Source organism: Anarhichas minor, unplaced genomic scaffold (genome assembly GCF_050575085.1).
Source record: "Anarhichas minor isolate MPS153535 unplaced genomic scaffold, ASM5057508v1 ptg000069l, whole genome shotgun sequence".
NCBI classification, from domain to species: Eukaryota; Metazoa; Chordata; class Actinopteri; order Perciformes; family Anarhichadidae; genus Anarhichas; species Anarhichas minor.
This window is the reverse complement of record NW_027466515.1, coordinates 503,489-647,500: the sequence shown is the minus strand read 5'-3', so window position 1 is coordinate 647,500 and position 144,012 is coordinate 503,489. Positions and strand designations below refer to the sequence as shown.

The window sequence follows — 144,012 nt, the reverse complement described above, 5'->3', positions numbered from 1 at the left end:
GTCTGTGCAGCTTTCTCTACTATACTACTTTCTCGACTCTATTGTTTTTTTATTCAGTCCAAATGACTAAAAACTAGTTTGTGAACACATCAGTGCCTCTGTCTCTCTCTTTCCTTCACTGAATGAATGGTTATAACCAATAATCAGTTATGAAGCTGAAGCCGGAGCTCCCTTTGTTTTGACCTCCTCTCTGTCCGGCGGGAGTGATGTCACCAGGGTGTGGACGTCTCTCTTAGATGACATCAGCGTCTCCAGGGATCTGCTCCTCTCTTACCATACACACACACACACACACACACACACACACACACACACACACACACACACACACACACACACAGACACACACACAGATCCCAAAACAATGATATAATTCTTGGTGTTTGTTTTCATCTCCTTGCTGCACAAGGCGGGTGGAGTTTACTGGACCAGTTACAGAAAAATAGAATAAATAAATCATGAAACAGCCATTCGTTCACAAAACAGGCATCAAATTAGTTTTATTACAGAAAAGATGGAAAGAGGAGATATGTATGGAGGTATTTGGTATTTTTAGTAAATGTCCTATTTGTATAAATGAGTAATAGTTGAAATTAAAGTGGCACAGCAGTCTGTGTTGTTGTCATGATTTAGATGTTAGGGTGTGTTAGGGATTTATTTCCCAGAGAGGTGGAGGGATTTTACCATCACTACATTACAACATGAGCTGCTAGCTAAACATGGATGTAAACAATTTAAATATCAAATCGTTTAAAATGTTGGCCTTGCAAAGGTTTTTTGAGAAAGGAAATGTCGTAGTTTTTATTTTATTTTGTATTTTTTGTCTTCCTGTTTCCATGTTGGATTGAATCAGAGTTTCCTTCTTTTTGTTTTTGATCTTATCTCTTTGTTCTTATATTTGGGGGTATTTGGACAATGTTTATGTTGTTTACGGCACAATCAATCTTTAAGGGTAAACCCCGTCTGCCTGGCCCCAACAGGGAGTCAAAACCAACATTCCTTTGCTTCAGTTCATTGGAGTGAAGCAAACAGCTTTTCCCACGAAGAATAACATCTGTTTTTTTATAACTTAAACTTAAAAGTAGAAGCACACAACACTGTGATATGAAGCAGAGGGCTAATTTTGTGATTGGACTTTGGAGTATATTTTGATCAAGAATGAATGAGAGTCTGACAGCAATAGAAGGAAATAAGAGCGGATTTGGTTCAGACAAATAGCTAATAAATCATTATTAACCTCACTGTGACTTTCATACACAAACTCATTCACGTTCGATTTCATTGAAGATATGAAACCTACACACACACACACACACACTCTCTCTCTCTCTCTCTCTCTCTCTCTCGCTCTACTATTTCCTTCCATTCTGTCAGACATCTTTTCCGTGTTAACACGCTCACTCTCACGTCCTTCCTGTCGACTCCACTTTCACCACAACCTCACTTCCTGCAGGGCCTGGGAGACAGGAAGCAGCTGTTTCTCTGGGCGGAGAAAGGGAGGAAGTGTAAGAGAGAGAGAGGCAAAATAATATTACTGGGTGGAGGTAAGGAGGAGACAGGAGAGATGGAAGGAAAGAGGGGAGAGAAAAAGAAAGAGGGGGAGGAGAGAGGGTGTAGGAGAAAAAGAAAGAAGGAGATAAACAAGCAGTGTGAGAAATGGTAAGAAGGGATGGAGAGAAAGAGGATGAGAGTGAGAGCTGAAGGTTGGAGGCGAACAAGTGGGTGGTTTCCTCTGAGTAAAAGGAAAACTCCCAGAGAGCCGAGCAGCTCAACAACTGGAGAAAACACTAAAGAAGGAACTGAAACAAAAAATGCTCCATATTTTGGAATTTGCTGGAGCGAAACTAAGTTCGACGTGTAAAAAACATGTCAACGATACAGAACACAACTCCTTCTGTCCTAAGAGCCTTGAGGAAAAGCTCCTAAAAATAAAAATGTTAACAGAGGAAATGGAAATGGAAAGAGACCTCAGTAGGACTAAAAGAGGAGGGATCCTTTTCTCTGGACGTGCAAAAGATATGTTCAGAATAAGCGACATAATAAAATCACAGTACAGACAATGACAGTATACACTGAAACAACATGGAAGGATGAAGGAGAAAGAAATGGAGGGAAGGGGAAAAGAGAGAGAGAAAGCTTGATGATGAAAGGGAGAGAAAACCAGATGTAACGGGTGTCTGACACTCACATGAGTTGGATTAGATTAATCCAGGAACATGGTAGAAGTGTGTGTGTGTGTGGGGGGGGAAGAATGAATCTTCATTTAAGAGTTTGTCCTCACAAGAAAACAGCAGCATTTGTTCCCCCCACTAATTTTAGAATCAGGAAAATGTTAGTTTGATAGGGGGGGAGGACTTTTGGGGCCATTTTATGCCTTTATAGGTTTTATCGGTAGAAAGCTTTTGTCAGCAGCCATCTTGGCTATTTAAATTGCCAATGTACAAATTAACGTTCAGTGTGAGCACCAGGCAGCAACCTCTGGGTCTGAAAAGTGAAGCCATTGCAGAAGTGTCTTAAATTTGCATTCTTTCTACTGGCCAACAGGGGGCGACTCTTTTGTTTGCAAAAAGAAGTTTGATTGTATAGAAGTCTATGAGAAAATGACTCTACTTCTCTCTTGATTTATTACCTCAGTAAACATTGTAAACATGAGTTTATGGTCTCAATCTCTAGTTTCAAGTCTTCTTCAACACAGCATGATTTTCATTTAGTAAATTATGGTCCATTTAGAGTCAAACAGACCATAACGTGTTTTCGTCTTAGAATTAGAGTGTTTTCAGTACGATTTTTGTTGCCTAAAAGTGTCTTAATCAGACTTCAGTTGTACTTGGCGCCATTCACACATGTTGTCACTTCTGATTTTAACAAAACAAGATGGCAATGGCCAAAATGATGAAGTGAAGGCTTTTGGAATCTGGAACATTTGGAATGTTTATGTTTGCAACTGTGAAATGGTTTGTAGATATCTGCACAGAAATCTGTCTGCCCAGCCTCAGAGAGGACGACCGTGTGGAATATTATATCATTCAAGAGGTTGACATACAAAACAAAAACAAGACGGCAGTCATATTAAACTGGAATCATCCTTTTAAGGGTTGGGGGCTCGGTAATGTATTGTCAATGAGGGTCCTCACAAGTATGGAGGTACGAGCATGTGTGTGTGGATCAAAGGGATCAGTGTGTTGTTTTAGAGGAAAATGGCAGCAGATTACCAACAAACATCCAGCTGCTGGAGACTTAAAACTAAGAGTCCTGTGTGTGTGTGTGTGTGTGTGTGTGTGTGTGTGTGTGTGTGTGTATGTGTGCGGGTGTGTGCGTGTGTGTGTGTGCGGGTGTGTGCGTGTTCAGTAGAGTAGTGGGTCACAGAGCAGTTCGGTCGACTGTAGATGGACAAGTTTTATGCCCCAAAAAAAAGTAGGACAGCTCATCTTCCTCTCTCTCTCTCTCTCTCTCTCTCTCTCTCTCTCTCTCTTCTCTCTCTCTCTCTCTCTCTCTGGCTGAGCTTCAGTCAGTGCATCTACACGGACGTGACCCTGATCCCCTTAAATCTCCTTTAATCTACACACACACACCCCATCAGAAGCATCACAATCATCGGTGGTTCGGTGGTAAAACGGTGCAGAACACTCGATTCTCAGGGTTAAATATAGCTGCAGGAATGTTTGTATTTTCCCATCATGCACCAGGTTGTCCAAATAGTGGCTTGACCCCTCAGTGGCTGGTTGTGGAGGATTTCTAATCTTTTTTTATTTTTGTCTACATTTTTCTCCCACGATGACGTCGGTCTGGCCAACATTTTCCACCCCACATAGTTAAGAATACCTCAGTTGTGCCGGAAATATCCCAAAATCACAGCACTGTAAGAACAGTGCAAGGTCAGTTGGACTTTCCTAATGTCACAGACAGATGGAAAAGCCGTTTAGTGATAGTTGGATTACGTCTGAAATGGTTTTGATAACAAAACTGAAACTGTGTCCTCCACAGGAAGGTGTGGTTGAGTAAAGAAGGAAGTCCATCCAGTCGGATCACCAAGGCCTCCTTCACCAACCAGAGAACCATCGACAAGCTGGAGCTCTCCGGCTTCAAGACCCGCTTCTGATCAACGAATCAAACGTACCCCAAAGACCTTCCCTTCCCTCTCTAGAGAAAGACACTGAGAGCTGCTGCTCGTGTTCAGAGTTGTGCACTAGCTAACGGCAGCGATTTGAGTTCAGATTTGATGTGAGTTCTGTGCATGACGACTGTTGAATGACATGTTGGAGCTGGAGTTTGTTTGTAGAAGGACTCAGGTTTGAGTCCAGAACAGTGGAGAGTTTCAGGCGGAAAGTAATTTGACAAATAAATAAATAAATCTATGGTAACTTTAGTGTAATGTATACAATACTCAAAAACACTGACTGCTTTGAAGAAAGTTTTTACTGAAGAAGTTAAAGATTACAGTAATATATTTCTAATATTCTGATGGCATACATTCATGTTTGATGCAGTTACAGTAAATGAAGACAAGTAACGATCTGATGTAAAACACTGCACTCGAGTTTTAGAACAGAATTTGCCTTCGTGTTAAATTTTGTCAAGTTGCAAAGGAAATCATGAACGGTTAAGTTTAGTTTAGTTAAGTTACGATGGAAAACATACCTAGACAGTGAAGTAAGATCAAGTTAAGTTACAATGGAACATGTTCGACCTAAACGGTTAAATTGCAGCAATTTAAGTTGGGTTAAATATTGAAACTCCTTGAACTTCAGGACCAAGTCAGAGTTAGAAGAATGAAATGAACATCTAGACATGCCCACCATTCCAGAAGTGACACTTAGTCTTGACTTTATTTTTAAATGACAGTTTAGATCATTGTAATGGTTTGATGCTAGCAGATCAGTGTGCAGTTCTTCATCAGGTTTGTGAGCTGCAGGTTGCCGGTTTCCGTTAATCTACCGCTGTGTGTCTATACATAGTATGTCACTGTATGATGTAAACAAACACAACCCAGCCATGTTGTCACGTGAGGCGATTAGGGCTACCTGTCAACTGATCCAATTACATCAAATCCAGAGAATCCCTGATCGGCTGGCAGCAACAACACAAACCCTGACACAGCAGGAACAGAGCTCCTGTTCTGTACAGCGACTGTGTGTGTGTGCATGTATATATATATATATGTGTGTGTGTGTGTGTATGTGTAAATGTGTGCACAAATAATCCTTTAAGTCTCATTTCTCATAAAATATCTGCTCTTAAATCAAATTTTAAAAACACGCTAAGGATAAACGTTGATTGTACGTGTGCATGCGTGCGTCGGTGCTTAGAGACCAACTCTCCCTGGATACACTGTTAGGGGACGCTCTGTCGTCATGCCAACACCGCCCCCCCCCCCGAACATTACTCACTCTCACACACACATACACACACACACACACACACACACGAACGGGACAAGAAGGAGGTGTTAGTTGTTAGTGTGTGTTTGAATAAGATCTTAATGTAATTACATACTTACATAACATGCTGGAGCACTAACCCTCCACCCATTATCATAGCTGTGTGTGTGTGTGTGTGTGTGTGTGTGTGTATGTGTATAAACTGTATACTAATTATATTATGAGGATAGAGTAATTAAGATAAACACTTCATACAGTTGAATCGACACTCACTGAGTGCTGGACACGTAAATCGTGTAGAGGCTTTGTTTCCTTGTTTTTAATCAATGTTTCTTGCTTGGATCTTGTATTTCACATCTGCATGATTACAATGCAAACATTTGGAAGTGTTTGATCACTTCACGCCACAATGAAATGAGGCGTGTTAACGTCACCTGGGACGTTTCATATAAGATACTCAAAATAGTCAGGTGAGCTGCCACAAAATTACCCATAAATAACTTTTTTTTTACCAAAAGGTATCTCCAGGTGTCTTTTTCACATTTACATTCCCTTCCAACGCTACAACCACACGCTGCTGTTCCAGAGATCATCACAAGCCTGATGTCTGACAGTTCTGTCTTTTCCCAGCCTGTTTTTTGTCCATGAACGCACCCAAATACAAACCCCCACAATCCTCCACCTCCAACAGCACTTCTCACACTTTCTGTTCACTGCAAAAATCTGGTGCAAATAATTCAGCAAGCAATGATAATACAGTCGCCCCCACACTCGTACTGGTGCCATGAGATGGAGAGAGAGAGAGAGAGGGAGAGAGCCCACTTCAGTCACTGTGGAAACGCTGGAAAAAAATCCACCGGCCTCGACCTCTTCTTCCTCCTCTTCTTCTTCCTCCTCCTCCTCCTCCTCTTCCTCCTCCTCCGCCTCCGTCTTACCAAGCAACCAGTTTGGCATCCCATAGTGGTCACCATGGAAACGTCACTCTGTCTGGAAGTGTTTGTGAGAAAGAGAGATACGAGAAAGACAAGAGAAGTTGATGCCTTCTCGTTTCTCCAATCTCCTTCTCTTTTGTGTCCTCTCCTCCTCCCTAAACTCCTTCTTTCCTTCTCTCCTGCCCTCTAATCCCTTTCTTTCCTCCTCTCTTAACTCCTCTTTCTCTCCTCTATCCATCTATTTTCTCTCTGAATATCTGCCCAGCACTCTGCCCACACAGTTGGTCTTATTCATCATGTCACACACACACACACACACACACACACACACACACACACATACACACACACACCTGAGTGGGTGCTGACAACCAGCTGTTGCCAGGCAACATGTTGAAGTTGAGTCCAACTAGGCTGTGAAAGAAACTCTGACATTTAACACAAGCAGCGTCGTTTGTTCGGTTCTCTTCTATTCAGTGTTGGAGAACTTGAAGTGACGAAAAGATACTAGGAAGTATTTATTATTTAGAATACTTGTAGACAAAACTATCCCAATTTGCACAAAATGTTTTTTAGGATAACAAACTGACCTAACCTATTTCTCAGGTTTCAGGAGGATACTCTACATAAAGCGAGCATCCCAGAGGCAGAACAGTGTGTCGTAAAAGGAACACATTCTAATAAAAAGCACAGTTATATCTAGAATCATCTCCTTCAATCTATTTGACTACTCCCACTACTAATTCATACCTACACATACTGCAGTTCACACATTTAGATGCTATTTACGCACTTGGGAGTATTTCGATTGCCTCTCAACGGCTCTCAACATGGCGACGGTTGAGCTGGCAGCTAACTAGCGGTGCAAACGACAGCAAAAGGGCTGACAGAGCACACGGTGTTTACCTGAGGGGGACGCTTGATGTCGGTAGGAACGATGTTATGTATGAGAGCAGAGCATAGCAGCGTCTGTGAGCTAACCAGTGGGGCACGCTAACATGCACTAAAAGCAGCGCGCCGGGCGGCTATGTCAGCAAAGTACAGAGAAGCTCGGATAACAACACATACAGAGGAAGAGCGACATTAGATAACAATTGTTTGCTGCTATATTGATTAAAGGAATGCTCTGAATCCTGTATATCAGGGGGATGGGTCTCTGACATAGTTAGGATTCCCATGAGTATCCACTGTGAATGTCATGGCTGATTTACACATTTACACATTTTAAAAAACAAGATATGTTTTTCATCCCAACATGCCCAACGACCTCTGGCCTCTCGGTGAGGACTGAAGCTGATTATTGACGTCATAAAATGACATTTTACACAGCAAACAGGGAATGACTTCAGCTCTGCTCTCATGCAGCAGCTGCGTGATGGGAATTACCTCCATGACCTTTCACCTTCTCCTCAACATCCTCTGCTTCAAAACAAATATGGCTGCGGTCTGCAGGACATTTCTACATGGTGTCTGGTATCTGAGTGATAATCCTCAGCGCACACACACACACGCTGAGCAAACTGTGTGTTTTTGTGTGTGTGTGTCATCACGAGCCCAGAAAGACCTTCAAGGCCAGATTACATTCTGCCACACACACAGTGTTAATGCACACACACACTGCTGCATTACGTGTCAGCACACTTGGATGTCCTTCATACCAAGAATGCATCGTTCTCAGTTTGTGTGTGTGTGTGTGTGTGTGAGTGAAGTCATCATTATAATGACACAACATGATTACAAACTGACTGACAGACACTATATATACCATCTTATCTCATCGTAACGAGATATAAGAGTTTAATTCGTTAGTTTTATATAATAATTGTTTATTTTTTTACAATAACTTGATTTAATGGCTTTATTAATTGTATTTCTCCCCTCAGCTCCTAAATATGCCTTTGTAAATGATCAAATCAAGGTTTATTGTCACATCTACAATAATACACAGAGCAATTCAGAGCAAATCTAACAAATAGATGAATGAAATAGAAAATGAATCTTACAATTTAAATAGAAAACAACCCCAGCTACAATAACTGTAAGCGTGCCACATCTGAAAGCAACTAAACGTATTTACTCTGGCTTTTGCCACATTTCTATCTACGAGACGTGCAGAGATGGAAGGAAGCTGCCCCACCTACACATTCTCATTTCATTTATTCTTAATTATTCTCTTATTCTCTTTCCTTCCTCATATATCTATCGTAGTTGCAGTTGGAGTGGGTGGGAGTTTGCTTCTAATGCATCATGCCAAGACATGACCTCACTTTGTTGTACAACACTTTTAGCTTCAAAATGAATAAGAATACTGATGAAAAGAAAATGAATATAAGAAACAGATGCAATACGATAAAGAAATTGATTAAAACCAACAAAATATCTGAGTATAGGATCAAACCGTCTATTTGTATTTGCATTTGTGGAAGTGACGTAAGTATGTCCTCATTAGTGTGTCCCAGTGAGCTCTGATAAACTTCCTCACAAGAACCTTCCAGAAAAATGTCACCTCTATACATCACGCAAGTGGTGATTGCAGCAGCCCAACATGTAGTCTGTCTCTTGGTCGAGTCGGACCTCTAATCTAACACAGTGGCCATCTCAAGACAGACAACATACACACAACTTTGACCTCTCAACCAAATGTAGCTGATATTTAACCTGGACACCAGACGTCTTTGGACCAGCAAATCACCAAATCAGTGTTTAAATAGGTCCAGGACATTTCTGCAGAAACAGTCTAAAGCAACTAAAGCAACGTGAGAGCGAAGAGGACAACTGGAGCTCACGTCTGATGATTCATCAGTGTAGGAGGTTTGTAGAGCTGAGTGCTCGGACAGAGAGCCGCAGGGTCTCAGCTGTCTACTGGACGCAAGGGACGATGTGATGGATGAAATGTGGAGATAAGAGCAGGGTGAGCATTACATGTCCTCACACAGAGGGCCTGCTGGGAAATGTGTCAGGGGAAACTGAAACACATCTAACACCACAGCTGTGAGATGAATACAACATAGATGTTTCTAACAGTTAATGTTCTTTTCTTTATATATTCATTCTGTTCTGTCACACTCATCCCTAACTTTTCAGAGTCTGTTTGGCATCATTCACTCTCTGCAGACTCTCTCACTCCAGCTCTCCGCTGGCTGAATCTCCGCCTCTCACTCAGAGTCTTGGAGCTGGACGCGCTTCATTTATATGCCTCTGCAGCCTTGAGGGGTGGAGACAATCCAGTAGAACCAGTGGGATCCGAAAAATTGCATTGTCACTTTTACCTTTTATTCATTCAGTGAAAAAGCAAGGAGAATCGATCAAGTTACGTTTTATTTTGTATGGATGTACCAGGCAACATATATTATATTCAACTGTAGAATCATTGCACACAGTACAGGTACTGATACAACAAAATGCAGTTAACCAGAAGTACAAAAAAGCAGTAAAGTGCAGAGTAATGTACATATGTATAGAGCTAATATCAATAAGCAGCACTAAAACAATACTGATGATACTTGAAGTAATAATAGATTTAAATCTTAATGAGTTGATCAATTAAATATGATTTAATTACGAATTATCTAATTTTCAAGGCTTTTTCAATGTGATTATTAGGTGTTTTTCTCCAATTCATATCGCAGTCATTTTGGATCAAATCTGCTAAATGAAGAGGTCTTTAGGTATGATGAGGATTTGTCAGTATTTGATTGTATGTTTTGACTTGTGTGTCTCATTCATTAGCCACTGCAGAGACACATCTGTATTGTGATGGACAATAAAGTTGATCTGATTTTGATTGGTACTTCATAGATAAACAATAGTCTACGAAGTGATTTATGGATGAATTAATGATGACGGTAGTTGTTACTTGTAGCCCTAAATTACTGTGTTAGCCTACAGCTAGTAGGCTATCAATAATACTATTACTAAACTATATTTGTATACTTATTAGAGTCAAACTCTGAAGTGCTTTACAACAAACAGTAAGACAAAATATAAAACTTTAAATGAAAGAAAAGTATTTTATATTATTATAGTATGCTATACTATACTGCATTCTACCATACTATTTTATACTATACTATGTATTATATGTAGTAAAATCAAAAATAGAGAAATTCATTTCTGGGTCAGTGAGAACTCGTCCCCGGTGCAGCGCCGCCCCGCCGGTGTAGCAGGGTGTATGAACCGAGCGCACCAGGCGCTGCAGTCCAGGCCGTGCAGAGGCAGAGCAGCGTGGGGGGCGGGGTGAGGAAGAGGAGGAGGAGGAGGATTGGTAGATTTGAGGGCTCTCTGCTCTTGCGTTGGTTTTTTGCTCCGAGCTCCCAGCAGTCCGTCCGGCGTCCGTCCTTCACTCCGTGCGGGACTCCACTGCGCTTCTCTCGGCCTACAGGTGAGTGTGAACCTGGGCGGAACCGGAGCACCCGCTCCCTGTTTAAAATCTCTCCCCCAGCCTCTGCACGGATTTGTTTCATTGTGTGCGCGGCTGGGGAGGCATCCACATCCACCACGACGGCCGCGTCTGTGGCGGAGATGTGTGTGTCCCTCCGCGGGGATAGACGCCGCCTATCTCGGGTTTAATTGTTCAAAACCTCGAATTAAAACCAGCAGAACCGTCGATGTGGTGCAGCAGCAGCAGCGGGTTTTGTGGCGCAAAGAGACGCCGGGCAGCGACCCTCTTCTCCCGGCTGTGTCTCTCTGCTTTTCCCTCTTTTCTCCATCGTGTTGTTGAACTTGTGTTTTTGTGCGTGTTGGCTTTAGTGCGCCAGAGCTGCTGCTGCTGGTTTAGATGAACTCTGCAGCTTTCTATGTTTGTATCTCCACCCAGACGTCCGATGGAGATGATTATGATGATGGTGGTGGTGTTGGAGATGGTGGTGCAGGCGGTGCAGGCGTGGTCGCCTGTGCTGACCTCAGCCCCAGAGCAAAAACACCAGAATATTCTATAGTGCTCCTCTGATATTCCTGCAGTGACCTTTTCTGTACTTTATGTTGTATTTATTTGATCTCTCTTGGTGTCACTGAAGCACTGAAAGTGCATCTGTGCCTCTAAATACATTTATTCAGCTCCTGTGATATATCTGTATAGTTTAAATACATTTTAAAAGACGCCAGCATGATTTAGGACTCTTCATGTGGTTGGTAATAACAATATTATTACGATTTCTTCCAGTTTTTGGTAGTTTTTATACCTTTTTATCTCCTGTATGAGTTGTTTTAATGTTCCTGCAGTGATTTGAAACGTGTTTTAAGGTGACTGTAGTTGTTCTGTGACAGTGTAAACGCTGCTGCTATGAGGCGTATTATTTTATTTTGGTGCAGACCCTGTTTCAAATCCTGTAGAGCAATTATGTAATCAGATACAGGACTGCTGCTCTCTCTCTCCTCCCTCCCCTTCTCTCCTCTCCCTTTTCTCCTAATCTTCCTCCTCCGTTCCTTCTCTCATTTGTCGCCTTTTTAAAATTCTTTCCACCTTCCTCTGTCCTCTCCTTTTTCAACCATGCTCTCTGTGCTCCTTCCTTTTCCCCATACTGTTGCGTCCTCTCCTCTCTCCTTTCTCCTCTACTTATCTCCTCTTCCTCACCTCAAGTTTTCCCTTATCATCGTTTCCTCCCCTCTCTGTTCCCTTGGCCTCCTCCCCCGCCCCTCTCTTTATTGCTTTGATGCAGCAACTGGGAAACATTTGGCCACTTGTTGACTGGAGCCTTTTAAAATGTCACAGTAAGGTGTCGAGCTGTCCTCATGTTCCTCAGCTGCTGCTGCTTTCACAGCGTGCTGCAGTAAAACCAGAGTGGACTATTAAAGTCGAATTCCTTTTGAATGTAAATCAGTACAGTTAATGTTCCGGTCGTCAGGGAATCGGAGCTAGCTTAAAGTTTCTTCTGGTGTTTTAAAAAATATTTCAAAATGTAGCGCTTTGAGTGGTCTGTAGACTAGAAAGTCACTTTATTGATGCCAGTCAATGTACATGAGTCCCACTGAGGATGGGTATTGTTTTTAAAAAGTAGCCTACATTTCCCATAATGCAACTTGACTGCAGACATTTTGGCTCTGAGATTAAGGTGTGCTACGCTAGTAGCGGCTAACGTAGCCTGGAGCCTCTAGCCTGCAGCAGAGATGAGTGTAAGCTCACTAGTTTCTAACTCCACTCCTCCAGATTCTGACACTGACTCAAGTGACATCACATGAGGACGTTTAGCAGACTTCACACAGCTCCTTCTGGAGACGCTAAAGTCTTTCTAGTACTTTTAAAAACATGTGCAGTAGAACTCCCCAACACAACGTCTACACTCATCATGAAGCAGATTAAACTGAAATTGAACGTGACTTGGTTCAAGTCGTGGATACAAACTTTAAGCAAACTTAACCGTGTTCCGCTGTGCGGGATGAACTGTGTGCTTTATGGAACTAAAGGGGAACCATCTTTGACTCTTCTAAAAACGGTTTGGTTTACTTTCCATGTGACGTTTGCTGACGTGGTCAAGAGGAAGACCTGCTGTTTGTGTTTACAGGCTCTTTAAAAGAAATGGAGCAAAGCCAGAAATGGGTGGGGAAAGGGAACCGGGTGCAGCGGGGGTTTATGGGAAATGTGATTTTGATTTAGAGGTGCACTAAAAGCTATACGCAAACATTGTCTGGACCCGTTTCCTCAGATTTTTTTTTTTTTTTTTTCCGTTCCATTTGAAGCTGGTCGTTTTGGCCTACAACAATTCATTTAATTAATCTATCATATCATATATCATATCATATCAGTCAGTGAGTTTGTTTGTTTCCATCAGCAGGTTTGATGAAGATCTTTTTGCTCTGCAGGGACGTTTCAAGTGAATTGATTCTCCTGCAGGAGACACGAGCGGTGCTTCTGGCTGCATTTTGGCTCTCGGTCAGACTTTTTAAAATTTATTTCCCTCACTGAAGCCTGGTGGTGATGATGAGGAGGCAGGTTTAGGCGTGGCACGGCCGGCGTGATGCAGATCTGAGCCGTAAACCATCGAGTGCTGAGCCTTCAGCTTCATCAGTTTAATAGCATCAAACTGAACGGCTCTCTGGATGAGAGGAGGCCTTCAGATCTGATTACGTAACAAACTTCTCCCAGAAGATACGGTCTTAAATCTGTGCATGAAAATAAACGTTTCTGAAAGCTAAGAAAACAACTGAAGTGTTACTCAACTGCTGATGGACATTCATCAATAAATGTCTGGTCATGTTGGCAATCTTGTTGACTTATTCTTTGATGTGATAGATCCTGATTATATTCATAATTTCTTGTTTTAGACAATGTTCTTGCACAGCTGCTTGTGTTAAGTGTTTAACATTTGAGATTTTGTGCTTCTTTTCATATCGGCATTAGTGTTGAACTATACCCATTCCTGTTTGTTGTTGTTGAAATTTAGGGGATTACCCGATTGATTACCCTTCTTTAGGAAGTTTCACTGGTGCCTGATCGGCTCAATCCGATGTCTTCTTCCTCGCAGCTTTTCTGTTCGGCTTTGCTTTTTTCTTTCTTTGCAGCTCGCTCCACCTCTCTTGTAAAAGCTTCTGTGAGTGTGCCGCTGTATTAATTAGTGTGTGTGTGTGTGTGTGTGTGTGCTGAGAGGAGGGTCGTGGTCCAGTCTCATTGTCGGGCGCTGCAGTCATGTGATCAGAAAGAAAGAAGGAGAATGTCTTTGATCCACCTCTGTGTACAGACGGACTGAGCACATTTTGTCCAGTCGTTGTGTAGCCAAGGACACCGTCAAAGACAGATATTTTTAGTGGAGCTTCAGCTATTTTACGTTTGTGACTCCAAGGGGCAAGAAGAGGTTAGTCCCAAATAAATGTTCTGGTGTCTTGTTTTGTCCGACCAACAGTCCAAAACCCAAAGCTGTTCAGTTTACAATAGTTCTAAAACACAACAAAGTAGCAGATAATTGCTAATAATTGAGTTCAGACAATCTCAGTCCTGAATTAGATTTGGCTGTTTTTGAGATTCTGACTTCTTTTTCCTTAAAGTGTTCAGAGTGTTGTGGAGACTGAAGGAAGCGTTTTAAGGTTTTCACAAGGCGGAAACCTCCGGTTCTGAGAAGTGAAGCCAGTGTGGAAGTTCCTTAAACTTAACTTTCATGAACAGAATATAATTAAACTGTAAACTTTTTGGTTGGCTAAAAACATCTTGTTCAGCGTTCGGTTGGACTTAGTTCCACCCTCTCGTATCACTTCTTCTTGGGGCACAAAATCAAGATGGCGACTGCTGAAAATCAAGATGGCGACGGACAAAATGCCAAACTGGAGGATTCAAAACCGTAGTCCACGAACCAAAAGGGTTTTTATTTTCTTTAATCCTTAAATCCTCTTCTGACTCCTCAGATTCACCTTTAGACCCTTTAAATGGTTTGTAGGTAAAGAAAACCTGTAAAAGAAACAAACTGAGAAACGGTTGTAATCATGATTTGTTTAGTTATTTAAACGCGAAGCAAAAGATTATTGTTTGTTGTTGAGTAGTCAGACTTCCTGATTAACTCTGTTAACTGAAAACTTTCAGTCATAATCCAAAGACAGCACGATGGCCCGTCCCACTCTGGTTTAAATAACAGCTGATTAACGATGAAGACTACATTTCCCAACATGTGTAAAGCTGAAGATGTGGTGCGCTGTCCCTTTAAGACGGAGGGCTGTGAGTTGTATTTTCAGAATCGAGGCCAGTAGTCAGTGTTTCTGTCGTTCTTTTTCTGGTCCTCCTCTCCAACTGCAGACCCTCCCTTAAATTTTAACTCCTCTTTCTCCTCCCTCCGTCCTTTCCTCACCTCCTCAGTCTCCTTCCATCCTCTCTTTTCCTTCAGCCTATTTTATCTTCTTTTCCTCTTTCCTTTTTTAAATTGACATTGTGAAACAAGTTTTGGGCATCTGACTCACACTGAAATAAATCAAAGCAGGCTTTCAAAATAAAATGGAATAAAGAAAATGGAAAAAAAAAAAAATAATGTTGCTGAAAATGTTTGATGGATTTCTTTCTGTGACAGCAGCTTGGTTTATACCTCCGCCCTTATCTCCTTCCCTCCTTCTTGGATTTGAGGCTTAAACTTTAAGCTGAAAGAGTTTGGATGAAAGTAGGAGGAGGAGAAAACTTCATCATGAGGAGAGAGGCTAAGGAGAGAGTGAAGGAAGGAGGGAGGGAGGGAGGAAAGCCAGGCAGGAGGTGGTCCAGAGGAAAGGTGGGTAGTGGGAGGAGAGATACAAGGAGAACTAAATCGGGTGCAAATATTAACACTAGTGAAGAAGAGGAGAAAAACAGGATGATGGAAGGTTTATTTGGAAGGAGGTGCGACCAATGTAGTTGTGTTAGAGAGATAAAGAGTAGAGGAGGTGGAGAGATAAAAGACAGCAGACTGTGAGAAAGGAGGACAGGAGTTAAACATACCAGCTGAGGACGGAGGACGGAGGGAGGAGGGAGGAATGTTCTGGAAAATGTCCAACAAAACACTGCAGGTTTTATCAAATACGGTTGACTTACTGGATTATTCTGCAGCTCTTCATCAGCAGATTAATTATCTCGGATGTCATGGAGCTGTTGGAGTTCAAACTTCTTGTCCATGTTTTTGTGTAAATCAACACCGTTAACGTATTTGTGTAAAGTTTTTAAAGGAAAACGTCATCACTTATGTAAAGCTTTAATACCGACATGGAGGAGAAATGAGGAAGGTGTGAGAGGGCCCTCGCAGGATCTCTGCATCAGAGTGATGAAGACGAGTCGCTCCCATCCGGGTCTCTCGTCTATGAATAGAGACCGGCGGCTCAGTGATGAGTCACCTCACGGCCTTTTATTCTTCTACACTTTATTACATGAAGCATGGACTAAAATGATCTTTGGAAATGTACAGTACGGTTTAAATTGTATTTTATTATACCGTCTTAATACTACTATACTTTTTGAATCATCATCGTCTGCGTGACAACTCTTCTGGCTGAAACGTTTGGCGTTGAAAACCAAAACACAGACAATTAATATCCTGTCTAGTGTAGTCTGTCCCGGTATACAGTCGCAGTTTGAAACAAAACGCTTCCAAACTACTTGGTTCTGACGGGACAGTGCAGATATGTTGTATGTGAATGTGTGGGAGGAGACAAAGCTGTACACACACACACACACACACCTAGATATCAGTGGCATGTTTGAACTGTCTATCTGTGATTCTGCTTCTTGTCACCCGTGCGTCTTGTTTAAATAGCTGGGTTACTTCGGGGTGAGGAGGTTTAACCTCAGCCGGGGTCAGAAACGCACAGAAACCATCTCTTCTTTTCACACGTTGGAGCTCCGTAAATCGTCCCTGAAGTGTTGAAAGCTGCTCGGATGCTACAAAGTAAAACTCTCATCAAGAAACGAATCATCTCGGATGTTGAGGAATCACCAAGAGCGAGAAACGCTCTGCAGCCTCGCTGAGATCCTAAAAGATTCTGCACTAATTTGCTGCAGGAAGTGTTTTCTGTTTGCATGTTTCCTGATGGATGCGGCGGCTGCTGAGGCCGAGGAGCGCTTCTATCACAAAGCATCTTGTCTGACTTTGTCCTTCGAATCCTCTCTGACTTGTATCGCTCTCTAAATGTTCGGTCCAATCGGAGCACTCTGCAGTCTGAGCTGCTGCCTGATTAGTTTTACAGGCGTCGGATGACGCATCAAAACCTCCCAGGAAGAGAAGTGAAGCAGTAAAGGACTGATGGCTGCATTATTCATGGGGGAATGGTCACAAGTGCAATAGTGGTGAGAGATGTCCGTCAGAGTCTCGGAGTCCACTTTGATGTCAGAAACCCAAAGATATTAATTTTACTTTGACGTAAAACAGAGACGAGCAGCGAATCCTCACATTGAAGACTCTCAGGAAGTTTGGGCTGCAGCTAATAATAGTTATTGTCGTCATTGATTCGCTTTACCATTATTTTCTTGATTGTTTGGTCGATGGAAAAATGTCCATTACAATTTCTCACCTGACTTCTTCAAACGTCTTGTTTTGTTCGATCAAGAGTTCAAAACCCAAATATTTTCAGAAGTAAAACTAGAGCTGAAACATTGTTATTTTCTATTCTTCAGGCAAAAATACCAAACTTTCCCCAAAGCTCCAGCTTCTCAATTGTGAGGATTTATTGTTTTTCTTTGTCTTTCGTGATAGTGAATCAATAATTGATGGATTGCTGATCAGACAAAGCGAGCTGTTTGAAGACGTCGGCTTGTGCTTTAGGAAACCACTTTAATAGTCGGATTAATTGAAAATGCAGCCGCATGTAAAACAGCAAATCGTCACAGTGGAGACTGGCTGACATTTGTGATCAATTATCAAACAAGTTGCTGATTATTTGTCCTCTGAATACTCTTCGATTTTGAATTTGTTTTCCACTGGCGGTCGATCATTATTGAACAGTACCGGTGCATTTGGGCTCTAAATATTGAGCTTGTCCATCTTTCATTGTATTTACTCAGTGGTGAGATTAAAGAGGTTTAAACTGTGATTTGTCTGATATCCCAGTAGTGCTAACGCTAGACTAACCTTCTATTTCTACTGTGAGCTTTGCTAAAGCATCGAGCCTGTTAATTCCAGCTCGTTATCGGCTGCGTTAATGTTCACTTAACACTGAAAAAGGCTCCTGTTCTTATTTAAATCTGCACACATTGTGATGCTAAACGTCCTGGCGAATTCTTCTATTCTCATTCAGCTGTTGCTCAGAGGGATCTTTGTCTCTTTCTATTGTCAGTCTGGTTGAACTGTTGTTGAGAGCTTTGTTCTCCACCTACAAAACGAACCCTTCATACAAAATAACATCTTTCTACAACCTAAAAAGATTGTTCTGAAAGATAAAGTAGTCCTCTCAGCCCTCTGACTGTAACCAATCGGCCTTTTGAGGTTTTGAACGTTTGTTGAACGTTTTGAATGTTTCTTCTAGATACACAAACAGTCAGTGCGGTTATAATCCAACCGTCACGTCCCTTCACCGAACACACACATGTTGCTTTGGACTGCAATAGTAATGTGACGTGTTATCCACATGTGTTTACTTTGAATTGTCAGATGGGACACACACACACACACACACACACACGGAGTGATGCACTCTGCATTGACCTTCAGCAGAACTCCATTTAATTTGATTTCCACGTAGCCAAAGGCGTTTTTCTGTGACACACACACACACACACACACACACACTATGCTCACATTCCTGATAAATGAAATGTTTCAGCTTTCCAGATGTGGTCAGGCGACACACCACCATCTGTAGTGTGTGTGTGTGTGTGTGTGTGTGTGTGTGTGTGTTCATGGTTTGATATCCTGAAATGGCAGAAGCGCAGTTGAGGTTGCTGGTTCAAATCCCAGGAGGTTCAGGGCAGGTGGGTGGGAAGGTGACATGTTGCACGGCATTATGGGAAATTAATGACGGTGGAGCTCAAAGGACAACGCACACAAAATGGATGTAGTTTATGGTGAATTGGGGGTAAAGCTTTGGCTTTTGGGGTGTTGTGTGTCTGTGTGTGTGCGTGCGTGTGTGTGTGTGTGTGCGTGTCGTGCACACTCTGAGGCGTTGCTGTGAAAGCGAGGGCGGGGTCGACAGGCAGAGACTGGGAGGAAATGAGTGATTAGCTGAAAGTGGGATGCTGCCTCTGGACCTGCAAACTGATCTCTGGTGATCTGAAGCTGCGTTCAACAACACTCCTCCGTCACTCCTCCACCTGTCATCAGCGTGATCGGCAGGCAGCAAACGTGTCCACCATCCTTTCTTTCCTGTTTTGTCTGTGTGTCCACACTAAGAAGTGTGTGGCTGCAAACAGGACTCAATAAGCTTTAATGGAGAGCCGGTCATCCGGTCTGCTTCACACTCGGTGGGTGAATTGCTGGGGACCAAAGGTCATGCAATTTGGAAACTTGACATATTGATAAGCTTTGCACGAACAAGCAATAGGTTTGTGTGCATCAGCGGGGGCGGGGCTTCAGGGTTCATTGAGTGCAGTTAACTTTTGCTGCTGGACGCACTAACGTTACAACCAAACTCTTCTTCACTGGAGGCGAAGAGCGGTTCCAAGCGGCCGTGTCCTGATCAGGCACTGCAGTGGTGTTGTTAATTGAATTGAGTGTCTGATCTAAGAGCTGCTTTTGATAATCCTTCTATTGTTTCGGTCGTTTTCAAGTAAAGATGCCAAACGTCTGCTAGTTCCAGCTTCTTCATGGGGAGGATTTGCTGCTTTTTACACTTAAATAGCATTTAAAAACTGAACATTTGTGTGTTTTGAACCGTGAAAAAACCTGTGATGGTCACTTTTCTTTACAGCGAATGCCCCGATATGTGGGATAGCCATGAATCTGAAATGGAGCTATAAACACTGGTCTTGGTCTTTAGTAGAGATTTAGCTGTTTTCTTGCTGTGTCAGCATGTCTGTGGCGCGCAGTCTCTTTCCCACATGGATGTCCTCATTCATGTGATTGGTTCACTTGAGCTCAGGAGGTTTTCCTGGAAATTCAGATCATATTTTCAGCATGTCTCGACTCCAGCTGCTTTCTATTTTTTTTGCAATGACGATAGAGACGATTACATCAATGGCCTCCACCCGTCTGGTCTCCAGGGTAGAGGTGTAACGCGACCCTGGTGACATCATATGCCACTTTACATTTGTCAGTTTTTAAACATGTTAGAAGAGGCGCAAAAGAAAAAGTCATATTTGTGTCTTGAAAGAAAATTGGAAAATCTATTCATAAGGTTTTGAGGTGAGTGTTGTGATACTAAGTAAGAAATGATTTTCTGAGCTGGTGGCTACAGATACAGTGTGTGTGTGTGTGTGTGTGTGTGTGTGTGTGTGTGTGTGTGTGTGTGTGTGTGTGTGTGTGTGTGTGTGTGTGTGTGTGTGTGTGTGTGTGTGTGTGTGTGTGTGTGTGTGTGTGTGTGTGTGTGTGTGTGTGTGTGTGTGTGTGTGTGTGTGTGTGTGTGTGATAAAGGAGATTTACACCAGCGTATTCCTTACCCGCTGACACACTTGGCATCATGGGAAATGAGTTTGCTGCCATGGGACGTGGAAGGGGGAGGAGTTACATGTCCTTGACCTAATGCACATTCATACGGATCTGTACGCAAACACAGCTCAGTTCATGTCCATGTTGTCCAGCTGGAGGACAATATTTAGAGATATCTAACGCCGAGTGTGATTTATAACTGTCAAATGTTAGGGCTGTACCGGAAGCTTCATTCATAGCCTCAACATTCAAATTGTAAATCAACATTCGAATGCAGCGCAGCTTTTTAAATAGTTTTTGTATGTTTTTTTTTTTTTCTTCGTGTTTAAACCTGGTATTTCTGCACAGTTGCAGATAAAGATTAATAGGAACTTTAAATTGAATTAGTGCACTGTGTAATATGTACAGTGATGTTAAAGGTAAAGAAAACAAATGAGGTCATGAAACACTAGCATGCTAAACATTAGCCGAGTACATGTGGACACATATCACATACTTTGGTGTAAGTGTTAGCATGCTAACATGCAAAATGTGACAATAGCTGTTGCATCAAATGCTAATATATTAGAGCTGCTATATTTCTGCAAATATATACTATACTTCCCATGAACCTCTTTGCTTCTTCTTCCCCAACTTTCCAGGTATTTTGGGACTTACTGCGTTCTTAGACGTACATCTGTGTGATTGTTTGTTTGTAAGATGGAGGGACAGACAGACAGACAGACAGGCGTGTCAGTGAGACAGGCGTGTCAGTGAGACAGGTGAGACAGGTGAGCACTCTTGAACCTGCACTGTTGAGGAATGTGTTTGATCCCACTTTAACACTCTGATCAGCAGGATACAGACACTGGAACAATAGAACTACAGTTACGGTGAACACACACACACACACACACACACATCCTGTGGAATAGATTAGATCTGACATCCCACAATGCATTGCAACATCAGCCAGGCAGGATTGTGTGTCGGATAGAGAGAGAGAGAGAAAGCCAGTGAAAGTGTCAGCTGGCAGCTGGCCAGAGCGAGATGATGGGATGGATTGCCATGACGACACATCCACCCTCCAATCTAGACTGTGAGGAGCCGTGTGTGTGTGTGTGTGTGTGTGTGTGTGCGTGCATATGTTGGGTGTTATTTTAGGACTGAAGCTGCTGGGAGATGAAGTACTGAACAAACATTTTTCTGTACATTTTTGTTGATCGGTTTCATGCTTAAAAAGACGACGTTTTCCAGGTGTTTAAGTTCAAATCAAAAAAGCTTTATTGGCATCATGTGTGTCTACAAATGCTGCTAATACCTCACTAGTGGATCTACTGCTGTTACTAGTAATACTACAATAAGTAAGTTATGTCTTTCATATCACACAGAAGCAGCTTTAAATCATCAACAGGTAGAATGTAGCTATTTCTACTCTACATTAGAAAGAATCCATAATTAATGCGAGGCAGTAAAGTATTGATATTCATGATTAGCTGTCAGGAGAATGAAGAGGTGCTGCTCCGTGAGAATGTTTTCTTCTTGATCCCACAAAGAATTAAGATCAGTGAGGTGATGTCATAGTTTAGTGTTGAATGTATGATACTGAACATTAATAGTTCATCATCACGCTGAGTCCTCATGCAGCTTTTTTGACATGAAACGTATGATGCAGGGAGAAATTTAGTATAAATGGGGAAAAAAAAGTTTCTCACAAACCAATTGATTGTTTACCATCGGTCCAGAACCAAAATATATCCAGTTTACGGTAATATATAAAACAAATAAAAGGTAATTAATTATATAAAAAGATTGCTTTGCTTTAAAAGAATGACCAACAAATTATTTATTGATTATCAAAACAATTTCCTGTCCATAAATTCACCGTTATCACCTTTATTTCACCTTTATTTTGGCTTCAGGATAGAAACTTAAGTCCCATCCAGCTGGTCAATTACAATAACATTTTAGAAAGCTTGTAGTCGTTGGAATGAACTCTTTTATTAGTTTGGTTCTCTGAAGAACGCATTGAGATTCCAGACACTTAAATGAATTTGTCTGTCTCCACTAACGGGTTAAGTGTCACTTAACTGTACTTTTCTCCACAGAAATGCACTCTGAATAAAAGGGTGAAAGGTTTTGTGAGATATTGTCTGTAGAATACGAATGTAGACCACCGATCATAAGCAAGCAACCGCAAAACCTCAGGGAAAGGTCAGAGTGAGCAGATAAGAGAGAGGAGAGATGAGGCGGAAACGTTTTGTGTGCAGCAGTTTAACATGCAGGGGTGTTAAGGCGGTCATCTGAAGTGTGTGTGTGTGTGTGTGTGCGTGGTGTGCAAAACACATCTGGTCCTGTGGGTCATGTGGTTTTGCAGGGTGTGTGTGTCAGATTAGGCCTGACCGTCACCGAAAATTATGACTGAGGAGTGAAATAACAATGAAGCAAAGAAGAAGAAAAAAAGGGAAAAGTAGCGGGAAGAAAAGGGTGATTTGGAAGAAGATGACGTGTTGATAAAGATGGAAAAGGAAGGGTGGTGTGCAGACAGGACTGGGAAGGAATGGTTGGTGGGTGGAGGAGAGAATTAAGGGGGGAAATTAGAGGAGGGAGGCTGGAGGTTAGAAAGAATTAGAGGCTGATCAAGTACTTAAGGAAGTCAACAAGACGTCATCTCTTTCCCACTTTTTTTTTCACCCCCTCTTTCTTTCCTTTCTCCTCCGTGCCTCCCTCTATTTTACTCCCCCAATCCCCCCCCCCGCCCCTCTCCTTGGCTCTGTCCCAGCTGCTGCTCCACCCTCCTTCTCCGTCCTGGTTCTATCAGAGAGTTTGGGAAAAAACAGTGCTCGACAGATCCAGTCTCCAGAGAATGAACCCCCACCCAACACACACACCCAACACACACACACACCCAACACACACACACACACACACACTGTTTTTACTGCTCCGTAAAGCAGCAGTGGCCCATGTCTGCTTTCTTGCTGCGCGTTAACTAAACTCCAGCGACCGCATTAAAGGCGTCGCACTGTAGAAATGCTTTTATTTCAGATCAAATTAAAGTCTGGATTCATGGGGCGTTCAGGGTCCCTGCAGTAAAAGTCCCGCTCGTCACAGACAAAGTTAAGGAGTGGACACACATTGCGTGTGTTGAGCCGATGATGAATATGATTGGGGCGTGAGTTAACCCTAACATTAACAAACCGACGTAGAATCATGTTAACACAAAGCTGAAACCTGAAATCCTTTCCTTGTACATTAATGTAGTTATTACAGAGATGGACCACCTGACCTGAAACAAAGACCACCTCCTCTAACATCATGAAACATTTATCTACGTCCATAAAACATTCACCACTAGCAAAGTGGAGCAGAGGCACCATTTTTACTACTGTAGTGTACTAGTATGTCAAAGTAGTAGTCAAGGGAGTGGGTTTATTTTCAATATTGGGGGATGCAAAGGGCTTATGAGTGGAGGTTTGAGGGTCGAACTCATTTCCTTCATTCTGGTTAATTTTAATGCACCACTTAATGGTGGAAATGTCATTATTTTGTCAAAATAAAAGTCCAAAAGCACGCTTTAAATGTTGAGAGGAAGTGTCTCTTCCTTCCCCCTGAAATCTACGCCTAGTTGTATTTCTCAAAACCGCAAATGTCACATATTTATGGCTAAATTACTAACTGAATTGAGTTATCATATCTTGTGGGAAACTCGGCTAATGTTGAAAAATGTACGTAGGGATGCGCCGGGATACTGATATCAGATATCGGGCCGATACTGACCGTGTTTTAGTAATCCGATCTGATCTCTGCAGTAAACTCTCCTCAGAGAGACGGACGCAGCAGAACGACGTCTGAAGAGTCCTCTTGACCTTCGCTGTTTATCTCGAGTGCTTCGTTCCTCCTCTGATCTCTCGTTTCCTTACTTCCTCCTCACATTCCTTCACTTCATCTTTCCTCATGCGTTCCCTCGCTAATGTGTTTGATCTCTTTACTTTCTGTCCTATAGCCCTTTAATCGGCTTCCTCTGAAGTTTCTTCTTCTTCTTCTTCTTCTTCTTCTATCTCATTCCTTTCTTATTTAACCTTTTTACCACTTGTAGTGCTTGTGAAGAGAGGTAGTCTGGGTAATGCTGTTCTAATATATAAAAACAACATACAGTAACAAATGCTGAAATATTATGTTTTTTGCCGGTTCTGCTGGTCTCTACTCATTCCTACTGGTTTGTGTTGATAAAACTGGTCTGTACTGGTTTTCTTCTGGTTTGTTCCGGTCTTGGTTGGCTCTCGAGGTTCTGATTGGCTCTGTTCAGTGTCAGGTACACAGATAGTGCTCTGGAAGGAGGATAGAGCGGTAAAATTAGGTTATCTGCTCCCAGTGGAGCGACCATTAAACCCCCTCCTCTCCTCCATCACTGCTCCTCCTCCTCTTCCATTTACCTCAAACTCTTTCACCGGCCACAAAATGTCCGACTCCTCCGTGTGTGTTTGTTTGTATGTGTGTGTTTGTGTGTGTGTGTGTGTGCGTGTGTGTTCAGAGCTTCCGCCCACAGACGCCCACTCAGTGATCTGCATTATACTCGTTTCAGTGATTCGAGAACCTGATCATTTCTCCCTCGTCATCTGTTACTATGTGTATTTTTGTTTCCCATGTTGTCATAGTATTTTTAATCAGTTTCTACTTCTGTTGTAGGGCTGAGTAAAGTATATAATACACAGTGATACTCAAACTGTGTCTACTGATGCAGAGTAGTGATCTGATACTAATGCTCTTTTGTCCTAAATATAAATGCACAAGCTGTTCCACTCCAGTGTGTTTACTTCCAGTTCTACGGTTCACTGATGCAGGAAGTAGAGAGTCCTCCATGTGGAGATGCAGTGAGGGTTCTTTATTAACCGTTACCACCAGCGAGTTTTTGTCATGTTTGATGGTCCTCTCTGTTGATAGATTTGGTAATTACATATTGTATTTAAGGCTGGGTCTTTTTGAAATGTTTTGATACTATTGCCAACATGACCTGAGTTTTGCTCTGGGCCGAGTGATGAGGCTGAAACCAACTAAACACTATGTTCAAAACTATAAAGTATGTCAGCTGGGATCGGCTCCAGCGACCCTGAACAAGATAAGTAGTCAAAGATGATGGATGTTATGGATGTTATGGATGGGTTAAACACAGATGTCACATTTCATGTATGTGACGTTAAAGTTAAGTTTAAGAATGATGATGTGATCATCACAATATATTCTGCCCAAACTTGGCAAATGATGATATTGAATTATTGCCCAGCCTTAGTTTTAGTACCAAAACATAGCTTTGAGAAATATAAACAATATACTAATTTATTCATAGTCCGCTGTGTCAGAGATCACATGTTCTTTTTGTTTCTTCTTCATGACTTCAGAGGGTTAAACTGTCCGAATGTCAGACCTCTGAACTTTAACCTGGATCCTCCTGATCCGTCTGGTTCATGGAGAGTTCAGCTTTTCACATTAAAGGGTTCCTTTCTGTTTGAAGGTCACAGATTCTCACTGAAAAACAGACCATAATGAGAGGAGAGAAAAGGCTTCTTTCTCCCCCCTCCCCTCCATCTAACTGTCTGCCGGACAAATTACAGCTTAACTTCATTAAAATGACTCAGTCCGATTGCACGAGGAGCCGAGCTTCGGCCGCTCCCTCGATGTGTTGTTGTCGGACGTTCCCAGGCGTCTGAACCGACAATCGGCCCATCTGTCTGCTCTCACAGACACAGTGGCCATTCAGAAATGGATATGAGGGAATAACTGTGCTGTTTATCTGAGAATATCACGTTTATCCCGGAGCCATTTGGCTGCTGCGTTTGGGCTCGCGTGTCGCCCTTTTGCGGCATGTGTAGAAGGGTAGAGGGCAGTATCTAACGGGAACAATCCATTCTCCGACGGTCATGACTTTTGTGTGCCGTGGCCACAGATGGCCTCGCGTGCACCACCCTACCACGTCACATGGAGCTTTTTGATGTCAGGTAAAAATACAGAAATCTTCCGAGAAATCTGGCTCCGTCAGAATACACAAACTCTTCCAAGTAAAGATCTCTGGGATCGCCACTTTAAATCCTTCAAAGATTTGTGTCCATCTGCATGTTGTGCAAGATAAAACCCAGCGGGCTGCTGACGGCGACCGAGTCTCTCTCATTCATCTGTGTCCTCCACCCGTCTGCCGGTGCAGAAGGTGGAGAGGCTGTTTGTTTGAAGAGGGGGAGAGCAGCCAGGCAGGGAGGCTGTTTTTGGCCGCAGGCTTCGGTTGCATAATGGCAGGAAAGCAGTGGGAAGAGATTGGACTGGGAACGAGGGGAGGACGGGGGAGACTGTGAGGAAGAGGAGGAAGCGGTCAGTTTTAAGTTTAAACTCTGTAGGGAAACCTGTGATCCTCTCTCAGGGAGCCAGCATTTGGAACAATAAATCCTGGACGGTTCAGTTTGAGACTGATTTGTTGATCATGTTTCCCTCACAGGGAGTCAGACTGGGTTCACTGGTTTAAGGATTCCTCACATTCTCAGTAACACACAGGCAGATTTGACAGACTGTCCCATGAGGCAACTGTAGCTTCCAGGTGTTTTGACAGCACAGACTCACAGGAGCTGTAGGTGTTGAAGACCAGATAGTCATTATCAGTGAACTCTTGGCAGGATAACAAATGTTCAGATTTAATCAGGAAACACTACAGTAGATGCACGTTTATCTTGAACATGGACAGAGTGCTTTTTTCTGCTTTTGTTGAGTTGAATGCTAACATTGGATGCAAAGCTGGCGGCAATGACCCGACTTCTCAATCTCTAGTTTCAAGTCTTCTTAAATACAGCATGATGTTCATTAAGTAAATAATGGTCCATTTAGAGTAAAATAAACCATAAAGCAGGGTATGCTTTAGGGCGGGGCTACATTGTGATTGACAGGTCGCTACCACAGCGTTGTCATTGTTCGCATCTTAGAACTCTTTCACAGTTCATGAAAGTAAATTGTAAGATTTCGGTCGCCTACAAATCTCTTATTCAGCTTTCTGTTGTACTTGGCTCCACCCTCGTGTGTCACAAAAAAGAGATTGCGACGACCAAAATGTCAAACTCGAGGCTTCAAAACAGCGTTCCACAAAACAACAAGTGACATCACGGCGACTCCGTCCATTTCTCTTTTATTTTGTTAATATGCTAATGCTAGCTCCAATGCTAACATGTTGCAGTGAAGTAGGCTTAAACATTAATGTTAGTAGCGGTGTGTCTAATCTCTGCTAGCCAAAACCAAAATTGGACAGCGTTCAGTTGATGCACAATGCATGATGGGAGACGAGTCCACTAAAAAATCACTTAAAGTGAAGTTTTAAATGACTTGCTTATCTTTTATTCACAACTTAGTCCAAGAGTACACATACAAGAGAATACATGCTTTTTTTTTTTTTAAATGTGTGCACCCAAGGAGATAACATTCTAACGACTCATTATCGCGTTAACAATGTAAAAAACGGATGAATTATTCCCCATGCAAAGGGAACAAGGTGTCCTTTTTCTTTCGCCAGTTGCCTTAGCAACAGCTTCCTCATTGAATGCCAAATGCATTGTGGGTATGACTTCTTATGTCAGATACACAGAACGACCTGTAACAGCAGTCTGACCTGAGAATTCACTGTGCAATGTCAGCACTATGAAATAATGGATTGTGTAGTGAATGACCCCACGCTCTCGCCTACATCCTCCCACTGCTTCACCTCATCACACACACACACACACACACACACACACACACACACACACACCCCCCTAAACTGTTCACCATTATGTAATGCTGTCTAAATAATCATAATCATTTTGACCTGTATAGTGGAGTCACATGATCCCACAATGCAACAGAAATATACATATTATATATCAGCTGTGTATTTTTAGTCATGTTGGTTGTTATGGCCAGAACTGCTGTTTCTCTGCTTGGAGATTATGTATTGATTTGTTAGTGAGTGCTTCTCTGTGTCCGTCTGTCTGTCCGCGGCTAATCTCACATACTGCTGGACCGATCGGCTTAATATTTCTTTGTGCTTATTTAAGACTGTATGCTCGAGGACCTCTAGTGATTGCAGTGATTAACACTTTTTGAAAACCTTTGAAGATCTGCATAAATTAAACACTCAGTTCAGGCTGTGAAAAGTAAATCTTGTGCTTCAGGTAGCAAACAGAGAGAGAAAGTAAGCGAGCATGAAAGCTGCCTCTGAAACTCTGTTACGCAACATTTGCTGCTCCCTCTCATCCTCTCATCCTCTTCTGCCTCCTTTTATTCCCTCCTCTGTCTCTCTGTCGAGTGTTGCTACAGACCCTTCTGTCGGTGTGAGACGTGGCCCTGTTCTGCCTCACCACCTCTCTGTCACTCTCTGTGTTTGTGTGTGTTATCAGATAGTTTTATGGGCAGCCATACGCTGATGTAACACTGACATCTACATTTCTTGGTCCAACAAAGGACGGCATGTGTCCTCTGATGGAGCACACACTCACACACACACACACACACACACACACACACACACACACACACAGAGAGAGAGCTCTCAGGACCCTCATTGATAATTAATAGATGGTGTGGCAGCCACATGCTTAACAGTACATAGTGTGTTTGTGCTAAGTGCCTCCTGAGCTGTATCTACATGATGGCATGTATGTTGGTTATACTATATGTGTGTGTGTGTGTGAAGCAGTTAAGGGCTTAACGGGAACAATAGCCTTAACTAAAAGGTGTGTGTGTGTGTGTGTGTGTGTGTGTGTGTGTGTGTGAGAACATGCAGCACACACGCATGGCCACACTAACACGAACAGATGATTAATTCATGGTGAAGTTATCAAATATAGATCCACCAAAATACTGAAAAACACTGAACTCGGCTCTCGTGTCATCTGCTGCAGCCTGCACTGAATCAATGAAGTGTTTGAGTTTAATTCAGATTGAAGCGTAATCGTCACAAACAAAACATCTCGTCTTTAATAACCGATGAAATATAGAGGAGCAAAAAATGTACTTTCATTTTGATTCGTCTAACGGCTATTTTCTTTATTAATCATTTAGTCCATGAAATAGTGAAACATGTCCTTCAGAGAACGACTTGTGCGTTTTCTTAATAAAACCTTTTAATTGATTAATGTTCTGTACAGTGACTAATCAACAAACGGACAGCAGAAGTAGAATATGAAGCACCCATAACTTTAATCAATATCATTTATTAGATGTTCTGCAATGAACTGAGCATTTTCTACCATTAAAGTTAGTTGTTAAGTTAATCTCACTTCCTTATCGGACAGTTCGGTCCCAATAAATTGATCATTCTAAAGATTTTCTTTTGTGGGATGTAAATATCTTTAATCAACTTCAGTTTTTCTGTTCTTTGTTCACCCTCAGTCTCCTTGATGATATTATAAATATGTAATATTACACTTGTCCTAATACATTTTGAAGTACATAAAGGAGTGTGTTTGGTTTATTTAATTGTGAGTATTTCTGCTCTCAGTCAGATTCTCTCTGGCTTCTTTGTCTCAGTTGAATCTGAAGAAAACAACTCGGCCGAGTGAGCAAATGGGACCCCATGACTTATTGATGGAGCAGCAGCAGCTCTCCTCCGACCGGCTGCTGTGAGGAGCCGACTTGGATTCAGCTTGTAATGTAATGTAATGTAATGTAATGTAATGTAGCTTCAGTTTGACTCTAGTGGTCTGGTTTGAGTCGGTCCGGTTTATCTCGGCGTGAAGCTGCGAGAAGAAAACTAAACGAAGAAGAAGAAGAAGAAGAAGGCGACGTCAGAAAAACCTTCCAGAGAAAATCAAAGTGACAGGAACACAAACGAGCAGAATAATGAACGGGAACAGAAACATGAAAGGGAACAGAAGCAGGGTTCATTAGTAAACTAACATTTCCCAGAATGCCTCATTACAGTCCGACTTCCCAGACTGCACTTGGAGGTGACACAGGGTCAGAGGTCAACAAGCTGCTGGGAGGATTATTCTGTCAGAACAGTGTGTGTGTGTGTGTGTGTGTGTGTGTGTGTGTGTGTGTGTGTGTGTGTGTGTGTGTGTGTGTGTGTGTGTGTGTGTGTGTGTGTGTGTGTGTGTGTGTGTGTGTGTGTGTGTGTGTGTGTGTGTGTGCGCTACAGTTCTAAAACAGTGTTTTGGGTGATTGCTTTCCTGCTCCGGCGGCCATGTTGGAGGTCCTCTGCTGTGGGAGCAGCTGACTTACAGGAAGTACTGACATGCATTCAGAAAAGCATCTGAAAAAGTTTCCTTCTCACTGACCTGGTTCACCGTCTCTTGCTCGCCGACCTCGCCTCCAACATGTGATCTGGATGCTTCACACCTGCTATTCATTCTCATTACTTACGTTTTGTGCCACATTTTGATTCAATCTCGGCATACGAAGGACTCTTTCCTGCTCCACAGAAGATCCAGTTACACATCGTATGTTAATACCAGATGGAAACAGACTCGCTTTTTCCTCAGTGTTTTTTTTTTTTGTCCCTTTCTCTCTCTCTCTATCTGTCCCATTCACACATGTGATCACTCGCCCTCTCTTTTTCTCTCAGCCGAGTCTGGAAGTGTGATCTCATCCCATCCGACTGCTGACACATTCCTCTGCTTTCAGCCTTTTATTCCCTCTCTCTTTTGTCGTGTGTGTGTGTGTGTGTGTGATGGATATTCTCTCGCATGACTGGGCAGAGAGGCCCTGGAAACTGACTGAATGGTTTTAGCTCATCTAGCTTCAAGACCTGGATAGACTGATTCCTGATCAGATAGCAACTTTGCTTGTATTGTCTTTACTATTATTTAGTTTTTGTCGGTTTTCATCGATGCAACCCCGAGCGTTGATCCTCTGCTGTGTCTCAAACTGAAACCAGTGTTTCTACACAAAGCATAGCGAGGTTACACAGCGTTTTATATCATTCAAATCCAGTATCGACACAACATCAACATAAGCTGTCAAACGTTCCTCAAACTTGCGGTCGTTATTTACTCATATCAAACTCATCTTTACTAGGATTGTCTAATATGAGATGAGGACAACAATCTGAAACAAAAACTGCTTCAAAATGCGCGTTAAGCCCGCTTTACACACAACAAACAGTCTGAGAATATATCATAACACTTCACATTGATGCATACTAAATAATGTGGGATTGTTCCTTATTTCATGGTGGATTTGGGATTTTTGGGGTAATACACGTATAAAAAAACAGAAGAAAAACACCAATGCATCTAGATACTGATTTGGACGTTGATTACCAAAGGTCATTGATAAAATTCATGTTACAGGACAGAACACGACTTTAAATTGTTCTCAATTTAAATAAACATGAAGAGAGGCTTTAAGAATACCAGTTGATGCAGCTTTACATCACTGTGCATGTCATGCTTAGGAAACCCAACGGAAATATATTTAATTTAGTTAGTTACACAACTGTACTGTAAGTTGACGTTGTCAACAACACCAGTGCAGTTAAAACAGATTTCACATCCAGTCTGTAAAACTGCTTCATCACTCTGTCGGAGAAGCTTTTATTTTGTAGCTCAAAGGATCTGGGGGGGGGGGGCATCGTGTTTGACCTGATGATGCAGCTGTGGATCGTGTTTCAAGGCTCTGCATCCCTGTGTGACCTCTGATGGAAGGACAGAGCAGTCTGCCAGAGCTTAGTCACCACCGCTCAGTCTGCCAGAGCTTAGTCACCACCGCTCAGCCTGCTGAGGCTGCACCATGGCTTTAGAGCACGAGGCCAAAGCGAAGACACGATACCCCGAAACGTGTGAATTTATTTCATTTAGAACATCTGCTGCCGTGTAAAACAGTCTGAATGTTTACGTCGAAGGCAAACGATGTCTAAAAACAGTTTTGAGAGCTTGATATTAATATCAAACTGCAACAGTAAACAATGGAAGCTCATTTTATTAGATCATGTAAAAGATTATTCCATTTATTTACCATTTTACTGGTTAGACAGCTTGGTTACAGATAATTACCGCTGTAACCACAAACTGATTTAGAGAAGATGTTGGTGGAAAAAACAAGATAGTCATTTGTGTATTTTCAGAATTTTAAGGCGGACGCCCTCAGGAGACGAGTGAAGTTTTTAATGTGTTTCCTGGTGTTTTAAAAGATGAGTGAAGACATTATCTGCAGCGCTTTGTGTGCGTTTGTGTCTTTTTGGTCCATTGGCCCATTGATTTATCTCCGTAGCCATGGCGACCGCGAAACGCATTAGCAGTTAACCTTCTCAGATAACCGAATGAAGCGGAGCAGCGATGCCGACTGTCCTGCAGACCTTCTAACGCTGTCAGAGAAGATCTGCCGGGGGATGTTTCATCTTCACGGGGACTCTTTGAGAGACGGAGCAGGAGTTCAATGTGCTCCGGAGCTCTACTTTCCTGCTGTAACGGGTTTGAATATGAACAGCAGAGGTCTGTGTGTCGCTGGAGTCGATCATGAAGCAAAGAGGCGTCGGCTGAGATGTTTAAAAATTGAAATCTGCTGTAATTACACAGGAAGAGCGTGAACTCTCGACTCTGTTGTCTCTTTGTGAGTCGCTCACAGATGCTCATGTGTCAGTTTGTCTTTCTCATAACGAAGCCGACTCCGGAAGATAATAACACGTCTCTGTCTGTGCTCCGTCATTTTAACAATCGCTGTCAGGGGGATTCGACCGGAAGGGAGTCGACTCAGAAACCTCTGCCGCTCCGGCTGAAGTCTGTTTAATCTCAAAAGGTCTCTAGTGGTCAAAGGGTACTTGAGTACTGATATTAAAGGTGTCTTTCGTTCTGCTGATGTGCCTCTGAGCCCGTGTTTGAAACCTCGATGACAAAAAGAAAAGAGCGTGACACGGTGTAGTTAGTGGTTTATGTCACCTTGCTATCATGTGCTGCTAACGCATTATTAGCCTGCCTCGCCGCGGCTAACATGACATCACTGGTATGTGATGATGACAGTGGACGGATCTGATTGGCTCAAATGTGGGCGGGGCCGACCACTCTTTGTAAATAGGTTTTAGTGAAGGGAATTGTTGGACTGGGTGTTAAGTTTCTGCTTCTTGTATAAGCTGTAGTATCTCAGTATGGTGCACTGTTCTGCAAGGTTTGTTGTTTTGGTTTATTCAGGGTCACATCCTGATGTTTTGCTCCTGCTGGTCATGGGTTTGATTCCATATCCTGGACATGTAGCGTTACCTTTATGAGGATGCACACAACCCACCCTCACAAGGAACACAGGACACTCATGTTTTCAGTGCTTGAGACAAATTAAATCAGGAAACGGAATAGAAGATCAGATCAGAACAGAACATATTGAAGATGAATGTACTGCTGCAAGTGAAATCACAAGAGAGCTGTTTTTATGATAATAACGTGAGCGTGAGTTGATGGCAGACATCTGCACTGCGACAGCAGGGACGGGTCCAGCATCTGTTCTGCTGCTTCCTCGCTCCTCTCCTGTGCTGAGACTTTGCTGGCGGCGGTGGACGGCGGCGTTCTGAGCTGCAGCCGGTCGACGTTGAGCCGCTGTGTTTGATGCTGTTTGAGTTTGATGGTGTCGGGTCAGATAACTGCCGCTGCCCTACATGGCTCTGTGTGGCCTACATAAGGCTGCAGGGAGGAGGCTGTGATGGACGACTTCCTCGTCCAACACACACTCACATGGCCTATATACATTTATATGTGCGTGTGTGTGTGTGTGTGTGTGTGTGTGTGTGTGTGTTTTCTTTAAAGAACACTAAAGTGAGGGTTGAAGAGACCTTGGACAGAACTGTGTTGTACAGAAGGTTGAAATTTGATGTCACTGCAACAGATGAGCCGGTTGGTGACCCCAAACATGGGAAGACTCGAGCTGTACTTTATTTTGAAACAGTTTACAAAACTCAGTAACTAGCTGAGCTGTTTGTTTCACTACTTTACATTCATTAAATAAATATACAAATGTCAATAGATGGTAATCTGCATGAGAAAAAAAGAAATCGGTTCAGTAATCAAACACTTCTCGAGATCAATTAGACCCAGACAGACGTGGTCACTATAAGAGGCTTCCACTGTAATAGACAGTATGTTTGATATGGGGGGAGAGTAAGGGGCCGTAACATGCAATAAAGAAAGGGACTTCTTAGTATTGAGCATCTCAGATCACCAGGTCACCAAGAGGACCTCTTTCTGTTGGCTCTCTTTAAAGTCCCTGAGCATAGACTGTATACAGGAAGTGGACGTAGTAATCGTGACATCAACCGTTGGTTTGTGGACTACAGATTTGTCACCATCTTGTTTTTTGCAACCAGAAGTAACACGAGAGGGTGAAGCTAAGTACAACTGAATGCTGAATAAGACATATTTAGGCGACCAAAATGTTATAAGTAACCGTGATGACCTGAAAACACACCGTTAAAGGGTTAAAGTTAGACCGGACTACACTGTGGTAACGACCTGTCAGTCACAAGGTAGCCCCGCCCTGAAACATACCCTGCTTTAATGTCTACCTGACTCTAAATGGACCATCATTTACTAAATGAACATCATGCTGTATTGAAGAAGACCTGCAACTAGCGATTGAGCCCGTAAACTCATGTTTACAATGTTAAATGAAGTGTGTGTGTGTGTTTGTGTGTGTGTGTGTGTGTGTGTGTGTGTGTGTGTGTGTGTGTGTGGGGCTCAGGGTGAGATCTGCAGCAGTGTGCAGGCGGCTCGTCCTGCGTGGGAGCTTGAACGCTGCTCGAGACTCTGCAGGGTTTTCGGTTGTTGCCATGGTGAACAATATGCAGTATTCTCATGTTGTTGTTGTTGAGACACTCCGTTTAGTTTCTGATTACAGAGAATATTTTTATTTTCACAGCTGTGGTTTGGTTCATTTGGTACGCTGTCGGCTTTTATTTGTGGTTCGCTTCATGTTCTCAAAGGAGCCCAGAGCCGTAGGCGTGAGGTCACATGTGCTGAGTGCCAGCTCCTCATTGGACGGTTGAGGTGGTGACTTTCAGCGTGACGTGGACCCAAAGCATCCGCCGAAAAGATCACAATCCGGTTATTTACAGTAGATGATGAAGCGGATTACTGAACCAAGTGTGTTTATCGAAGTTCCCTGAAGAGCTCAACCAAAATAACTGACACCTGCAGACCCATCTGAACCAGACAGGTGTGAACGGTACCCACTGAAGTTATCAGTTACATTTACTACATTCAGCATAAAGAAGCTCAGAGAATATTGATTTTCTTCTTTTATATTTGATTCTTTTCCTTCTTCATCTGCTTTAAACATGGAACTCCCCAAAACAAAAGATTCAAAGCTAAACTCTACTCTTTTACTTTAATTTCAGTAAAATGTTCAATGCATGAGTATTTTTAGACTGGTATTTATACTTCTACTGCTTTTAAATATACACTTTTCCCAGGTCATTTAGTACTTTATACTTAATATTTAAACATTGCTAAAGTAAAAAGCACTTCAATACTCACTTGTTTATGCTGATAACTCCAAGAACAATGTGTGAATAGAAGAAAGTTTTTTTTTTTTAAACTTTTTTTATATATTTTTAATATTCATAAAAACAAGATTTTGCTTGAGTAGCATAAAGAAGTTTCAGCAGAAGGACTGATTGATGTGCAGGCTGACAGCACAGTGTCATTTCTATTGATTTTAACCACAAACAGCTGATTTATGTCCACTAACAGAACTGATTGGACAGTGAAGGAAAACGTCTACCACTCTTCGGTGTGAAACGTCTCTTTAACTCGGCTTCGGTGTCGCTTTAAGTTCTTCTCTTCCTCCTGAAGCTCCAGCCGAGAGTCTTTTGTGCCGCTGTCGGCGGATTGAAGAGTGGGCGGCGACACAATGCGAGCCGGGACAGCGGTAACCATGGGGATGCGTGGTTTTGACTGGATTATGTCCGTCTCTCATTGTGGAGAAAAGCTGGAAACATAATTCACTGCAGATAATAATGAAATATTTGTGAGAGAGAAGTCTACGCTGCAGCAGCTTCAACCGAACCACAGTTTGATTTTATATAAGCGTCCACTGGTCATGTTTTATAGATAATACTGCACTTTAATATTAGGACTAACTATCTCTACAATGTAATAAACACTGCTTCTTTATTTCCCTTTCCCTTTTAGCATTATCTTGCGCTAGTTAGCTTTAGCTAATGATTTCTGCTATCGTCTAAAAGCTGCTTTTGTAAGAAGACGTGTTTTAAAATATTATTGTTGTTATAATGGCATCGTTATGAACTGCGTTGTGTATGTAGTGGCTTATCTGGAGAGCATCAAGTAAAAACAACAGACAGGCGAAGGAGAGCTTCACATTATCATCTTGGCAATTGTTGGACCACTCAGACGGGGAGAGATGCTGCACTTGACGGCAGCAGAGAGGGAGAGAGAGAGAGAGAGAGAGGGAGAGTTTTAATACGAGTTAATTGTAGTGGAGGATGCTGGGAGGTGAGAGAGGTGGGAGGAGGACGTGGGCGAGCGAGAGAGAAGAGCTCCATGTGATGGTGAAAAGATGCTCAGAAGTTAGACGTGTAGGTTTCTCTGCATCGTGAACATTTCAGTCCTCAAAACATTGAATATTTAATATCTGCACCTAACGATTCCTTTCACTGTCGTCTGATATCATGATTAACAATCTTTAAGTGACATTTAAAGAACAATATATTTAAACAGTTCTGAGTGACACTGTTGTCTCCATCTATCATCCTGTCGTCTCTCTCTCTCTCTCTCTCTATTTCCATCCTTCCTGTTTTCAACCAGTGTCATTACTGTCTCTCCTGACTTATCTCTCCATTCTTGCTATAAATACTCCTCCTGAGGAGTCACAGTTCTTCTGGCTTCACCAGACACAGTAACCAGGCATTTGCTCCTCTCTCTCGCTCTCTCTCTCCCCCCTGTCACATCTCTCTGCATGCTCTCTCGCCCTTCGTCCTGTCTGTAAATGACATCACGCTTTCAGGTCGAGCGTCTTGCATCGGTCTGTGTGGCGACTGCAGACTTTAACTGTGCTGCAGCAATCATTCGAGCAACAGGAGGTTTACCAACATGGCCACATGTTGCCAACACAGGGCAAACATCTGTATATGAATGGAGTTTAGTTGTTCCTGGAATATAAGAAACGCGTTGATGAGACATTGTGAGTTATAGTGATGTCAACACAAGCAGTTCATATTGTAATGTTGGAGTCGCTGACTTAGCCCTGTTTTAAGCTTATATTTGTTTACATTTTGGCTTTAAAGTATGCCAAAAAAAGCTATTAACAGTTCGTGTTTACAGTGTTCTCATGGCTGTACAGATAACTTAGATACTGAAGAAAACATGATGATTCTCAGGCAAGTTTTGAAGTTTTTCTTAATGCTTTTTAAGTGGATTTATGAACGTTTTTTCGTGATGTAAATCACACTGAATCTGAAAAATGTGTATCATGTCCGTGTGTTAAGATGTGACTGAGTTAGGAGTCAGTAGAGACTGTAGAGCGAATATTAGACGTCTATTCGTCAATAACTACTTAAATACTGTCGGGTGTGTTTTCATCTGCAGCGTTAAATCCTTAATGAAGCAAACACACCAAACATCTGGTTCCAGCTTCATCAACAAATGAAACAATTGATCAGTCAGTGAGTTCTTTGCAGCATAAAACCATCTTATGAAACGGTAAGAGGAAGAATCGCCCGTCTCACTGTCCTGCCATGACACACTTTCTAAAAACTGAGGCAATAAAGCGCGCACACACACGCGCACACACACACACACACACACACACACACACACACACACACACGGTGTGAGTGAAATGTCAGTGGGCGGAGCCAGAGAACACACCCTGACACGATGATGCAGAATAGAAACGCAGAGTTTGTATTCATTGCTGTTTAGAATGGATGACTTAGAGGAGAGAGTTGGAACAGCAGCAGCTAATCTGGACCACAATATTTCTTTTTCACATAAAACAATCAATAATTCTGCAACTACCTGTCATTTTCACATTAGATTAGTCTGCTGATTACTTTGTCTATAAATCAATCGTTTGCTCTACAAAAAAAGAACGGACATCAAAAAGAAATGTCCATCCTAGTTCCCCAAAGCCCAAAGTGATGTCTTCAAATGTGCACCAAAACACAAAGATATTAATCTTACTTTAATGTGAAGAAAAAGCAGAAACTCTTCCCTTTTGATACATTTTCTTTCATTGACTAATTGTTGCAGCTTTAATAAGGACAGATCCTCATCTTAAGTTATTCTTTTATGTAACTGATTGTGTTTCAAGGACTATCGGCTGTGAGGATAAATGCAGATAATTGTAGTCTGTTTGTTAACGGGAGGTTGGAATAGCAGTATGTAATATTTGTGGTGAGAAACATGTTGAATTTTGATTGGTTTTAATTTGACATCAACTTTTTAGACCCTTTTTCTAGACTGTGTGTAAGTCACGTTGTGCTGTGAAGCTGTAAGACCACGGCAACATAGAGAAGGTCACATCTCCGCCTCAAGATGTCTTCTGTCTCTCTCTCTGTCCGTCTGTCTTTCTGGTGTTTTTGTGCCGAGTCATGGTGCCGTTTGCCGACTGCAGGATCCAAACAGACTCCCAACGCTGAGTCGCTGCTGCTGAGTCGCTGCTCTCGGTTTACCTGCTCTGTTCGTTCGGACTCGTTGAGCGACAGCGAACGCACCGTCTACAGTTTAAAAAGCAGTTTTTAAGAATTACGTTTGTTGATGAAGCACATTTCTTACACATAGGCAATAATGCATAATGGATAGTCGGTTCTATACACAATTTAAAATAGATTGAGTCTTTTTTGTCCTTGCTGCCTTCGTCTTTCAGCGTGTGGACGAAGCAGCAGGAACCTGTGCATCTGAAAACCCTTTTAACTCCAACTCTGTTTCCACATCAGGTCCCGCTTCACCTGCTGTCCCCTCCCACTGTGACGGCATCATTTAATACACTGTGCAATTATACACCAGACTCTCATTTACAGTGTTTAATGAGCGTACAGTATTCATTAACTAATAATCATTATGAAGGATCTGGGGAATCTGATGATGTGCTCCCATCATGCTCAATTTTACCTTTGGACATAAACGTGATCATAAACTACTCAGCTGTTTACTGCTTATTAAAATATTTTAATTACCTTTCTAATAGATCTCTTAAGGTAGAACTTGTGTGTAAGGTGTGTCTGTCACAGCTCTGAGCCGTGTGTGTTTCTCAGATCTTGTAGTAATGTGTTGTGACCAGAGGGAGGCGCCATTCTCTCAGTTTTCAGATAAACTCACTTACTGCAGATCAGTAAGAGGCTGCAGCCAATCACAGAGCAGAGTGGTGGTCACATGACATTCAAATCCATCAGGGCGGGCTGCTGCTCTCTGATACATTTCATGTTGTCATAGTTTCAATCACTTTAACAGTAAAGTTTACTGTTTCTGAATCAGTTTCTCTCAATGAACTGACATTACAGGTTTCAGCGTCTGATGAGTTAAGTAAATTATTGTAGCAATAGAATAATAGATCTGCAGATATTTTGAGATGCTTCACAGTAAAACAGTGTCATAACCAGAACAGACTTTATTAAAAATGTATTTGAGCAGAAACACTAAAGTTAGTTTTCTTTCATTTAAATGAGACAGATTCTCAATCCAATATAATATGCATTTTTAAGTGTATACAATCTTTGTTTGTTCTTCATAGGATCCCCATTATCCGTCATTATATTGGAAAAAAATGTAGACATTGAGAAATACAAACTTTTCATGTATGATGTGAGTTGGATCTCTGTGTGTTTCACTCTATTAGTTTAAAGCTTATATGAACAGACACTGACTGTCTTCATTCTATTGTGTTCAACATCCGTTGAAGATCCTGTAGCGTCGTCTCGTCCCGGAAGCACGAGGCCACATCACGTTCTCTCCGATCCAGCTTGTGAACGCATTAAAACACTGAAGTCCACTGTCAGCATTATGGAGAGTGCTGTTCAGTTCTTCCTGGTATTACATGGACGGAAGTATTGATTTAAAACTGACTGAAAACTGCATCAGGTGTAGACGGGCCACAAGAGAGAATATGTGAAGGCGGCGTGTTTAAGGTGAAAGTAACGTGAAGTTGCTTTTTAATCAGAAAGGAGCGTTATAAAAGGGTTGATAACTTATAACTAATATTAGCAAAAGAAAACATCAAAGAAGTCAGTGTTTCGTGCTGAAAATGTAAAGCTGAAGTCAGTTTGTGTTCTGTATTCTGTGTTTAGATGACTCTTCTTCAGACTTTGCTGTCCAAGCTATTAATAATGTATTGATTCACACTCTGTATTTGTATGAAATCATACATCATGTGGCACCTACAGTCAACTTCCACTAACTCCGCCTCTCTTTGTGTCTCTGTTTTGATCTCTGCAGGTTTTCAACGAGCTTCTCAGGCCCGCCAGAGCCGGTCTGAGAGTGTGTGTGTGTGTGTGTGTGTGAGGGTCCCGTCGCTAAAGGCATCAGGCGGCAGGTGGAAGGACTTGGAGGTGGCAACGGCGGTGGGGGCGGAGTCACGGCCAGGTCAAGATGACGTCTGTAGCGGCGGAGTTCGACCACATGGAGATCCAGCAGCAGCAGTTCAGCACCGAAGGCGTCAACAACCGCTGGGACGCCGACGACTGGGACAACGAGAACAGCTCGGCTCGTCTGTTCGAGCGCTCACGCATCAAAGCCCTGGCAGGTAGGAGGAACCGACGGACGAGTGGATGAATGTTTGGTGGAGTTTCGGTCTTGGTCTTTAACAGCTGGCAGGGATTCTTCTGAGCTGATTTTAGCTTCAGAAAGGCCAAACTGATTCAGTTTGTCGTCCTGGGTGAAATTACTTGATTTGATTATTGATTTGACAGAAGCCTGGATGTTTCATTTCTTTAAATCTAGCATTAAAAGCAGTAAGTCCTCAAAGCCCAACATGTAAAGTTTAGGTTTATTCTCAGTTAGCTTGAACAAAACCAAAACTTTTAATGGCAAACCTCCAAACATAAAGGTGTGTGTGTGTGTGTGTGTGTGTGTGTGTGTGTGTGTGTGTGTGTGTGTGTGTGTGTGTGTGTGTGTGTGTGTGTGTGTGTGTGTGTGTGTGTGTGTGTGTGTGTGTGTGTGTGTGTGTGTGTGTGTGTGTGTGTGTGTGTGTGTGTGTGTTTCCACAGCTTTATTTTGAGTTCAAAGAACCAAAATAGCTGGATGCGAGTTAACCGGATCATTTTATCCGGCTAACATCATGTAAAGCTGGATTAGTTGAACCACGTTGGAAGAACAGAACTCAGTGTTGCGTCTGACCGGGGCTGTTGTTGTCCGTTGAGAACTCATATCTTTTAGTCTTGGCTTCGTCCTGTGTGTGTTTAAGCAGCTCAGCGGGAGTCTCTCTCTGGTTTCATAAGTTTGCAGAGTTTGTGTCAACACGGAGAACAATGACCCTTCTCAGAACACAAACTGAAACATGAAAATCGGCAGTATGATGGAGGATGAAAACAGTGGGTTTTTTTGTGGTGGTGAAATGATATGTTTGGGCCCCACGTAGTCTGATGTAGAACAGTTGGTGACTCGACTCACACCGATGTTGCAGGAACTCAGACTGCTGGCTCTCTGCTTCATCACTCTGCAGGACCTCCTCCGCCAACACACCTGTTAATAATCAGGAGTTAACGAGGGCTAACGAGGCTCATTAACGAGTCTAACACATCTGGCCTTTTATAACACTTGCCAGTTCAACTGTCTCGTACCCAGAGGAAATCCAGATGCGATTTTAATACACTTTTATTCACAGTCAGTCACATGCCTCTCTGTTGGTGAGATCACAAATGTGTTTACAGTGCGTCTTTGTTTTCTGGGTTACATTTAAATCAGTCACGCCTCCTCCGGTCCAGAAGAAGGTGGTGATGCACATGAAGTTGTTAGATCACTGACAAAAACACCAGAAGGAGAAGAACTTCTGCATTTCAGCAGTTTAGTTACAACAATAAGATTTCACCTAACAGCTAACTTAACACAAACGCACATATTAATTTCTATGACTGAAACGTATCATAGTCACGTCAGTAGTCAACGATCTTTTTCCTAAACCTAACTATGTGGTTTTGTTGCCTGAACCTGACTTCCTGTGAAGATGGGAGTTTATTTTGAAAAGACACAATTATGCATTTAACGTGTGGGAACTGACGCTAGACGGGGACCTAGAGCGTCACAGTCTGAAGCTCAGGGCCACCAACGGAGCGTCGGTATTTCACGAGATTTCGGGTGAGAAAGTGTCTTTCAGGTGTCAAACAAGACACATGAAGTTGGCTTGGGTCTTCATCGACATATAAACTGCACAAACACTGCGCTCTTATACGTTCACAGTGATGACTTTATACTCATCACATCCACACTCAGACACTCCCCAATGTTGCATATAAGACCTACGCACTGAGGTGTTCCTTAAAGGAGCTAGCGGAGCCGGCGGGCTTACAATAGGCTGGCGGGAACCCTGTCTTTAATTAGGCCAATATTCTAATTTCAACAAGGTGGACTTTAAAAGATGTATGATGAGTTATTATTGTTGCTCACATGCTTTAGTGATGTGTGTGTGTGTGTGTGTGTGTGTGTTAGTTACTGTAACTCTATTACTCTCTCCGCCTGCTGTTTTTATCCTGATGGCCGACTGCTTCTGTAGTGTCCCACTACACTAAATAATTCACACGGTGTTAACTATGCAGGAGAGTGCTGATGGTGTGTGTGTGTGTGTGTGTGTGCGTGCTTTTAAAGGTATGGGGGCGGAGCTTGTGTTTCTTAATGGCTGCTGGGAGAAGTTATCAATAGTGTTAAAATACGTCACTAAACCATAAAGTGCTTCGTCCAGAGTTGACATAATAAACATTATTTATGTGAAAATAAAATGCCACTTAATTTTTTAATTAAGAGTATGGGAGTGTTTGTTAAGCTATGTCACTGCACACAAAAATGAATTGTGTAGCTACATTTAAGACTCAATCTAAAAAATAAACATACCAAAGATAGATATGAGAAATTATTATTAATATGCGATTTAACATGAATATATACCTAATGGCAGTGTCCACTTTATTAGGGATACTTGTACAATCTAATGCAATCCAATACAACTGCTCTACCATAAAGCCTTTTATTATTCCTATAATGTTCAGGTTTTGTTGACTTCCTTTAAGGTATTAATATATGAAATCATATGTGTTATCATTTAAGTCCTAGTTTCTTTAGAAACAGCTCTCAATAGAGCGCTGCAGGGATGATGCATTTTTAGAGGCCAACCCGGAAGTTAGCCCCACACTGGCTCCCTCAACTAAACACCCAAAGGATGTGATGTGTTTTCTAAACGTAGTCTGAATGTCCGGTTTGTGCCTTTCTTCTCCTCCTCGTCCCGTTTAAAGCCTCTTCCTCTTGGTGCTGAGTTCAGCAGACTGGAGGATGTGTAGGGTGATGACATTGAATTAGTGCTGTATTTGATACAGGCTGAGTGTGTGTGTGTGTGTGAGTGTGTGTGTGTGTGTGTGTGTCCTTCCTTCCTTTGATTACATGTAGTGTCTTTGTTTCTGCTGTTGGAGCTGAATACCAGACTACCAAACTGGTATTTTAGCAGTATTTAGTTCAAATAGTTGTACCAGATGCCGCAGTAATGTAACGAAGGAGTGAAGGAGTTTGCATACCTAAAATCAGGACTTTTATTAGCAGTAGTTGAAGTGGTAGCAGTAGGTAAAAGGAGAATCTGAAGTATTCATTAGTATTTGTAGTAATGACATTAATACCTGTAGTATATTGTTTGTCGTAACACTTCAGTGTCTTTGGAGGAACACAGAATATTCTTTATAAACTCTGTTTTGTATAGAAAATAGTCAAATCTACAAAAAATGATTAATCCTTCAGACTGAAAACAGGAAGTTTGGACAGATTGTTTAATTAGCGATGAAATGTCAAACTTGATCTGCTTCCAGCTCCTCCAACGTGAGGATGAGCTGCGTTTCTTTTTCCATCACTGTGATCGGAGTTTCCTTGCAGCTCTGACACTGAAGTGATCGGAGTGTGTTTTATTCAAACCTTCAGCAGCAACGTCTGAAAACTGATGCTGAGACCTCTCTCTGTGTGTGTGTGTGTGTGTGTCTGTGTGTGTGTGTGTGTGACGCCTCCATATGATATCCTTGGAAACACAAAACCGCCCGTCACCATGGAAATGCAGGCATATCTACTTACAGTAAAGGCAGAGACAGAAGGAGTGTGTGTTTGTTCAGTGTGGGTGGGTTTGTAAGTCTCTGCGTGTTTGTGTGTGTGTGTGTGTGTGTTTGGTATATTGACTTTGACAAATAGAGCTGCAGTAGCTCATACAGTAGATGCTCTTAATATGTTGTCTGTATGTTCATTTCTCCCGTGTTCTTTTTGTGTAAAGTTAGATTCGTTTAGTCTTAATTCCACTCAGGATCTCACTTAAACACGCCTACAAACGTCGCAATAACTCATTTTATGCCACAGATGTAATGATAATATAATAGCATAATAATGCAAGTGCAGCCTTTCAAAGAGCAATTCACTTTTAGTTCTTAAAGATATTCAGACATTAGAATGAAACATTAACAGAAAACACATTTATCTTTAAGTGAAACTAATTAAATGTGTATCGACCTGTCGGGACCTTGGCGGTGGCCCTGAAGTATTTCTGGGAGCTCAGAATACCTTCTGTTGAAGGAGAGGAGACGCTTGTCTCTCAGGAGGACTATCGAACCTCAATACATGCTCGACACCGACCGAGCTTTTTGTTTTTTTTGTAGAAAGTAGAGCTATAACTACAGATTGTAAGTACTTGTATAAGTAAGCATGCTCTGGAAGTTTGCATGCAGAGATTAGAGAGCCGGCTGTTAGAGGTGTAGTTCAGCGTTTTGAGAAAAATGCTTATTTGCTGTTTTTCTGAGATCGATATCGCTCTCATGCTCAGAAATAGTTCCAGTTCATGTAACTTTAACTAAAAACACAAACTGCCATTTTTACATTTCTGGTAATATTCTTGTACAATATATACACTACAGAGTCCAGCTGTTGTAGTCTCTGTAGTTGAGAAGACAAAACACGTCATCTTATTCTGTGGGAACTTGTAATGGACATTTCCATTACAAGACTAAATTGATTGTCGTTTAGAATTAATCAATATTGAATATCAATATAATATAACAATATTTACCCTTTGCAGGTAATTTCCAGAGAAATTAATTGGAACCAACACTTTGATGGAAGTAAAATCTGAACCAAAGCTCTGAGTTAAAGGCAGTTTATTGGCTCAATTTTTAGTTGGTAGGACGTAAATGGAACGTTAACACATAGGTGATACTGGTGAGTGTTTATAAATGGAGTGTATTGATCTGCTGAAGCAGAGGACTCATTCAGCCGCTCAATAATTAGAACCAGGAACAGTCCAGGATCCCCACAGAGAGCAACACACACACACACACACACACACACACACACACACACACACACACAGGAGCGTATGTGTCCCACTTCCTGTTCAGAGTACCAGATGGTGGAATGCTGGGAATGTTGGTGTGTCTGGTTTTTTTCCTTCATGCGTTGGTGTGTAAAAAATATCAGAGAAAGTGAAAGTAAAGAAGCTCAAAACTTCTGTATCTTCTCTTCGTACGGGAATATTAATTACATCATGAGCTGCTACATTACACAAAATGAACCACGAAAAAAGAAAAACATTACAAAAACAATATATAGATGAAGTCCAACATAAATAGTAACTACTGAGTGTAATGAGACAGAAGTATTCACAACTACAGGAGGCAAAGAACAAGTTTCAGATCAGATGTATTTAAACAAAAAATGCTGCTCATCACCAGACTCGCCTCCAACATGGCTGCCGTTGGCCCTGTTGTTGTTTGCTGGTGCTCTGACCTCACAGGAATGTCTTTGTGTGGTCAGGAGGGTGAGGCGGCGTGCCGGTGCAAAATTCCCCACTGCAGCGACACAAGTTTGAACCCTGAATGCACCACCAGCAGCAGCTCTGGACTTCAGTCTGTTGTAGCGTCTCATCACCGAATGACTTAAAGTAGGAGTTATGCATTTTAGCAGCAGCATTGTTTAAGGAAGCGCTTGGTTCCCCGGGGCGTCCTCTGTGAGCATTGCGGTCTGACTCTGCTCCTGCTGGATGAATGGTCCGTTTGGTTCGTTGGCGGGGGCCGCCCTCAGGGGCCGAGCCACGAGGAAGCCAGATGACGGGAGGAAACGCGGCGTGACGCTCGGCATGCAGGCGGAGGACACAACGTGTTGTCATGTACAGATTATCAACAGAACATAAAGAACGGCTCTGACTGTTTCAGCTGCAGAAATATTTGGTCCATCTGTTGTCCGTTTGCCACGACCTCTGACCCTTGACTTCTGCACTGATGTCTGTTTGTAATGCCGGTGATCTGAGAGCTGAAGCTGGTTCTACTTTTCATGTTCAACAGACCAGGATGCCGTTTACATGTCCGTTGGTAACCTCGGCCTGACCTGAAGTTCCCTCTAGTGCTGCTGTTTATATAAGATTGAATCAGTCTTAAGATATTTTGTTGAGCAGGAAACGTCCACAAAAAAACAAAAGTAAAGAAAAACCCAAATGAACCTTTTCAGAAAATATAAGTGAAACATGTGAGCACACAATTTAAAAAGAACAAGCTTCACATAAAAATATAAATAACATAATTGCCACCTTATAAAAATAAATATTTCAGAAATGAAACTCAAGGTTCACTTACTCGCTTATTCTGTAACTTTCAACCTTGTCCCACGGCCTTCTTCCTCAAAAGGAACTCGCTCAGGTGTGATGGCCGACGTAGACGACCAAAGAACATGACTGAAGTTATGTACTGAGGTCATGTGATGACACCTGAGCAACGTTTATTTACCAAAGAAGCCGGGGGAGGTGGTTGAAAGCCGGTAAAAGGCTAGTAAGTGGACATTGAGTTCATGATTTATTTGTCATAACTCAAAGTTAACCAGCATCTCCTCAAATGTTCAGCTTTTTAAAAGTGAGATCAGAGTTTCTTCTCGTTACTGTTTCTGACCCGTTGAATGTTGTTACAAGAACAACTGGAATAAAATAGTAAAAAACTTATCAAAAACCGTTCAATCAAAGAATGTCAGAATGAGTCTGACCAAACATGTGATGCCAACTTTCAGCACTAAAACACACAGAGGTTTGATGCTCAGTCTTAAAAATGAGTCGCTTCATTAGAGCGAGTGGGAGGAAGCGTTTCTGCTGGTTGACTGTGTGACCTTTGCTCTAGTTTTGTCCGTGAATGATCGACTTCAGTGAGTAAAAGTGAAGTAAACTCTGGTTGGAGTTGGCGCTCTTTTTTTTTTTTCTTTTTTTTTTTTTTTTTTAATCATCAGGTCAAAGGTCTGTGAGTCAGACAGTGAAGACAGTTGACTTTTATTCGGTGAACAAAAGCTTCACTGTCTCATCTCGAAAAACCTTTGAGCTCCTCACCACCGCTACCTGCTTGCAATGTTTGTAAATGTGTCACGCTCGTGAAAGCGTGACTAAGATATAAGAAACCAGTCTTCTGTCTCGTCATTGGACGAAGACGATTCTGAATCATTCAAAGATTCTTTGCAGGAAATCATCTGCATGTGTTTCATTTCCTCAAGAATTTTCTTGTTTCTTTTCTGTCCTCTGCAGTTATTTCAGGGTCACATGATTATTTGTTCCATGTATTGTCTTAGTGTCGTGACCTCTGAACTCTCCCCTCCTTGCTTGTTGCTTGTGCGTCCCGTCGGTTCACACAGGAAGTGGAGCTGATTCTCCTCTGCTCAGGTTTCTCCTTAATGCCCTCACTCTTCCTGCGACTCCTCCTTCATCCCAAACCTGCAGTGTTTTTCCTGCAGGTGTGTGTGTGTGTGTGTGTGTGTGTGTGTGTGTGTGTGTGTGTGTGTGTGTGTGTGTGTGTGTGTGTGTGTGTGTGTGTGTGTGTGTGTGTGTGTGTGTGTGTGTGTGTGTGTGTGTGTGTGTGTGTGTGTGTGTGTGTGTGTGTGTGTGTGTTTGTTGATGGACAGCAGGATCAAACAGGAAGTGCTTGCGGGGCTCAGACAGGAAGAACATGGCTCTAATATTAGAGCTCAGATATTCTCAGGATGTTTGGATGTCTGTGTGTGTGAGCGATACACACACACACACACACACTTCTTCCTGTTCCTTGGTACAACTCATCCTTTCTGCACACACAGTTTTACTTATTGACTTTATTGGCCTAACGAAGCAGTATTACCACAGTGAATTGAAGAATTTTCGTGTGTGTGTGTTTTCATGGTTTCTCTGTGTATTGTCTCTCAGTCTGTTTTCCACCCAAGAAGCTACATTTTTCTCACTCGGGCATCTCTAAGTTATTCACATACAAGACGACAGGAGTTGTTGTTTGACGGGCCTGTAGATAACTTCGGCACACTGACGTCACACGCAGTTATGTTTTTAGCGTGTGTATGTACAGTAAAATAAAATAAGCAGGTTTATGTGTAGGTTTCTAAAAACAGCTTTAATGGTAAATTAAACCTGATCCTCATTGTATTGATGCCTTATTTATTTGGGTTTTTGTAGTTTTGCGGCGGTTTCCAGTCAAGTTGAAGCAATTATTTCTTAAGAAATATGATTTTTCAGATTTGAGAGACTTTCACAAACCCAGAAGTTGAACAACATACTTTGTATTAAAGCTGTATTTGATCCCTGTACATTTATGGTAATATAAGTTAGCTTTCTCTTGCTTTAAAGTAGCAGAAAGTTTCCCGTCATTTACTTTACTAAAAGAACAGAACAGATAAACAGAACTGCTTTTTAACAGGAATATTACTTTTCTCTCTTAGTCTAATTTAATCTTCAGTATGAACAGAAACTCTCTCTCTCTCTCTTTCTTTCTCTGTTTGTTTTTCTCTCTCGCCCTCCTCCCACTTTGCCCCTTATGCTAACTAGTCGATTACATCACTGCCAAAAGCGAGGGCTGCGATTGGCCGCTGGGAGGAGTTGGTGGCCCCTCCCCCCTCGACTCTCCCTCTGTCTCAAAGGTGTTTTCAGTGTCTGAGAGCCGCTGCTGCTGCTGCTGCTGCTGCACGCAGGAGGACAAACCCACGCTTTCATTCTCCACCTCCCTCCATCTCTCCCCTCTGCTTCCTCTCACTGCAGCGCTGTCTGCTCCACCTCCTCATTGTGCTGGGTCTTCAGACGGAGCGCGTGTGTGTGTTTGACTGAACGGAGGATGGGTGGATTCCCGAAAGAAGGGAAGGTGTGATATCTGAAGACAGTGACAGATGGATGGATGGGGAGAAAACAGAAGCATGGTGCTGCCACCGCGGTGCGTCTGCTGAGCCAGCGATCTCTGCTGCCACACTGGTGAAACATTGAAAGAGAGAGAGAGAGAGAGGGGGACTCTGCAGTTGGTCTCCTATGTCGCTTGCCCTCCATCGCTCAGTCCTGCTGTCTTGGAAGCGTTTAGGGAGAGAAGAATAGGAAGTCTTCCCGTCTCTGTTGAGACTACAGCCAAATCTGGAATTATTTTTGACAATATTACAAGCTGTTGTGTGGCTGAAGCTCAGGTCTGAACTATTTGAGATTACTTTATTCACTTACAAGCTCATTTATTCATGTGGAGACTTGTTGTGCACTCTTTAAACCGGACTCAACTCAACTGAAGCTTTACACTGCTGTAGAGAGTTTATTGTCCCGGACACAACTTAATCTTGTTGAAACTCGAGCTCTTCACACTGCGAAAAAGCTCAAACTCTTGATTTCCTCACTTGAAGACAACTCGGTTCATCTGGAAACTCTTTCAACCACTTTGGAAACTCTGATATTTCTCTGCTGAGTTTCTCCTCGATGCCTTCGTGGACTCGTTTCTTTTAAATCTTCCACTGTTCGCTCTGGAGTTTCCTCATGGAGCTTCAGAGCGCCACCAGCGGTCTCCCCGGCCCCCTCTCCCCGACTCTGGACTACGGCGGCCCCTTGTCCCCGTTGTCGGGTGGCCCCGGCCCATCTCATGACACCAGCCCGGGCCGGGGGACGAGCCCCAGCCTCAGCCCCGTCAGGGGGCCCAGCCCCGGCCCCGGGTTCACCGGCCAGGCTGCCTTCAACTACAACCAGCTGGAGGGGAGGTTTAAACAGCTTCAAGGTAAGATGGGCACTCAACTCGGAATTCTGTCAAAATGTCCCGAGAAGGATCGTGTGAAGGGAGAGCTCGGTGAAATCGACTTGCGACATATCTTTGGATTTTCACACTTGGAAGCACTTAGTTGCCGGTCTCATCCAGACAGTGACTTCAGTGAAACAGTAGAAACAGCTTGAATTCCTCGAAAAGAAAATACTTCTGGAGGTTTAGGGTCAGCGCGCCAGATGAGAGCAACCGCAGCTTTTTAGGATGTTTTACAAAGTAATCCATGAAATGTAAAAGATGCAAACACAGCAAAGCTGGAAGTTAACTTCACGAGAAACATAAACGTTTCAGACAACTCACACAGATGACAAGAAGTCTGAATACACTTAGATTATATCTACTCTTGATGTCGTTAACAATCACAAACGTAACAAAGGTGAATGCAATGTTTTAAAAGATGGAAAGAAACTAAGAAAATGTACTTGTGACTGCAGTTAGGTTTTTTTTAAAGTTTCATTTAACGCACAAGCTGAAATGTGATCGTCCCAAGTTCATTATGTTAACTCATTGCGGTGCAATACTTTGTGTGGATGAATCTTATGTCAGCAAACTCTCTGTATCAGAGCCCCACCCTGCCTCTCATTCACACAGTCACACTGATGATGCTGATCAGCATCGGGGCTGCTGGGTATTTAGTGCCTTGCTGAAGGGGCAAGGGGCCGCTGAAAGACGACAGTCAGCTCTCACACCCAGATTCTTTCAGATGGCTGTGATGTGACCAGCGAGCCTCCAGCCAGTAATATAGTCGTATAATCAACTGGGTGTCGGCTGAGAAATGTCCAAGTAGTTTAGTCATTTGTCATATTTTATTAACTGGGAATGCGTTATTCATTTCTGGACAATGATTCACAAACATGCTTTTCTGACTGCATTCATTTAAAAAAAGATAAAATCATTCACACAACCACCAACAAGTTTATGTACAATATCCTTAAATCAAAACTTTATCCGAGGCCTCCCTACGATCCGTACAGTATCTTTATCTTCAGACCCCTGAGCCCAGGTTTTATGAGCATGAGGACCTCCACATACAATATGGTAATCCTTCAGCGCAGGGGTCGGATACTGCTCTCTGTTGCTGCTGGCTGGCTTTAGGAATAAATAAAGACACTGGTTTACACAAGTGCACATCATTTATTTTTATTTCGATCAATATCCTCTGGACCTTGCACCTAATCCAAGATAGTCTAGTGTTTACTCTTCAACTTGCATTGAAGTGTGCAAACTACTTCCTCATCTAATTCATGCAAACACAACTCGTAATGTAAAGCACCCTGATAAGAGCGTCCACGAACTGACAGCTTCACAGCTTCAAACTGAAGTTGATCTCTTTTCTTTCCCTTTTGTGCAACTAAAACTCATCTGCTTTTGGCCAATAACCTTCAGAACAAAGAGAAGTATTCTACAGCTCACACCCCACAAGAAGCTATCAAAAGCTCATCAATGGACGTCCTCATCAATGGAAGGTTTTTAATACCAAAACCGTCTCTTCGGAGAAGCACTTGAGTGTAGAACTATCGGCAGTCTGAATTTAGCTGAAGGCTAATGGAGCCGGTTTACTGATCGCAGCCTCATCGTCATGCTGATGCCCAGAAACCTTCAGTGTCCCCTGAGGTCCCTCGTATCTAAAAGTAGCCTGCTGGCTGGAGGCCAGGCGGAGGTGGTTTCTGCAGGTTTGTGGGGCTGCAAGCTAAGAACTGTTAGATTCAGGAAACACAATGTGGCTTTGAGTCGATGTTTTGATTTTAAAAAGAGAAGATGAGTCAGCGTGTCGGTGTCCCCTGAAGATCTTCCTGCTCGTGAAGGCCTCTGGTGTTCTGAAACAGGAAACACTTGTTTTCGTTCTACGATCCAATAGGAACCAATTTGCACCTCGAGGTCCTTCAGGTGAACAGATCTTTCTGAGCCGAACGGCACGTTGTCGGATGTTCATAGAAGCATTGCACGGTGTCGTCGAAGGTCTTATCAACGAGCTTTTACTTTGGGTTTGTGTGTTTGAAGAAGGGCGGGTTATTGTGTTATCTGTTCAGGATCATAAAGTTTTAGTGCTGAGATGTGGGTGGATTTAATTGTTGTTGGTGCAGTGGTAAAAAGCCGGACTTCAGGAGGGAGTGAAGAGGACCTTCAAGTTTGTTTTTTCTTCTTCTTCCACATTATAATGCACTTCTGTCCATCACATGTTCCAAATCCCCAAAAATATGTCCTCATGTAGCTTCAGGTCAAAGCTTGCACAGTGAACTGCTTAAAAATAGAAGCAGTGCATTCAGCCAGATTTTGGCAAAAACATTTTTTTGAGTAAATTGAGCCTCTAGAGGGACTGTTGACGGCTGTTTTGACACCTTGTGTCTGCTGTGGAAGCTTGTCACTACTATTGTCCCGTATGAATCCAAACTGACAACAGCTGTGGTTCTCTGTGAAGGAGGAAAAAACAAACGTTCGATGAAAAGCGTTGGAGAAAAATCAATTCACATGAAAAACGCAGTTTTTGTCCTCTACGAGTCTGAATCAATTCACAGAATCCAAAAATCTATTTGTCTGTGTTTGATCAAATTATGTCTGCAAAACTAAGTTACAAGGACACAGTGCAGCACCCGGTCGGTGTGCAGCTCACACACGTTTACGTTCTCTAGACTTAATCTTTAATGAAGGCAGTGTTTAGGCACTTTGTAGATTTATTAACTTTATAATCATCTTTGCAAGGTGAAGGTAAAGTACTTTGTACCACTTATGCCGAGACTAACGTTGGTAAACGAAGTGGAGCGCCAGAGAAGCAGGCAGCTGCTTTACAGAATACTTGATATTTAAGAGACTTTGGATAGACCTTTAGTGAATATAGAGTTTCATGAAGTTATCAGAAGTCTTCCAGCTTTCTGAAGGCGCTCTTCAGCTTCAGTAGGTGTATTGTGTTGAATAATATATATTATATAATATATATTTAATTATTGTTCAAGCACCAAAAGTGACCACTTTGGAGGACCAGGACCATATTCTATATATTATTAATTTATTGAAACATTGTGAGCAATAGTCTACCTTCTCTTCCCCTTTCTCTGTTACTCTCTACCACACATATAGCGAGCTGCTCAGTGCTCGTGTCTGTAATTGTCAGTTTAGAAGTCAAATGTTATGCTCTGTATGTCGTACAGAGAACCTTTAAAGACAAGAAACCCGCCCTGGTCTTTGTGAAACCCTGATTGTCCCTTGAGACTCTTTAACTTCTCAGATTAGATGGCCCTCAGACAGATGACGGGTCTGGGAGTTGGTTTTTATGAGGGCCGTTGCGACGCGTTTGAGAGGATATAAATTCGTGGGTTGTCCGTCTGTGGTTCAGAGCAGCGGTTCGTATCCTAAAAGGCTGCTGGTGTAAATCCCAGCGGGGTGATGAATATAGGAGCAGTGGGTGATTATTGCACTGCAAAGAGCTCCAGATGTGAGAGTGAGGAGACTGAAGGAGCAGCACTTCCTCCTCGTTAGGCCGAGTATTGAGCGAACGTCCCCCGATAGAAGTCAAGCAATCACGGAGGGAAAGAAGTCATCAAACTGCCTTCTGAACTGACTCATGGGAGGTTTTTATGCGGAGTCTGTTGGATGCTGACTGATGTGAGCTGAACGAGTCAGGAGAACAGTGATGGAGTGTTGGCAGCTACAGCTTCTCTGTCACCTGTTGTCTGAAGTGTGATGTAGTTTTGGTTGTGTGTCATATTTGGTGGTCGGAACTCATTGCTGTTGTGTCTGGACTGAATATTAGAGGATATTTGATGGAAGCGTTTGAATTATAGATGAAAAAACAACATTTTGTTTCTAAAAATATCAGTCTGCTTTTACAAAATTTCATCCATGTAAACAAACATTTGACGGCAGCAGAAACGATAAAAATAATTTATTTCCCATCGATGGCAGCTTCCAATCCTTTGTTGTTTTTTTATTTGAGTTGGGCGTGGCTACACACTGACAAACACATTTGAGTTATGGATGATGACAGCAAATAAATCATGAATTCATTTATGATTAAAACACACATAGCTTTCATGTCAGAACACACACACGCGCACACACACACAGCGAACACACAGCCATGCTTACAAAACAATAACACCATCCCTCTCTGCTCCACTGCTCTCATCATCCCCCTCTTTTCCTGTGTTGTCCCGAGTTAGCCAATCAGCGGACATCTTGGTGGTTTGGGAGCCCCTGAGCTGTGCGTGTGTGAGGTGGGGGTGAGGATTAACAGAGGGGAGGGGTTTGTCTCAAATGGTCCAGAAGGCACAAAAATTGTCCAAACCACATCGTCCTCCCAGGTTGTTTTTGTCTCTGTCTGTCTAAAAGGTATTCATCAACTCCTTCATCCTGAGTCCTCTTTCCTCTTCTCCTCTTTCTTCTCCTCCTCCACCTCATCAATGTTTCATGAGCTTCTGCAGAGCGTCTGTCATTGCCCCGATCATCCCCCTCTCCCTCCTTTCTCCTCTTCCCTCTCCCTCCATCCATCCTCTTCCCTCCCTCCATCCTCTTCCCTCCCTCCATCCATCCTCTTAGTGGAATTAAACGGAAGCTTCAGCCGTCTCGTCTTGATAAAAGTCACACAAAGGCGGGATGAGAAACGCTTCACTCCTCCTCGACCAGGAGGAGTCAACGAGTCTCCACTCAGCAGCTTCTGACATAATCTGGTGATGCACTCTTCACACAAATGACAAAAAAATTTGCATTTCAGAGATGGTGTCCGTTTTTAAATGTAGTGAGCATTTAGAGGAACATACCAGCTTTAACAAAATAGTATTTGTTAATGAATTCTAATGTAACACAAGCAACACACACATTATAGACAAAGATGTAACAAATATACAGTATATACACCTTGTGTGTAGATGCCTCACCCATCCCTTAACCCAGTAACATGTATAAGATACAGTTGAACACATTTATTTAATGTCGATATCTTATTTCAGGAATATAATTGCTGCAGTTTTATCATATTTCTGAAATCAAGCATCATTTTTGCAGACTATTTTCAAATGCATGCATTGATCCTCTTCTTCCAGACAGCCATTGGTTTCCATTCATTTCCGTACGATATAACGATCATTAGCGGAATTGGAGCTTCTGTTATTCAACCCTTGAAAGTGATAAATAAAGATAATGTAGAGTTGAGACGGCGAGAAAGGTCTGATCAATGTTGAGTGGTGATGCTGTTAAAAAGCAGATTGATCATAAAAGTCAACCTGCGTTACCTCATCACTTCAAGTCAAGAATTCACTTTATTGGTTTATCTTAAAAAACATTTAAATATATAGCCTCCGATATAAAGAAATATAGTCATTGATTACAGTTCACTCCTGGTTTTCCAGGAATAAGTCAGACCTGTGATGTGAAAGTTATACTGTCTCTGTCCTTGTTGTGAAATGAGTCCAACACGTCTCTCATTGTCTCATGTTATGTCGTCTTGGTGAAATTCTTGGCTTTACCTCAATGGTAATTCCTAAAATGTTGACAACATGGAAACGATTCAGAAACCTTCACCTGAGGTGGAGTGAGCGGTACCAGTTACACACGGAGAGGGAGAGGGAGGGACAACGAAGGGTGTTGTTGAGTGTCCGGGCCGAAGGTGACATGAGTAAGTGTTTGAGTGTGTGACAGTCTGAGGAAGGACGGGGAAACCACTCTGTGTGTGTGATCATGTCTTGTTCCACACGCAGATTTGCAGCATGAAAGGACTCTTTGATGGGAACGCTCGAGTGAGCATGCTCACAACAGCAGAGAGGTGGGCGGGGCATATCTGAGCGCAGAGAGGGAAAACCATCATAAAGTAAAAATCTATAACTAAACTGAAAACATGCGCGTGTGTGTGTTCAGGTTATCAGCTGCACAGGATGAACGTTATTTTCATAAAAAAAAGGAGAAGTTCACTGAAACCACAAACCACTGAGATCACATCAGTTTCTAACTAGTTTGGACGCTTTTAATCAGTTTCTCTCTGGTTTTGTCTCAACCGCCGTAAAGCCACATGATTCACACCCAAACTATCACAAAGATGCATAATGTGCAAATGTATTTACAAAGCTCAGTAAAATGAGGGACAAAATGACCTTAATTGTACATTTTTCCTCAACCAACCAGTATTTACAAGCATTTCTTTATTTCTATTTATTGTGATGCGTTATTTATTTGTCATAGAAATGAACTGAAAGCAGAGGCTGCTGAATGGGTAGTTTTAGTTTAGCAGCTGGTTTCCACCTTCTGGACTCTCACCCCAACAGCTGGAGAGATGCTGGTCAAATTTGGGAAATATACAGTATGTCCCTGCTCAGGCGTTTACACATCAGCACACATCTGTATTTAACCTGTATTCAGTCTAAAACATTTATATGATCCTTTAAAAAGTGATTTTCTGCAAGAGACTAGTTAGTAATGCTAAATATTTTATCATAATAGCCAAAATGTTTAGAAGCTTTAAACATGCAAAAAGAGAATGCATTAATAACGATGAGTTATCCCGACAGGAAGCTCAGGATTCAGATGTTTTAGATTCAGTCGGCTAATAGATTACTGGAGGAAAGTTATTACATAATGATGGATGTCGATGGCACTCTGATGCCGTTTCATTAGCATTAGAGTGACACACACACAGCGAGTTTCTTTTCTCAGCGATGAGGAGTTTCCGTCATCCAGCAGTGACTGATGGAGTTAACATGACCACTGTAATGAAGAAGAGTTGATTTATATGGACACCATTTTGTTTCCTGGCTGACAGTAGAGAGCTCTGTGAAGCGGCAGTGATGCTGAAAAGCCTGTTTGTTTGTTAATGAGTAAAAAAAGAAGCAGCATGAAGGGAAATGCAGAGGAAGGAGGAAGAAGCAGGGCATGGAGTCTTTATTAAACTGTCAGTGTGTGACGAGAGCAGCAGGCCACAAACACTTCAGATTAAATGAACTAAAACTTCCCGGAACTGTTGAGTTGTGTGTTTCCTCAGCGAGGTGGATCCAAAAGCTTTGCCCTCAGCAGGCGTGACAACTGTGTGATAGGTTTAAGAAAGTGTTCGTGTCAGAGACAGAGATCTTATCGCTGGTCTCGATGTGATTGACCTGCAGCAGGGTGGTAAATGTGAAACGGGCTCGGCTGCGTTTCCTTGAAGGATGTTTTAAAGTGTAACGTGTTGCTGCGGCAGCTTGTTGGGCTTTTTATGTATCGTTTCCTCAAGGACGTCAACATGGACTGTAGCGCTTAGTGAAGTCGTACTTTTTGTTTCCATACATCTGATTAGAAATCTGAAAAAGACGCTCCTTATACCTTGAGAACTTGCCTGAGGAGCTTCTTTTATGTTTTCTTCAGTATAAGATGAATTCACTTATTGTCTGTTCATTAATGGGTACACAGCAAACAGGAGCTGCTAACAGCTAATTCTGCATACTTTTAATGATGCAACTTTGTCAAAGTAAACAAATATAAGCTAGTTAGATTGACGTGTTAGTGCAGTCAAACTGCCACAAAGTTGAACTCACGCTAACCCCATTCAAAGTCCAAAACGAGGTTTGAATGTTTCCAAGTGATGCAACTGCAACCTGAAAAGGGCGTGTGTGTGTGTGTGTGTGACCATGGTGTTAAGTTGATTAAGTAAAGAACCTCTGTGAATTAAGTACCAAGTAAACTTGATTTCAGTTTCTCTCTCTGGCTCGCAAAAACCCAGATTAATGCCGCTGTGACAAGAGGCAGAGTCCTGAAAACATGAACTCACAAACGAGCTCCGTCTCGTCAGTGTCTTCTGCTCAGTGACATTAACTGAAGATAAGCTGAAGGTCAAATAATATCACTAAGAACGGGAACTGCGTGTTTCTGCTCTCTTGTGTTCGTCATGAATTACTGTTCATAAAGGAATATGATGTTTGCGTGAGCCATATCAAATGGAGTTATTCTGAATACTAGCGGGATAGTGTGTGCATGTAAATGTAGTCATTGTTAGAGCAGCTCTGAGACGAACGTGTCATTTCAATGATCAGCATTCAGAGACCTGAAACACTTTCATTTGGGTTAATTGACTTCTAGTTTTGACTTGGACCCGACCCAAATAAACTCTACAACAGTCGAGGCTGAAAATGTCTCTGAGTTAACGGGACATATGGCTTCAGTCAGTTTAGCAGTCTGATAATCAGTCAGTGTGTTCAGCAGCGCTCAATAGTCCTCTGTTCCTAATGCTGGCTCACTCTCTGCTGCCACGGGGAAACACTGCAGCACTGTGTGTGCGTGTGTGTGTCCCATTCACATCCGTTCATTTACACTCTGCTCTCATATTTCAGACAATACCAGAGGTCAGTGTGATTGGCTGAGAGTCCAGCAGGCTCAGTATTGTGTCCTGTGATTGGTTGAAAGGGTCTGCCGGTCTCCTGCTGGTTTCTTTATCGGCTTTTATTTTCTTCATTTCGTTCATTCCTGATCTTTCACGCTCATTTAGCATCTTTGAACATGAGATTCTGCAGGTCGGCCTTTTTTCTCAAACTGTTTTTTTTTCGTGCTGGAAATTGATGTTTAAATCCTCTGTGAGCTTCAACACGCAGGAATACGCCCCATGAAGCAGAGAAGCAGCTAACATTTTCGAATCTGCAGCCAGAAAATAGTTAATTTGTTTTATTGATAAAAGACGTAACTGTTATTGATTTTATTTTGGGTCGATCTACTCGGCTGTTGTAACATTGCTGTGAGAGCAATGTTGCCTTTCACCTAATGAGGATTAACGGTTAACAATAAAGCAAATACTACAGTATGCGACTGATATGAAGTAACACACACACACACACATTTTAAAGGGTAATATTGGGCGGCCTCCCTGCGCCTCCTGTGGGAGATCAGGAATGCAAGAATCCTGGAATTGCAAAGCTGTAAGTGTGTATTTTGATAAGGTTATATGATCGGTGTGTGTGTGTGTGTCCGTGTTTGTGTTTGGCCAATGTCATGCGATCCACTGTGCATGGCCCAGAACTGTGTTGGATTTGGAAACGCACCACAGACTGAACAGAGGTGTGTGTGCGTGTGTGTGTGTGTGTGCGTGTGCGTGTGCGTGTGTGTGTGTGTCCTTCTCTGCCTGTTAGTGGAAACAGATGTTTGATGTGTTCAGTCTGTCTAACACACACTACACTACAGTCTTGGCTCCTTCTCTCTTCTCACTCTGACACTTTCTTGTGTTAAAGGGTGATTCTGCGTCGAGGTCTCACTTGTGTGTTTTGGATTGACCTTTGACCCGGTTTAGCTTAGCTCGGATGCCAATTAATCTCTTTTCAAATGTTTTTCATTTTTCAATAACGATATGAAAACCTTCAGGAAGTAGACTTCTCATTTTTTAGGCGGCGCTGACTGACGCTTCATTCTAAATGACAAACACATCTGGAGACGGATTACGTCAGCTGCAGATAATTAATGTTGGCTCTGACACCGGTGTCTGTTCTCGACCCAAAGGATGACGTGTGGGCGTTAAAACGTGCCACCGCCAGAGATCCGCCCTCTCTTCTTCTGCTCCCGGACACATTCGCACCTGGAAGCTGCCCAGTTTCCTCAAAGGCAACTCGGCAGTGTTTTAATCTTCCTCCACCTAACCTTTATGTCACCGCTGATCCCGGGAGGAACCGAGGTGAAGTGTCTCTAAGAGGAAAGAGCTTCAAATGATGTTGTTTAATGAAACAAAACCAAACTTATTTCTGCACTAGTCGTCTCATAAACGACAAAAGCACCGAACACGTTACTTCCAGTATAGTAATCCTGAATTATTACCAGAAGCGCATATGTACTTTAAATAATATAAATGGTATGCTTTAACATTTCTTTTAAAACTATTCTAAACTAAACAACATTAATCACATTATTTAAATGCTTTGAACCAAAACAATCACAACAAATGAAGAGAGAATGTGTGCTCAACCTGTTTCTGTTTGACTCTTCATCAGGTGGTTTGATTTTTACATTTCTAGAGCGGGTTAAATTATGTTCACGCTCACCATTTGCAGTGATGCGCCGAGAGTGGTTTACATGTAAATCAGTTATTTCATTTTTCTGTCCTCTTTATGTTTAAGAGTCTTACAAAAAAATACTTCTCTGTTCATGACAACCAGCTTCTCGCCCACCTCTTCCTCCTCGTCTTTCATGTCCTCCTTTTAGTCTTTCTTTCCTCCTCTTGTACCTCTGGGGTTTAAAGTAGGTGTGCGTGTGTGTGTGCGTTTACACCTACACAGAGCCAAGTATTAGTCACTACCGGATGAGGGAGCAAACATTAAAAAGCATAACTAACTGTTAAGACATTTCCTCCAAAATCCCTCACCACACACACGCACTGCTCTGGATGATAGCAAATTAAAGATTTATTCCTGAACCAAAATCACGTTGTGTGTGTGTGTGTGTGTGTGTGTGTGTGTGTGTGTGTGTGTGTGTGTGTGTGTGTGTGTGTGTGTGTGTGTGTGTGTGTGTGTGTGTGTGTGTGTGTGTGTGTGTGTGTGTGTGTGTGTGTGTGTGATCACCAGGGGAACACAGCTGTGGACTGTGTGTGTTTGATATAATGTAATTTTTAGTGTGCTGTTCCTCAAGGGGGTTTTTTCTGCCCTGAGTTGAACTTGTCAGACAGAAGTCCTGCCTCCTTTTTGATTGAAGGTCAGGCTGCGTCACCAATGATGACCCCTGACCTTAATCTAATCAATCAATCAATGAAATAAGCTGATTGGTGGAGCTGGTTAGGTTTGAACACAGATGGGGAGGAGCACTGCCTGAAGGCTCAGCTCAGGGCAGACGTATGAATGTTTGTTTGTGGGTTAAAAACAGTTGTTACAGTTGTTGTAACAAGTGTTAAATCTGGAGTAACAGAAAAGCTTCTTTTACTCATTTATTCCATTTCCTTTCTTCTCATACTCTTTCCTTCCCTCTTTCAATTATTTTGTTTCCTCATTGGTTCTTCCTTTTCTTTCGTTCGTTTCCTTTTTGTCCCTTTTCCTTTCCTTTCCTTTCTTGTTCATTCATTTTCTGTTGTTTCATTGGTTTGTTTCCTTATTTCCTTTCCTTCCTGTCTTTTCTCTTCTCACTTTGTCTGTTCTTTCCTTTCCTTTATTTTTCCCCCGTCTTTCTCATACTTGTTAAAAACACATGGATTATGTGTGAATTAAAATGGCCCAATTTAGATAATGTTTAAGAGCCGCCAGCAGTAACGAGCAGACATTTTCTGATCTGCCCTCGATAACCTCGCTGGTCAGAGTGTGTTTTTATTAGTGCGTCGGTGTGTATTGAAATGGACTAATGTGTGTGTTTTATCTGTCCTGGGCCGCTCTGAGATTAGCTGTGTCTTATCTCCATCTTCATGCTTCCTCTTGCATTTTCTGCACGCAGGGAAGTGTGTGTCCACTACATGCCATTTGGTTTGTGTGTGTGTGTGTGTGTGTGTGTGTGGTGGGGCTTCCCCTTCCTGTGCTGAAAAAGAAGCAGATGCTCGTCCCAGCAGGAAATCGTGTTTACACTCGTATGGAGACACACAAAACTGCTCGTCTACACCCGTGGAGTGTTCATCATTATTTTCAGCTGTTATTATAACAGACAGTAATGAAAATACAATTTAGCTGCAGCTGGAGGCTAAGCCACACACACACACACACACACACACACACACACACACACACGCACACATATGCACACCTATGCACAGCTAAGCAGAACTCAATGTCAATGGCTTCAATTACCTTTTCTGGCTTTACGGATACTGCTGAATCCACAACACCTAGCCGTGCATGTGTGTGTGTGTGTGCGTATTTCATTAGAGAGAGGAGACAGTGATATATTGATGCAGTATCTCTCTGTGGGTCAATAGCACACACACGCACACACACTTAAAGTGGAGGATGACCTTAACCTAAGCCTGAGGCAACACACACACACACAAACAGGCCGGACAAGGCTGGGGCCTCTCACACACAAACGTACACACACACAGAGGAATGTACATCCTGAACGTCATGTGAGGTGCATTATTCCTTGTATCATTGTGTGAATGTGTCGCTCCCATACATTCCCTATCCACAGAACAAAATGCATCATGGGAAGTCAAGGTCCTGAGTGAGTTACACACACACACACACACGTTCTGACACATACCGAGAGATTTTGTCCATTTAACCACCTTCTGAAAACTGAGGATTATTTGGCAAAATCACAACATTAAACAATCACATCGTTACTTACAACACCGATCTTCTCTTCAGCTCAGAGCTCCTGACAGAACCTCATCTGAGAAATGTGTTTATTACGGATACATTTGACGTGGCACAGTTTAGAGTCCCAAAAAACAAAAATAAACATTGGAGCCCATTCAAAAGTTATTTTGTACTGTTGACAGGCTACTTTAGAATTAAAATGAGTTTTGATCCGTAAATAACCGTCATATAACGTCAGTCAGTCAGCACAGGCCTTTTTTCTTCTTTCTTTTTTTGGTGAGTCCAAAATCGGGCTGAACTCTGCCGGTTTGAAAAGTCTGGCTCTCGTGTCTGAGTTAACTGAGCAGCGACCGACACCGATCGGCAACACTTACTGTCATTTTGTGTCAAGACACAGACTGTTCGCTACATTTAGCTGACTGCACATGTGACATATTAACAGTCCTGCTTTTGAATCATAATTTCTACTTTAAAAGTGATATATTTTTCTGGGATTACACTGCAGCCCTGAAGAACCTCATTCTGAAGTGTGTGTGTGTGTGTGTGTGTGTGTGTGTGTGTGTGTGTGTGTGTGTGTGTGTGTGTGTGTGTGTGTGTGTGTGTGTGTGTGTGTGTGTGTGTGTGTGTGTGTGTGTGTGTGTGTGTGTGTGTGTGTGTGTGTGTGTGTGTGTGTGTGTGTGTGTGTGTGTGTGTGTGTGTCAGGGATATCAGACTGTTAACTGTAACATGTTTAGCGTTTCTGGCTCCGGTCGGTCGTGGATCGTGACGTCGCCTCCACATATTTCTATCAGCTCCAGTTAGATATGAGAAATCCTCCACACTGTTTGTTCCGAGTGATAAAGCTGCTGAATGCCGGTGAACACTGAAGCTATTGTCCCGCTCCAAGCTAACACACACACACACACACACACACACACACACACACACACACACACGCTCTGAAGGTCATGGATCTGTATGAATGTTTGTTTGCGTGTGTGAAGCAGTCGGGGGATCTTATCACTTGTGTTTGTGTGTGTGAGTCCAGTTTCCTTCCAGAGGTCAAACTGAGTTTATTCAAGTCTCATTTTCAGTTCCTGCACTCTGACCCGACTGTTGCAGAGACAATGTCCTTCTTCTGCGTCGAGATGTGCTCGTTTGTGTTTGTTTAGTTTGACATTGGTGGCGAGTTGGGTTTAGTTTGAGTCATTTGCTGGAAAAATGAGGCTTTGTGAGCATGAAAAGACGATGAGAACATGACTAATAACTCACAAGCACATTGTAGGATTTATGCTATTAAATCACTTCGTAAGAGTCGTATTATAATAAAGTAAATTATAATAAATACACAATGTGTTAGTGTATCGTAACAACATCAACAGCCGGATGGAAGCTACATCTTTGCTGAATCATCAGAGAAACCAGAGGATGACGGGGCCTCTCCAAGTTAAATACGGATGCTTAGTGTACATCCAGTGGTTCCACCAGTTGTTACATTCATTCAGGCTTGTACGGCGTCGCTGCTCTCATGTTACCTTTGCCTAAAAATGATTCCACTGAGGTCCATAGATGTTAAATCTGGGTACAAGATATTCTGTACCAGCGGATATCTTGTGTCAGACTCATTAACTAGAGGACAAGCTGGAAACAGAGAGAAAAGTTAAAAGTTTACAGATTAGAAACTTTAAAGATTGAAACGGGTTTCAGGGCTTGTGTCATCAGCCTGCTGTGACCTTTGACCTCCATCTTCACTGCTGCACGCTTGAAATGTTCGCGGAGGAGAAACTGAAACTGCTGCGACCTTTCTGTAAATCTGTTTTGGGGGGAAAAAGTGACAGAAATCACTAGAGTGTAAAAACCTGTGTGTGTGTGTGTCACGCCCTCTCTTCCTTGTGCAACTTTCTCCTTTGACTTTGGCATCTGAGCCAGAGTTCAGCCAAGGAAACACTCTGACATACTGTACAGACACACACACACACACGAGAGAGAGAGAGAGATCCTGTGTGTGTGTGTGTGTGGTAACAAAAACCGTCAGGCCCGTGGGATATAAACTAAGTTGTGTTGCAGGTGTCCGCTGTCAGACTGCCGTTCATCTCTGTGTGTGTGTGAATATTTACAGCAGTGATTTAGATTTAGTCTGCTTTGTCAGATACAGGAAACCTCTCCCATACACACAAAATCTCACAAGCTTTCCAAGAACAATGAGCCGTTGGGATAACACTCACAGGAAACACGTACACATCCAAACACACCTGCGGGACTCAAACCGGCTGCTCTGCCTGTTGGAAACAAGATTTTCACAAATGATCTCCACGTCTTCTTACTACCTTTTTGCAGAGCTTTCATTTTCCCCCTCACGCGCTTCCTCGGTTGTCTTAACGTTTACCATAGCCATCATGTTTTACATTGTGTTACAACCTTTCCCCTGACCACTGCTCTCTCTCCGTGTCTCTGGTCCAGATGAGCGTGAGGCGGTGCAGAAGAAGACCTTCGTTAAGTGGGTGAACTCTCACCTGTCCAGAGTCTCCTGTCGGATCACCGACCTCTACATGGACCTGAGGGACGGTCGCATGCTCATCAAACTGCTGGAGGTCCTGTCGGGAGAGAAACTGGTGGGTTTCGTCGCTGTATGTGCTTTTATTTTGAAAGGAGAGCAGAGGAGTGAGGGCCTCTCACCTCAGCAGCAGGTTACAGTTAAAGGAACAGTTCAACATTTTAGGGAATCATCTTGTTCTTCAGGTCTCTTGCTGACACTTTTACAGAATTGTCTCACGTTAAAAACGTCAGCAGCACAATGTTGAAAATGCACAGAGAGAAATGAATTGTGCATCTTCTCAAGAGTGCTGTCATACATTTAAATGAGTTTAATAAACCAGGAAATACGATACATTTCAAATCAGTCTATAACAAGTATTTAATATATTTTCTTCCAGAGTAAGAGAGGAATGATCTGTCTTATAGTCTCTCTGAATTTGACTCTCAGACATTATAGAATAGGCAGACGATTTCTACATCATCTGTATGACTTGTATTCATTCTTTGGAAGAATCACTTTGCTCATTGCATGATCATTATTAACCTTCATGTTTACTTCCTGTGAGGTGGTTTATAGAATTGGATGAACCTGAGATTTAATTAAGGTTGAGATACAGCAGACATAGACGCTCAGCAGTTGAATTAATGTGTGTGTGTGTGTGTGTGTGTGTGTGTGTGTGTGTGTGTGTGTGTGTGTGTGTGTGTGTGTGTGTGTGTGTGTGTGTGTGTGTGTGTGTGTGTGTGTGTGTGTGTGTGTGTGTGTGTGTGTGTGTGTGTGTGTGTGTGTGTGCGCGCGTGCAGAGATACAGTGATACAGTTACAGCCGGTCTGCCGTCACCATGGCAAAGTGAATACATTACTGTTGAACTGGCTGAGCTTTACCGGGTTCATGCAGCTCTTGAAAAATGTTTAAAAGTCATTGAAGCATTTAGATTCCTCTCAAGACAAAAGGTAATAACAAGGTATTAAAAAATCTTTAAATCTCTGCTGAAGGCAGTAATGTTTGTTATAACATGTTGATGTATTTTAGGTTTTAAAAGTTACTACAAGGAACTTTTAACTGGTTCTGAAACAGTCTCAACTCAATACTGATGCCTCTAAATGAATTAAACAAGTGAACGAGAACATTGGCTATATTGTTGTTCTTAAAACTTGTCATTGGGTTCAATTCACAACGAAATCAGATGAAACGACTTAAGTTGAATCAATCCATCAGTTTTCTGTCGTTGCGTCATGTCGTCATACTGAAGAGTTATTGTTATATACTGCAGGGAAGGACTGAAAAATGTGGTTCAATAAATAAGTCTCGGTCGTATCATCCATCCAGGATCATGATCGCAATAAATTTAATTCTATGAGTTATTAAAAATGTCTAAAAAGTATTAAATTGAACTTGCTGAACTCTGCAGAAACCCTGCCCTGATGTGTCCTCACTCACACACTCACACACACACACCCACACACTCTCTCACACACACACACACACACACTCGGGCTATTTTTCTTTCTGTCCACGGTCGGTCCCAATTTCACCCCCCGCCTTGTGACTTCCAGCGCTACGAGCCAAACTCTCGTTCTTCTTCTTCTTCTTCTTCTTCTTATTCTTGGCCGTCTCTCTTCAACTCTTGTCTTTTCTCTCGGCTGTCTTCCGGCCTTTTCACAACCTATCAAACACACAGAGAGAGAAAACACAGCTCCGCTGTCAGCCAGGAATGTATACTCCATTTTCTGGTTATCTTACATTTATGTTCTACTTTATTTATTGTGTCTTTTGTGGTTGTTCTTTTGTTAAAGGGCAGAGAGCCAGAGAATCTGTGGCATGTTGGTTCCTCGTGGAGGAGGGAGTGAGGGGAGGAAAAATGACGAGCATGGGAAAGGAGACGGGAACGATGAAATGAAGAGAGAAAGAGGAGAAAAGGGAAATTGATACAGAATGAAGCAGAGTGATAGTGAAGTGGTGAGCAGGACGGACGGAGGGAATAACAGTGTGTGTGTGTGTGTGGTGTGTGTGTGTGTGTGTGTGTGTGTGTGTGTAGAGTTGTGAAAGGAGTCATTGAGTAACGTTGAGGGTTTACATGGAGACAAAACGCCTCCAGGAGCTGCAGAAGAATCTGAGAGCGAGCGGCTGTCTCCGCACTGCAGAGGCAGAATTTAAAGGATCGTTCCACCGCTTTCGTACGTTTGTCCGTCATTTGGGCTTTTGATGACTTTATACTCTCACAAAGTTAATTGGTGAGATGTTGGCACATGGTGACATCATGTCAACAGAGTTCAGCAGATGTCCTGTTTTCTTCAGCGCACCACACGAGGATAACGCTGCATGTTGTTCTATATTTTTATAACTGTCAACAAGTCCAAAAAAAGACCAAAACCATCAGCGTGTTACTTCGTCTCTCTGCGCTTTCTGAAGCCTGTTGGTTCCTACTGAGGTGAAAACATCTCACAAATGTAGAGTTTAATTTATGAAATAAGGCTCAACAGTTTCCTTAACAGCTGGAGAGTAGTTCAGTTGAGTACTATGGTGTCTGTAAATGTACTATATCAAAAGTACTGATAAATGTACCTCAACACATTATACATTTTGTCACTTTTTCATGGGATTTGTAAGAAAGACATAGAATACCACCAACCTTTCACTGCCGGAGTAAACCACAGAGGTGTTAAGGCCTCTGTGATGTGAAACACTGTACACACTCAGAGCAGTAAGGGGGCGGCTCACCTCTGTACCCAACATGACACAGCATGGTAGTTCAGTCTAAAAACGGCAAAAAGCACCGAACTGCGGATGGACTTTTGTTTGCTTTCATGGAATAAAGTGCTGATCTCTGAATCTCTGTGTGGTTTCATGGATCTGTGACTCCAGCAGACAACGGTCCAGATCCTGGATCAGCGAGCGGCTGTTAGCCGGCTGGTGTTTATGTGTCTGCGCGAGGAAAAGCAAAGACGGCCGTGTTGTTGTTGGCCGGCGTCCTGGTTCGGGTGGTCAGCGTTGGACAGAGGACATGTGGCCTTTGACGGCCCGCAGGATGTAACATCGCTGCTCTGACCGCTCCGACATTTATTTCATTGTAGTTATTTATTATTACTATATTTTGTTTTATTTATATTTCAAACGACATCACCCTAAACATGTCTGTGTCATCCAAAGGCCTCATTTTCAACCGCAGACCACCAGCAGGATGCAAAGTCTTTACAAACAGAAACACAAAAAACATTTCTGAGAATTAAAAAGTAAGAGAGTTTCTGGCTCCTCACTTGAGATGATGAAACTTTCATCAGAGTGTTGTCTTATGAAGATGGATACCAAATATATAAAACAAAGGTTTCGTCATCTTTTACAAAACTTTGAGAATACTTTTGCAAAGTGTTCCATCAAACCAACTTGAGTCGTGATTCTCATGTGAGGAAACGGTTTGATAATCAGCAGCTGGTCACACCTGTCCCCGGCACAGACGGAGTGAAGTTGAAGTTATTCTAAAGGTGGACGTTGACCAGATAGACTTGTGTATTATTGTTATTAAATCCATGCTAATCAGTGCTCTGCTCCTCCAGAACATCCCGCGGCTTTAATCCTCCAGGTATCACGCAGACATAACACAGAGGCTGGTTGAAACAACAGATGGACTTCTTAAAGATTTTCTCTCATGAATGATATCAATCCTATAATAGCGAGGATATCTCCTCGGGGAAAGTATGCGACAATAGAATAGATTTTAAGCCAACAAGTAAGAGTAGCAGTACTTGTATTTGAAGTACTTGTGCTTTACTGGAGTTTTTCCATTTTATTCTACTTAACAATTCTACTTCACTACATTCCTGAGGGAACGTTGAACCGTCTGCACTACATTTAATTTCAAGATTAAGTTATTTAAATGATTCACAATGTAAGTCTACGGGGAACAAAGGGTATTGTTTGCCGGATGTTGTAATTCCACCGTGTGGCCACTAAAGTTTGCTTCAACGTCCGGCGCTCTTCCTGGAGTCTCGAGCTACTGTACATGTAACAGTAACACTCTGCTCCAACATTAATGTATTAATATTATTAATACAGAATTATAATGTATAACGGTGTGATACTAGCCACGGTCCTTCTGCAGAATGATTACTTTTACTTTTCGTACTTTGAAGTACATCTCGCTGATAATACTTTTATGTGCTTTTCTCTTTTGCTTAAGTTGCATTTTGAATACGGGACTTCAAAATACCCGGTGTTGCTCTTCTCTCACCTTCAGTTGCGTTTCTGTTGTTGTTTACCGGTTGCTTGTTGTGTATCAGACAGTCTCTGTCTGATGCAGGACTGAAGCTCTGCAGTAAAGCAGCTCATCACAGTGTGAAATCCCTCCACTGAACTAATAATCATCACATCTGACTGCTCTTCATTCATCATATTTCATTCAGTCTGCTGGAAACACCTCACTGACACTCGGAGGTGATGCCGACGCTTCCTGTCTGTTGTCACGGTTCCATCTCGTGACTTTTACATTTGTTTGTGCGCACAGATTATCTCACCTAACAGCTTTGGTTTCTCTTTTTATAAGTAAGCTCACACACTGCTGTCAATACGACTACATTGATGGACCTTCTGAGGAGGTTGTTGATGTGTACAAATGTTTGTCTTTTAACACAAAGCAAGTCGACTCATGAGGAAGATATTCTGTTGTTGATTCTGTGGATTTAAAACGTATCAGCTGTTCTTTGGTTGAGCCGACTGTGTGGAGTGAGACTCTTAGAGCTTGGTGACGATAGCATGAATACAAATATGTCCAGCATAAATCCGATGCAGACGACATCACACCAATTTTTAATTCAACCTCCTCACTATAAAGAGTCTAAACACTAGGAACTCCAAATCATGGAAGTTTATTTATCTGATTTTCAGATCTTTAAGTCTACAATTAATTTCAGAGATTACTTCTTAATGCATTAGTGATCGTTTAAAGAACGCTGTTTTCTTCTTCATGTTCATTTGACAGCAGGAAGTAGTTCCCGGTTCCTGGTTTTTGGAAGTTGTAAATGAACCGAGATGCGGTTTTTGTTTCAGCCCAAACCCACCAAGGGTCGGATGAGGATCCACTGTCTGGAGAACGTGGACAAGGCTCTGCAGTTCCTGAAGGAGCAGCGGGTCCACCTGGAGAACATGGGCTCCCACGACATCGTAGACGGAAACCACCGCCTCACCCTGGGGCTCATCTGGACCATCATCCTCCGCTTCCAGGTAAGAGGCAGCCACGCAGGTTTGCATCCCATGACGACGTAGATGTAGTCCGACACATCTGGGCAACCAGATTCTGTTCCACAAATACAAAAAAACACCTTCACACACTGTGGTAAGTGTGTTCCTTAATATGTGTTATCATTAATATTTTAATTACAAGATAAAGTTCCACATTATTTCTGCAGAGGTGACGGCAGAGTCGGGGTAATGTTAAATCCTTTATAATCCTAAAAATGTGACTAAAAGATTAAGAGTTGTAAGTTTAAATGACTTCATATTTTACTGTTTTTTACACATTTCTAATTTATTTCTTTGAAGTGAGAAATAAACTGCTCTCACCTCATTACGTCCCTGAGCTGCTTTTATCTAATTCAAAGCCATTGATCTCGGTGAAAATGACCTCATTTAATGACTGAAATCACACTCGTCATCTACTGTATGTCGATGGGGTCGTGGTGTCACTCGGGTGATGATGTCGTCATCGGGGACAGTGAACAGTTGGCTGAAAAGGATTTAGCTTTTATAAGCCGTGAGGATTAAAAAAAACCTCTTTTTAGTGGTTTTAAATCCTGCAGTGGGTGAAATGGAGCCGAGTGCAGATTGACAGCAGGACCACAGTGTGTGTGTGTGTGTGTGTGTGTGTGTGTGTGTGTAGGCGTAGGCGTGTGTGTGTGGTTCATATATGCCTCGCCGGTGTTGATTTTGCTGATTTGTGGCTCAGATGTGACTCACGCTTCTATCAGGCTGAAACTGATGGATGTCAATCAATGAAGGTGAGGTGTGTGTGTGTGCTGTCATTCTATCTTTGTGAGGACATATCAGATTTTAAGATAGTTTGGAAATTGAAGGTTTTGATGATATGTCCTAAATGTGAGAATGATTTTAGAAACCGGGGACATGTTTGGACAGGGAGGACAGTTTAAGAACATCTGGACATGTTGTGAAAGTGCAGACTTTTATTTTTTTTTGTTAAAGTGGGGACAGTTTTGGAAAGCATTGACACTTTTATAAAGTGAGGACATTTTTCAACTGTATGCCCATGTTTAGAAAGTGAGAACATTTTTGGACAGTGAGGACATGTATAGAGGGTGTGCACACGTTTAGAAAATATGCACGTGCTTGGAAAGTGAGTACAATATTTAAGAAGTGGAAGGGCTGAGAGTTGGGTTCAAGGCTGGGGTCTGGGGAATCTATTGTGAATGTCCTCACAAGTGTGGAGATGCAGATGTTTGTGTGTGTTGATGTGAGGAAGGTTGGTGACAGTGAGGACGTCGGTGCAGACCGGTGATGCGTCATGTCAGTGGTGGACCTCACTCATTACACGTGCATGTGTGAGTGAAAGGAGTTTGAAAGCAACAGCGTGGGACATTTTGTTTAGAGATGCCATGTCTGTTTTTATACTGATGCTCTTAATCGTCTTACAGCATGTGTGTTTTTATTTTAAATAAACTCTTTAATATTTAATATCCTAACCGAACATTCAAAATTCATCTTTTAGAGCTGTGACTGCAGCAGGGATTGATGAATACTTTATCCATAGTTTAGTGTTAATTGAATCTGTAATTCTCAGTTTGATTATGGCTATTATTATAATACCTTTCAATTGTTTTCTTTAGCATTGTTTTCTCCTCCCCATGCTGTGGTGCAATTTATCCGGTTTTCTTTATATACGTGTCTTTTCAGTAATGAGGGAACGATTGATTTAATAATTTGATAATCAAAACAGAAAGTTGAAAGTGCTGCATGAATGCTGTGATGTTGACTTAAGTGTCTCACAAAGACAATTACACACAAAATCTAACTCTTCCGGTGTGAATATACCTGAATAAGAAGCAGATTCGTCAACAAGCGGCCTCCTCTCTCATTAAGAGTCCGTTACATCGGTGCCTACTCTCTCCGTCTGTGTGCTTGTCTCAGATCCAGGACATCAGTGTGGAGACGGAGGACAACAAGGAGAAGAAGTCGGCTAAAGATGCTCTGCTGCTCTGGTGTCAGATGAAGACGGCAGGGTGAGAGTCCACACACGAGCTTTAAAAATCACTTCCTCACATCTACATTTCTAGATTGTTAGTGCGTCTCCAAAGTTCAGACTACATTTCCCATCAGCCCCGTTGCCCCCTGTTCTTCTCCCTGAACAAATTGGAAGTGATATTTTTCCCCCTTGTCAGCTTTAATCTTTCCACCACCAACCAGAATCGTTTAAACGCTTTAGTTCTGTTTGCAGAGTCGAGGCTAATAAAGTGAGACAGTGATGTGATGTGGAAAAGACAAACGGAGCACCATTAAGTACCGTTCAGTAGCGGCGGTGTGACATGAGAACCTGACGAGCTGTGACTTCCTCTTCCTGTCCAGATATCCAAACGTCAACATCCACAACTTCAGCACCAGCTGGAGAGACGGGATGGCCTTCAACGCTATCATCCACAAACACAGGTACTACTACTACTACTACTACTACCACTACCACTACGACGACTACTCTTCTACGCTATGGAGTCATTTCACAGATTCCAATAAAATTAAGTTACTGTACATTGATAATAATGTTCATTTGGGACAGAACACTTTAATTTTATCGCCCTCATACAGGCAGATGTTTGTGTTTACAGTCAAACGAGCTGCGTACTCATGATGCCACGAGAACCGTTTAGAAACTGCTACAATCACGTGAAACGTTTTACACAAAGCAGCTTTAAAGAGAAACTTTCTCCTCGCGGCCTTTGTTATCCACAAACACAAGTGAGTCCAACGTCACGTCATTCCACATGTCCTGTCGTACCTCTGCACACAGGCTTCTCTTTAATAACTGCAGAGTCTCAGCTGATCAGTCAGCAGGCTGTTTCCCTCAAACCAAACTGAGACTCAAATCATGTCTTTATTATATAAGTAATACTAAGAACAGTCATGCAGCAGATTGGAGAAAACAAAAAGAGATTAACTGAAAATCTCTGATTATTAATCATTTTGGGGGTTTGACTGAAACTTCCACTTGATCTGGAATTATTCTTTTCTTTCCAGTTGGAACAGTTTAAGACCAGTAGGGACGTACAAAGAGTTTATGGTTTTATAAGCTGTTTCCAATATTCTGAGTCAAATTTGAGTCAACATACTAAATAACAAACAAATTGATGATAACAAATTAATGATTTTACCAGAATCTTCCCCAGAATTTGGTCCCTGGAGAAATGTCACAGAAAGCCCAATTGTTAACTTAAGTATAAATAAATAAAATAAAAATCCAAGTAATTAAATCACTGTAGAGTCCTCTTCTCGTGGGGAACTCAGATTTCAACCTGATTTCTGTTTTTATTTGATCAATTACTAAGTTTTTCTTTGTTTGTTATTGTCGTCTTCAGACCAGACCTGATCGACTTTGATAAGCTGAAGAAATCAAACGCTCACCACAACTTGCAGAATGCCTTCAACCTGGCCGAGCAAGACCTGGGCCTCACCAAGCTGCTGGATGCCGAGGGTGAGGGAGGACACACACACACACACACACACACACACACACACACACACACACACACACACACACCTGTGTTTTCATATAGTATGCTCTCTGACCTTTCACCCTGTGTGTGTGTGTGTGTGTGTGCAGACATCAGTGTGGACCACCCTGATGAGAAGTCCATCATCACCTACGTGGTGACCTACTACCACTACTTCTCCAAGATGAAGGCGCTGAAGGTGGAGGGGAAGAGAATCGGCAAGGTGACCAAACACCTCCTAACACCTCGAATACATTCTCACCTCAGCAGACGTTAAAGGGCCGTGCTGCTGTTGCTGTTGCTGTTGTTGTTGTTTTAAACATATTTCCTCCTCCTCTCCAGGTTCTGGACAACGCCATCGAGACGGAGAAGATGGTCGAGAAGTACGAGTCTCTGGCGTCGGACCTGCTGGAGTGGATCGAACAGACCATCATCATCCTCAACAACAGGAAGTTTGCCAACTCTCTGGTGGGAGTCCAGCAGCAGCTGCAGGCCTTCAACACTTACCGCACTGTGGAGAAACCACCAAAGTCAGTAAACACACACTCTGATGACTTTAAACTGGCCCCAGTCTTTACCACGGTGTTTGGTATTACTGGCTGATAACATTAAAAAGTAACGCTGAAGAGAAGTAAGACTCATCTATAAAGCAGGGAATAGGTTGGTCATCGTGAACGAGACATTAGTATTGTGTTAGGAGTTATAAGCTGGAGGATTACGTCATTGCTTTCCAAGCCGGACCACAATAGCCAATAAGAGAGGTTTTTTATTAGGCCAAATGGAGCTAAGCACAACTGTCCTCCTCACCATCATTAAGCTTAAACAACCAAATTAACTCTTAGAAAAAGATTCTAAAAATTGTAAGATTTCACATAAACATCTACAAACTTATTCAAGTTTTAACACATTTAAGAAAAACTCTTTACTTTGTAGATCTTCAGAGACATGACAGTCTATGACCTAATGCCTTCATGACTATGACTAGTGAGTGGATCAAAAACAGAAACACATCGAAATGAACATTTAGCATAAAATGTGTTGAAGGTTTTTTTTCTTGCTTTTTCTCTCTGGTCGTTTGAGGTTTCAGATTGTGTTGCTGTATTAGACTTCGTTATACAGCACAAGTTGTCTGTCGTTGAACCTTTAAATGTCTGAAACGAAAACTTTAAATAGTAAAATATGAAATGTGTGTGTTTGTGTGTGCAGGTTCACAGAGAAGGGAAACCTGGAGGTTCTTCTGTTCACCATCCAGAGTAAGATGAGAGCCAACAACCAGAAGGTTTACACTCCTCGAGAGGGCAAACTCATCTCCGACATCAACAAGGTAACTTATCAGATAACGGCGATAACGGCGTTATTTAATGATGAGAAAATCCATAAAAGGGTTGTTACATTACATCTACTTAAATATATAAATCACAATGTCAATTAGAATCTTTTAAAAACTACACATTGATATCGATCTAACTGTGCTGGAGTCACCATCATGTTGTTCATCATCTGTGTAGCTGTTGAGCTGATATTGTGTGCGTTTGTTTTAGGCGTGGGAGCGTCTGGAGAAGGCGGAGCACGAGCGGGAGCTGGCTCTGAGGACGGAGCTGATTCGTCAGGAGAAGCTGGAGCAGCTCGCCCGACGCTTCGACCGCAAAGCCGCCATGAGGGAGACGTGGCTGAGCGAGAACCAGCGGCTGGTCTCCCAGGTAACACGCACTTCAATATTACCATAGTCTTATATCTCAGAAAGGAAGTTCACTAAATAATGTTGTAGAGGCGCAAAGATGGTCAGTCCTGCGCACATAGATTGTTATTTCTAATCCATTCATAAAAGTCTTGATGATAATAACAATAATAATATCTTGTCCATATGTTCCTCTATCCCTCCTTTGTGTTCTCCCCTTGCTCCCATTTCCTCTCTTCTCACCTCTACTTGTTTCCTACCGTTCCTCTCTTTGTTTTCCTTCCTCTCTCCTCTACCTGGCCTCATTTTCTTTCCTCTCGTCTCCTATTCTCTCCATGTTTTCTTTCCGCTCTCCTCTTATTGTTTCCTTTCCTTACCTCACATCCTGTCTCCTTTACTGTCCCCTCTTCTTGTCTCCTTTCCTCTCCTCTCCTCTCTTGCCTGTGTTCTGTCCTCTCCTTGTTCTTTTTATTTCCTTGTTTTCTTTCCTCCCTCCTTTTATTGTTTCCTTTTATTACCTCTCTTCTTGTCTCCTTTCCTCTCTCCTCTTCTTGTCTCCTTTCCTCTCTCCTCTTCTTGTGTCCTGTCTTCTTTCCTCTCCTTGTGTCCTTTCCTCTGTCCTCTTCCAGGATAACTTTGGATTTGACCTCCAGGCCGTAGAAGCTGCTACTAAGAAACATGAAGCCATAGAAACGGACATTGCAGCCTACGAGGAGCGAGTTGAGGTCAGTTCATCACAGCTTCAGATGCAGAATTAGATTGAAATAAGCCCAAAAGTAGTCATTATTATAACCGTTATTATTGTTTAACTCTTTAGGTAGTCTTTTTCAAAACATTGCAGGTTGGAACAAATAGTAATTAATACTTTTTTACATTTTAATCAGGTAGTTCTATGAGAGCGGTTTTATCTCAGTGACGTAAATTATGTCTTACTTTTATAGGTTTTTAGAATGAAAACTTTGAATATTACTTATATTTTGTCTATGAAAGGGTTCATGTTTGTGGTTTTTATAAATAAAATGTCTCTCCGACGTGTTTTGTAGTGTAGGAACCCAAAACAAGGTAAGAGCTGTCTTTTGTTGTCCATTCATCCCTCCCTCTTTCTGGTGCAGGCGGTGGTCTCCGTGGCGAGGGAGATGGAGTCTGAGAATTACCACGACATCAAACGCATCACGGCCAGGAAGGACAACGTGATCCGGCTGTGGGAGTACCTGCTGGAGCTGCTGAAGGCCCGCAGGCAGAGACTGGAGCTGACCCTGGGCCTGCAGAGAGTCTTCCAGGAGATGCTCTACATCATGGACTGGATGGACGAGATGAAGGTATGGCGGCGGTGTTTGATTTTCTCTCAGAAAAATAATTTCTTGGTCGGTTGAGGTGAACTGAGAACATTTTTTATTTTAATTGACAAAATAATACTTAATTCTGAATCAGTGTGCTACTAATTTATTGGCATTAAAGTCCTGCATGTTTGAATCATTGGAGGATGTTTTGACGCCGGCCTCTCTCTCCCTGCAGATGATGCTGCTCTCTCAGGATTATGGGAAACACCTGCTGGGTGTGGAGGACCTGCTGCAGAAACACGCTCTGGTGGAGGCCGACATCAGCGTCCAGGCCGACCGAGTCCGAACCGTCAACCGCAACGCTCAGAAGTTTGCAGATGACATGGAGGGTGAGACAGACAGACAGATGAATACAAGACATTTTAGATTTATTATCACTCTCTATTTTGCTCTTAGTTGTTCTTTCAGAGAGAAACAGATGAGCATGATGCTGATATTTCCTCTCCCCCTCCTCAGGTTATAAGCCCTGTGATCCTCAGATCATCAGGGATCGGGTCGCTCACATGGATTTCTGCTACCAGGAGTTGAGTCAGCTGGCGGCTGAGCGGCGAGCTCGCCTCGAGGAGTCCCGCCGCCTCTGGAAGTTCTTCTGGGAAATGGCCGAAGAGGTTTTTATTATTACTCTCATTATAATTATTGAAAGTTCCCGGCAGCTAAATGAAAGATGTCATTGTCAGTTTGTTTTTATTCTCTTTTTTTGGGCTTTCAGACACTTCTGAAACTGCCTTTACGTTTTGCTGCCTCCCTTTGTTTTACTTCACTCTGTGCTATAGTGCTGAACCAAAATGGCCGCATGTTGTGCTGTAACTAAGAAGCTTTAACCACAGCACAGTCGGCTTCATCAGAATTTGAAACCTGAGTTTGCTCTGAGGCGACGTGGCTGAGGCCTGAATGTGTCCGTGGTCTGTAGGAGGGCTGGATCAGGGAGAAGGAGCAGATCCTGTCCTCCGAGGATTATGGGAAAGATCTGACGGGAGCGGTGCGATTGCTGAGTCAGCACAAAGCCTTCGAGGACGAGATGAGCGGGCGAGCCGCCCACCTGCAGCAGACCATCAAACAGGGCGAGGAGCTGGTGGCCAACGACCACTTTGGAGCCGACAAAATCAAAGAGCGCATCCAGGACATCCAGGTACGCTGCACCGGAGTTTCTACTCTCAGAGGAAACTTTAAATCTGTTTTTATTCTTCATGTGAGCAGAAAGACGCCTTAAAAAGACTCGGAGTGTCTCGATATTTAATCTAAAGCTTAAAAAGCTATTTACTGCCTTTGATTAATTCTTTAGAGGTCTTTAGATTTAAATGACTACAAGTAGGCTAGTTGTACAAAAATCATATACTTCACCATCAACTTTGTTTTAAAGGGTTTAATTTATTAGCTTCAATGGAAATAAAGTGAATACAAGTCCTTCTTTACACACAACCATTGCATCCCTTCCTAACACCTTCCCTCCTTCCTCCTCCTCCCTCTGTAGGAGCAGTGGGCGGCTCTGGAGCGTCTCTCTGCCGTCCGTAAAGCTCGTCTGCAGGAAGCCTGCAACCAGCACCAGTTCCAGGTAAAAACACTTTTCGCAGCGCGTATTTTCGTAGCTTCTCGCAAGAATTTTGATTGGATTTGAACGAACACAAATTTGCTTTTCATTTGCTGTTTCAGTGTGTCTGCCACCTTATACTATTCAGTTATATCTAGTTATCTAGCAGCCAGAAAGACGGTAATGTTTACGGCTGTTTCCTTAAAAATATGAACTATGTTTTCAAATCTTGAAATCGTTGGTAAAAGGAAACAAAACACATTTATTCATTTCCTGCTCAGGCAACAAAAACAAATCCAGATAAGAAAATCATTATTCTGTTCTGCAGGATACGTTGTGACAGCTGGAAAAGTACTTGAAAAAATGGAAAATATTGTTTTTGGTTATATTAAACTTTTGGTTTCCTCCCTGCAGGCCGATGCCGACGACATCGACACGTGGATGCTGGACGTGCTGCGGATCGTCTCCAGCGTGGACGTCGGCCACGACGAGTTCTCCACTCAGGCTCTGGTGAAGAAACACAAGGACGTGGCCGAGGAGATCGGTAGCTACCGGCCGGCCATCGAGGCTCTGCATGAACAGTCGCGCACGCTCCCGCCCGAGAAGGCCAACTCTGAGGAGGTGAAGCTCTGACAGACACGGCAAACACAACACTGTCATCTGGAGAGTCTAAAATAACAGCAGGGAAGAGATTCTCTTCAATCACTGATGGTGTTGGTGTGTTTTGCAGGTTCAGAGCCGGCTGGCGGGCATCGAGGAGCGTTATAAGGAGGTGGTGGAGCTGACGCGGCTCCGGACGCAGGCGCTGCAGGACGCTCTGGTTCTCTACAAGATGCTGAGCGAAGCAAACGCCTGCGAGGTGTGGATCGACGAGAAGGAGCAGTGGCTCAACAGCATGGACATCCCCGAGAAACTGGAGGATCTGGAGGTCGTCCAGCACCGGTGAGGCTCACGACGCAGAGTTTTGTATTTGTCAAGCAAACATTTGTGAACCAGGAAGTTTTGCATCCTTTAAAAAACGGCGTTTTGTCTATAAAATTATTAGAAGGAACGTAAAACAAATTATTAGTTTTTCTTAAATCCAGTTTGAGCTGGTTGTTGTTTAGATGCTGCAGCAGAGAGAAGACTGTCACAGAGAGACTGTGGGAACCAGCTCTGTGCACGTGTGCGTGTGTGTGTATTTCAGACTGTGGTTACACAGTTCGTTCACAGAAGCCTCTGAATCTGGTTTTCAGCCACTTCTCTCTCAATACTGTTTGACCACAAAGCTTCACATGGATCCTTTCCCAGACGCTGATTGTCTGTGTGTGTCCGTGTGTGTGTGTGTGTGTGTGTGTGTGTATGTGTGTGTGTGTGTGTGTGTTACTGAACAGCAGCAGCTTTCAGCTGAAAACGCTTCACTTCTTACCTCAGTTTTTTTCCTTTCAATAGCGTTATGAAACCTGTTCAACATTTTTTTTAAACATTTATAAAGATATTTGCTTCTTAACCAGAGCTCAACGATGCACCGACGCTGCAGATTTGATCAGATCATTTTAGTTTAATACAAACCAGTAACAGTCGATGTTAGGAGAGAAATTCATGATGAATTAAAATCAAACCCTTTTAAATTTGCCACTCAGCTCATTACGTGTAACTCACAGGTTCGAGAGTCTGGAGCCAGAGATGAACAACCAGGCATCCCGAGTTGCCGTGGTGAACCAGGTCGCTAGGCAACTGATCCACTGCGGACATCCCAGTGAGACGGAGATCAAAGGCCAGCAGGACAAACTCAACACCAGGTAATCTCACCGGGATTAAACCAGCTCGTACTCCAGGATTAGCAGATCCTCAACCGATACTTGAGATGATACCGGTAAATAAACCGGAATTAAAGGGAAAAGTAAACAATGATTGAAGTTGGGTAAAATGGGAAACTAGATTAAGAAGGGATTAACTTTAAATGAACATGTTGTTTAGCACCGACTAACTTAAACGTACTGTAATAAAGTGAGATTTGGATCATTTAGATAAAGTAATCAAACCTGGCGGGTGCCTGGTGTTTTGTGTTGCTGATGGTGTCTCCGTCCGTCCGTCCAGGTGGAGTCAGTTCAGAGATCTGGTGGACCAGAAGAAAGACAGTCTGAGCTCAGCTCTGGGAGTCCAGAACTACCACCTGGAGTGTAATGAGACCAAGTCCTGGATCAAAGAGAAGACCAAGGTACCAACAGAACACAAACAGTCTGCTGTCATCGAGCCAATAAATATACTAGAAAACACGTCGTCACAGATTGCAGCAATGTGCGTCAAAAATCACTCCTTCTCAGAGTCATGACTCTCGAGCTCACATACACGATCCACATATTTTTGGATTCAGTGTGACTTACACTTTCAGATGATATGATGTCATCTCCAATGATGATAGCAGTGACAAAATCCCTCACTATCTACTGTTTTGTGTTGCACTATTAACACTTGTTTCGGCTCAGAATGTCCCCTTCAGCATGGCTCTTAAAAATACTTTTATTTCCTGTAATTAAACTCTTGACTAACTCACCCCCTCCCTCCGTCCCTGTCCTCCTGCAGGTGATCGAGTCGACCCAGGAGCTTGGGAACGACCTGGCCGGCGTCATGGCTCTGCAGAGGAAGCTGACGGGGATGGAGCGCGACCTGGCCGCCATCGAAGACAAGCTGGGCGACCTGGGGAAAGAGGCGGACCGCTTGGCCTCAGAGCACCCGGAGCAGTCCGAGGCCATCAAGGGACGTCTGGACGGGATCACCGGCGTCTGGGACGAGATGAAGGTAGGAGAGTACCTGTCACAGAATACGATCAGGTGCACCAGAAATCTGTTTTAAGTCGCTTCTCTCTGAATATCTCACCCCCTTTCTGTTTCCAGGACACCATGAAGAACCGGGAGGAGTCCCTGGGCGAGGCCAGCAAGCTGCAGAAGTTCCTGCGCGACCTGGACGACTTCCAGTCGTGGCTGTCGCGGACACAGACGGCCATCGCCTCCGAGGACATGCCCAACACGCTGATCGAGGCCGAGAAGCTGCTGACCCAGCACGAAAACATCAAGAACGAAATCCGCAACTACGAGGAGGACTACCAGAAGATGCGGGACATGGGCGAGATGGTGACGCAGGGCCAGACGGACGCGCAGTACATGTTCCTGCGGCAGCGGCTGCAGGCGCTCGACACCGGCTGGAACGAGCTGCACAAGATGTGGGAGAACCGGCAGAACCTGCTGTCCCAGTCCCACGCTTACCAGCTGTTCCTCAGGGACACCAAGCAGGCCGAGGCCTTCCTCAACAACCAGGTAAACCCGTGATGTCATCACAAGGGCTTTACATCATGTGATCTGACCACAGAGTGAACTGTTCTCTCATTTGTGTTAATACTGACAAACGCACACACACACACTGTGATTAGCAGATAAATCTCTGACTGGGCGTCCGTCCAGTCCAGCCTCATGCGTGTTGGACCAGATCTCTCTCACACACACACACACACACACACACACACACACACACACACACACACACACACACACACACAGACACAGACAGTGCATGCTGGTATTGGCGCCAACCTCACCTGACCCTGTACAGGATTAGCGATTAAAGAAATGGATTGAAGTAGAGCTGCAACAATTAGTTGATTAATTGACAAACTGAGAATTAATCACGAAGGATTTCCTGCTTTTCTTTCTAACGTAATTAATAACTGGATATCTTTGTGATTGAACTGTTTGTCGGACAAAACATGACATTTAAAGTCAGTGGACATTTTTCACATGACTTTCTGTCCCTTTCCTCTTGTCCTTTCGTCCACCTGGACCTGACTTCTCACTTGAAGGTCCGAGGCTGCCACCAAGTGGTAGAAGTCCTTCATTACAGCAACATGTTGAGACGGTTTAAATTACTTTCTGCATGTTTATAAAACGTTTACTGATTAACAGGACACATATTCCAAAGAAAGATACCTTACAAATTACAGAAAAGATATTTCTAGAGATGAAAAACCCAAATATTTTGTTAGGACGTTGTGATCATTTCACCAAGTGAAACAAGAGGAGCTTCATCATTACACATTCTTATCTCCTCTTCTACTGTCAGTCTTCTACTTTCTAATGTTCCTACCTGTTTACATCTCTAGAGAGAGAGAGAGAACTTGGGAAAGAGTCCTGTATGTCAGTAAAAGGACTCTTATTGTAGAATTTAACAGAAATTAATTTAATTTAATTTAATCATACATGCTGCTGTAGTGACAAACTTTTTCCACTTGATGGCAGCCTCTGACCTTCTTAAAGAGAAAAGTTAGAGAAGAAGTAATATGTCCACTGGGACATGTCATGTTTTGTCCGAACAACACTTGAGAAGCAAAGATATTCTTATATATATTTCTAACTTTTGCACGTTTATGAGTGTCATCACTTAGATTCTCATGCATCTACATGTTGTAGTAACGTTGTTCATAGAGGAGTTTCTGGTCTCTGTGTGTTCGTGTCTCAGGAGTACGTGCTGGCTCACACCGAGATGCCCACCACTCTGGAGGGGGCCGAGGCCGCCATCAAGAAGCAGGAGGACTTCATGACCACCCTGGACGCCAACGAGGAGAAGATCAGCGGCGTGGTCGACACCGGACGCCGCTTGGTAACTGACGGCAACATCAACGCGGAGCGCACCCAGGAGAAGGTGGACTCCATCGACCAGAGGTGACCGAGATTCTGTTCGTCTGTCTGCGGGATTTCAAGCTTTTTCTTCATTTCATGACATTGACTATTATGCTGTTGTGTTTTTTACCTCTTTTAATAATAACCCTTAATTACCTTGCGTTGAGCAAGGCACGCCAACCCTGCCTGCAGCTGACTGGTGACTCGGGCTTAAAAAGTAGCTTTTATATCTGGAAGTATAAAAATGTTCTAAACTTACAGGTAGATCTGTGTGTGTGTGTAGGTAGGTGCAGAACAACTTGTATACATTATAAAAATATTGATTATTGTCTTACAGACACAAGAAGAACCGAGCGGCTGCCAGCGACCTGCTGTCGAGGCTGAAGGACAACAGAGACCTGCAGAAGTTCCTGCAGGACTGCCAGGAGGTAAAACTACAGATACTTGTATATTAAATCAGTGCAGAAAACCTGCAGTGACTCAGTTGGAGAGTGCCCGAGATAATGTGCCGTCTGTGTGTCTTCAGCTGTCCCTGTGGATCAATGAGAAGATGCTGACGGCTCAGGACATGTCGTACGACGAGGCCAGGAACCTCCACAGCAAGTGGCTCAAACACCAGGCCTTCATGGCCGAGCTGCAGTCCAACAAGGAGTGGCTGGACAAGATCGACAAGGTGGGAGGGGGAGGAGGCGAGGAAAAGATGGAAGGGGCAGGGAAGACAGACATGTCCCTCGGCTTATTTAGGGTCAATAACGGCCCTGGTTGAACAGCTTCTAACCAAAGACGTCATTTGACATGAGCCATTGATTTTAAATGAGTTGATTACATTATGAATATGATGTACGTTGACCTTCAAACAACACAGTCCAGCAGATTTGGTATATTTGGAAACTTTGAGACCTTCCCTTAAATTTGAAATAAGGTTTAGTGTTTTTGATCAAAGCTCGTCCTCACAGCATGAGTCTCTACTGATGGACCTGCTAAACACTCGATGCTTTCTTTAGCTAATGAAAGCGGAGTTTTAAAAACCAGCGATGTCTTTCAGGACGGGCAGGCGCTGATGGCAGAGAAGCCGGAGACGGAGGCCATGGTGAAAGAGAAGCTGGCGTCCCTGAAGACGATGTGGGAGGACCTCGAGTCGACCACCCAGACGAAGGCCAAGTGTCTGTTTGACGCCAACAAGGCGGAGCTGTTCACCCAGACCTGCGCCGACCTCGACAAGTGGCTGGGCGGCCTGGACGGGCAGCTGCAGTCTGACGACTACGGCAAGGACCTCACCTCCGTCAACATCCTGCTGAAGAAACAGCAGGTGAGGAGCACGTTCACCTGATCGCTACACTTCTTCAGATCTTTACAGGAGTTTTGCATTAACATGAAGACTGACAAAGCAGATGGCGATGATGTTTTTGCTCCATCGGTTGTCTTTCTAGTTTCTAATGCTCAGAAGCTCTTCCTGTGTCAGTTTGACTAAACGTCCTGTAAAGCCTCTCAGTTTGACAGTAGAGTTTCTCTTCCACTTAACCCCTTTTATACCAGTAAAAAAAAGTTTCACAGATAAAACACTCGACACTGATTATCATTAATACAATACAGCCAGGCCCTTACTGTATGTACAGTGAGTAATGTATGTAAAATACTTCTAAAGCTGAAGATGATTTGTGTAACTTAAACAGATGGAGCCTCAGTGGTGGAAGAAGAACTCGGAGCATGCTAACACGCTAAATGAAGATGGTGATCATTATAGATGCTGAGCATCAACATGTTGGCATGCTGGTGTCGGTACAGACTCACAAAGCAGTTAGCAGGACTGCAGACTCTTAAGTCTTCTGCTCAGAGTTCAGCCTGTCAGACAGTCTGTTCTCCTCTTTAAGCTTCAGAGATCACATAACTTGTCTGATGTGTTCGTTAAGACCCTGAGAAATGATTTAATTCAACCTAAGCACATAACTGTGCTTCTAAATTGAATTATTTAATATTGAAACAGACAGTGATTGATGATATCTGAATGCATTCCTGCACTTTGGCTTATTTTTGTGGAATTACTTTGCAAAAATAAGCCAAATTGTGAAATGAATCATTTTTGTTCATTTTTGTGATCCAAAGCTCTTAAATTCCTGAAGGGAAGCTCTTCAGGAGTTTCTCAATTTTTACAGTGATGAGAGGAGAGTGAGTCTTACCCCCCTTTACATAATCCATCCACTGGTGCCCACACACACACACACACACACACACTTTCATATCCACAAAGTCTTAGCTGTGCGCACACACACACACACACTACACTCCACTCACACAGCAGTTATGTAAGCTCTCTCATTTGATGTGTTACGAGCCCACACTGAGCCTGATAAATGTGCAGTGTGTGTGTGTGTGTGCGTGCGTGTGTCTCTCCACCAGTAACCGAGACAGAACTGAGAGAGTGTGAATCCGTCTGAAGGATGATGTCGGTATTTTCAGTCTATTAGAGCAGCTTTACTTCTCTTATCATCCGTCTTCTCTTGAGATCTGTGCTGTAATTTCTTTTGAGAGAGTGTGTGTGTGTGCGCATGCATGTGTGTGTTAGAGAGAGATCAGTAGCAGAGTGTTTGATCTGTTGTACGGTGAAACAGAGGAGAGAAAGGATTCCTCTCCTCCTCCTCGGCTTCCTCTCTGCTCTCATTTTATCCCAGACTCCACCTGTTTTTTTTTGTTGTTTCAGACTGTTGGTACACTGTCTGGCTGCTGGAAGATGATCCTCACTTTGATTTCTATTTCCGTATCAGTGAAATGTTTTTGAGTCGGTTTTTGGAGGTTAACACAGATTTGTACTGAATCGAGGAGAAGATCAGACGAGGCTTCTGAAGCATCTTTTATCTTTGTAAAATGTTTTTCAAATGTATTTTAATTTCATATAGAGATTTTTTTTTTCATTTCATTGTTTCATTATTATTTTAATTAGATATCTGAGGACATTTTATCTCCATTTTCTCCTACTTTGACTAATTTGCTGAAGCTAAATCTTAACTCGATGTCCGCTTTTCCTGGAGCTGTCAGCTCTATATCACGGAGTTTGCTCAGCCGATATCTGACAAAAGAGCAAACCGTTGTCAACTGAGGAAGACTGAGTCATGGTTGAAAGCTGTGGAAATAGCTAGTTAATGGACTTTGAGTTAAGATGTAAATGTCACATTTTTCAGTCCTTATTTCTGTGTTTTTACAAACATATTACGTCTCCGTGTCTGACCTGTAAACCGTCCTCCTGCAGATCCTGGAGAGCCAGGTGGAGGTGCGTGAGAAGGAGGTGGGGGAGCTGCAGAGCCAGTCGCAGGCCCTCAGCCAGGAGGGGAAAGGCTCCGCGGAGGTGGACGGCCAGAGGATCAGCGTGGAGAAGAAGTTCCAGTGCCTCCAGGACCCACTGAAGAAGAGACGAGACATTCTCATGGCCTCCCGCGAGATCCACCAGTTCAACCGGGACGTGGAGGACGAGATCGTAAGTAGAGGAAGAGTGGAGGTAGAGTGCTGACCTTTAACCTCTGGTACAGGAAGTGAGGTGTGTTTTACTGCTGAGTGGGGATCTCATCTTCATCATGGCTTTCATTTATCAAAAAATGAAACTGGTACAAGACGTGTTGGGGGAAGTAGTGCTGTTATGTAGCAGCAGCAGAAATAATAGTGGTAGCAGCAGTATTATCACCATCATTTGTATCATTAGAGGTGGTAGTATTAGTAGCAGTATTAAGAGTATTTGTAGGAGGAGCACGGGCAGCATTGGCAGCAGCAGTAGTGGTATTACTAGTAGTAGTGGGAATAAGTAATGGGAGTGGTAGTAGTACTGGTGGTAGCAGTTAAAGTTGTACTGCAGCAACAATTACCACAGAGTTAGTATCACGAGTATCGGTAGAAATACTACAACTTGCTGTAGTAGTATTTGTAGTAGTAGCAATAAAGTGAACTTCCTTCTCCTCTCCAGCTGTGGGTTGAGGAGAGGATGCCTCTGGCCACATCGACCGACCACGGAAACAACCTGCAGACTGTACAGCTGCTCATCAAGAAGAACCAGGTACACAAACGAGCAGCTTCACCTGCTTGTATGGCAGTAAATAACCACTATAAAGTAAAGTACATGTTGAAACTATAACCATTAACTTGGCGTTTGACCCTCTCAGACCCTGCAGAAGGAGATCCAGGGCCATCAGCCGCGCTACGACGACATCTTCGAGCGCAGCCAGCACGTCCTGAGGGAGAACAGCCCGACGGCCGAGCTGATTCGCCAGCGCCTCGCCGAGCTGCAGTCGCTGTGGGAGCAGATCAGGAAGGAGACGGAGAAGCGTCACACCCGCCTCAGCGAGGCCCACGAGGCCCAGCAGTACTACTTTGACGCCGCCGAGGCCGAGGCCTGGATGAGCGAACAGGAGCTCTACATGATGTCAGAGGAAAAGGCCAAGGTGGGGCAAAAGATATTATTCATTCGTTTTTCTATCTTGAGCAAGATAATGATTGTAACCCACAAGTTACTGTCTTGAAAAGAAAAGAAATAAGGAAAACCTGAGAAAATAAATCTGAAATGTCCCAAAACAGCCTCCGTACAAAGGATTAACCCTTTATATTAACTGTAGGTAACAACCTGACCGTAACTCTGAAAGTATTATTTAACTCGCACCTCACATTGTTGTTTTCAGGCTCTGTGGCTCAAAAACTTCCTGTTTCTTTGTTTTAGTTTTGGTTCAGTTCCTCAGTTAGTTGCTGTTGGTGTCGGACTACTAAGAACAAAATAACGAGATGAATCTCTGTGTCTCTCAGGACGAGCAGAGTTCGGTGGCCATGCTGAAGAAGCACCAGATCCTGGAGCAGGCGGTGGAGGATTACGCCGACACCGTCCACCAGCTGTCCGGCACCAGCCGGGGCCTGGTGGCCGCCGAGCACCCCGACAGGTGAGGGCGGGGGGGGGGGTCACAGGTCAAGGATCCAGGTTTAGTTTTATCTTCAAGCAGAAAGCTTTTTACATTTTGAAAATGTTGCAGCGAAGAGACAAATAAATGAAAGCTTAAAATGAAAGTAGAAGATAAGGACACGGGAAGGAGACGAGGAATGAAAGAGTGAAGAGAGATATATAGATTAAGGAAAAGAGGTCAAAGGAAGGAAACAATAAGGAACAAAGGGAGATTGAAGAGAGGAAGAAGAAAGATGGTAATAAACCACAATAACTGATTTTCTGTCCTCCTCTTCGTCGTGCAGCGAGCGAATCGGCATGCGTCAGTCTCAGGTGGACAAGCTGTACGCCGGGCTGAAGGACTTGTCGGAGGAGCGTCGGGGGAAGCTGGACGAGCGCCTGCGTCTCTTCCAGCTGAACCGGGAGGTGGACGACCTGGAGCAGTGGATCGCTGAGAGGGAGGTGGTGGCCGGATCCCACGAGCTGGGACAGGACTACGAGCACGTCACCGTAAGCACAACACATATGTCATTACGCTCTCATGATGAGTGTTGGGGATTATTTAAACACTGAAAGTTGGTTTCCCAGTAATTTACTTTGGTTACAGTTTGTCGACCAACGTTTCATTTAGTTACATAACGTTTCTTGGAATTATTTGAAATTTGTACTTTACGGAATCCTCATCAAAATATTTTCTGTTTCTGTCAAAATGTAATATTGGCTATTATGTTGTTTTCAGATTTAAACTCTGAAATATTGATAATGGTATTGACTCAAAACCTATTTTCTTGATAGAATCCAAACATTAAATCTGCTGTTGATGCTCTTTCACCAGTGTAGACAGGATGTTATATTTTCAGTGTTCTTTTTAATTCATCTTAACTTTCTTTCTTCTTCAGATGCTGCAGGAGCGTTTCAGAGAATTTGCCCGCGACACCGGGAACATCGGCCAGGAGCGCGTGGACACCGTGAACCGGCAGGCGGACGAGCTGATCAACACCGGCCACGGCGACGCTGCCACCATCGCGGAGTGGAAGGACGGCCTGAACGAGGCCTGGGCCGACCTGCTGGAGCTCATCGACACCCGGACGCAGATCCTCGCCGCCTCCTTCGAACTCCACAAGTTCTACCACGACGCCAAGGAGATCCTCAACCGCATCCTGGACAAACACAAGAAGCTGCCGGAAGAGCTGGGCCGCGACCAGAACACAGTGGAGACCCTGCAGAGGATGCACACCACCTTCGAACACGACATCCAGGCACTGGGAACACAGGTACAGGAGCTATATTTAAGACGTGAAAAACCTGGGACACATTCATAGCTGCTCAGTAGTGGAGTATTCCTGTGTGATTTTGGTCTGGGGCTGCTTTTCAAGGTTTTCCCATTTTGTTCCAATAACGTGAATCTTACACATTTTCCCAGTTTGATGTAGAAGAAACTCTCAATTAAAGATATTTCTGAGCCAGTACTTCATTGGAAGAGGTGTGTGTTTTCCCCTAGATTTTAGGAAAATCTCAACTAAACATAACGTGAGAAATGAACAGCTTTTTAAGGCTGGATGATGTGAAAATTGTACCTTAGAATACGATTTCATGGGACGTTCTCAGCATGGACTTCACAGCTTGTGACACTGAAGCTCTCACGTGATCCGCATGCTTATGTTACTGATGTTTAAATTGTTCCGTGTGTTCTCGACCAACCTGAACCTCCTCATCCTCCTCTTTGCTTTCAGGTGCGGCAGCTTCAGGAGGACGCCATTCGTCTGCAGTCCGCTTACGCTGGAGATAAAGCCGACGACATTCAGAAGAGAGAAGGAGAGGTGAGCTTCAGTCTCAGGCAGCGGTGAAGCAGAAACCGCATCAGGACTCGGTTCACTTTGAATTCACTTCAGTAAATCTAAATCTCGGATGCAAAAACGTTTTTGATTTATTTATCTATAGCTTACATTTAAACATAGTAGAAAAACCAGCTTCTCTTACTGATTGACTTGAAAGTGAACTGGATCCTGCACTCATGGTAATGAAGTGACTGTAAAAGGCTCTGTTCCTCATGCATGCTGCACTGCTGCTGCACTAACTTTGCACTGTTCCTCTGCCCTGAAATGATCCGTTTGGAAAATACAGAACTATGATTTATAGATAGAGTTAAATTCCCTGAGAGAAGAATCTGGAATAAGATGAAGAAAAAGCTTGTGTGAGGTTGATTAAAGAGGACAAAACATGCAGCACTGTTCTTCAGATCGTCAAGTGATTTTATTCACGATCTTACTACAATCAGTGGATTATAGACACATAATGAAGTCTTACAGGGCGTGGTCAAAATACAGGAAACACCATGATGTCTCCTTCTTAATGGTTCTCTACACAGAGGGAACATTAGTGGTTTTATTCAGTTTTTTTCTAAAAACCTCTAGTTGAAAGGTGATTTTTCTCTGAATCTTTAAAGTTTTATGATAGTAAGTATACAGAGTAAATATTGTGACGGATGAGATTGTAAAACTGCTGAGCCGGTCTGAATGTGTTTTTATCTTTGACCTTTTCGTACGTTGTTTAAAGGTGAATCTTCCAGCATACTTTGGAGAAGTTTGTCTTCCCCGGAGTCAGATGAGAAATTGGGAAATTCAGATATAATCCATCACCCAGGATATAATTAGCCTAGCTTAGCACAAAGACAGAAAGCGGGTAGGAAACAGCTAGCCTAGCTCCATTCAAAGTGTTTGAATCAGATAAACACTTCTGCATCATCGAAATATGTTCCGTGGGAAAAGTAATGCGAAGCAGTTGCACTGTTATTTAATTCAGAAGCTCGTTCTTCTGGACAAAGTCTTCCTAGAGACTGTAAAGCTGGATTTATGTCAAAAACCAAAGCGGCCGGTCTAGTGGTCGGTTGTTTCGGTGATGCTAAAGCAGCTTTGCTGCAGTACTATATTATTTTCATATTATTTTAGTACGTGGCCATCGTATTTCCTTAAGTAGTGTAAATCCAGATCAACCTGTCGGCTGAGTTTTATTGATAACTGAGTTACCTCAGTGTGTGAAACATGCAGCCCTGCTACAATATGACAACAGGACAGTTAATTTAACTAAATGTAATGTTCTCAAACCAAACATCTGTCTTTATTCCATGCATTTCTTTTATAAATATGTCTGCTACAAGCGTCTTCGTCCAAAGCTCACGGGATTTTGCAAACTCATCATAAAATCTACATTTGAAACGGGCATTTTTAGAAAATATTGGTGAACAATATTAAACTAAGATTCAAGTGGAATTTCACTTCAGTACCACAATGACGTGTCGAAGCTCCTGAGTGTTTTTGATGGCGTTGTGTTTTGACCGTTCCCTGTATGTCCATTTCCCTGCATATCCTCCCTGTCCACCCAGAAGAGAAAGGGAGAGGTGAGACTCCGTTTACCAAAAGCATTGGCTTTGCATCAGTGTTCATTTTGGCTGCAGTTCTAGACTTTCTTTTAATATTTCGACTAAAATGTTGATTCATTTTAGTGACATTTTAGTCGTTTTGATGCAGTTTAGTTCCGGCCCAGTCTTTGTCACAGACCTGGTGATTTTCAAACACTCGTACGGTTTGTTTTAGATCTTTCTTAGATTCCTGTGTGGGTGGAGTTTTTGCACAGAAGTCAACACAACCTCTTTTTTTTATTGAAAACTTACCTGATACTGAATGAGTACCATCCAGCTGTAAACTCCACCCACCTGCGTCTCTGAGGAGGTTAAAACAAACACTACTAGTAGTTTGCAAATACGGTTTGGTTCTGGTTAGTCAGTGAAAGTGAAAATAGAGACCGTAAGCATCTAGCTCGTCTCAAAATAAATTGAAGATGCATTTTTAATATTTCATGGCTTCACGCATTGGTGCAATCAAATGTTTTTGTTCGCATTTGCTTAAATATAGTTGCTTATTAGCCGGCAAAATGCCGCTTTTAGTCCTCTGCAGCTGCGTTTCTCAGTGTCGGATGGGTCTGTGGCTGAAGAGATTCTGTACAGATCTACTGTTCAGTCTGAAGAAGATTATATTTTTTGTACGCAATCAGCAAGGTTGACAACAAATGTCGATTTTCGTTCTGCAGACATTTGCAACCAAAACAAAGTATCAGCCTCACTTTCATAAGAAAATACAAACAGGAGGTAGTTTTGCCTCGTGACGCTCACACACTTTGACTTGTGTTTGACCGCTAGTGGCTGTTGAATGATGTTTATTTCTTCTGTGTTGTGTTGCAGCGATGCAGCCAGTCAGTCACAGCCCACCAGGGTCTTTGTTTTTTAATTCTCTGACTTGTGGTCAGAGGTGCATCTCAGCTGCAAATGTCTGCACGAAGTAAAAGTGTATGTCAAGTTTAAAAAAAACGTATACGAAACTTGTTGTCAGTATACAACAAATATAGTATAGTATAATTCTAAATGCGAAATCATTTATATTTATATTTTATTTATATCAGGTGTCGGCTCTGTAGAGGGATTCAGCTTTATGACCGATGTCTTTAGCAGTTATGGTTACAAAGACTTTTGTTTCTCAAATTGATCAGATGGTTGATTTTTAGTTTCTGAGTTGTAACTTATTTGTTAATCACCAAGCCATCTGATCGAGTGTTATATAATATCTAGTAGCTGGCTAACCGTAGTGTCTGTGAACAATCTCCACTGTCTGGTTGTCATCCTCATTTAGCTACTAGAAGCTAGCATTAGCATGCTAACAACAATAATATGGATACTGTTTAGCTTGCTAGTTAGCACAGGTTAATAGTCTGACTCTTTGTCAATCTCGCACTAAAATCTACTGTTCACCTTGACTGAGAACATAACTGTGAGCAGATGTGATCTATACATGGACAGCAAGCTGCTTCAGCTCACGGGTCGGCCATTACTCAAAAAACACATCACCTCTTATTGCTTAACAGGTCAAAGTCCCGCTGCATCCAAATCTGCAAAAAAGTGCTTGTGCAAACATATTTGATTTATGTCCACTAAATAATCCTGAAATAGCTCACGACCCTGTTAATTTTCAGTGCTTTGTTGGAAGATCTAAATTAAAGTATCCATGTAGTGCCAACTGATTATGGAGAGCTCACTGAGCACTGAGCAGGTGGAGATGCATGCAAACATAATCCACTGAAAACATAGAGGCAGGGATTGGCTCTGAGGATAAAGTCCTCTATCACGGTATGTTTAATTCCATGTTACGAGGAGAAATTGTTAAAAAATGGCTGTTTTTTGCCCTGCTTACTGATGTGCAACATTGCCGACAATGACCCAATACATCCAGAGATACTCAGAGGAGAACCGTATTGCCACGTTGACTCTGCAGTCTGCACATATGAACGCATTGTTTTGCTTTAATGCTATTTATTTATTTCCCCGGGCTGTTGTGCTCCCCTGCAGCTCCCTGGTGATGGTGCTGGACATGTGCGAGACTCTGCGACAGTTTGCACTAGTAGTAATAGTGTGTTTGCAGTTTATATAAACAGAACCCAGTAATGAATAGGGTTTATGATAAATAGTGATTCCCCCACTGATAGTGAAGCTGATCAGAGTGAACCTCTTCTCTAAAACACATGATTCTCAGATGCTCCTTCATAATGGAGGCAGCGTTTCTTTTAGGAAAGTTAAAACAGATCATGTGTGTTAGAGGATCCCAGCCTCTGGGCTCTCTGGTCTGAACTCTGCCGTGTTTCATGTCGCCCCCCCCTCAGGTCCTTGAGGCCTGGAAGAACCTTCTGGAGGCGGCGGAGGGCCGTCGGGTGAAGCTGGTGGAAACTGGAGACAAGTTCCGCTTCGTCAGCATGGTGCGCGACCTGATGCTGTGGATGGAGGACGTCATCCGCCTGATTGAGGCCCAGGAAAGGCCCAGGTAAGAACACCAGCTTACCGCTGAGGAGTCGGCGTTTAGTGTCCTCTGTTCATCTTCAGTATTTCACTTTCCATTTCACTTCTGATGGAAATGATCTCTGGTTTCCAGGGACGTGTCGTCGGTGGAGCTGCTGATGAACAACCACCAGGGCATCAAGGCGGAGATCGACGCCCGCAACGACAGCTTCACAGCCTGCATCGAGCTGGGCAAAGCCCTGCTGGCCAGGAAGCACTACGCTTCAGAGGAGGTAAAGACGCCTTCATTCAAACAGATTCATAATAAACATCCTTCATGCTAAACCAACACAACTGGACCTCAAGTTTTTGTATTTCAATCTGCTTTTTTCTGTCGGAAGGTCGTAGAATTTGCTGTCGGATTTAGTTCTCACCTTTGTTTTAGATGCTCATGATGATTGTGTTCGTCTCCAAACCGCATGAATACGTTTGGAATTCTTCTCAAATTTTCCATTCAAACTTTTTCTCCCCTCAGATTAAAGAAAAGTTGTTGCAGTTGACGGACAAGAGGAAAGACATGATAGACAAGTGGGAGGACAGATGGGAGTGGCTGAGACTGGGTAAGGAGTTTAATCCAGTTAGTTCCTCATTTAGTCGAGGCTCATGTTGACAGACGGCATATTGACCGACTTAGCTGAGTGAATCTAAGTTCAACATGGAAATGTGTGTGTTCAGTCCTGGAGGTGCACCAGTTCTCCCGGGACGCAGGTGTGGCCGAGGCGTGGCTGCAGGGTCAGGATCCCTACCTGTGCAGCAGGGAGATCGGACAGAGCGTGGACGAGGTGGAGAAACTCATCAAACGCCACGAGGCCTTCGAGAAGTCGGCCGCCACCTGGGAGGAACGCTTCTCCGCTCTGGAGAGGCTGACCACGGTGAGACACACGAGCGCACACACACACACTCAGGAGCCATGATGACGTTTTAAAAAGACCACAAAAAAAAAATAAGCTGATGCGAAAATGTTTTCATATGCTTACCCTAAAACTCTTCTTAGAAGTCAGATTCACCTGACTTACTATATATATTGCTGTGTCGAAATATGCCAGTAAAAATAATAACTAATAAACCTCTCAGTAAATTGGCAGCCATGATGGTGATCATCTAATAAACCAATTACTGATTTTGCATGAAGTTTGTTTTACTTAATCTGTTTAAGGTAAACATTTGCAGAGATTAAGGGACTGTGAATAATAATTTTAATGAGAGAAATTAGATCCGTACATGACTCGTCTGGACGACTCCTGAATTGTACCAAAGAAAAAACAAGAAAGAAAGAAATTGGTGAATGCCACTTAAGGAGGAATCTGTTTGTTGGAGTGGTTCCCGTCTGAGGCTCAATGTGTTTGTGTCCAGATGGAGTTATTGGAAGTGCGAAGAATGCAAGAGGAAGAAGAGAAGAGAAGACATCCCCCGCCCACTGAGGCTCAGCCCGGCGACGCTGCAGCTCAGCACAGGTGAGCGAGTGTGTTTGTGCGTCAACAGTGTTTTATTCCAAATTTTATCTCCGTTTTATATCATTGGAAATTCAATGAAATTAAGGGGATTTACTTCCTCTCTTGTGGGCAGAATTTGCCTTTTCATCAGGAGTAACTGCTTTGAGTTTCACTTCTGTCAGTTGCAACTTGTTCTTCTTTTATATTTGAAAACAACATTTCAGTCTCTGTGGATTTTCGACACTTTAGTGAAAATAAAAACGAAACACATCGGAAAGGGAAATGGGTGCATATGAGAAGAGAGTTCATGACCTCATCATGACAGATGATACGGTTGTGAACAAAATTTCCCAATAAATAATATTTACATTTTTCAGAAGGATTTCAGATGAGCAAAAAATGCACTCGTCAGTCGCAGCTGTTCATTAGTGTGAAATCATCAAGCGTGAGTCTAACTCTTTGTGTACTTTGTGTGTTTGCAGGGAGGGTGAGCCGGTGTCTCAGAACGGGCTGCCGTCTGATCAGGAGTCTCCCAGGGTTAGTTACCGCTCACCTGCCTACCAGCAATACAGCAGCACCCTGCAGGGCCGCAGGCCCACGGCCGCACCTTGAGACACACACACCCTAATGATGTGTACATTCAACATACTTGAATATGACCTCATGCACATGAAACATCCCAAAACACACCGTTGACCTCAATCAGAAATGTCCTAGACCGGGTGTGTTGTATCCCTCCTCTTCCTTCCACACTCCTGGGATCCACACATTAATGTTCCTGTATGTATTACTTGTCTTCAGCATTTATTGTTTGCTTCTCCTCCTTACTGATTAATAATTTAATATCTAAGTGTAATACGTTTAACTTTACAGCTGTCACATGCATCATTTTATCTTTGTTTTGAGATATAAGTATAATTGCTTTTAACAACATGAGATCCTCATCTTTAAGAGGTCTTAAAATCTCCTCTAAAAACCTCTTTATTAAGAGGAACAGTGGACAGGAAGCAGTGGGACTGATGGGAAATGTAGTCTTGATTTGGAGACACTCCAACACTAAGAGTACCCCTAGTGTGAGAGCACCAATCAAAAGTTCCTTAAGTACCAAACATTCCTCTTTGTACTTAATTAGTTCAAAGAAAGAATTTAGAAATGGACGTGATGGACAACAGTAAAACTTGTAATGTGCTAGCCTCTACTCTTTACACCAAACAGAGTAGCAGTACATGAGTGATGTAAACAGAAAGTAATTGTAGTGTTTTAAACATTTAAATGTTTGCATTCTGAGACAATAAGCAAAAAAAGGATGCATCTCCTTTTGGTATGAGTGTGACTGCATACGTGGTGAATGGGACCACAAAGCGCGCGCACACACACACACACACACACACACGCACGCAAAACAAGCCCCTCTTGTGTTTCTATCCTTCCCTCCCCTCATTTTTTCTTTCCCGTTCCTCCCTTCTCCCCTCTGTCTCTCTCAGCGTGACACTCCCGCCGTCCTCTCCCCTCAACTGTTAATGTTGCTGCTACTTTATGTTGTCATTTATAAACTCACCCTCTGGAATATGAACACCTGAGAAACACACAGCCCTCTCTCCATAATCTGCATTTAAAGCCTCAAACAGGGATTTACAAATCTATTAGTTGTAGTTTTCTGGGCATTTGTAGTATTTGTATAGATTATATTTATACCAGAATGTAAATGATGGCGTCATCTGCATAATGTCGCATACGATAATGAAACGTAACGTAAAATGACAGACGAAATATAAAGCACGCATTCATCAGTGTTAATAAATCAACAAAAACGTTGTAGTACATTCTCCTAAACCTATTTAGGTAAATTATGTCTTACTCTTATTGTCTTAAAATAAAGGATTTTAAGCTGCTATAAGTTTAGTTTGATCATTAACATTTCATATTGCGGAAATGCGATCAATCACAGATATATGAGGAGTTACATTTCAAAGTGCTACTTTATATTGTTTTGGGAGAGAGCCCTTTTCTAAAGTAATATATTGTCTGAGACATATTGTCCAGAAATGTATTCTAAAAACTACTCTACTATTTTTTTCCGCAGACTAGATCGTTGTAGAAAGTTACTTTAAAAGCTACTTTTAAAAACAACTCTTACTGTATCTACCTGCCCCGTGTGTCTACATCCCACAACCCACATTCACCATCTCCATATGTTTTTTCCATAGAGTGCAGTATGTTTACCGCCACGTCTTCCATTACACATACATCATACTCCTCTATGTAAAGTACCATTCAGTTAACGGCTCATCAGCCTTTCTTCATGTAAAGCTGCTCTGAATGGGATTAACCTTTTTAAACCTGATCATAACTATAAAAGTGTTTCTGTGTCCAGATGATAATCATAGTTTACTTAATATTTATTTAAGTAAACATTAATAGTTAAATAGTTGCATTCACAACTTTTCAAGTCCAGAATAGTACCATGACAAGCATAACTCATTTAACAGGAAAGATCATGTTGGTTTTGCTCATTGTACGTTTTTCTTCTTTCACAACTCCCCACTCTGCATCTACCGCCTGTTACTTTAACATTATTCACTATTGTATAGTAAAGAAGGCAAATCAATAATGCACATTCTAATTGTCATTTAAGTTGCATGATCAGTATGTACAGCAAGACTGTACATACTGATCATCTGTATATGAATTAATCTTCAACCTTCCAGTTTCATGAAAATTGATCTTTCATTGATATACAAGCATTTAGACATATCCCATGTTGTGTGTGTGTGTGTGTGTGTGTGCATACCTACTCCATCCTCATTGTATTTACTCAGTTAAGATCTTTTGTCTCTGTGACACTGTTTTGTATTGTTATTGTGATCGATCTTTGTTCCCATTGTTTACTGTTTAACTTCTTTATTTCTCTTCACGGTGTTTGTTGCATGTCCATCCAGCTCCGTCATTGGTTCCCTGACTAACACACATTCCCTAATAAACCTTGTAAGAACCAATCAGATCACTCAGACCCGTTCTGGTTCGTCTGTCTGTGTTATCGATGTGTAATCGTGACTTTTCTCCACACACAGTTGTTTTTGTTGTTGCATGCTGTCACCATCATTAGCATTTCAGTTGAGTTTTTTGTCAATGTTGTAATTCTTCATCCCATGTTCTTCACCAGTTTTCCCCCTGGGGCTTTATTTTAATACATGCGTATATTTTGGCTTCTTTCATTGACGTGGATCAAAAATCAATAAAATGAACGTTGAGTTAAAATAATGATTGAATAGCCATAAAACAACTCGCATTAGTAGCATTTTCTTTGTTTTCATAGTAAATAACTAAATAATTGTGGGTAACCGCTGGGTAATTTAATTATTACACAATATATTATTATTTTAACAATAGATTTTCGGGAATAGGAAGGTAACTACACATAGTTGCTGCTGTTTCCTGTCAAATGGCTGTTATCATAAAGACATTTACTACCCAAAGTTAAAGCTTTCTAGTTGATGGTTGTGGTTTAAAGTCCTGATCTTGTAAAAAAACAAACTTAGAAATATACTTGCTACATATAACAGTCACATTAGGTATGAAGCTCAGCGGACATGTTTTTTATGTATAGAAAGTAAAAACAAACAAATAAAAATATGGAGCTGCAGATGGAAGATTTAGACTCGGTTCAGTTTCATCATGCCAGCATCATTCAAGACCACATTTAGTTAATTTACAATAACATTAAAACAAGCTCACTACCGTTTCTGGTGGGTATTTCACAGCCAAACAAAATTTGTCGCCTGCCAGAAATCCAACCAATTATCAGAAATATGACCAGATATGATCAGAAAAATGATTAATAGTTGGGACGTTAAGCTGTAAGTCAAACGATCTCACAGGAATTCGACACGGTTCTAAAATGAGTCCGGGGCGATTAATTCAGGGCTAAAATCAGGTTTAATCCGTACAGTCTGCCCTGCTTTACTTGTGCAAACTAATCTTGACTTAAAAGTCAAATCCTTATAAAGTAATAACTAAAACAATTTCTGATGAGGTCTATTGTGAAAGTAGGATTATGTGACATAGTTGAAATGTTATATGCAGTAGCAGTACTTCATATACTTTGATATTTGATCGTTTAGTACAATGAAAAAATCATTAAAAAAGCAGTAAACTACAACTTTTTTGATTTTGGTAAAGATGACCACATTGTCTATTAATTCTAGAGTGGAAACATGAGTGTTAACATTGATTCGTAGCAGCCTCAATTCAAAGTTTTTAGAAGAGATAAAATGACCATTGGCAACAGTTGTCAAAGTTCTCAGAATGAATAGAAGCTTGTCAAGAAAGCTTGATAAGCTTTAAGCTCCAGCGCCTAGAACTGGTCCAGACCTTGACCCTCTTTCAGTGAGAGGTCCAACATTAAACAAGCCACTAAAATAAATCTCCGTATGGGTCTGACCTTTGATTAGCTGTCAGGGAAAGTTTTGTCCAACCCAAGTAAATGCTCTCGGGATTCGTAATAAATGCTCACACGATCGGTCTAGCTCTCGCTAAGCTCTAAATAAAAGCTCCCAGGATCGGTCCAGCTCTTGCAGCCCTTCAGTTAAAGCTCCCGGGATCGGTCCAGCCTCTGAACTGTGCTCAAAAAGAGTGTCCTCCATTGGTCCAGCCCTTGAGGAGCTCAGTAACAGGGTAATAAGCATCCGGTTGGAGTGGGTGTGGTGTGGAAAAATAAAATCTGTTTTGATACTAGGCCAATCGCATTCTCCCCTCACCAATAATGATGCCCAGTAATGACTTCCAAGCAATTCTGTTGGTAATTGTTTGAGATTTTATTGAGTTTTTTGTGTTTCCCATCTGCTAGCTTCTCCCTCTCCTTGTCTTTCCTCACACTGTCCACCATGTTGTGTGTTATTGAGTGGTGTTGTGATTTATTATGCATGTCCTTAAACCTGTAATCAGTGCATGATCAGACTGTTGCACCTGTTGGTGCTGTTAATGTGCAATGCAGATGTTTTTCTAATCCGTACTGGAATCCAGCGCTGAGCTCTTAATTAAATGCTAAAAAAACAAACGCTTCTAAATGCATTCCGAAGGCTGAGGTAGCTGATGTTAGTGGTCTGATGGACGGATCTGTGGTCTCGTTCGGTTGAGTGTGTGAGATTAGCTTGCATTGCTAGTTTAGTTCAGAGGTAGAGACTTGAGTCAGAGACCGGACAAATTTGGTAACTTTAGGAAATCCAACAAGACTTTTAACTTTTCAACATTTCAAGATTTAACTAGAAGTTTAGCCGTTACGCTTTCAGTACTTGAATCCTCGAACCCAAAGAGGAACCAGAAACACACAGCAGCCACGTCTGACAGCGGTGCATCATTTAACAAACATTATTTTATTGTCATTTGTTGCCCTTGACTTGAATCTTTGCTCAAGGGAAACGTACGTTCTCTCTCTTTTACTAGTTAATCTGGTTTCAGCTTCTCAAATGTGACTGTTTGCTGAACTTCTTTGCCATATATGACGGTAAAGCGTAATGTCTGTTGGACTTTGTCGTGACTTGGTTTCTTCTGTTTTTTAGATTATTTCAATATTATTTTCTTCATATAATTTTAATTGCATTTGGTTGCATTTTTGTCTGCAGATTTTGAAAGATATCTAAACTTTTCAGTCGTAAAACTATTGAAATTATGTTGCAGTTTGAGGTCTGTGCATGGTCTCTGTCTAAATCCAAAGCTGGTGCCCTGTGAACGCTTTTAGGTGCATTAAGTTGACTTACCGGTTATGATTCACGGCGGTCGGAAAGGTCGCAGATAAACTCCAAACAAAAATGTAAAAAAAAAAAAGCACCATGTGTTTGTTCAGGTTGCAGTTTTGGGTAAGTTTAGACCATTTCAAAGTGTTGACACAGCCTGTGATTCTGCTCTGCTCTGCATGCTGCAGCTCTGATAACTGTGATTTACGGCTTCTGTGTCTGAGAGAGAAAGATTTGTGTCTGAGAGAGATCCATCCGTCCTCAGTGCTCTTCTGACTCTCTCCTCTGTTTCCAGGACGTGGAGGGTGGAGATGTGGTGAATGGGGTGTCGGAGCCCAGCCCCGCGGGGTCTCCCGGGGGGTCTCGCAAGGGCAAGGCCAGCCAGGCGGCGACCCTGCCGGCCAAGTCCCAGCAAGACGCTCCCACGTCACAGCTGGAGAGCTTCCTGCACCGCAAACATGAGTGGGAGGGACACAACAAGAAGGCCTCTAGCAGGTAGGAACCGCTGGGTGATTGTATGCACAACAACTTCTGAAATATGACGACCAAGAAGTTTCTCTGCTGCTTTAGGTGGACTCTGTGATTGTGTCAGCATGATGAAATACACAATCATTTATTTTCATAATTTTCTCTTTTTGCTGTTAAATGACTCTTTAATTCTCTTTCTCGTCATCATGAACGATTTAACAGAAATGAAAACAAAATCAAACCTTTGACATAAATTCATCTGTTTGTTCAAATTCATCTGTACAGCATAGAATTAAAACACTAATGGTTATTGCTGGCTATTATCTATTGTTGCTAAATGATGCGACTGTGTCTCTGCAGGTCGTGGCACAACGTGTACTGTGTGATCAATCAGCAGGAGATGGGCTTCTACAAGGATCAGAAGAGCGCCAGTCAGGGGATTCCCTACCACAGTGAGATTCCCGTCAGCCTGAAGGAAGCCATCTGCGAGGTGGCGCTGGACTACAAGAAGAAGAAACACGTCTTCAAGCTCAAGTGAGAATCGTTTTAAGTGCAAATCTGACAAGTTAAAGGAGGATACAGTTAGTTTCTCTTTCCCCTTAAACAAAGCTCTTAACTCAAGCAAACTCAATCAAATATCGGTAAAGATTCTGTCCGAGGTGAGTAAAACAATCACACCTCTTCTCGGAGTCATAACTCGCATCCTAACACAAAGACCTGAAACATATTTTTAATTTCAATCAGATTTACACTCCGAGGATGTCACTCTCTCTGATGCCCATCATAGGAAAACGATGCTCCTTCATCAGGGTCAAAACAAAGACAGTTTGAGAGAGCGGTCAGCAGCACGATCGGTAGCAGTTGTTGATGTTTTGGCCACTTTGTCGGACAGAGGAACTCCTCAACAAGCTGAAAACACAACAGCTGAGACTGAAGTTTTAAAACATCGTCCAAACTCGTCAACCAGAGTGAAATAAACCGCCTGTAGGTGTGACGGTGAAGGGAGTCTTCAACACTTTGGTATTGATTGTTGTTTAATGCATTCTGTTCCACAGGATTACTGACGGGAATGAGTATCTCTTCCAAGCCAAAGATGACGTAAGTAAAAAAATATATATATTTTTATTTTAATGTTTGTTTATTGAATGTTTGTATATTGCTCTTAAATGATAATTATCGTGACTTAAAGTAAAGTGTCACAACAGCTGCTCTCCCCGGGTCAACACTGCTAACACGCCTCCTTCCTCTCTCCTTCTCCTCATCCTCCAGGAGGAGATGAACATGTGGATCTCGGCCATCTCGACCGCCATGACGGGCGACAAGACGGAGGTGACTCCCAGCAGCCATAGCACGCCGGCCCCAGCCGCACGCGCTCAGACGCTGCCGGCCTCCGTCGCCACAGCGGCGGCGGTGGCGGCGGCGGAGTCCAGCCCGGGCAAACGAGAGAAAGACAAGGAGAAGCGCTTCAGTCTGTTCAGCAAGAAGAAATAGACGGTCCTCCTCTTCCTCCTCCTCCTCCTCATTCCTCTGGTGCTGTTTGGGGTCGCTCCTCATCATCGATCCATCTCTGGTCAAATATTTGTTGAAGATGTCCGTGTCAATTGAGCGAATATTTGATTTAGAGTCAGCTCGTAGCAACTGATACTGTAATAATTAAAACTAATAGAATAACTGCTCAACGTGTGATTAAATTTACTTCTAAATGGATTCAAATGTACTCAAACCTGTTAGTCTGTTAATGTGATAATATTAAATGATAACTAAGGTGAGTTGATGAGGAAAAAAGATACTTCATCATCGGTTTATATTACCATGTGACTCATCGGCAGATCTGGACAGTTGATACAGCAGTTGCTATGTTAAATCCCAAACAGCCTCTCCTTCTCTTCCTTCTATTCTTTCTTCCTCTTCCTCCTCGTCCTCTCTCAAAGCGTGACTCCAGCATGCAAGCTCCGAGCCAAAACTCTCCACTCTGTGCCTATCAACCGTCCGGTCTGGCTCAGAGCTTCAGTACAGCTACCACACACCAACCTGTGTCCTCCGTTCAGTTTTTGTAAGATAAGGAGCAGGGAAAAAAAAACGGAAAAAAAAGAAAAGATCGGATTGAAGGAAAACAAATTTAAAAGGGGTCTGCAAACGCTTCAGGCAGCTGCCGTCATAAAGATAAAAACCAGAGTTTGCCGCTGAACAACAACACGCTTTAGAGGAGTTCCCAGAATATTCCTGTTTATTATTATTATTATTATTATTATTATTGCTATTATTTGTGTTTTCTATCTCCTACTGTTATTTTTCTCTCTGCTTTCTCATCCTCCCAGCGTTTCGTCGACTACTGCCTTTTGTGGGTTGTGTTTACGCTCCCAAGTCGTCTCAGTTTCTTTTGTTTCTTTTGTTTTTTTTGGGAAGTTGTAGTTAGTTCCTGTTCGGGTCCATCCTCAGTTTTTGCGAGGCCTTGTCTTTGCAAGATGACGTGTATCCCTCTGTAGTGGGGAAAACTGAGACCACAGCGGGGTAAACCTCTGAAATTACACCTCTCACACCTTTTTAATTTGAGCCGAAATGCCTAAAACTATGTGCAAGTGGAAAAACGTGCCGAGTCATGTGCTGAAAGCGGTTTAAACTTTAAAGAGCAGGAAAAGCGAGTTCAAATTGCAAAACAAGAGCGCACCAAACAGCATTTTATGCACTGAATAACTCCGCTTTTCTGTTGGTTAAATTTGTGCAATAAAACCTGTGAGAAGCTTATTATCATCATTATGTTCTGGTGCTGTCTAATTCCTGCAGCTTCACAGAAAGAAAAGAAGCGGAACGTGGCTGTAATTTGGAGAGTTACCCTGCGGTGCTTTGAACTGTGTGTATAACTTGTGTATAACAAACTGTTAAAAAAATGAACCTGTGTTTAATTTCACCTATATTTACTACTAATAAGACCTACAAACCGTAATAAGCTTCATTTGAGTATAACGTTCTTTACCTGAAACTTAACGATATGTACACTTAACCAATCTGAACGAAGGAGCTATTGAGCCTCGATGGGGGAATAAATGACTAAGACCAGTAAGAATGTTTGTGAACTCAAACTTTTAAGCATCCAGTAAGGTTTATTTTCTACCCTGGTTACATTTATTTCCTCCTTTAGTTGTTTGGAGTATGTTTTTGTTTCCTCCAGTATGTATTTTCTGTTCCACAGTTTAACTAAGTCTAAGGTTTATGTAGTCTGACGAGTGACGACGTAGATGTACTATAAAAACAAAGTTGCTTTAAGCATTGCTGTTAAGTGGACAAGTTGGTTCTAAAAAGCATTTTCTGGGAGTGAGTAATGTTGCAGAATAATGGTCGCTTGCTTGTTGGCTTCAGCACTCAATTTTATTTTATTTTTCAGACTTTTGACCACCAATGAAGAGAGAACTGTAGTTACTTGTGTGGTTCGGTTTTATATGGAAGTTCTTTGATGACAAAATGAACGAGAGATTTGCACTGTAATCAGTCTGTGAGGTGAGATTTGAGAGCATGCAGAAACAGATTTGTTAGCATGATTTTTAAGAACAGAATTGTGACTTTTAATCAATGTTTTGAGACATTTTGTGAACTGCCTTCCTCACGCATGTGATCTTTAAATGAGCATGCTGTAGTTTGTTTACCTTGCCTACTTTGAAACACTCGTTAATGTTGTTACTTGACCCAAGATGCACCTCCATAATATCAAGTTTCAAAATATCAAGTGTGCTGGTTTGGGGGATTTGGGGCACTGTTAGGCAGAAACTGAAGGGGTTAATCAATGGTCTGGCTGTTGGACGATTGAATGGATTTCACAATCGGGGATTGTGTCTCTAGCAAAACGCATCGACGTATTCTCCAGAAATATGTCTCCACAATTCACAAAATCTGTCAGAAAAGGTGAGTTTAGATTTCAAACTAAACCGCAAATCCCACCGTTGCTTTTTAAACTTGCTTGATTGAAGCCTGAATTTGTTTTGTGCTGATTTGTAATTTTGACATTAATTAACTTCCGTAGCTGCCAGTGAAAGTGGAAACAAATCTGCAGGAATGAGCCCCCAAAGTGTGAAAGGTGGGCACGTTGGTGAAACACCTCAAGTAACTGAGAAACTCTTCACTTGGTGATTGGTCCTGAAACGCTTCCTGTCTTTCTTTTTCTTTATGCTACATTCTCTGGCAATTTGATAAGTATAGTGTGCATTCCTCCGTCACTGTAATCATAGTAACGAGATATTTCTTCATATTGCACAATCAATAATGCCACAATGGGGGTGGGCCGGGCCGGGTGGGTTGGTGGGTGGGGCCGGGGTGTTTGTAGGTGAGGTAGTCAGTGTGATGTGGACTTGGGGGGGTCACTGCTAGTTGGATCTGCACCCGTAGACTTCTCCTGATCTCTGTTACATATGTGCAAAAAGCCATTAAAATGCTTTTAAAATGAACCAAACGTTTGTTGTCTCGTTTGTGTGAAGTTAATAGATAAAAAGTAATGTCCACCTGCTGCCACAAATATGCCAAGCTTTTCATTTACATACATGCATTATGAGGCTGCCTTCTCTTTGTCGACTAATCGATCACTGGTGACTTCGTCCTGAATGACTTATTTCCAAGTAACTTGTGAGCAAATCTCTGGTAAACATTTACAGTGATGCTTTTGTGTGATTCTCTGAAGAAACTCAGTTTTACAGATCTGTCAATCAACTAATGGAAAAGTCGTAAAAACAATAGAGGAGTGCCGGTCAACTAAGAATGTCTTTGATTGAGGAGAGCCCTACATAATACACAAACCTCAGCTGGTGGAAAATAAGCTTGAGAGCCTGAAACTGAATGTGAAAAGTTTGCAAACTGAACCGTCTTTAGATAAATGAAGCCTGTAAGCACAGACCTGAAAATGTGAGGTTGTACAAGCAAACAAAGCTGCTCGCCCACCTGTGAGAATGATTCATATGATACACGCCTGCTGTTACTTACTAGAGAAGCATCTCTTTTCTTCTTAGAATTAGAATTTTAACATGTTTTTGGGGATTTGACACGAGAGCAGCCTCTTAAAGATTCTACGACATCCTCTTCACTGAAATACCCAAATGTGCTCGTGTCACAAGGCCAGAGGGAGAAAAGGCTCAAGGAGAATAGACAATGAAACAGAAATGATGTAAACCACAAGGTGTTTCTAGTTTCAGCCTCTTCCTCCTTTTAAGATGCACATTTTAAGACTGAGCTCAGGTCAACAAACCTCAGCTCAGATGTGGAGAGTAATGTGGCTTGTTTTGCCCAAATTTAGAGGTCTGAAGCGTCGCAACGGACAATTTGGTTTGTGATGCTCATAGAAGTGAAATCAGGAAAAAGTCAACGGTATCCCTTTCCTGAAACAGTTAAGTTATAAACGTTTAATGTTTGGTGCAGACATCTCAGAGGCAAATATCAGATAATCATACGGAGACAATCGGCTTCAGACGGTCTGGTGATTTATTTCAAACCGTCAGAGCCTCAAACCTCATTAAACACAACTTTCCCTAACACCAAATGACCCTTTGTGTGTGTGGGGGGGATTTATCAGGATTACAAACTCCATGCAGAGAATTTAATCAAACACTGTTCAGACTCTCTCTCTGCTGTTTAAACTGAAGATACTCGGAGTCTCTTTTATAGTATCATAACTTTATATTTCATGAAGAGACGAGCCGATTAAAAGTGTGGATTTAGAGCTTTTATGTGTTTGTATTATGTCTGTAGACCTTTAAAATATTTTTATGAACAACATAATACTTTCAGTGATTTTCAAGCAGATTTTGAATGGGGTCGAAAAAGTGTTGAGATCACTAAGTTTTATTTTTTATACGTATCTATTTGTTTATAAACATTGAACTCTATTTCAAGTGATTATCACTAAATACATTTGATTTTTCTTGTATTTTTAGGGGTTTCTGGTAGCTTTATACTTTTGTTAAATTGACGAAATGGGAAGTCAGAATTATAGCTGAGTTTGTGCTGAAAACAAATGACACCATACATGTGATGTCATGATAGACATACAAAGATGAATGCATAGACAGTCTGCAAAACATGAACCAAAATGAAACTGGTTTTAACTGGTTTCTAGTTTCTCTCTTGTTCAGTATTTTGGCTTCCGTACTGAATCAGTAAACATCAACTTCCTCTAAAAGACACTCATACAATTGTTGTTGTTTTTCTTTATTTGAAGCTTTAAATAACTCGGATCTGTTTACAGTTCAGTGTATTTTTGTGCTTTGGCCTCAAGATGGTGCAACAGGACCAGAGGATCTCAGAGGAGGTTCAGTAAATCATTTGAGCGCCACAAAAATCTACAAAGAGAATCGTGTGAGTCAAACTTTATTGACACTCTGCGTTCATACAAATCCATAGAAATGTCACACGACTCTTCTCCAGAACATGACAACCTTATCCCCCAGATGTTTCTGGATTCTGGTACAAATCTGAAATTTGTCTGTTTGTCTCAGACGCACCATCTCACAGCATTCCCTTTACAACATGCATCATTTCAACTAAAGGATGTTTGACTCCAGTCTTTAAATGGAACAAATCAAGTTATTGGATAGTTCAGCCAGAGCCTCAGGCAGACAAACTTAAATAAGTTTTACTTTTCACAGATTTTGAGATGCTCTTATCTCTTCTCATTTAGACGTATTCAGGTATCAGCAATAGAATTGCTTGTTTTCAGCTTACGTCATACTGTACTATGATTCTTTTCATGAGATTTTAACGACATACTATAACATTGTCAATGCAGGACTTTTATTTATAACAGTATTTTAACAGTGTGGTATTAGTACTTTACTAACATTAAGTATTTTAATACTTCCTCCATCTTTGGTTTATGTTTATTTATATTTAAAATCTTTGTGAAATGCAAAACTTTGTCTCTCTGTCACCCCCTCCACGCTCTCCCACCAGATGTCCTGGATGGAGGTCTCAGTTCTTCACCCACGTCTTCAGTGGGTAAACGAGGAGGAGGAGGAGGAGGAGGAGGAGGAACTCACTCACTCATTCATCCCCACTGCAAATTATCTCTCCATCTGCACTGTAGCTCACACACCGGGCTGCGTGACTGACTCACACCTTGTTCTACAGGTTCTACAGAAAGAGAGAGAAAAAGAAACAAGAACTCATCCAATATATGAGTAAAAAATATGATTTAACTCTTCCAATAAATATCCCTCTGGAGGGTTTGGAGGAAGGATATTATTACCAGCGGGTATTCTCTCTGGTAGAACAATTATAGACACAATCCAATTTAAATAGATGTATGCATACTTTAACAATACTGAATTTAGGGCAAGCCGAGTACAAGCCGTTCTCAAAGTCATCATACTGACGCTAGACAACTTAATGAACTCAATGTAATGCTAGTGATGAAGAAGAAATGTGCTTTAGCAACTGCCTCGATATATTGTGCATGCAACCAGCCCAGGAGGGCCTATTTCATTGTGAACTTTATTCTTCATTAAATATTTGAACTGTATTGTATCTGTAACTTTCATAGTTCCACATTTGATTATCGTTTTAAAAGCATTAGCTCACGTCAGGTCGTGACATTTGTTGTCGGGTGGAACAACGCTTCTTAGCTGTGATATAATCAAGATTTAATGTTTCATTTATTCTCGTTGTGCAACGCTGGGTTGTGCAAGGACATCAGTTGTGGTCCCATTTCGCTACTAAAGAAAGACATATACCAAAAAGGCCAAACTGTATTATAAGGTGGAGGGTGAGAATCAGCTGCTGAGCAACAAACTCTTTAAAGCAAGACATTTCCGAATCCACCTTGTCATTTTACAGCCTCCCTGTTTTCTCATTGTGTGTCAACGCAGCTCATGAACTCAAAAAAACAAATGTCAAAATGTCCTTGAACACAACAATACAAAGTGTTTGAAAGCAGTCTCTGCATGATGTGCTATGCTGTATGCTCCTTTTAAAATCCTAACCGCTTCATAGTGAGACTGTTTTCTTTATTTTTCATTTTCCTGCTGTAACATTAAGTTTTAGTTTTACTAATTAAACTTCCGCTGTCTCTGTTTCAGACCTTTGACCTCTGAACTTAAATCTAATAGTGACGCAGGAAAAGAAGATTCCTTTTAGCTTTAAGTATAAAACTTTCATTTAGTGTGTATTTTTTTCCCCGGCTGTGATCTGCTGCATCAATAAAAACGCTATTTTTTTTCTCCTCAGATGGAAGAACAATGGTGCCTCTGTGATTACTTCAGGGACCCTCTGACCTCAGGAAATCGAGTGTGTCGAAGGTAGACGATCAATGAATAATCTGTTTTTCTTCACACAGACAGACACATCTCACAGCAGTTAAAAGTTAATAATCAACAGTTCAGACACAAACAACTCATCCACATTATAATTTAGGCATAAATAACATTTAGATATTTCCACAAATGTTCCTCCCAACATATTTCTTTCCTTCCGATGTCCTGTTTTCATTTGGCGATCACGATGCTTTGGATGTTTCAAGTCTTTAACAACAAAAAGCAGCAGCAAAGAAAATGTTTTTATATGTCCGTCCATTTTGGATGAATAAAAGTTTGAACATTCTCAGTGTAGCACCAGACAGAGTACAAAATAAGTTCAACTGTGGATTAAATAAAAACACAGTGTATGAAATATCCCACTCCCAAGGAAAAGAAGAAAACAAACAGATAGAAAGACCCAGAAAGGCACTTAAGTGTGGTGGTATCGACAGAAAGGCTCTTTGAAATGAAAAGTGAGTTTAAATCAAATCTTTTCTCGGTTACAGACAAACTCCAGGATGTTTCTATGAATATGAATCATATCTTTTCTCCCAGTCCAGTGTCCCATCCCAGTGATCCCAGTTCAGAAAGTCTTGAATGATACGTACGATTTCTAACATCAGTGTCCTCTCAGCAGCTTGATCAGAACAATTATAACCCAGTGTGTTACGGTTTGTCCTTTAAATGGTCCCGTCAGTATGGTTGTTTTTCTCAAAGGTAACCTGAATGCAGCATCAGCAACGTTACTGAGACGAGTCCAGGAGGCAGATGTATAAAAGAGACAAACACAAACCTTCATTTAGTTGGTGTCCCCACAGTGTTGCAAGACGGGAGAATTCAGTTTCATCTCGGAGATTAATTCGTTTTCCAGTCGATCATTAATGAATTGCAACGGTGCAATAGGGCTCTAAATACTTAGTTTGTCCGTCTGTCTTTGGCTCCTCTGCAGTCTACTCAGTCGTTAGATTGTAGAGGTTTAAACTGTGATTTGTCAGCTGATATCCCAGTAGTGCTAACACTAGACCAACCTTCTATTTCTACTGTAAAGTTTGAACATGTTGCCTGTTGATTCCAGCTAGTTATCGGCTGCATTATTTGTTCACTCGACAGTGAAACAGAAACCTGTTCTTATTTAAATCTTCACATATTTTGATGCTAAACTTCCAGGTTTCTTTTACCAACGACTGGTGATTTCTTCTATTATTCAACTGTTGCTCTGAGGGATCTTTGTCTCTTTCTGCCCTTTCTATTGTCAGTCTGGTTTATTTATGCATCTGGCCCCTGGACGAATCGTTTCTTTTATGTGAAAATCCAAAAATGTTGTGTTGAACCTTCTTTCTCTGAACCTTGCGGTGCACTGACTACAATTGTGACAATCGTCACTGTGACTAACTGGGCAGTTGTGAATTCAAGTAAACCAAAAACAAAGTTCAGACCAAGAACCAACATCTTATGATTCTTCTGGTTTCTTCTTCATTTTTTGGGATCCATCATGAAGCGTCTCATGTGTTGCGCTTCAGTCTGAACTTTTCTGCCTCGCCACCAGAACAGAATCCAAACGTCTCGTCTTCTTCCATCTCCAACTTCTAAATTCTAAAAACTAAAAGTTCAAGGTTGCAGGTTCGATTCCCTCTGGATCCACTTGTGGTGCTGTTAAGGCGCTTTGGATAAAAGCGTCACCAGACGGTAGAAGTCTCTGTGTTTTACAGGCATTTCCACACAAACACACTGAAACACACAAACAGACGTTAACACTCTCTCTCTCTCTCTCCAAATAATGTTTCATGTTGTAGCTATATGTATCAGGTGACTGTTACTGATCAGTGATCGGTTTTACCTGCAGTCGTCTCCTCCTGTGCTGATCACATATTTGTCTTCATGCGAGAACCGGATGTTGGTCACATGAGCCGAGTGGCCGAGGTAGCGCTTGTGTTTGGCCTGCAGACATAAAGGTATGGCAGTCAGCACTCCCCCAGTTTGGAGAACCAGACAGAATTACCAGCATGGGACCAAAGCACACAATAACAAACTAACCAATAGAGGCAGCGGTAAGTCTGGTGGTTTTGAAGAGAGCATAGATGAGCATAACTGCTTCAGTTCTGACGGCAAGGTTAAGGGGTGAAAATATTCAAAATATTGCGTACACTTAAACTGATAATGATTTTTTTTAGGTGCCTTTTGCTGCTGCCCCCGTCCACAGCAGTGCATTGTTTTTACCCCGGTGCCAGTACTCAGTCAGTACTGTAGGTAATACACTGACTATGGATACAGACCTCATACAACCCCACTTCAAAACACCTGAACTATACCTTTAAGTAAGTTCACTTGCGTCCGTAACTTAAAAAACAACACAAACAGAGTTCTGCAGGGTGAAAGTCCTGTGTTTGTCGTAATAGGCTGCCAGGACAGACAACCTTTGCTACCCTTTTTCGGGGGGGGGCTGTCTGTATTTATTTTATCTTGTTAGCAAAAGATATAACTGCTGTGCACAAGACATGGATAAAAAAAGGTTTTTTTACCTGTTTTACCATTTTTTACCTGCATTTGAATGCCTTTACCACCAAAAATAGGAGGATTTGTTGAAAATGAAATGTTTTGTGAGAAATGTAGAATTCTTGTGGAACATATTTTTGAGAGCTCAAATGTAAACGTGGGTGACTCACAAACTTCTCTGTGCAGGGAAAGTCGAACAGTTTGACCAATCCGAAGTCGTCACCGGTGACGACGTTCAGGCCGGCGTGAGACACACACGCACAGTTGACTTCAGCTTTGTCTGCGTTTCGCGGCCATATCCCCAAAACTTCATCTCCCAGGATGCTGTGGGAGAGAAAAGACAAGTTTAGTTGCAAAACTACTAATATGCTGTGAGTTTCTTTTGACATTTTTATGCCATAAAGTATAAGGCTAGAGCGTGTTTATATCTGTGAATGTCTTTGTTTACGAATCGTGTGAGTGAGTGAGAGAGAGAGAGAGAGAGAGAGAGAGAGAGAGAGAGAGACCTGGTCCAGGTGGCCCAGGTGATTCTGTCGATGATGGTCTGGTCGTTCACCAGCTTCCCTGAAGGAGCCTCAAACACCTGCCGCTTATAAGCTACTGTAGACACCTGCAGAAACAACACACACAGAATGTTAGGTTTCTAGGTAATCTAGGTACATTATACAGTATCTACTGTGTATATATATACTTTGTTTATATATACAGTGTTTATACATGTATAATATGGATACATGTGTGTGTACCTGTATGTAACAGCTGTCAGCAGAGAAGTCGAGCTGCAGGATGAAAGCAGGGATGTCGCTGCAGTAAACCAGCCGGTTCAGAGTCGGTCCTCCGCTCACATCATAGATATCCACCGTGTTCTCCACAGAACCGACCGCCAACAGCCGCCGGTCCGGACTGAACCTGCACACACACATACAAGAGTTCACTCAAACGAAAGACACTCAATTAACATGCCCCTTATATCCTTAATCCTCACACTCAGCGTAATATTAAGAACGTATTTTTATCTATGAATTTTGGTGTTGTGAAAATACTTTTTGTCTCCGGCTTCTCGGACTTTAGTTTCTCTGTTGTTGGTTGTTGTTGTTTTTTCTGTTAATGTCAGTGGTGGCATTACAAATGTACAAGTATACAAGTAAAAGTCCATTTACCATTAACCAAGTACAAATACTTTAAAAAAACAAATACTCCACTACATTTATCTGACAGCTTTAATTTATAAAAAATGTATATTTTCAAACTCCGCTCTCTCTCCCACCGGATGTCCTGGATGGCGACGCTGCGGTCTCGTTTCTTCGCCCACATCTTCAGTGTGTTGGCGAGGAGGACGAGGAACTCGCCGTTCTTCATCCCCACGGCCAGCATCTCTCCGTCTGCACTGTAGCTCACACACCGGGCTGCGTGGCCGACACACACCTTGTTCAACAATTTCTACAAAAAGGGAGAGAAAAAGAAACAAGAACTCATTCAATATACGAGAATATGAATAAATATCCCTCTGGAGAGTTTGGAGGAAGGATATTATTACAAGCCGTGACAGCGAATGTGGGATTCTTTTTTCACCTTCTGAGTCTGTGTGTGAGTCACCAGTTGTTTATATTTCTGTCTGACAGACTTTGTCACATAAATAGCATCGGGATGTGCAACAACCAGGACAGGAGGGCTACAGTGACTTGAAAAGAAAATCTGCATTGTTTAAAGTCTTTGCTGATTCATGTTTTCTTTTTTTTATGAATAATTATTCTATCTTTTACCACTTAGTCGGTGACGGTGAGATGGGGGTGTGTGTGTGTGTGTGTGTGTACCTTGTCAGTGAGGTCCCACAGTCGGATGGTGGTGTCGTCACTGGCGGTGATGCAGAGCTCTTTGGCAGGATGAGCAGTCACACCCCAGATCCCCCCCCGAGCGTGACTGTCCAGCAGCAAGTTGGACGCTGCGTTCTTCTCCCCGACCTCGATGATCTCCCCGTCCTTCGTCCCCACCAGGATCTTACCCTGAGGAGGAAGAGGAGGATGTGGGCTGATGAGGAAGATCTGCCCTGAGGGAGGACGATAACTGAGGGGTGAAGATCAAAAATCGAAACTTCTCACTTTGCCTCTGCAGACGGATCGGACACACTCCACCTGCTGTCCCGTCTCCAGCTGGAAGGCTCGGCAACGTTTCATCTCCTGATCCCAGAGCTTCACCGCACCGCCCTCCTTAGTCCTGACACACACACACACACACACACACACACACACACACACACACACACAAACAACAACAAATGAGGAGGTCATTTGTTTCTGAGATTTCAAGACAAAAAAATTATAATTTTTCCTACTAAATATGTAAATATGTAAATATTGACAGCTTTTCCATGAGGTAAAATGAAGAATGTTCATAGTGTGCATCTGTAGGTGTGTTACTCACGGCCTCTCCTTGCCGCCGGTGACGATGAGTCCGTCTCTCAGCGTGGTGTACATGGTGAAGACCGGCCCGGTGTGAGCCTTCGCCACCACCCTCAGCAGGTAGTGATCCCGCCACACGTACACGTCCCCGTTAATGGCTCCAGTGAACGTCAAGTTATTCTGCAAACACACATTCAGGAAGAAAAACGTCACTGGTTATAGAGCTGAACTCTGTGACGCCGAATAATGAATCACATGTCATATGATTAATAACAGTAATTCTGATAGACAAACACTCAGTACCTTAGTTTTATCAATATTGATATTGCGTATATATTTAGTCGTGTCCCGTTTCAGGTGATTTTACAAACAGCGACAATAATTCAGCAGGTGACTCACAGCACCGAAGGCGACAGACAGCATCGTCTGCATCCTGCCGTCCTCCACCGTCCCCACCACGCCCTTCTTGTACATCAGAGCGCCGCCGGCCAGCATCCAGAACTTCACATGTTTAATTCCCACCGACACAAACTGGGAGTCCGAGTCCGGCCGAAACTCCACCACGAAGATCCGGTCCGGGTGTCCGGCTTTACTGCACACCTTGGATCCTGCAGTGGAGTTATTTTAAATGTATTTTTATCTTAATTACTATTAATTACTATTCTCACATCATGTACACACCAAGATCTTGTCATCCGTCAACACGTTGATTGATAATATTTCAATGGTTTGAGTAATTTATCATGTAAAAACATTTCATGTTTCCAGATTTGCAACAGGAACATTTTCAATTCATGGACTTTTACTCTTTGAATGACTAGGCCGTCTGACCTTCCTGCCAGCGCCACACAGTGATGGTGTGTTCAGGATCCACTCCAACGGACAGCAGCAGCTTCCCTGTGGCGCTGAAGTTAACGTAGCCGACGCCTTTAGTGTGAGGACAGCGGAGGATGGACAGAGTCTGTTTACTCATCGCATCCCACACATGGATGGAGGGAGTGGTGCCTACGCACACAGATCAAGAGACACGAGGAGAAAGGAGAGAGGGCACAGAGCGAGGTTTTTATCATGACAGAAGGGCGACAGAGTGTCACAGAAACAGAGCAGGGAGAGGGATCAATGCAGCCTACAAACACCCTGACAACCAGACCAACAGCAGTGCTTCTCTGTTAAAACATCACACTGGTAGCGTCATCAACCAATCTGTTTTTAGATTATTTTCCTGTTGGCTTTGGAAGAAGGGAAATCCTGAGTTCCTGCTAAAACTCTGCCGCTGGTCTCTGGGTGTCAGGGTGTCTGTCGTGGAGAGGCGGGGTGCGGTTTGTTTTTTACCTGGCAGTTCACTGACGTCACCTGAGGTGTTGTGAGAGAGATGGCGACAAATGAGGCCAGCCAAAACACACACACACGCACACACACACACGTACAAAAACAAAACAAAAAAACAGATAAAAACGTGAAGTGAGTTGTTTTAAAGAGGCTCAGCCATGACAGTAAAGATAAATATTTATGGGTCAGTCTTGCTGCTTAAATCAACCTTAAAATAATCAGCAGATTAATGCATAAATAAAATAATCCTAAATTCAAAATGAGCTCCACTTCAACCATCTACAACAGTAAAACCCTGTTTTTACATTAATTCATAAATAATAATAATCTAATGATATAATATTAAATAGTACAACAGTCACAGGGGACATGTTTCTGCTTTTAATACTTTAAATACATTTTCCTGATTATACTTTTGCTGAAGTACCATTTAAATGCAGGACTTTTACTTGTTACAGAGTATTTTTTTCACTGTGGTATTAGCTGATAACTGTTTTATTTATACAAAAAAGCTGAACTTAATGAAAGCCCCCTCCTGCTCTCTACGCTTCTTTCCGCAAAGATATAAACTACATGAAACAATTTCCATTCCGTCCCTTATGCTTCTTCAAATGAACTTTACATCTGCTGATTTCCTTTTAAAGACGAAGCTTCCTCTGTGTTAAGTGTTGTCGGTCTGTTTCTATTCACTCTCAGTGGAAAACAAGTAAAGCAAGCAGGTTAAACATGAAGCAGTGGAGAGAAAAGCAGGACTCGTTTAGCTCAGACGAGTTAGTAGAGAAACACACTAACATGCAGAAACACACACACACACACACACACACACATGCTCAGTGTACCGATCTGTCCAGAGGCGATGACATTTTTGTATTTTGGGTGCTGATTGGCGGTGAGAGAGAGGATGTCATCAGTGTGTTCCAGGTAGAAACTCTGAGTTCCTGCAGCACAAGAGGTCACATGAACACATCACTTTGATGCACTGATTAAAACATAGTTATGTATCCCATTAAATCCTTAAAAGCACACTTTTCCTTTAAGTAGAAGTTCTGAGTACTTCTTATCTGCATGACCTCATAACTGTGGATGTGTTTACACATTTAAAGAATGTCATGGGCTCTGTTAGCTGATAAGGATAAGCTGGTGAAAGAGGATGGAAGGAAAGAGAGGAGAGGAGGAAAAGAGGAGACTTAACAAACAAAATAACCCGACCAGTCAGAAAAGGTCAAAAGTGTGTGTTATGACTGGTTACCAGTGGAGAGGCTGTGGACGATGGCAGTGGCAGCAGTGTGGTAGACGATGTCGGTGCCGTCGTTGAGGTAGTGCAGGTTGTTGCGACAATCATAGCCCCGAAAACCAAACACGTGATCCAACACCATGTCCTACAAGAGAGAGGAGGAGACAGGTAAACAGGAGGGCAGACAGACAGAGAGACAGGTAGAGAGAAAGACAAACCTCCACCAGTCTCTTCTTCTTGGAGACGTTGTTCTTCTGGAGTTTCTCCGGCTGCGGCGCCGCTCGACTGACCGGAGGCCTGGAGGACCAATCAGACTATTAATCAAGTAATCAATAAACCTCCATCAAAGACGGGTGGAGGAACAGTCAGTGAGACAGCATGGTCAGTCTGAAGACAGACAGGTCAGCCACAGACAGATGGGTTCTTTTTGTTCCTTCTGTCACAAAATCTACTAGTGCTATGAATACTGAGTACTTAAATAACTTAGAAGAAGTAGTAGTAAGCTAACTAACAGTTGTAACACAAGTAGTAACAGTAAGAAAGAAGTGGCAGTGTGGTAGGTATTTGTAGCAGTACTCGTGGTATCAGCAAAGCTAAGAGTAAGAGAAAAAGGTAAAGCAGTGAGTAATAGTTGTAAAAGTAATATTTAGTAAAAGAGTATACTGTAATAGTAGTACCTTACTGTAGTAGTAGTATTACTACTAGCAAAAGTTATATTATGGTACTATAAATGGTAATAGCGAAAGTACTGGTGTAGTAAGTAGATGTGGTAGATGTACTGAGCAATACTAGCATTATCAGATAAACGTGATAGTAAAGTAGTTTAGTGAAGGCCTTTGCACACCAAGTCTGTATTTTTCATCAATATTTCTGCACGTTTAAAAATAAATACAACCTCACATTTACAAATCAAGTCAGAAATTTTGTCTTTTCCTTAAAGTTTTCGGAACAGGTTTGATTTTCTGCGGTTTCTCGCAAACCTTAGAGAGTTGTTTGACTGCTCAGAGCCACCATACATGCAAACGTCATCATCCAAGATGGCATTGATAAACTGATTAACTTTGTCTACCAACACAAAGCACTTTGTTACAAATAAAGTAAAGAACACTGATATTAGTATTACTATTATTACTTCTTTTACAACCATTTAAAATAACTATGGAGACTCTTCTGCCAAAATCTAGATTCATTCCCCAAAAAATGTGAGATTCTGAGATTATAAATCCAGACAGTTTGAGGTAATGCCAACAATCTCTCACACACACACACACACACACACACACACACACACACACACACACACACACACAGAATGAAGAGGCGTTACAACAGTAAGAGGTGGACAGGTGTTACCTGGATCCCCTGGACAGCAGAGGGATAGAACCAAGGTACAGAGCTTTAGAAAACACACACACACACTCACACACACACACACGCACACACACACACACACACACACACACACACACACACACACACACACACACACACACACACACACACACACACCTCTTCACAAACAAACACAACAACAACACTCACTCAAACACACAAAAAGGCCTCATGCCTCAGAGAAACTATAATGTGACTAGCTGGGTGCTATAGCTACATGCTAACAAAATGCTACCATGCTACTCATACTGGCTTTTATTTTCAGGCTAACATGCTAGTGTTGCTAATTGTGTTAACAGGCTGACATGCACCGGCACTGAGAGTCAGTTTTTAGTCCTGGGTCAGATCTTTTTACCTCTTTACCAGACGAGAGGGATTAAATCTCACACACTCTTCCTTTAAAATATCCACAACAATAAACTTAAACTTCTTTACTTTTTCTAGTCCTTTACCTGTGTTCTATTTGCCATCACTTAGGCCAAACCTGTTGCTTTATTGTTTGTGTAGTGCTTTGTTTTATTTGTATCTATATATTTAAGTTGAATGGACGCCAATGGAACCAGCAGATGTTGGCGCCGGTCATAAACCAAACCTCCATTACATTTCATACGGGAATGAAATGAAAGGCAGAGAATGCTAATCAAGATCATTAAATCAAGATTTGGGATAAAGAAACTCCAAGTTTTTATCTTCTGCGATCAAATCACTAGAATACTATATACAAGCAGTATATTATTGCTATTTTTCTGTTTGTTCAAGGCATCCCTACATTCGGATGCTGTAACACAGAACATATAATCTAATCAGACCTATCATATTGACATTTAGCCCGTCTAAAAATCATCTACACAGTATGTTTCATACTTACTTGACAATGCCCTGCCTCCAGGGGAATGCAAGTTAAAACACAACACAGATATTAAAAGCTTCTACAAACAAGGCCAGAGAGCAACACTCAGGAAGTAAGGGTAGCACAAAGGGTCAAAAGCAAAAATCTTTCTGTTAGAAACACACAAGGGTACTTTGTGTACTTGGACACAGGAAAAAACACTTTCTGAGCTTTTTTGTAACTTTCAACGTACCCCCTCAACACTGTGCAAACAATTACATTTCACGAGGCGGGTATTCTGAGTCAGACCTGTATATGGAAGAATTAAACTTCCTAAACACATGATGCATGACGCAAACCAGCTGTTGAATGCACCTGAAGTTACAGGTCCTTAAGTTCCTGTAGTGGAAAAGGCTGACTTTTGTGTCTGTACTGCTGCAAATTTACAAAAACAATTAGAATTTCCTTCCTTTTTTTTTTACTAAAGCACATCTTGGCGGTAAGGCACTCTTCGTCACTACCGCAACAAGGAAGAAGTGCGTTTAGTTTACATTTAAGGATTGGTGATTCATTCTTTCACTTTAAAAATTTGTTTCAGAATTTGGTTGTTACAATTTGGTTGTCGTGCACGATTAGTCAGTCTTTATTTAATTTCAGTGTTTGTCAATGCCCTTTATTGATGAGCGTTTTGAAGACAGAAACTCACTGAAAACACTGAAATTAAAATAATCCGTTAGCGTGTGCAATGTGGAAACAGACAAACTGAGCCAAAAAGTTTGTTCCATGAAGGGACCAAAGAACACTAATCGATCATGCAGAAACTGTGCATGCTTGAGATGCAAAATTTAAACACACAGGTACAAACACACACAAATACAACTATGTAGGGGTACGCTACTACACACACAAACAAACACACACACACACACACAGTGACCACTGATGACACACACCAAGGATAACATGAATGGATGAATAGTCAATCAAGAGTTTGCTGAAAATGTCAGACTGTACAAACAATCTCAGTGTTGTAAATTCAAAAAACATCACGCTGAATGTCAACAACAGCAGAATATAAAACTGTTTCCAAAGCTTTTAAGTGTAAATGGAGTATTCTAAAGCTTAAACTGCAGCAGGCAAGAATATACAGAACAAGATCTGAGTACTTCTTCCAGCTCTGCTTCTCTAATAGAAATGTAGTTTATTTATTCTACTCAGAAATTCATTTCAGTCCTTTCACTTCTCTGTTTTTCCCAGCAGACAGTAAAGTTCCATTACTCCATTGTCTCGGCCCCTTGTTAAAATGTGTGTGTGTGTGTGTGTGTGTGTGTGTGTGTGTGTGTGTGTGTGTGTGTGTGTGTGTGTGTGTATACCTCTCCTCAGCAGACACCTCCTTCAGCTGGTGGTGAGGTTTGGTTCCTCTCATCTCTCTGATGCTGACGGCGTACATCTTAGTGGTGTAATCCACCGTTTTCTCTCGGGCAACGTCACTGTCGTAGCCTTCGCACGCACGAACACACACACACACACACACACACAGATACAAACACACACACACACACACAGATACATTTGAGTTTAGTTGCGCAAAGGTCGTGCTAGGCTTGGATTATTATTATCGTTATTATCTGTGGTGTGTACGCGTCGGTCTGTGAGTGATTGTGTGCACCTCTGTGTCTGTCCACGGCTAATCTTGCATTCTGCTGCAGCAAACTGCAGATGTTGTTTTAGGGTACTTGTTTTAAGCAAGTGCAGAATTGCTTCTTGACAAAAATACGGACACACCCACCTCCGTCCTCTTCGATGTCGTCGTCCGACTCCTCGCTGTCCACGGTGGGTCGGGTGTCGCAACACAAAGGCCCCTCCCCCTCTACACTGACCCCGCCTCCTCGCTCCCTCGCCCAGATCATCAGGGCGGTGTCGGCCCCGCCAACCGTCAGCAGCGCCGAGTCGTCCTGAGCCCAGCGGACGTTTGTCACCTGAGCGCTGTGGCCCACGTAACGCTTAAAGCGAGCGTACTGACCCTGGGAGGAGAACAAAAAATACTTCAGTAGAAATACAAGTCCTACATTCAAAATTTAGAAAGAAAGGGGAATGCAACAATAGAGCAAAGAAAGAAATAAGGAAAGGAGATAAAAGAAGAGAGGCAACATAAGGCAGTGAAGAAAGAAAGTCTTCTTTGGGTTAATAAATTCACTAAAAGATTTACTCAAAAACATCCATGTTTATCTCATGTCATTCACATGTTCATGTCCTGTTAATCTGAGGTAAATGTTCACATGTAAAGAGCAACCAGTGACTCCATCTCACGTACTCGAACAGGGTAGCCGAACAGTTTCAGGAAGCCGAAGTCGTCTCCAGTGGCGAGCAGCGTTCTGTCTCTGGTGAGCGACGCGGCGTTGATGTCGGTGATGTCGCTGTGCGTCGGCCAGATCCCGTCACAGCTCGAACCCAGAACACACGTCCAGCTGGACCACTCGACTCGCTCCAGCTACACACACACACACAATGACATAATACACACATCACACAACAGTGAGATTATAAATAGGACAATAACACTTAGATAAGTAACCCAGAACAACAAAGTTCTGAAAATAGCACGATTCTGTTTTTGTATTTCTTAAATTAAATGTTTACACACACTCTGACACACACACACACACCTCCGAGTTTTTGATGGTTTGTTGTCTTCCTCTCGGGGCTTCGAAGAAAAGTTGCTCTTTGGCTCCTGTGTTCACCTGCAGCAGTTTACCTGTAAAACACACACACACACATACACACACACATATAAATAAATAATGGATCTTTTATAATTGTTGAATTAATTAACTTGAGGCACCAACCTCAGGTTCTGAAAAGTGAAGCCAACATCGTTCAGCACAGTGAAGTGAAACATGTTCGGGGGACTTTAAAACTTTAAATATGAGCAACAGGTGAAGATGTAGAGCGCTGTGTGTTACCTCGAGCGTCCCAGTCGATGTGTGTGATGTAACTGGACGCCCCTTTGCAGATCCCCACTCTCTTACTGCTCAGCACGTTGTAGATGTCCACAAAGCTGTCATGTGACGCCACCGCCAGGAATTTACCTAAGTCTGAGAACATGTGTGAGGATGAGTGGATATATCCGCCAGCATATTTTCTTGAAAAAAATAACAGACAATTATCATTGGATTCTAACTTTTCCTATGGTGCTTGAACAGACCATTTGTCGAAACCAAAGCTATCAAAGCTGTCTATTTCATTGTCTCATTTATAATTTTGACGAAAGTAAACCACTTGCACTAGCCAGATCCTGTAAAAACATTGAACTCTGCACTCCTAAGCACAACTGGGAAGCTGTGATTGACTCGACTGAGACCAACAGTCACGTGACAACAACTTTGTGAAACTTTGACTGAACTGCAGGCTGTTGACACAGAGAGGAGAGGACAGCTATTGGTAACACTGGTGGGCAAATGTGTGTGTGTGTGTCTGTACCTGGGGTGAAGCGGATGTCAGAGATGGCGTCGCGGCGATGGTGGAAGCTCAGAAGGTCCTCCAGTGTGTCGGCGTTCACCACCAGCACGCCACCGTCGCTCAGACCGACGGCCAACGCCTTTCCATCAGGGGAGAAGGCACAGCAGCGACCGCCTGGAAAACACACACAGTCCGTCAGTGGTTTCCTTGTGAGTTAATCTGAGAACTGATGTATGATTTGGAAAATAGAGTCTAAAATACAGGAGTCTAAAATACAGGATTTGTAAAAACACATTGAAGCAGGCGGTCTGGTCCTTTATCTCTTTACCTCTCTTCAGCTTGCGGACGGCCACCATGCGGTGATTGGCCGACGTCTCCCACAGACGAAGGGTTTTATCGTCGCTGACGGTGGCGCAGACGGGGAGGAGGGGGTGAGGGGCCAGACCCCAGACCTCTCCCTCCATGTGACCCTGCACACACACACGCAGTTATCAATAGGAAGACATACGTTTACTGTATTTACTGTAAGACACTGGACCGCTCAGTTTGGTTGTTTAATCTAATTTACTCACTGAAATCCCTGGATGCTTGGTACCCTGGGTTTCGCCTCTTAGGCTACATATGGACTACCTGCAGACACCGCTTAGGGCCATCAAGACCACTTTATCTGCATGATTTTCAGGTCAATCTTTTTGTTTTTTTGTAATTTACAATTAATATTCTTCTAGAAATATGTTAGAATTGAGTCACAAAGTAGTGTAGAGCCCAGCGTCTCTTTTTGTTACGCTGCCGTTATCGTTAAACACACGAAACATTTTATTCTGCAACTGCTGATCGATCTGCAGCAGACAGCTCTCCTCACCATGGCAACAGGTGCCGTACCAGACTGCCAGACATTTAAAAATACCTGAGGTTCTCTCCCACACACACACACACACACACACACACACACACACACACACACACACACACACACACACACACACTTCTAATGGAATTGATTAATTTGATAAAGACATGAATGTATTTATTCAAGCAGAAGCACAAGTCCAGTTAGTAGCTCTTGTGGAGCTTTCAGTGATATCACTTCATATATAATAATAATAATAATCATAATAATAATAATAATCATGATCATCCTCAGCAGATGGCGTTTTCCCTATTGTCATGGAAATGTATGTTAAATTCTAAAGACTTCTCATTTGTGTCGATTGAGAGTTTGTTCTTCCTCCTGATGATCGTATGATGACGAGTGGATCTAATGATGAGATTGTTCTGTCAGTTAACGATGTTGAACCTCCATAAACTCATCGTCTTTTTTTACGGGTCCCTCAACACGTCCACTTGTCAGTGTCAATGAGCGTCACTTATTTTTCCATTAGGACACCTGTTGCATTCTGGGAAATGTTATTAGCTGTTCACGTAGAGGCCAAACGTTCGGATTTAAAGGGATAGTTCATATTTTTTTAATGAGGTTGTGTGAGGTTCTTGCTCAGTCAAACCATAAAACAAACAAACTAACCAATCGAGGCAGCAATTTACCAGCAACTTGTCCTTCGAGGTAAAATGTATGTTTTTGACAAAGGAGGCTTTGAAGAGAACATAGATAACGGCTTTAGTTTCACGTCAGAAAGGGCCGTCTAACGATAAGGTAAAGCAGTGAAAATACAGCGTTTACCGTCCACAGCAGTATATTGCTTTGCTCCCGTGCTGGTACTTCTGTCTGTTTCTTCAAACTGGACACGTGTTGACCGCCATCTACTGTAGGTAAAACACTGACTGTGGATAAGTACCTGATACGACCCCACTTCAAAAGACCCAAACTATCCCTTTAAGATAAATGCGACAGTGTGACAGTGGAGAATCAGCTAGCTGCTAACGGTTACCCACTGTTTAATATGTCTTTATAACAGAGGATGAACTGTTGACTGGACTATGTTTGAGGAGTTCACAGACACCTGTCGGCCGGTCAGAACAACATACAGTACCTGCACCAGCAGGGTCATGGGTCCGGTCTTGTCGATCTCCAGAACTTCTCCGTTTTTGGTTCCTACCAGGATGTGACCGTGTCCCAGAGTGATGGCCCTGATGGACGGGTTGTCCTCCAGCAGCAGGCCTGCACAAACACACACACACACGCACACACACATTTATATTTATATTTCTACAGTGTGTGTAACATTGTGTCCACCTGATGGCAGTGTTAGATAGACGAGTTTCTACTGCTTTCTACAGCTTTACCTAAAACCCTTAACAGAGCCAGCAATTCTGACCATGTTCCCCACAATTAAATCTACAAAACGCAAATAAATAACTTAAAAACACAACTTAAAAAATTAAACTTAACCGCAGCTATAAGAGCATCTCTGGCCTGTCAACGGTCAATGAGAACACAAATAAAGAGAAGCAGCTGTAACACAATGTTTTACTTTACTCGTGACATTTTAAAAGGCAGCTTTAACTTTATTGAGTTCATTGAAATAAAATAATAAGTTCTCACACAGCCACAAATTAAATAATCAATGTCAGAGAGACATTCACATAGAGGTGTAGGGTGCAGCTGTAGCTTAGTCTGCCTTCTTTTCCCACAAAACAAATGTTTTGAACAAGTATATTTTTGGAAAGTGAGGATGTGTTGTCGTGTTCTCAAAGTGATGTCTGAGGGTTCACACTTGGTTTTAGGGTCAAGGGTAGTTGTGTGCACCTTTAGAGCCCGGGGACAGTGACGCTCTCTTGATGGCGTACGTCTTCAGACAGCGGTCAAACATGTCGTCCCACAGCTCCACCACACCGTCCTTCCCGCCCGTCACAAAGCCCTGAAAAGAAATACTTATATTTATTGATTTCACTAGTTAATTTGGGTTTTGGGAGCAGGGCCACTCCTCTAATAACCTGTTAAACCTCCGTATACCACATCCTGTCCTGTTTGTCTCAGTTTCATCTACAGAGACAGATCCTCCAAATTGAGTCTCCTCCTTCAGAATATCTGTCCCAGACCGATCTAAACTTCCTGCCCCACTCCTCCTTATCCACTCCTCCTTCCATCCTCAACATCCAGTACTTCCTCATTTCATTAATCCTTTAAAATCACATTGCGGTGGCGTGATCCTTGCTGGTGCATAAGATAAATCAATACGTGGCAAATACAGATCTTTACTCTACAAATATCTTGATCCCTGGTTACAGTCAGAGACCGTCACATCCGTCTCCTTCCCTCCCTCCCTTCCTCCTTCCTTCCTTCCTCTGTCAGATCTGCCATCCTTCAGTCTTGTCATCCTCCCCTGACAGGTTTTTCCTCTCTCACCCTCCCACTCAGGCTGAGATCTTCACATCTGTTTGATGTTTCCTCTGAAGAATCTCACACAGTCGACGTTGTGTCGGATAGAGTCTATTTTTACTCGTTTTGTTTAAGTCAGGTTTTGCTTTGAGTCATAAAACATTCACCGAGACCCTGAACTCTATAATAATAAAGATATTCTATAAAAGTGAACACTTGGAAATGGACAATGTTGTTTAAAAGACTAAACTTTTCCCGTCAAGATTACTTTTCCTCATTTCTAGATATTAGAGTCATAAATTCTTGCACAACCAACTTTTCTTTTTAGTCAGCAAAGTGTGAGTGAGCAGCAGACAGGTGAGAGCAGACAGGTGTGAGCAGACAGGTGTGAGCATCAGATGACGTTACAAACTTCATTTGGTTATAAAGCTCCTGACCGGAGGCTGAGAGTCAGACGGTCACATGTCACAACATCATTCCTTATTTTTCGTCTCCACGTTTGTAGAAAAACACCTGAACATGTATCACCTGGAACGTTTGATTTCAGCCAGAAGAGATGAAGATATATGTTTTCTTGAAGAATTCCCAAATAATTGACAAACAAAAGATCATTTTATGGGTAAAGTATTCCTTTAAAGCAAAACTCCATCGGTTCCACACATCACCGTGAGCTTCCAGGTTCGTAAGGTGGATTTTTTAAGATCATCTTTGCCTCAAGATGCTTTTGGGACAAGAGGCCCTGATTTGGTTTTGGATGCAGACGTCTGTTTGAAAGCAAAGTGCACTGCTGTCATTCAGATGTGAATAGACACACATCACTGACTCTGCAACACTTTAGTTAAAAGTCAAATGTGTGGCAACAAGCCACTTTTTTAAATTGCTGTAATTTAATGACAATTTCAAGAGCTTACTGGGAGATGTGATGTAGGTTATAATGTGCATCTTGCTGAAGGGAAAGAGAAAAGAAGATTCAATCTAAAACTGAATTTGTATGTTGAAGATGAAAACCTGACAACATTCACATACAGATGCTGCCTTCAAGTACAAATGATGAATCAAGTTTTTCTGAATAAAGAAAGAAACATGACAAAATGTGATATGAAATCAGGTTGAACATGAGCTCACAAGGGATGAGGTTTTATGGATTTAAAGGAGTTTTTGGTAAATCTAGACTCTCCTGTCAGTCTCTCTATCGGCTCGTCTATCGGCTCGTAAATCCTGTTACATAAAAAGAGAGAGAGAGTCGTACACTGAATGAAGAGAGGGAGTTAAAACAATGACAGAGAGAGAGAAGATGGGAGAGGGAGAGAGAGAGAGAGAGAGAGAGAGAGAGAGGGGAACAGATGGAAGAAGAAATGCCAACAGCAAAATAAATTTACATCTACTACACGTCTGCTCACTCCTACATTTAGTTTTTGGGCATTTAGCCGACGTTTCTGCTCAAAAAAAACACTGAGTGCAAGTTGAGGAGGTTCAAACACATTCACCAGAGGGGAAAGAAGACCATATCTTGTAATTAGGACTTCTGTATCTCAGAATTACGAGAAAAAAACGTATAATTAAGAGTAAAATATCTCAATAAGATAGAACACACGCATAACAGTAAGTATGTTGTACATTGTACAGACACACACAGTGAAAATGACATAGTACATAAAAGTACTTTCAAAAGATATGAGGCTGGTGATTGGATGATGATCCATCTGTCAATCAAACTTTTACCGAAGCGAGTTGAGAAAAGAGCGAAAATGTTTTTTTCCGTCTAGAAAAGCCTTCAGTGACGTTCAATGAAGAAATATTCTCCAGTTCTGATCTAACTGATCCTGTAAACAGTCGCCCACACAAGCCACGCCCACACAAGCCACGCCCACATGTGTCAGTAGCTCCTCACAGGATGCTGATTGGTCCGTGCTCTGGCTTAATGGACACAAACGCGTTACTCGGAGCCTAAAGAGATTCATTTTTGTGTCATTTTTATGTAATCCTGCGATTTTCCCGGGATCTTGTGCCATCGCAACAATCCAACTGCCGTGGAAGTAAAAAAATCTTCTTTCACTTCACAATTTCTTTTTATAACCTTAGTTAAATTTGCAGATTCAGAAAAATAAATGATGATATAATATTTTTGATAAAGTATAAAGCAGTTGAGGTCAGCTCAACCTTTAACAGCTTAAAGATAGTCATGAATGCCTCAATAATGACAATCCAGTACTACAGTATATTATACTGAAATGGCCATTTACTTATATTTTTGATACTCACATTTTTATAATTTTACTCAAGTCATATTTTGAATTCATGACTTTCCCTTGTACTTGTACTGAGTATTTTTACACTGTGGTATTACTACTTTTACTTACACTCTGACCTGCCAGAAGTCTCTTTGTTCATTCAGGAGCAGATAAACCAGAACAGGATCTTCATGGATACAAAGTTGTACATCAGAAATGCAAAGTAGCATACTTTGCTATCAAAATAAAAGCATGTCGAAAGATAAAATATAGCTTGTAATGCAAAGGACTGCAGTGGGAATAAAGCTGAAATTCCTAATCAGGTCACAGAATACACTGTCACACCTGTTATCTCGTAATTATGAGATCTTGTCTTGTAATTATGAGATGGTAAGTCATAATTATTAATTAGTACGTCATAATTATGGGATACAGAAGTCATAATTAGAGCTCAGAGGAGAACTGCTGCTTCTTCAGGTCGAAAAGAATCAGTTGAGGCGGTTCAGGATGAATTTATGAAAGAGTCGACTGCCAAACAGCAGCAGGAGGTGTGTTGTTGTTTGGAGATCCAGCGAATAAGAAAAGACTTAATCCTTTAAATCCTTGGCTGTTTAATACATAATATAATATTTTGAACATTTCCACTTGTTTTGCATTTTTCACTTTTAGTTATAAGGAGCTCTTTTTGCAGTATTTGTACTTTGATTTATTGTTTTGAGTTTTGATTTCGAGCAGAAGGGGTTCAAGTTTTGAGCCAAAAGGTTTTCATCTCGAACATCAATATAAATGATGTTTCTGACTCAACTCGAAGAATCGCTTTACTTTCATGAAGCAGTTAGAAGCATCTCTCACATACACACACACACACACACACACACACACACACACACACACCTGTCCTCCTCACCTTGTCGAGGGAGAACATGGCGAACACCGGTCCGTCATGGGCTTTGATTGTTTTCAGCAGCAGCGCTTCCTTCCAGATGTAAACGTCTCCGGTGGAGGCGCCGGAGAACACCAGCGCCTCGCTGCAGCCGTAACACACCGACATCATGGTCTCCGGCCGGCCGACGCTCCTGAACACACCGCGCCTGAACGTCAGACCGCCGCCTGGAGGACAGACAGAGAAGTAATCCATCAGACACAACTTTATTAAACAACAACAAACAACAACAACAACAAACATTGAATAAAAACTTGATGTGGCAATTGTCAAATGTTTTTGGATACTGTTCTAATCTATGGTGTGTATTCGAGGTGTTACTTTGTGATTGTAATTTACATTTTTAATGTCTTGTAAATCCCACAGAATGTGGTTTGTCAAATGAATTTTCAAGCAGTAGTATTTTTCATTTAATGATTTCTGAGCTAATTTATGTACGAATATTTAAAGGTAATGATATCCTCTGGAAGGATAAGGATGAATCTGGAACTATGTGTATTATGTGTGTTTAGATATGACTGCATTATGACTGCAGGAAGAAGAATACATTTTGATGCAATCTGCAGCAAACTAATTGTCAACCATCCCACTCTCCTCTTCACCTGCCACAAAAATGTCACCAATGTTACACAGAGGAGTCTACATTGGATTCATTTCAGACTTTAATTGACTCTTCTGGGACACCGGCTGTTGAAGCAGCAAAAGGTCAGCAGAGGACAATACAGTGTAAATGAATTAATGGCGAACATATTAGGAATGAAAAACAACACAAACAGCAAAAAACAGAAAACAGTTAAGTGGAAACTTTCATGTTCAAGCGTCCAGATTCTCAGAAACCAAAACACACTAAAAATACTTTGTTGCAAAAACATGAATGAGTGTAATTAGCTCTAGTTTCAGTGTGGGGATCTCTGATGAAGTGAAACCAGTTCAAACATCATTCCTGAAGTTTTACCTGCATGTTGCCAGAACTGGATGTGTTTGATTCCCACAGTGACCAGTTTGTCCATCAGCATGGGATTACACTTCACCACAAAGATCTTCTCTTTGTGACCCCTGCAGAAAAGGAGAACAAGTATATACAGAAGAAATGCAGAATGAACAGCACTTTAAAGTATAAGACCGTAGTCGTTAGCTGTTGCCCTCTCCTCCTTATAAACACCAATGTTACATTACTTGTACCTGAAGCAGTAATATAGTAGTCGCAGTGATGTCGGTTTAGGAGTAAAGGTAGCAGTTGTTGTTTAATAGTTGTGTCAGTTGTGTACCTGGCAGTAGCGAGTTTCTCTCCTCTCTTCCAGTCCCAGACAACGAGTGAATGTCCGTCATCGACTCCCACTGACACCAGACTCTTTCCATCAGCTGCATCCGGATCACAGAGAGCAAACATATCAGGAGGGTTTCCAAACACGACAAACCTAAAAGGAGCGACCTGAACCCTGATCACAACCATTTGCTTGAAGTATTGTTTTTTGCTAAATTAAATTATATCACTCTTAGACTCAGAGTAAAAAAGTATAAATGTCTCCATTTTCTGAGACTTTTGGAAATTTGTACAATTAGAATGCTGCCTGTCAGTCATCAGATAATAGTGGTGGAAGAAGTACTCTTACTTCAGTGAAAGTAGTAATGCCACAGAGTAAAAGTACTCCTACAAGTAAAAGTCCTGCATTCAAACTCTTACAGGTATTACCATCAAAATATACTCAAAGTACCAAAAGTAAAAGTACTCATCATGCAGAATGACCCACTTCAGATTAATATACAGTACATTATATTATTGGATCATATTTAATGTGTCCATCACTTTAATGGTGCAGCTGGTAAAGGTGGAACTCATTTGAATTACTTAATATACTGCTGGGTAGTTTAATCTATAATAACACATCATCATTTATTAGATGATTTATAGTTTGTATAAACAATCTGAATCTGGAAAGTTACTAATGTTGTCAAATAAATGTAGTGCAGTAAAAAGTACAATAATTGCCTCCAAAATGTAGTGGTATATAAAAGCAAAAAAGTTGCATAAAGTACAAGTACCTCATAACTGTACTTTAGTACAGTATTTGAGTAACTGTACTTAGTTACATTCCACCACTGCCAGGCGCATAAGAAATAAGCAGCACACATAGTTGGTGTGTGGCGTGCATCAAAACACCCACACCCATTGATTTCTCTGTAATCCTGCACACCGGTGGCATCTTGATCGCAGCCACTGATCCTCGCTGCTACATCCATTAAACCAGATCAACTAGCTGTGGAAAGACTTCCGTCTGGATCAAAATGGTGGACAAGAATAGAGGAATATTGATCTGAAGGCTGAAAAGTAAAGGATTCTGTGGAGGAGCATAAATGTCCTCACTTTCAAGGACTGAAACTCAAATTATTCCTTGCTAGGACAGATGTCCACACACACACACACAAGTTACCTGAGAAGTCCAGAGCACACACTCCTCTCTGGTGGAAACCTCTCAGCAAAGAGAGACACTTCAGAGTCTGGATGTCCCACACATGGATGGCCGGGTCCCTCCCCACCTGCACACACACATGACATGACTTTTTCACTAATTGCATTCAAGGATACACAATTCAAGTATTCACAGATCCTTCATGCAGATCGTATGGGTGTGTGTGTGTGTGTGTGTGTGTGTGTGTGTACCTGTCCCGTAGCAGCGTAGTCCTTCAGCGGGTGGATGCTGAGGCTCAGGATGTCGTCGTCGTGGCCGAGGTAGAAGCGCTGGCTGTGCAGCTGCCGGTTGTAGACCACGCCCACCGCCGCCACGTGGTACAACACCTCTGCCCCCTGAGTGTAGAACAGGTTGTTCCTGCAGTCGTAGCCACGGTACCTGCACACACACACACACACACACACACACACACACACACACACACACACACACACACACACCATTAATGTTACCAACCAACCAGACATCTATCTCTGTGATCGCTCACTGACGTGTTTGTGTGTCGCAGTCTGAAAAATAAGAGCTCAGCAATTTATGGAAAAAGGTCGACAGTCCTACTGACAAGGTGCCGCGCAACCCAGCCTCAGGGGGCATCATTCGGCATTTTCAGGCCTTCATAAATAACAGAAGTCAACACATGCATCTGTAGGGTCATCAGTAATTGAACAAAGTCAGCACAATGTCACAACTCAGCCCTCTTTTCTCCACATTCTGTAATTACTGTTTGAAGCTCTCACTATGAGGTTTTACAACTTAAAAGGACATTATTTCTGTAATTCATTATTTCTCCTTCACTAAAACCTGAGCCTGAGGCAAAGGTGGAACGTCTTCTCACTCTGTTACCTACACTGAGAAAGAAGCAGCATTTTATAAAAGACAAATAAACAAGACTTCCCTGTACTCAAGTTTTATTTGTTTAATTAAGGAGAGTTTATTTCTAATAGGTGTTTGTTAAGTATTATTAAAAACACAGTGTTAGGACCTGCTATCACTCTTGAACTGGACCCTTAGAGGCTCTAATATTGTTTTAGAATCATAAAATATTCTGTCAAACTATTTTATCAAGCAACATTAATAGTTTACCTCAATGCTAATAATGTAACATTTCTATATTCCAGATAAAACCAACCTTTTAATTCCAATTGTTGTGTGTTCTACACATGTTGGGTAGTCCTTTTATGATCATGATTATGATTTTACAACTTATCATTATTCTCGTAATATTTTGACGTTTTCTCAAAATATTCCAACAATGTATTCTGGAAATCTCAGAGAACAAAAATATGTGGGAAATATTTTGAATTTGCAGAAAGTTGTGAACATGAGCAGAAATTATGTTAAAACACAAATGAGTAACTGATAAGTTACCCGTGAACAAACTGCAGCCGGAGGCCTTGGTCTGGTCCTTGCTGTCTCTTCAGAGATCCAACCTGCAGTTTCTTCTCTCTGCTCTGCTGTCGCAACTGAGGCAGGTCCTCCTTGTACACCTGCATCAAACACACACACACACACACACACACACACACACACACACACACACACACACACACACACACACACACACACACACACACACACACACACACACACACACACACACGTTCATTTTTCACATATGCCAAGCTGTGTCATAATACAACAACAGTAAAAGTCAACATGAAAGTTTTGGACAGAGAAAACTACATCATGATTATTTAGCTTTTTGAAGACAGTAGTGGAGCTAAAAACATCAACGTTTGTCCTGATGGTGACGCCAGATCAAAATCTAAAGGATTCATCCTCTGGGGAACAGGAACGGGATCGGGAAATGTCACTGCAAACTAGGGCTCAGATTGTACTGATTGAAACTTTGATTATCCCCCAAATAGAAGTAAGACAAAGAATGATATGACAACTAAATGGCCAAACTAATATAATCTTTTCTCTTGTTGCGTAATCAATATTATTTGGCATTACATCGTCTCAAAGTGTCTCATCAACATGGTGTGGGGTGGACAGTGTCGGACAGACTTTGGCTCATTGATCATCTTCATTTCATCAAGAAAATGAAATCATAGATCATCGTAGACATCGTAGACACAATCATTAAGAAATAATCTCAACATAACAACATGACATCTGCTGTGTAGACGTTTCTCGGCTCCTCTTTATCGGTTAGAGAATGAAACTGAACACAGTCTGCAGTGTTTTCGCACTCAGCAGAGGATTCGCCTGCTCATTTTTCATGCAAATTGTTCTGCTGAGGGTGAGCTGGCGTGTTTCAGCCGTCTGAGAGTTTCACAGGGAGAGACTTTGCTCCCAGGAGGTTCGGGACTGGCAGCGCTCCACTTTCATGCTGCTTTTCATTTACAAAACTGCATATTTCCGGAGCGTCATGGTGGATCAGCGCTGTGAGCTACAGACCATTTCACTGTGTCTGGAATCTAGACTCCCTGTTTACTCCACAACTTTTCCTGTTTTCTCCTCACTGTAGAATCATCTCAAAGAAAAATCGTCTCTGTTAACCTTTTACCTTCGCTGTTCATCTTCATTTTCTAATAATCTATAAATTATCGAATACTAACATGTATGTCCATATTTTAAGTGGGTGTGAGCTAAACATTGATTATGAGAGTAACTCATTTACAACTGAAACAAGACTCAGAGTCTGCAGCTCAACATGTTTAGCAGGTATAATGTTTACCATGTGCACCATCATAGTTTAGCATGTTAGCATGCTAACATTTGTACAACTGAAGCTGATGGGAATGTCATTAGTTCTGCATGTATTTGGTTATAAACCAAAGTATTGGACACATTAAAACGTTGTCTTTATGATTACATTTCATCCCGAGTGGAACATGAACGTCTGAACTACATTTTATCACAACCCATCCATCAGTTGTTGTGATATACCTGTTAAAAACAAGGTATATCTGACAAGGTGGAGATAAGTTATGCATCTTCATCTATGAATATCTGTACAAAGTCTCATGACAGTTTATCCGATTGGTGTCGAGAAATGTAATTCAAAATGTCAACCTCATGGTTGCGCCAGAGGAAACGTCAGGGGATCACCACAAGAATCAAACTGGGGACCATTAAGGTCTTTGCAAATCCATCGACTACTTGTTGAGATATTCATTTTGAGAAAAGAGGGGAGGAAGAAACTGAAGAGAGGGAGGTAGGGAGAAAGGATGTAAAAAAGGGGGGAGAAGGAAATTGTAAAAAGGGAAAGAAGGCAGGCCAAGGATGAGGGATTACAATAAAAAAATAATAATCCATGTTTCACTGCTCTTTCCAATTAAACTATATTGTTAAATCTAAACACACACACAGCCTCTCTCTTTGTCTGTCTCACACACACACACACACACACACACACACACACAGCCTCTCTCTTTGTCTGTCACACACACACACACACACACACACACACACACACACACACTTTGGGCTCTATCTCCAAACAGCACGTTGTTGCAACACTGGCGGCAAATGGAAGTCACGGGGACGTGTGCCAGGCAGCGGCTGGGTTTGGAGATAAGGCGTGTTTTAGGATCGCCATGGCAACTGCGCGGAGCCCTGCCGAGGCCGAGGCTGAATGAGAACGAGGAGCCGATGCGGCGGAGCCCTCCGTTGTAACGTTTCTACAAGCTGCTCTGTGAAACCACTCTGGAGCAGCTCTGAGGGTTCGGTGCCTTGCTCAGGGCCCTACCTGTCTGTCGTAGTTGATCTGTGTTTCCTGCTCAATGTCGGAGTCGAGCTCCGGGACGTCCGACACGTCGCTGTCCGACTGCTCGCTGTTGGAGTCCCCGTGACTGTCTACAGAGGAGACGGACAGACAGACACGTTCTGTGTAACTTCGTTGTCTAAACCAGTGATTCGGTTAATTGGGTGAATGAATACAAAGGTGAACATTCACATTACTACCCAAACTGTCCATTGCAGACATTTATTACATAGCAGAGCTACTTATTTCTTCAATTTAGCCCCATTGTACTTTCTCCAGATGCTTACTTACATTTCAGTAATGGAATAGATAATTATAACAATTCATGTACATTGATCCTTTAACCTTTGTTGAACCCCATTATGTGATACTATCAACTAAACCTGGAACCATTGAAGGGTCTTTTCAGGGGAACTCTCACAAAGACATCTTTGGGACCCTCTGAAACCTGAAACCACTGAAGAGACCCTTGAAACCTCCATGAGTACCACTAAAGCCTCAAGAAAACCTGGCACCACTTACAGAAACCGTGGAACTCAAATCTGGACCCATAAACCCAAACCAAGAAAAGAAAAAAAAACTTTTTCTAACAAACACAATATTCTCAAAACAAAATACTCAAATTAATTATGCAACTATCTTGAAATCCTCTCAAAGGACATCTATAGCCTCAGAAAACCTGGCACCACATCAAGGGTGTCGGTTCTATATTAAATATTATATAACATTACATTTAGTCTGTTTAGCATTTATGCACTTCAATGATAAATTAATGCCTTTTAATTAATTTAAAACCCCAGGACTTTCATGTGTGTGTCTGCATAATATCTGCTGATTCAAATCTTTCTGCAAATGAAAATATTTCCCACATATCTGTGTTCTCTTTGATTTTGACAACAAATTGTTGTAATATTTGGAGAAAAAGTCACAATTTTAAGAGCATAAAGGCTTCATTTAATAGTATGTGACCCTTGTAACTCTCTAAAGCCCGAGGAAGAACTCTTGAGGACCAATGAATCTATCAAAATGACCTGAGAGGCCCTACTCTCTACTTTGTAATGAAATCTACTTGTATTGAATGACTCTACTTTGTTCCTCATCATCTAATGCGCTTCACAGATTTTTTTCTCAACTCTTCCCGGTTTTCGCACCTTGTATGTTGGTATCCGGTCCTCCGTTCATGACCGACTCTGGCAGAAACCTCCACTGGAAGAGGGCGTGGTCGGCCCCACCTGTGGTCAGCACCCACTGCAGGTCATGTGACCAGCGGACGTTGGTCACATGGGCAGAGTGACCGATGTACTTCTTGAATTTAGCTCCTTGGAGAAAACAGACGATTAACAACAAAACAGAGAGAAGAAAGCATATAAGACCCAAAAGTAAAGAAAGGTAGAGACCTTTCCTCAGACAGGGGAAGCGATAGAGCTTAACGAGGCCGAGGTCGTCACCGGTCACAAGTACAGCAGCAGCGTGATTGGCATCCACTGCGTTGATCTCAGTTAGATTAGAGTATTTAGGCCAGATCCCACCGACATCGGAGCCCAGGACGCAACTCCAGGACGCCCAGCGCTGACCTTTCACCTCCTCCTTACTGACAATCGGCTTCCCCACTGCAGGAGGCGGAGAAAGAAAGCAGTCTGCATTTTAACGAACTGAACTTTTTCATTTCTGCAGCAAATGTTTCACCCGTTTATCTTTCAGCTGATGCTAATGATAACAAACAGCCTATGTGCACAATTTTATCAATAATAATCGTTTTCTCACAGACAGAAGCAAGAAAAAGGAAATGTGTGGATGGTGCCGATTTTAATCTTCTACGCTGGACTCTGTTCTGAGTTGAGTTGCAGAGAGTTTTGTGTATGAACGTGTCTGGCACACCGCACACACAGTTTCCTGCAGTCTTGAATATGTTTGTGTTTTCAATTTGCTCTGATCGTTACACACTCTCCAACAGGGGACAATGGGATGTAAGAGGGGACATTTTTCAGGTCCACATTTGGACCTCCTCTTGAATTAAATCAATTTTTTTTAAATATTTAGCTGAGAGAGGTGTTGATGCACATTGTTGCCCCACAGTATAGAAAACTGTCCCTTGACTCTAGATAATTCCTCATGATTAGTGCAACGTTAGACTGCAGCGACTCACTGGGCATTCGGTAGAAGAGGCGTTCGCCCGCTCCGTCATTGGTCTGCAGGATTTTGCTGTCCAGAGACCAGTCCAGGTGAGTGATGAAACTGGCTGATTTACTGCATTCTCCTACCTATAGTTAGGCAGACAGACAGACAGACAGACAGGCAGGCAGGCAGACAGAGGAAATAATCAAAACAAATTGTGAGAGTTATTCTACATGCAGGTATTAAAATCCACAAAATGTTTTTTTCTTTATGTGAGAATAAAATGGTGATTATCATTCATACAGCAAAGGAGCTTTTCAGCATCAGCTTCAATGCCAAAGTGCCTCCATCCCTACCTTCTTGTATCTCTGGGCGACAGCGTAGATGTCCACAAGTCCGTCGTTGGAGCCGACAGCGAGGTACGCTGCGTCTGGAGAAAACTTCATCTCATGGATCACCTCCTTCCTGTCTTTGATGTGAACGACCTCCGTCATGTCTCTGAGGCGGACATAGAAAAACAAAGCAATATGAGATTTTACTTCAGTGTGTGTGTATGTGTGTGTGCGTGTGTGTGTGCGTGTGCGCTACCTGACTCTCAGCACAGTGAAGGATCCGTCCTTCATGCCCAGAGCCAGCTGGTATCCGTCCACGCTGAACGCCACGCTCCGCACCGCCTCCTCCATGTTGCAGCGAGCGATGAGGGCGTGATCCACCAGACTCCACAACCTGATACACACACACACACACACACACACACACCGCTAGATTAGGTGTATCAAATAAGATACATACTTATAAACCTTTTCCACAACGGTAACTTAACAACCTGTCATTTTCAAATAACCTGAACCTTTAAGAACCTGTAACCTCAGAAGTCGTATTCACAAAACATTGAGGAGAATAAGTGACAGTGTGTCCGTCCTAATTTAAAAAAAGAAAGCAGGAATTCAGTGCAGGGGGCTGCTCGGTGGGAGTGTGTTGTTACTGGTGAGACATGAAATACGATCTCATCAGATAACTTAACACTACACAAGTTTTGTAATACTTAAAAGACAGGATTTTACAGCTCTCTCAAGTTATGGTGGCAGCAGCTGTTTTATCTATTTTAATTATAGTTTATTACATTTAAATCCTGCCAGGATTATCACTCTGAAGTGCATATATGCTAGAATCATATATGAAAAGGAAAGCCAACAAACATGTCAGCATCTTTCTTTGTTTCTCCGCCGTGTTCAGCTGACTGTGTGTGTTCATTTATAATTGGTCTCTCGGGAATCTCAGCAAACAGTGAGCCAATGCTGGAGACGAGCAGAAACCGTCACACCACAAATCAACTCAAACCACTCAGAAACTATTTATACGAGCGTGAGCGTCCGTGCACTGACCTGACGGAGCGGTCGTCGCTGCCGGTGACAGCCAGAGGTTTTTTGGGGTGAATGTCCAGCGCCCAGAGCTCGCCCTCGCCGTGTCCCTGCATGATCAGCAGCGGCTTGTCCCGATCCCTCACCATCACCTGGACGCAGGCAGGAAGATGCTGAGTAACTTTCCACCGCTGCTTTTAACTGATGCTACTTCGAACCTTGACTGTCAAGTTTAGGTTGAGTTGTGTCTAAATACCTGTAACTCTACTTAGGTACAAATTTGAGGTACTACCACTAGTACTAGTTTATACTTCTACTCCACTACATTCATTTGAGATCTTTAGTTACTTTACAAATTAAGATTTCTACACAAATAACATATCTATACAATATGAAGTTTTGTTATTAATTTAACTACATAACAGTTTATACAAGTACAGCTGAAATGATTAGTCCATTAATCAATTGACAAATCAATTAGTCAACTATTTTCATTGAATTATTGTATGCATTATTATATATTAAGCAACCCAGCAGTATAAAAAGTCATTTAATTGGGCTCTTAACTGCAACATTAAGTGTTGAACACATTAATGTGTCAATCATTATAATCCAATAATCCAATATATATTACTCTGAAATGAGCCATTCTGCATACTGAGTACTTTTACATTTGGTTACTTATTACTAAATTGCCTGTGAATTCTCTGATTTACTTGTTAAACTCATTAGTGTGAATGCTCACAGGGCAAATAAAACAAGCAACGTCTTGTAATTATTTCATCAATGTTTTTCTCAAGGTGGACTTGCACACACAGAGTGTACATGGCAATAAATTGCTTTGCTTTCTGTGGGTGTTTTTATGGAAATGTGGATCTTTCAGATCAATTTGAGGAGCGCCTTTGGTTTTCAGGTTCCACATTTTATCATAGGTGTGTCATGCAGTGTGGGACTCCCACTGGTCTGGTGTGGGTCTTTACTTGGTCTTAGTTTAGTTGATCTTGAATACTGCTGACTGGGTATCACACGTTGCAGTGAGGTTAATTTGAATGTGAGCCAATGAGGAGCCAGCGTGTAGCTCACCAAAATAAAAGCGTCTCTGCAGGGAGGAACAACGTGGGGCTGTTCCCTTTCATTTGTCTGCGTTCTCACCTCAAAGATCTCGCTGTCTTGTGTTCCCGCCAGGATTCGGTCGGCTCGCCAGCAGACGCTGCGAATAGATAGTGCTGGAGGAGGAGGAGGAGGAGGAGGAGGAGGAAGAAGAGGATTAATACGATTTTTACCACTTATCAGCACAAGTAAAACACTAACGTTAGGCTTTTAAAGAACTACACCAGGGTCGCATAAGCGCGAGTATAAACAACAAGGCTGTGAAGGACAGATTGATGAGATGACGGTTAGGAGTCTCATTTGACTACTTGTAGAAAACTGTATTTTTAAAGACATTTAAAAGGTTCCAATTCCTGAGAGGGATATTAACTGACACATCTTATATCGTAGAGCAAATCTTTAAAATATCTGAAGCTTGTGTTAACCACCGACTTTATTTCTGGCATCTAAGCAAGAACTCATTCAAAATAAAAAATGTACTGTCACACTAGGGAACCGGAAGTGTAAAAAGCTGACTTATTTCCATTTTTTGGAACTCAAACAACAGCAAAAGTGCTGACAGAGCGAACAGTGTTTACCTGAGGAGGAGCAATAAGGTCGGTGCGTCCGATGTTGTCCAAACCTCAACATTACTAATACGTTACAATTATTACCATTATTAAAAGGATAAGCAGCAAATATGGACTAATTGATTAATGGATCAATCGTTTCAGCTGTTGGATCGTTTAATTGATAACAAAACCTCATATTCTCTAAACTCTTCATCAAGTACATTTGAGGTACTTGAGTCTTTTCTTTTCAGGTGACTTTGTACTCTACTCCGCTACATCTTGAAGACAAACATTGTACTGTTTTCCTTCACTACATTTATTCAAAAGGAAAATATTACAAGTTAATTATCACATCATTCAGAAGCGACAGACTAGAGGGGAAAGATTTGTGTCAAGGCAGGAGGAAGTCACACACTTTTTTTTCTGGATACTTTCCAACCTCTCCGTCACACTCCTGCTCCCCAGCACCTAGAATGTAATTAGCAGAGCCGTTCAGCAGCGCAGCGCTCGACAATTAGAGCGTCTGCTGTCGCTGATGGCGTGAACCAGCGTGCGAGGTTTCCTGTAACTTTGTTAAAACCTCCTCCCTGCAGATTCACCAGCCAGAGCAACCTGACACCAGACGAGTTTACGAGGTAAATTGGAAGACTTGCACTGTAAGAGTACTCTAGGAAGGATTTCTGATACGTCCTCTCAGAAGTGTTAATAGCAGCCAGAAGGCAGCAATACAACTTCACCTTAACAAATCACTGCTAAAGCACCCAGAGGAAAGAAATGTGGGGGAAGAATTATGGATGGATGGATGCTTTCATTTAATTTTGACGTCTTATCTTCCTCCTCACACTCGACTCCTTAAACACAACACTTTGATTCATTACACCAGAGGTTATTTTGCTCCTCACTGAGCTTTTTCATGTTTACTCTCATGTTGCTCGAATGAAACATCTGGAGCCGTGAACAAATGATGCATTTCTTCTACAGGTGTGTCTCATGTGGATCCTTTTCTTATTGGCCCTAAAGGCTTCAGGAGAGGAATCCAGATATTACTCGTCCAAGTGAACCTTTAAAACGTTCCACAAAGAAGAACATTATTTTCTGCACTGCATAATTTCTGGGCTCGTTTTTTACATTTTTTATCATGAGCCTCATGAGTAATAAATGATTTATGGTAAAAGTAGACTTTCCACAATTATAACAATCCATCAAATAGTTGTTTACCAGACTTTTCCACTAACATGGCTGATAACAGGACAAACCTTCTGTCTTATACATTTTAATATTTTCACCTTCAGAGAGGAAAAGAAAAGACTGAAAACCTTTCCTGTCCTTAACTCTTGTTAAACCAGAAGTCGTCTCCTGCTGAGGAGCTACTTTCTTCAAAGCCCTTTAAGGTAAAGGAGTTAAACGTCCACCTTCTCCAGAACGAGGACATTTCCAACTCTGACTGGAAACAGAAAAGACAAAAATTTTACCTCTTTCCCTCTTGTATTTTATTTTCAAACTTTCTCCTCAGAAACCGTCAGAAGGAGATAAAAAGGAGGCCAGGGGCTTAATGGTGCACCCCCGCAGCTTTTCCTAAAAGAATAACATCTCTATCGTCGGCATTAAGGAGTTCAAACGTTCACCACCTCTGGGTTTTCACGGAATCAGCTTAGTCCCCTTCTCCTGCTGAAGACAAACTTTTACACCCTCTCTGCTCTCCTGAAAACTTCTCCTCAAAGACGGAAAATCAGGTCATTTCTGTTTCCAACTAGAGACGGAACTTGACAACTGAACATCTTTTACAAATGTCGTTAGAGGGAAAAGAGAAATACTGCAATGGAGGTGAAGGATTCAAGCCTCCACCTCCTCCTCATTTATTCAGGAGACTGAATAGTCACAACCTTCAACAAACAAAAGAGTCTTCGATCACAAAGTGACCTTTTCTCTTCTCTCTATTCTTCTCTGGTGAGGAGGATGATGGGTAACGTCTGCCTTTAGAAAAGCAGATAAAGTGATATTTAACATCAGCGGGTTTATTCAAGTTAAATGAGGTTTGAAGAAAAGGTTAAAATAGCCAGTCAGGGTGTTGGTGGTGGACAAAGAGATTGAAAGGCCAGAGCTCTCGTTAACAGGAGAGATTTAAAGGTTTCACACAAACACACAAATAACAGATAGTCTGTCTGTCCATCTCCGCCTGGTATTAACCTGCAACCTGTAACCTGGATATCTTACTTTTGGTTTAGAAGTGAAGGAGACACAATAAAGATTATTTATCTACATGTGTTTACTAACACCCACTTTGTGGCTTCCATAAGTCTAAAATGTATTAGAAATGTGGCCTGAATTTCTTTATTAAAGAGTAACTTCACCCCTAAAGTCCAACCACTGCATAATATCAGTGGGCTGAGCGATGAAGCCACTTCTGTATGATGAAAGCTAGCTACAGTAGCTTGGATAATAGCGTTGGGCACTGAATTTAATGGATTTACTGTTTATCGAACAAAAGAAATGAGATGGTCCGTCCACCTCACTCCCTGCCGCTGGGCATCGAGAGAAGGATGAACATGGTATTGCACATCATAGCATTCCCCCATGCTGATGTATGGGCTCGACATTAGTTTGTCCAAACTGTGTATGAATGTTGTGTTTCTGTCTTGCTGATGTCGTGGCTGTATTCCGGTGTTTAGTTTCTGCCGTTTGTACCTTTGTATCCCTGCTCGGCCTCTCGAAGGTCGATCTTGGTGATCGGCTTGAAGTCGGCGTCCCACAGTCGGATGCAGCCGTCTCGGCCTCCTGTTGCAAAACCCTCCTCACAGGAATACATGCTGAAGATACCAGCCTGCACACACACACACACACACACACACACACACACACACACGGGTCATTTACGGTACCCACATATTTATTAACTAATGTCTATTGAAGAATAAAGAGAAATATAAAGGTCTGCATTCATACACTGAGCAGACCGTGATATTATTCTTTTTCTTCCTTTTTACACTTAATTCCGTCTTGATTTATGTAAATCTCCAGTAAACAATTTCAGGGTAGAAAGACTTCTGAAAGAACACATCTAGTTTGGTTAGATAGAACGGTTCCTGTAGGACGAAGATGAGATAAGATAAGATAAAACATTATTTATCCCGAGGGAAATTGTTGTGCACCACTTGTAATACAAAGTTAGGTAGAGTGCAACATGCAAAGAGTGCAAATATACAAAGTAAAGAGCCTAACAATAAGGTGCAACTCCAAAATTTATATACAATAATCAATGCCAGTTCAGTTTAACAAAGTTGTTGATGCAGATCTACAGCAATGCTGCATTTCTTATATGTTTTTGTAAACGAGTAGAATTTCTGTGTTGGTGTAACGTCTTAGGTTTGGACCCAAAAGTACGACTTGAAAACCAAGTAGATCAAAGATAAGT

General features: G+C 42.2%; 3 protein-coding genes across 8 annotated transcripts in view; 2 read left to right on the top strand and 1 right to left on the bottom strand.

The window, feature by feature from the left end:
* LOC142934576 (acylphosphatase-2-like) overlaps window positions 1–4,341 on the top strand; it is a 6,306-nt gene extending 1,965 nt beyond the window's left edge. Inside the window, exon 4 of the mRNA XM_076078987.1 lies at window positions 3,985–4,341. Within this exon, the coding sequence (XP_075935102.1) occupies window positions 3,985–4,099 (115 nt within the window). The 3' untranslated portion in view covers window positions 4,100–4,341. The remainder of the gene's footprint in view (window positions 1–3,984) is intronic.
* A 36,395-nt stretch (window positions 4,342–40,736) lies between these two features.
* LOC142934557 (spectrin beta chain, non-erythrocytic 1-like) lies at window positions 40,737–105,868 on the top strand. 2 transcript variants are annotated; one of them, XM_076078958.1, is made up of 43 exons: window positions 40,737–40,932; window positions 65,029–65,180; window positions 70,145–70,318; window positions 72,236–72,327; window positions 72,671–72,751; window positions 73,675–73,790; window positions 73,920–74,032; window positions 74,152–74,339; window positions 75,016–75,133; window positions 75,351–75,509; window positions 76,117–76,212; window positions 76,600–76,806; window positions 77,003–77,156; window positions 77,284–77,435; window positions 77,738–77,956; window positions 78,299–78,379; window positions 78,770–78,976; window positions 79,086–79,297; window positions 79,999–80,136; window positions 80,435–80,555; window positions 80,921–81,136; window positions 81,232–81,651; window positions 82,847–83,049; window positions 83,345–83,435; window positions 83,534–83,680; window positions 84,053–84,316; window positions 86,252–86,476; window positions 86,957–87,046; window positions 87,153–87,431; window positions 87,787–87,917; window positions 88,222–88,426; window positions 88,816–89,190; window positions 89,650–89,736; window positions 93,623–93,780; window positions 93,889–94,027; window positions 94,270–94,354; window positions 94,470–94,666; window positions 95,148–95,248; window positions 95,710–95,764; window positions 101,255–101,454; window positions 101,788–101,961; window positions 102,483–102,525; window positions 102,697–105,868. In XM_076078958.1, exons 1-43 carry the CDS (start codon window positions 40,779–40,781, stop codon window positions 102,916–102,918), a joined length of 7,041 nt encoding a protein of 2,346 aa, XP_075935073.1. In that variant the 5' UTR covers window positions 40,737–40,778; the 3' UTR covers window positions 102,919–105,868. The 2 variants fall into 2 exon arrangements, with proteins under 2 accessions (XP_075935073.1, XP_075935072.1); XM_076078957.1 differs by lacking the exon at window positions 40,737–40,932 and adding an exon at window positions 49,306–50,383.
* A 3,888-nt stretch (window positions 105,869–109,756) lies between these two features.
* The window catches only part of LOC142934567 (echinoderm microtubule-associated protein-like 6), a 53,687-nt gene continuing 19,431 nt past the window's right edge, over window positions 109,757–144,012 (bottom strand). The window contains exons 6-46 of one of the 5 annotated variants that reach the window (XM_076078976.1): window positions 143,286–143,421; window positions 140,092–140,165; window positions 138,964–139,091; window positions 138,167–138,304; window positions 137,935–138,076; window positions 137,610–137,724; window positions 136,861–137,073; window positions 136,615–136,782; window positions 135,449–135,555; window positions 133,120–133,238; window positions 131,943–132,129; window positions 131,713–131,818; window positions 130,549–130,642; window positions 130,236–130,336; window positions 129,245–129,447; window positions 125,534–125,645; window positions 124,818–124,945; window positions 123,158–123,299; window positions 122,851–123,003; window positions 122,334–122,465; window positions 122,037–122,125; window positions 121,685–121,861; window positions 121,160–121,394; window positions 120,744–120,870; window positions 119,410–119,424; window positions 118,503–118,511; window positions 117,368–117,446; window positions 117,165–117,294; window positions 116,755–116,853; window positions 115,919–115,939; window positions 115,418–115,591; window positions 114,986–115,194; window positions 114,609–114,766; window positions 114,287–114,401; window positions 114,002–114,190; window positions 113,455–113,627; window positions 112,934–113,096; window positions 112,694–112,797; window positions 112,358–112,511; window positions 111,532–111,632; window positions 109,757–111,422 (exon numbers count right to left, since the gene is read on the bottom strand). In XM_076078976.1, the coding sequence (XP_075935091.1) occupies window positions 111,398–111,422; window positions 111,532–111,632; window positions 112,358–112,511; window positions 112,694–112,797; window positions 112,934–113,096; window positions 113,455–113,627; window positions 114,002–114,190; window positions 114,287–114,401; window positions 114,609–114,766; window positions 114,986–115,194; window positions 115,418–115,591; window positions 115,919–115,939; window positions 116,755–116,853; window positions 117,165–117,294; window positions 117,368–117,446; window positions 118,503–118,511; window positions 119,410–119,424; window positions 120,744–120,870; window positions 121,160–121,394; window positions 121,685–121,861; window positions 122,037–122,125; window positions 122,334–122,465; window positions 122,851–123,003; window positions 123,158–123,299; window positions 124,818–124,945; window positions 125,534–125,645; window positions 129,245–129,447; window positions 130,236–130,336; window positions 130,549–130,642; window positions 131,713–131,818; window positions 131,943–132,129; window positions 133,120–133,238; window positions 135,449–135,555; window positions 136,615–136,782; window positions 136,861–137,073; window positions 137,610–137,724; window positions 137,935–138,076; window positions 138,167–138,304; window positions 138,964–139,091; window positions 140,092–140,165; window positions 143,286–143,421 (5,244 nt within the window). In that variant the 3' untranslated portion in view covers window positions 109,757–111,397. Of the gene's footprint in view, window positions 111,423–111,531; window positions 111,633–112,357; window positions 112,512–112,693; window positions 112,798–112,933; window positions 113,097–113,454; window positions 113,628–114,001; window positions 114,191–114,286; window positions 114,402–114,608; window positions 114,767–114,985; window positions 115,195–115,417; window positions 115,592–115,918; window positions 115,940–116,754; window positions 116,854–117,164; window positions 117,295–117,367; window positions 117,447–118,502; window positions 118,512–119,409; window positions 119,431–120,722; window positions 120,871–121,159; window positions 121,395–121,684; window positions 121,862–122,036; window positions 122,126–122,333; window positions 122,466–122,850; window positions 123,004–123,157; window positions 123,300–124,817; window positions 124,946–125,533; window positions 125,646–129,244; window positions 129,448–130,235; window positions 130,337–130,548; window positions 130,643–131,712; window positions 131,819–131,942; window positions 132,130–133,119; window positions 133,239–135,448; window positions 135,556–136,614; window positions 136,783–136,860; window positions 137,074–137,609; window positions 137,725–137,934; window positions 138,077–138,166; window positions 138,305–138,963; window positions 139,092–140,091; window positions 140,166–143,285; window positions 143,422–144,012 lie in introns of all 5 variants that reach the window. The other 4 variants (XM_076078973.1, XM_076078975.1, XM_076078974.1 and 1 more) reach the window with 4 other exon arrangements.

Coding starts and splice junctions, on each gene's coding strand:
- LOC142934557 (XM_076078957.1), top strand. CDS start 50,149: ATGGAGCTTCAGAGCGCCACCAGCGGTCTCCCCGGCCCCCTCTCCCCG. Junction 89,737..93,622: donor TTCAGAAGAGAGAAGGAGAG/GTGAGCTTCAGT, acceptor CCCCCCCCTCAG/GTCCTTGAGGCCTGGAAGAA. Junction 94,355..94,469: donor ATGGGAGTGGCTGAGACTGG/GTAAGGAGTTTA, acceptor GTGTGTGTTCAG/TCCTGGAGGTGCACCAGTTC.